Source organism: Salvia hispanica, chromosome 2 (assembly GCF_023119035.1).
Source record: "Salvia hispanica cultivar TCC Black 2014 chromosome 2, UniMelb_Shisp_WGS_1.0, whole genome shotgun sequence".
NCBI classification, from domain to species: domain Eukaryota; kingdom Viridiplantae; phylum Streptophyta; class Magnoliopsida; order Lamiales; family Lamiaceae; genus Salvia; species Salvia hispanica.
The window spans coordinates 5,114,681-5,258,859 of NC_062966.1; the positions used below are offsets into that span (position 1 = coordinate 5,114,681).

At 38.6% G+C, this 144,179-nt stretch overlaps 8 protein-coding genes, 4 long non-coding RNA genes and 2 pseudogenes across 24 annotated transcripts; 10 read left to right on the forward strand and 4 right to left on the reverse strand.

Moving 5' to 3' along the window:
- Positions 1 to 254: 254 nt before the first annotated feature.
- Positions 255 to 2,647, forward strand: LOC125204630 (glycerol-3-phosphate 2-O-acyltransferase 6-like). The gene is made up of 2 exons (XM_048103337.1): positions 255 to 956; positions 1,618 to 2,647. The coding sequence occupies exons 1-2, from the start codon at positions 339 to 341 to the stop codon at positions 2,479 to 2,481; spliced, it is 1,482 nt and encodes a 493-aa protein (XP_047959294.1). The 5' UTR covers positions 255 to 338; the 3' UTR covers positions 2,482 to 2,647.
- Positions 2,648 to 17,015: 14,368 nt separating this feature from the next.
- LOC125205697 lies at positions 17,016 to 21,091 on the reverse strand. Of its 8 annotated transcripts, none has more exons than XR_007173818.1 (7): positions 20,214 to 21,091; positions 19,628 to 19,704; positions 19,454 to 19,538; positions 18,995 to 19,098; positions 18,716 to 18,912; positions 18,211 to 18,276; positions 17,016 to 17,471 (listed from the first exon to the last, which is right to left on the reverse strand). It is a non-coding gene; the product is annotated as an uncharacterized LOC125205697 (long non-coding RNA). The 8 variants fall into 8 exon arrangements; XR_007173816.1 differs by having other exon boundaries at positions 18,149 to 18,276; XR_007173820.1 differs by lacking the exon at positions 17,016 to 17,471 and having other exon boundaries at positions 17,664 to 18,276; positions 20,214 to 20,448; positions 20,740 to 21,091.
- A 1,011-nt stretch (positions 21,092 to 22,102) lies between these two features.
- Positions 22,103 to 25,682, reverse strand: LOC125205699. Of its 2 annotated transcripts, XR_007173824.1 has the most exons (4): positions 25,554 to 25,655; positions 24,310 to 24,429; positions 22,996 to 23,059; positions 22,103 to 22,315 (listed from the first exon to the last, which is right to left on the reverse strand). It is a non-coding gene; the product is annotated as an uncharacterized LOC125205699 (long non-coding RNA). The 2 variants fall into 2 exon arrangements; XR_007173823.1 differs by lacking the exon at positions 24,310 to 24,429 and having other exon boundaries at positions 25,554 to 25,682.
- A 274-nt stretch (positions 25,683 to 25,956) lies between these two features.
- Positions 25,957 to 26,556, forward strand: LOC125205696. Its single transcript, XR_007173814.1, has 2 exons — positions 25,957 to 26,095; positions 26,347 to 26,556. It is a non-coding gene; the product is annotated as an uncharacterized LOC125205696 (long non-coding RNA).
- Positions 26,557 to 27,287: 731 nt separating this feature from the next.
- LOC125206165 lies at positions 27,288 to 30,323 on the forward strand. The gene is made up of 6 exons (XM_048105453.1): positions 27,288 to 27,346; positions 27,588 to 27,714; positions 28,456 to 28,491; positions 29,414 to 29,495; positions 29,569 to 29,637; positions 29,729 to 30,323. The coding sequence occupies exons 1-6, from the start codon at positions 27,288 to 27,290 to the stop codon at positions 30,229 to 30,231; spliced, it is 876 nt and encodes a 291-aa protein (XP_047961410.1). The 3' UTR covers positions 30,232 to 30,323.
- A 5,365-nt stretch (positions 30,324 to 35,688) lies between these two features.
- On the forward strand, positions 35,689 to 37,329 carry LOC125206088 (protein ENDOPLASMIC RETICULUM-ARRESTED PEN3). Its single transcript, XM_048105388.1, has one exon. It carries the CDS (start codon positions 35,788 to 35,790, stop codon positions 37,171 to 37,173), a length of 1,386 nt encoding a protein of 461 aa, XP_047961345.1. The 5' UTR covers positions 35,689 to 35,787; the 3' UTR covers positions 37,174 to 37,329.
- A 235-nt stretch (positions 37,330 to 37,564) lies between these two features.
- LOC125206087 (protein NRT1/ PTR FAMILY 5.5-like) lies at positions 37,565 to 41,713 on the forward strand. Of its 2 annotated transcripts, none has more exons than XM_048105386.1 (4): positions 37,565 to 37,601; positions 39,709 to 39,923; positions 40,019 to 40,578; positions 40,734 to 41,713. In XM_048105386.1, exons 1-4 carry the CDS (start codon positions 37,568 to 37,570, stop codon positions 41,629 to 41,631), a joined length of 1,707 nt encoding a protein of 568 aa, XP_047961343.1. In that variant the 5' UTR covers positions 37,565 to 37,567; the 3' UTR covers positions 41,632 to 41,713. The 2 variants fall into 2 exon arrangements, with proteins under 2 accessions (XP_047961343.1, XP_047961344.1); XM_048105387.1 differs by lacking the exon at positions 37,565 to 37,601 and adding an exon at positions 39,391 to 39,510.
- Positions 41,714 to 42,960: 1,247 nt separating this feature from the next.
- On the forward strand, positions 42,961 to 43,692 carry LOC125206166. Its single transcript, XM_048105454.1, has one exon. The coding sequence runs from the start codon at positions 42,961 to 42,963 to the stop codon at positions 43,690 to 43,692; it is 732 nt and encodes a 243-aa protein (XP_047961411.1).
- Positions 43,693 to 48,435: 4,743 nt separating this feature from the next.
- On the forward strand, positions 48,436 to 51,662 carry LOC125208157 (annotated as a pseudogene).
- Positions 51,663 to 67,890: 16,228 nt separating this feature from the next.
- LOC125206076 (protein NRT1/ PTR FAMILY 5.5-like) lies at positions 67,891 to 70,287 on the forward strand. 2 transcript variants are annotated; one of them, XM_048105371.1, is made up of 5 exons: positions 67,891 to 68,021; positions 68,101 to 68,144; positions 68,248 to 68,462; positions 68,610 to 69,163; positions 69,239 to 70,287. In XM_048105371.1, exons 2-5 carry the CDS (start codon positions 68,120 to 68,122, stop codon positions 70,125 to 70,127), a joined length of 1,683 nt encoding a protein of 560 aa, XP_047961328.1. In that variant the 5' UTR covers positions 67,891 to 68,021; positions 68,101 to 68,119; the 3' UTR covers positions 70,128 to 70,287. The 2 variants fall into 2 exon arrangements, with proteins under 2 accessions (XP_047961328.1, XP_047961327.1); XM_048105370.1 differs by having other exon boundaries at positions 67,892 to 68,021; positions 68,098 to 68,144.
- LOC125206077 (aspartic proteinase 36-like) lies at positions 70,229 to 73,684 on the reverse strand. Of its 2 annotated transcripts, XM_048105372.1 has the most exons (10): positions 73,126 to 73,684; positions 72,644 to 72,773; positions 72,237 to 72,484; positions 71,901 to 72,125; positions 71,617 to 71,779; positions 71,450 to 71,523; positions 71,279 to 71,369; positions 71,130 to 71,205; positions 70,969 to 71,040; positions 70,229 to 70,665 (listed from the first exon to the last, which is right to left on the reverse strand). In XM_048105372.1, the coding sequence occupies exons 1-10, from the start codon at positions 73,398 to 73,400 to the stop codon at positions 70,517 to 70,519; spliced, it is 1,503 nt and encodes a 500-aa protein (XP_047961329.1). In that variant the 5' UTR covers positions 73,401 to 73,684; the 3' UTR covers positions 70,229 to 70,516. The 2 variants fall into 2 exon arrangements, with proteins under 2 accessions (XP_047961329.1, XP_047961330.1); XM_048105373.1 differs by lacking the exon at positions 70,969 to 71,040.
- A 20,422-nt stretch (positions 73,685 to 94,106) lies between these two features.
- Positions 94,107 to 111,350, forward strand: LOC125206167 (annotated as a pseudogene).
- A 10,575-nt stretch (positions 111,351 to 121,925) lies between these two features.
- LOC125203446 (laccase-4-like) lies at positions 121,926 to 124,632 on the reverse strand. Its single transcript, XM_048101789.1, has 6 exons — positions 124,472 to 124,632; positions 123,773 to 123,924; positions 123,455 to 123,699; positions 123,258 to 123,386; positions 122,259 to 123,188; positions 121,926 to 122,191 (listed from the first exon to the last, which is right to left on the reverse strand). Exons 1-6 carry the CDS (start codon positions 124,556 to 124,558, stop codon positions 122,061 to 122,063), a joined length of 1,674 nt encoding a protein of 557 aa, XP_047957746.1. The 5' UTR covers positions 124,559 to 124,632; the 3' UTR covers positions 121,926 to 122,060.
- Positions 124,633 to 133,738: 9,106 nt separating this feature from the next.
- Positions 133,739 to 138,527, forward strand: LOC125203549. Of its 2 annotated transcripts, none has more exons than XR_007173392.1 (3): positions 133,739 to 133,870; positions 133,949 to 134,022; positions 138,428 to 138,527. It is a non-coding gene; the product is annotated as an uncharacterized LOC125203549 (long non-coding RNA). The 2 variants fall into 2 exon arrangements; XR_007173393.1 differs by lacking the exon at positions 138,428 to 138,527 and adding an exon at positions 135,663 to 135,901.
- Positions 138,528 to 144,179: the final 5,652 nt, after the last annotated feature.

The window sequence follows — 144,179 nt, forward strand, 5'->3', positions numbered from 1 at the left end:
TATATTATTTCGTATTAATTAAATATCAGTACTCCATATTCTACACATACACAATTGAGTAAGCCCATATACAATGATTCATAATAATGACTCCGGTAGAGCGGCACAAAAGAACTAAAAAGTAGGCTAATTGAATGTTAACATATGCATTCAACTACTTGGTCACTCTCGTCACAACTGCCACCGATTTAAGTTTCAAATCAGCCAATCATCTTTTAAGAATAACATATTGCCAAAAACCAGCACCAACCTATTTTCCGGCCTCACTTCTTTTTAAACCCATCCCTCGCCTCCAATGCTCACACAAACAAATACAACTTATATCTCTCTAAATAAAAATGGTCGCCAATAGGCGGTTCGAGCCGATCACACGATGCAGCACCCAAGGCCGGTCGAACCAAACTGTTGCGGCTGACTTGGACGGCACTCTTCTCCGGTCGAGCAGCGCATTTCCCTACTTCATGCTCGTCGCATTGGAAGCCGGTAGTTTAATTCGGGCTCTAATTCTTCTCGCATCGGTCCCTTTGGTTTATTTCGTGTATGTGTTCATGTCGGAGTCCGTGGCGATTGAGATGCTTGTGTTCATCTCTTTCGCTGGGCTTAAGGTCCGTGACATCGAGCTTGTAGCCCGCTCCGTCCTTCCAAAGTTCTATGCCGAGGACGTCCGGCCCGACGCCTGGGACGTGTTCAATTCCTTCGGAAAGAGATATATCGTCACGGCGAATCCGAGGCTTATGGTCGAGCATTTCGTGAAGAATTATCTTGGCGCGGATAAGGTGCTCGGCACGGAATTGGAGGTCACGAAATCCGGCCGGGCTACCGGATTCGTGAGGAGGCCCGGCGTGCTTGTTAGTGGTCATAAAAGGGCCGCGGTCGTGAAAGAGTTTGCCAATGATGTGCCGGATTTGGGCCTCGGTGATAGGGAAACTGATCATGACTTCATGTCCGTTTGCAAGGTCAGAATTTTTATATACTTAATAATTTTACATGACAAAAATTGAATAAGAGGTGAGATTGTTGTGATTGGTGTTGGTGGAGTTGAATAGCATTGATTTTGACTAGAATGGTTTCGTAATATAACAAAATGAAAATGAATTATGTAAGTTGGTTGAGAGGTTCAACAATATAATTTTGTCATACACCTTGCGAGGGTAATCGAACCTTGTTATCTTATGATCCCATGCATAATTCATTCTTACGACTTATGCTTTTTCATGGTCGTCGTTTTCACTTCTCATACCACAATTGTGGTGTAAAATTAACATCATCTATTACATGTATTATCATGCGTCAATATTCTTGAAATTAATTTGAAGAAATGAATTAAGAGAGTCTAATTGGTTAAAATCATCACGTTTTCATTAAATAGCAAAATAGTATTTCATTTATCCCATTAAAAATGAAATGTTTCTTTTTTAGGTTGTCCTATTAAAAATGACATGTTTCCTAAAATAGAAATAACAGCATCTCTATTTTTTTTTTGTCTTTTACTTTACTCTCGTTTCATTAACTCACAAAACAATTCTACGTAAAATCGCGTGCCAAAAAGTATTTAATGGGACGGAAGGATTAAGACATTGTGAAATGTCGTTTAACACAATCTTGATCCGGTTACAGGAGGGATACATGGTACCAAGAACGAAAACCGAAGCATTGGCTAGAAACAAGCTACTGGCCCCAATCATATTCCATGAGGGGCGTTTGGTACAGCGCCCGACGCCCCTCGTGGCACTCGTCACGTTCCTATGGATGCCAATCGGCATCATTTTAGGTCTCGTCAGAGTGTACCTCAACATCCCCCTCCCCGAGAGGATCGTCCGCTACACCTACATGATGCTCGGCATCAAGCTCATTGTCAAAGGAGCCCCTCCCCCGCCGCCCCGTCCCGGCCACGGCGGCGTCCTCTTTGTGTGCAACCACCGCACCATCCTCGATCCCGTCGTCACCGCGGTGGCGCTCGGGCGCAAGATCAGCTGCGTCACCTACAGCATCAGCAAATTCTCGGAGCTGATATCCCCGATCAAGGCGGTGGCGCTGTCGCGGGAGCGCGACCGCGACGCCGCCAACATCAAGCGGCTATTGGAGGAGGGCGATTTGGTAATTTGCCCCGAGGGGACCACGTGCAGGGAGCCGTTCCTGCTGCGGTTCAGCGCGCTGTTCGCCGAGCTCAGCGACCGGATCGTGCCTGTGGCGATTAACACGAAGCAGAGCGTTTTCTATGGCACGACGGCGCGTGGGTACAAGGTGCTGGACCCGTATTTTGTGTTCATGAACCCGAGGCCGACGTACGAGATCACTTTCCTGAACGAGCTCCCGCCCGAGCTGACGGTGAGAGGCGGGAAAACTGCGATCGAGGTGGCGAATTATATACAGAGGGCGGTAGGGGGAACGCTAGGGTTTGAATGCACGAATTTGACGAGGAAGGATAAGTATGTGATGATGGCGGGAACGGATGGGCGCGTGCAGTCTAAGAAGAAGTGATGGGATTATGTTTTCCTTAATTTAATTGGATTATGTTTTCTATTCTCCTCTTTCAATTTTTTTTTATTTTTTTTATTTGATGTTGTTTGGTTTTTCAAAGGTAGGGAGCAATGCATGGCTGAAAATAACAATCATCTTCAATATGTATATTGTTCTTCGTTTCTAATTGGTTCATTAATACTCTACTATATTAATTAGTTGGCTTGTGAAAATTGAAATGATATATTGAGCATCGCTTGATCGTTCAACTCCATCTATAACTCGTTGAGTGGATTTGAACTTTCAAATTCAAGTTCCACATAAATATTTTTTTTTTGTTTTCGGTCACTTTCGCACATATAAAGAAAAGGTGCTATTCCGAATCAAATGTATTCTTGTTAATTTTACGGAATTATGGATAACAATAAATGCATCAAGATATAAGGGAACATAAATCATTCTTTTAAAAACTAGAATGGTAAATAAATCGGTCATGCTACTAGTTCACGATTCAACTGGTCGGACTCATTGAACTAAGGCTGAGAAAACAGTTACTGATTATGATGATCAAACCAATTAAGGTTGATTATCGATTAACCAATAACTGAATTGTCGATTTTGGTATAACTCATAATCCATCTATAACCGAAGTACTAGATTAAAATTATATTTACAATTAAATTCCAGACACTTCTATTCTAATAGAGATAAAAAAGAATAAATAGATTCTCATTTTGCATATAGAACAAAATCAAGTTAGAAAAAGTAAATAGGAGTAATATATCTCCATAAAGATAAAAAAATCCATGTTCTTATGTTTGATAAGTTAGTAATATCAAGATAGAAAATTATATATGGACATTTCTAATTGTTTGATATCATAGTTAAGCTTAACTCAAAGCTCAATATAAGACCAGGGCCCTATCTAATCTTACTAAAATTGTAACATTAACCTTGTTTATGTATCTCACCAATTTGTCAAGTTAAGCCATGTTATTTAATATACAATACAAATTTAGATAATTTCTTTTCTATCAAACAACAATAGAAAAAAATCATATCTTTGCATATCTTGACATAAAGCCCGTATTTCTTATCTTGTTTTACATATCTTCTCATATCTAATTTTTTTATCAAACGATTAAAGCTAACTATATTTAATAAGATTGAGGTCATTAAATGCTAAGCCTATCTTAACTGTAGCTTTGATTTCAAAGTAAAAAATGTGATTTGGCAATAATGAATTAACTATTCAGCTTCTATTGCTAGGCAAGGTCTGGACGAATCATAGCCTTTGTTTAATTTCCTAAAACGGGACTAGAACAGTTGTTTTAGTTGCGTATTAATTTATATCCTGTAAATGAGATGTACAAAAAAATAAATAAATGTGGTGACCAATTAAATATAGATGTGAATAGGCGAGGAAAAATAAGTTGTAAGCTACATGTTAGGGCCTATTCCATAACCATTGGACCATCTTTTTTTATGAGTGGTTGGAATTAAATTGGAATCTACGGATGACGAGTCGTGTTAAACACTAATGATGCTAATTAATATTGCGCTACCTCGCGATTTTATATTAATATTCATTTCAACAAGCACGACTCTTATACTAAAAGAGGCTGACAAAGCATGTTGTCCAAAATAAAGATATAAGTTTAACCATAGTTATAAACAGAATCAAATTATTCGAGAATTATTGGTTGTGTGCCGAAAAAATGAGTTTTAATTAGAGTTTCTTTTTAGCAATATATTGAAGCCAAAAATCACCCATATAAACATAAATTATGGAGTGAATCAAGTGATCAAATAATTTATAAAGCTCTGGTGTTGTAAAGCACTTGACAAAGAAAAAGTATTCTTTATGCTATATGTTGAAATATATAATTTTTGTGAGTTTTCTAACTAAATTATAGTAATAACTAATATCAATTTAGTAGGTTAAAAATATCAACACAAAGACATAAATTTATCAATCTTATTGTGTTGATAAACTTATTTCTTTGTGTTGATATTTAAATTTACATGTTGTATTGATATATTTATGTCTTTGTGTTTATAATTTTAACACAGAATTGAAAGTTATTAGTTATTACTATAAATTAGTTAGCACACTAACGCAACCCTAATATTGTATATATGTTCATTTGATCATACGCCACTTTAACTCACCAATATGTAAGCATTTTTCGCAACTCAAAGCATGATATCTTGGATGGTAGTAATTGAATGACTAGAATACATCAAAAATATTTCTCCCTCCATCCTTTATTATGTGGATGACCCCAGAAAGGAGGAAATTACATATAAACTCCTAAGAAAGGAGGAAATTACAACTTGTCACATTTTATTTATACCACTTTTTCTTAGTGGATGACCCCACATTCCACTAACTTATTTTCACTCACATTTTATTAGAATAAAGCTAACATATAAAAGTAGAATTCACATTCCACTAACTTTTTCATCCCACTTTCTATCACATTTTTAAAGCGTGCGTGATTAAAGTGGGACACGTATTGTGGGACGGAGTGAGTATTACACTAATTCGCGTGCCAAGGGTAGTATGATTTTATCCCCAAGAGGCGTATGGAAAAATGATTTTATTATTCTAGTAAAACTATCCAGTTGGAATTTATTACATGAATAATAAATAAAGGTCAAACTAGAAAACTCTTAGTAAAAAAATATTAATTTTAATTCATAGTCACATAGTAGATAAAAGAGATCTTAAAACACTGGAAATATTATAAATTAAAAATGAAACCCAAATTACTCGTAATTATGGGATTTGACACAAGTTCAATATTATATTCTATAGTGACACAAAATAATATTCAATTAGATAGAGGTTTGTTATATTGCTCACTCACTCTTAAATTGCTAACTACATTATGATTAGATCTTCAAATCAAGGGTCAAGATCATTCAATTCTGAGTATAAATACAATGTAAAGAAATATTAATTAAGTCTCAATTAACAACAAGTTAGTTATAATTGACTTTTAAAAATATCTCAAAACTTTAAATACATATAACTATCTCGTTTTATATTATTTTTCGCACAATATATATCAAATTAAAGATAATTGTTTAAGGATTCCAACGATATCCTACATGTATATGTTTTGATGTCAAAATTTGATAAAATTTTCGTATATGATCATATATTTCATAAAACAGTTTTATGTCAATACAACTTACATAATATGTTTAACATAATGCTTGTACAATGCGAATATGAAATTGTGTTGACATTGTTATGCGAATATGAAATTGTGTTAAAATTGTGTTGACATTGTTATGTATTCTTGTTGAACATATGCCCTGTTTTACGATTTTGGTGATATACTTTATCTTTTGAATTTTTGCATTTTGAACATTTCAACTCAGACCACAATTGGTCATACACTAACAATTCCGTCAATTTTTAAATGGTTTTAACCCGATTTTGATGGTTTTACCAGTCCCATTCGGGTTAAAACCGTTTAAAAATTGACGGAATTGTTAGTATAGGGCCAATTGTGATCCGAGTTGAAATCTTCAGGATGCAAAAATTTAAAAGATAAAGTATAGGACCAAAATCATAAAACGGGCATATGTTCAGGACCAGCTTTGGCATTTACTCTTAATACACTATATTAACATTTAGTTCCTAAACCCTAAATTTGATAACTGCTACTATTATCTTTTTAATATTAAAAAATAAAAAATAAAATAGTAGATGGCAATTTATAGATCATTAGATCTCCACAATCCTATGATCTTAAATTAGTTGTAGTTAGCAATTAAGAGATAAGTTAGTAATTGATCACACCTCCTATTGGATATTCTTCCTTTGTCCCACATTCGGAGTCACTTTGACTTTTCTGCACTCGTTTTATAAAAATGATAATAAATAGTTAAAGTGGATAAATAGTAAAGTATGAGAGAGAATAATATAGAGAAGAAGAGTCAAACTGACATTCGGAGTCTTCTCTACATTATTCTCTCTCTTGCTTTACCATTTCTCCACCACTTAACTATTTATTACTCCATCCGTCTCTCAATAATTGTAACTCTTTTCTATTTCGGTATGTCCCACAATAATTGTCACACTTCATTTTTATCATAAATGGTAAGTAGGTCACACATTCCACTAACTCACTTCACTCACATTTTATTATAAAACCAATATAAAAAAGTGGGTCTCATATTTCACAAATTTTTTCAACCAACTTTTCTTTACATTTCTTAAAACCCGTGCACACAGTAACAACGACAATTATTGTATGGGGGGAGTATCATTTTTATGAGTATATAAAATTATACTTTAATTAATTTAAGTAAGACATAGCCTAAGTTCAATCTCTATGGATCTCAAACCTAGCACACTAAACAACTCACTAATCACTACATAAGATGATAGGATGAGACAAGAAAACCTAATCTTCATTCCTAACTCTAGTCACCATATTTTTTTTGCCCACATAGTGGGAAAAGAAAAGGAGAATTTTTTTTAGATATCTCCTAATTTATGGAAATGGATCTAGATCTAATTCTTAAGTTCTTAATGGTATAGGTTATTAGTCTCTAGATCTATTAACCCTTACTCCCTCCATCCACGAAAAATAGACCATATTTGCCATATTTGGTTGTACACAAAAAATAGACCAAGTTTGAAAAAGATCCCCACATTTGATACCCAACACAATTAAACACTACTAATAATATGGATCCCATATTCCACTAACACCCCTTCTCTCTTACTTTTTTCCCTTATCTATAACTTTACCAATTCCACATTAAAACTCGTGTCATTCACAATGTGGTATATGTTTTGTGGACGGAGGGAGTATTATTTCTCAAGAAATTCGCCCACATGAATTGAGAAATTGGAGTTTGGGAAATTGGTTAGAAGATTCATGAATTTAATCACATTTAAAAAAAATAATTTGTGTGAATTTTGAATTTATATGGGGAAATCAGCCATGCGTACGCGGATGATATCCTCATCTTCACACAAGCTAACCTTAACTCACTTCTCTTTCTCAAGGAACGCCTAGCCGAGTATGAAGCTGTCTCGGGGCAGCAGATTAGCCACTCTAAAAGCACGTTTTATATTGATGATGCCAACGAAAACTGGGCTCCCGATATCCAAGCAGAGGGAGGGTTCCCGAGAGGATCATTCCACTTCCTCTACCTGGGCGTCCCCATCTACCGAGGCGCAAAGAAAACAGACATGTTCCTCTTTATTCGGGAGAAGATTGCAAGAAGGATCAGCGGATGGGCACACAGACACCTTTCTTTTGGAGGAAGGCTTACCCTCATCAAAAGTACCCTTGAGGCTATTCCTCTACATATTTTCCAAGCTATTGAACCTACTAGTGGGGCCCTCAAGATGCTGGAACAACAGCTTGCGAGATGCTTTTGGGGGTCGACAAGCGAGCGCTGAGGGACACACTGGATCGGCTGGGAGCAGGTGTGCCTCCCCCTACGGAGGGAGGCCTTGGAATGGGAAGGTTTGCGGAGGTCCTTAGAGCTTTTAACATTAAGTTATGGTGGAGGTTTAGGGAGCAAAACTCCCTTTGGGCAACACACATGTACAATAAATACTGTAGGAGCATATCGCCCATAACCTCCTCGGTATCGGGGAGAAGCAGCCCCACCTGGAAGCGCCTCTCAAAAGCATGGGGTCAGGCTCATCCATAAATCCGGTGGATGATTGGAAAAGGTGATATTCTATTCTGGGATGATATATGGCTCAAGGATGTCCCCTTGAGAGATCTCTGCTTGGATGAGAGGATGAAAGCAACAACTCGGGTTGCGGAATTCTGGCAAGATGGCCATTGGAGCCCGGCTAAACTTCAACTCCTACACACGCAAGCCAGTCTTCCGCAGCAGATCATTGACGAAATCACCTAGGTGCCGATCCTCGACGACGGAAAGGACACTTCGAGATGGACCCTTTCCAGTCGAGGAACCTTCTCCCTCGCCTCGGCTTGGGAAACCATGCGGTCTCAAAGGCCAATCATTCCAACTCTAGGAGACATATGGAACGAGGGACTCACTCTCTCGATGTCCATCTTTGTATGGAGACTCCTCTCAAACCGCATCCCGGTGGATACAAAGCTCCAATGGAGGAAAATTGACTTGGCTTCGAAATGCTATTGCTGCCCTCTTCAGCCTAGTATTGAATCCCTTTAACACCTTTTTGTCCAAGGCCAAGGTGCAGTGAAAGTGTGGAGTGAATTTGATGGGTGGTTTACTGGTGCAACCGACCTCCTGTGGATTGGAGATACAATCCCAGATCGTCTTGAGAAATGGGCTAATAGAACACACCATAGAAAGAAGAACCACCTAAGCCGAGTCATACCTTGTCTCATCTTGTAGTTCCTGTGGGCTGAGCATAACAAGAGTCGGCACAATGAGACCCGGTTCAAAGAACAGAATGTTATTTGGCAAAACCAAATGCACATTTACAATCTCATTAGCTCTGGACGCATTCGTCCCAAGCAATGGGAGGGAGTAAACCTGCCTTGGCCGGCCCCGGTGCGGAGTAGTGGAAGACGAGCAGGGCCTTTTGCCAAGCAAATTAAGTGGATCCCTCCTGATCCCCCTTGGATTAAGCTTAACATTAAAGGTCTCTTTAAGGCAGCCCCGGGCTGGGCAAGTGGGGGCGGAATTGTGCGAGGACGTCAAGGGGAGTTCTTAACGGCCTTCACCACCCCCCTCTCTGCCAACTCCCCTAGGGAAGCTGAACTAATTACCTTCCTCCGAGGCCTTGAACTTGCGCGCGAGTTCGGATGTCACATATGGATTGAATCAGATGCTTCACAAGTAACGGCCCTCCTCAACTCAACCGAAATGGGTCCGGCCCAGAGTAGACACACCATGGCCCGAATCATTCTCCTTCGCAAAGACTGCACGTTGAAAATCACACTAGTCCCCAAAGAAGGCAATAAAGTAGCAGCTCACCTTGCAGCAATGAGCTCACCTCACGACCCTTTTCACAGATTAAATGTCCGGACAATACCGAGGGATCTTCGGGCTCTCATCAAACTGGAACAGCAAGGGGTACCTTATATCCGAGTAGATGATGAGGAGCTATGAGAGCTTCCCCAAACAAGTAATCGAACTTCTTACCCAAGAGTACATGGGTGTCGAACCTATTGTGGAGGATTGTCCCCTATCTACTCTTTTGTGTAATTGTTTGATTGTTGTTCCTTGCCACTTTTGGGCAAAGTTGTAACCGTTTTTTTTTTTTGTGGATATGTACAGGTTGAGGGTCCGCCTAACCCTCCGCCTTGAAGGCGTTTTCCCAAAAAAAAATAAAAAATAAAAATAAAAATAAAAATAAAATAAATTTATCCAAAACTTGTACAAATCTATATTTATTACACGAAAATGAATTTAATCACATAATCACCTAAATAAATCCTTAAGTATTCGTTTGTTTCCGCAATCTTCCGCGGAAAGGTATACTATGGGCGATGATGAAAATTTATGAGCCTGAACCTGCTCGTGATCGTGATACCATATTGAAAGTAGAAGTATGAGACATATGGCCGATATACGATTTTGGTCCAGAACATTCACTTTTCGAAATTCAAGTCCAAAACATACGAAAATGTTATCTTTTACATCCTTTTTTGATGGAACCGTCAATTAGCAAAAATTTGACCCGATTAGCTGAATTTAATTACTGTAGCTAATTCAATTTTTTTTTTGTTTTTGTTTTTTTGGATTTTACAATTTAAAATCCTAAATGAAAATAGTGAAAATGGGTAAATATTATACACAAATTCCAACAGTTATTATTTCATTCAAATTTCTCCCCCCCCCCTCCCCTTTCTCCCGCTCCTCCATCTTCTTCTTCCTCCCCAAGAACCCTAATTTTTTTTCTCCACCTCTGCAACAACCAAACACCTTCGAGCCAAATCGTGATGCCGAAGCTCGACCGCGACCTGTTCTTCGTCTTCTTCATCTTCTTCTTCGTCAACCGCGACCTGTTCTTTGTCTACCACATTCGGTGGTGTAGATTTAAAGGATTTGGCATTGACTTTAACCGACATTAAGGATAAAATTCAGAAATTAGTGAATGTTTAGCGATTTGGTGCTTGTTTTGTTGTTGTTGTTGTAGCACTTATTTGTATGTTCAAGTAATTTGATGGTTTGATGGATGGAGTGTTTCCTATTTGAATTTTGAAGTGAATCCTTCTTATTCTTCTCATAAAAATAGGCAGAAATCGAACTTATTCAATACATGGACAATCCTAAAATTCAAGACAAAGTAGTCCTTCATATAAATTATTTACTTCCATTTGGTCCTGAACATTTAAGCACACCTATTGCAGACTTACAAGCTAACAAATTTGTAGTTGATGTTTGTTTCATACATTATGTGATTGCTTCTTCGTATGTGATTGTTACTTCGTCGACTATGTGAATAAACTGACATCAAATTGAACCATTAAATGGACAACAAAATAAAATATAAATTGGTCCTTCATATTCATTTTCTACTTCGAATTGGTCCTCAACATTTAGATTATCAAAAAAACATTGTTATAAGGTACTGCATCCTAACATCAATCCTAACACCAACAAAATTCAAAAACCACCACAGTTAGTGTCGAATTACATCCCAAAAAAAAATATTGCCATAAGGCACTGCACTGCCTTAACACCAACAACACCCAAAAACCATCAAACCACAAAAATAAGCAAGTATTCATTGTATTTGTTACACAACATCACAAATGATTTTTAAAGCAACATGACAACATCAAACACCCTTCCATCAAGGTGTTTACTTCTTCGGAGGGACAGAGGAGGAGGAGGCAGCAACAGAGGAGGCAACATCATTTGAGGAGCCGGGTTCTGCAAACATATGCACAACCAAACTTGAACAAGTTGCCCTATTGTGGCCGGGTTGGTAGCACAACGTACAAGTCGGTTGTTCTTCACCATGATTACGTTTCTTCCTAACCGTTGGCTCTACAAATAGTTTCGAAAAGAAGTGTTAATTTTTATGGTTTACAATTGAATGAAAATAGTTCAAAAAAGAAGTTATACCTTTCAGCTTTTCCAATTGAATGCCTTGGGGACATCTCCTTTTGTTGTGTCCTTTTTTACCACAAAACCGACACTTGTACTCCCGCATCAGTCCCTTCCTCGACATTCTCTGTCCACCATCCTCCTTATCCCGGGCTGTGACAAGTTGATGGGCTATCTTTGCTGCCTTTGCTTTGGCTTTGCTTCTTTCAGATATTTCTTCAGCCATTTTTTGCCTTGCTCCCTTCGGGCGTCCGGGCAATCGCGTCAAGTCTGGTGGAATAATATCAGGATGGGGGGTCCTCGGCACATATCTGGTCCATGTACCTGGTAGATGATAGGCGCATACACCAATTGCAAAGTCTCCGTTGAGTAGCATTTAGCTACAAAGGAGTTCACATCCTCGGCCGTCATCTCAATAGCAGCAATTCCGTGTTCACACGGTAACCCGGTCGACATCCAACGCCTACAGCTGCAACTCCGATCCCGTATATCAACCACGAACTGCTCATTGAATTTGGTGTTCACCTGATACACCCATTCACCGGCCTCTCTTACCATACAATCTCCAATCTTTTCCTTTATTTTCTCAATCTTCTTCCATATCTTGGGCCCGACACAATCCTCCAACTTTGTAGCCATCTTCCACCGGGAGGTGAACCTGTCCATCAAATACATGCGAATACATTCCAGCATGCCATACAAAGGCTTCTCCCGTGCAAACAAGAGGACTCTGTTGTAACATTCTGAAATGTTGTTGACTAGAATGTCACACTTGGCCACAAATCCGAAGAAAGCTCGGCTCCAACTCTCCTTCGAAGTGTGCGCGAACAGCCACGTGTGTGCAGCCGTGTTTAGCTCTTTCACCTCATCCATGACCTTGTCAAAGGCGTACACGTTTGTTGCATGGGCTGCTTCCCAAGTTTTGTCTTTAAACTTTGGGGACGGGATAACCTTCTTGAAGTTGTTGTGCATATTCCATACACAGAAGCGGTGTTCGGCATTATGGCAGCAGCTTCGGACAGCATTGATCAGGCCCTGCCCATGACGAAGAAAAAACATTAGCTAATATAGTTAACTGACTAGAATTTACAATTTAAATTTGTACCTTCTGTTTGTCAGAAGATGAATGTCCACTTGATTGAATACTTGATTTCCGAATCCTTTACCAACAAATTCAAAAATCAACTCCAAGTATCAGTGTTCTCAATGGCTACAACACCATATGCGACGGGAAAGATCTGATCGTTCGGGTCTAATCCAATGGCTGTGAGCAGTATGCCCTTCCCTTGTCCTTTGAGGTGGCAACCATCCAATCCTATGATGCGCCTGCAGTGCTGTTTGAAGGAAATTTTACAAGCTCCATAAGCTATGTAGATTCCATTGAACTTGTCGTTTCCATCCGACATGCGCCTAGTTGCTAGGACAACAGTGCTCCCTGGATTAGTCCTCAAAATCTCTGCCCTATAATCATGCAGTCTCTTGTACTGCTTGATTGTATCACCCTCGATCAGTCTCCTCGCACGTGCCATTGCACACTTTTCCTTTCACAGAGAAATTGTTATCTTTAACTCTCAATGCACCTTCTCCACAAATTGAGCAATCGTCATCCCCATGAATACCCTCATATCATCCTTGAAAAGTTTCGACAAGTACTGGCATTAGCACAACCATGGTTGTAAGAAGCACCCCCACACTTGTGTGTACCATGCAGAGCTGAAATCAGCCAACAGCCAAGCTCACTCCTATAGGATAAGGTAACCGTCCAAGGACATTCTACTTTAATTTTCTTACTTCGCAACAACCCTCTGCAGTGAGCAACACAACGGATTTTGTCATTCTTCTTCAGCCTCAACTTCTTACCCAACTTGACACCTTGATGACGAATAAGTTCTGTAAAATCTTCCTTCGTATTGAACCGCAGCCCTACTTCCAACCTTGGATCATTTAGATCTGTTGCAGGCTTGTAGCTTTGGCTTACAATTCTGACGACATCACATTACCTTCACCCCGCCAAGTCATCCTCACACGCACCCGAGCTATACGAATCACTGTGAAGATCATCACTCTCTCAACCATCATCTCAATCACCGAGAAGTCTCATGGAATTCACCACGTTCTTTCATCCCTCAACTTGAGCTGTCATGATGTTGTCCTCTTCCTTATCACTTAGATCATAGTCACTGTCTACAAATGTAGGCTGCCCCGCGTTGTTGTCATCGGAATCAGCGTTCCTTTTTTCCTTTCCCTTCTCCTTGCAGTTCCCCTTACTCTTTCTTTTTCCCTTCACAACAGCCCTTCCCTCAACATTAGCTTTCCCTTTTTCCCTTTCCAACTCCCTCAGCCTTTCCCTTCCCCTTGCTCTTCCCCTTTCGAGATCCTTTCCCCTTGCCCTTCACAACCACAAGCCTCTTTGTCAGATTCTTCCTCACACTCCACCTCGTAATCAGTGTTGAACTCTGTACTAACCAATCATCTCCACCAATTCCCTCACCCTCACCCTTACCAGCTCCCTCGTCCTCACCATCGTCAGTTCCCTCATCATCACCATCACCAGACCCCCCATCATCACCATTACCATACCCCTTCCTCTTCGCTCTCATCGTCTTCACTTGCGGTTAAACTATCTATAAGCTCTCTAAGTGGACTTTTAATTTTCTCAGGAGCCTGTTAACACCTCACCAACACCCCCGGGGTGAATTACATATACATCTATCACCCCAGCACTAACCCCTAACTCTGCCATTTCGATTGCAAACTTGTTGTAAAAATGCCACACCATTCCATCCTCGAAGTTCATCCTAGGAATCCGATAGTAGTACTCTAACCCAGTCACATCGATCCCCAGCTTCTCCAACACATCATCAACTCAAGCTTCGACACACACACATTATAAACAAAATACACATTTAGAAGATACATACTTAAACACACACGAATATTATACAGCACACACACAATGCACACACACAATACATAAGTATATATGCATAAAACAAATAGATAAATACACGATACACAAAATAAACAGACTACACACACTATAACCACACTTTACTATACATGCACAACACACACTATACACACTATAAACAAAATACATGCACTTCAAACACAATTACACACACTATACACATTACAAAACACAAACATTGTGCTACACACACACTATAAATATAATAAAATAGATGCACCTTCAGAAAATACATACACACACACAAAATACTATACAAAATACACACAATACACACACACTACGTTTACATAAAACAAACTGATAAATACATAAAACAACAAACTATACACACTATTCCCATAATTTACACAGTATATACAAATTAACCACTTTGCACACTTCACAAAATGCACGCACTTTAAACACACTATACACAAAATCATTTACACTACACAAACTACACACACTTAACACACTTAACACACTATATCCAAAATACACAAGTACAGAAAATATACACACTATGAACACATTAGACACACTAAGAACAAAATACACGCTATGCACCTTCACTAAATGCACACACTTTAAACACACTATACACAAAATTATTACACTACACAAACTACACGTACTTAACACACTATACCCAAAAATACACAACTATAAACACATTAGACAGACTAAGCACAAAATACACGCTATGCACTAATAAATACACGATATACCAAATACATGCATTGTACGCACACACATTACATAAATAGCACGTAATACACACACTACACAACATATAAACACACACTATATACAAAATACGATATACACACAAAATATACATATTACACACTATAAAAAAAACCACACAATAGATGAAATACACACTACAAATTAAACACACTTGCACTATGCATGCATAACACTCACTACACACTCTATACACAAGTATAAACGCATTATACACACACTACATACACAAAGTTCACACAGTATACATGCACATCAAACACACTTACACAATACACAAAATACATTGCATGAAATACACAAAATATACTTAACACAAACACAACGCTACACACACATATACACACAATACCCACACTTCATACACTAAACAAAACATAATCTACACAAAATACACGCATTGCAAACACACAAACAAAAAATACACACGCAAACAAAAAACACACATAGCACACACATGCATACACAAAATAAATATATTGCAAACGGATACACACACTTTACACGCTTCACACTGCATAAAAACACACATTGCACATGATACCCACTACACACTATACACAAAATACACGCACAACCACTATACACAATATACACGCACAACCACTATACACAATATACACACATGCACGCACGCGCACGCACACAAATAAACACTACTATACAAACTACACCATATGCACCCACACTACACACTACATAAAATGCAAATAATACACCACGCTGCACACAATACACACTACACACTAAACATAAAATGCACATAATACATACGCATTGCACAAAATACAAAATACACACGTACACTACACATAAAACAAACATGGGTACAGAAAATAAACTCACTTTACACACACACTACATACGAAATACACACATTGCACACTATACATAAAATATACACATTTTATACACACTGCTGAAGTCACTGGTAGCTAGACTGTGTGCACAGTAAGGAATATCAAACTTCCTGAGTCCAGCGAATCCACTAGATCATAGGGTCTAGGAACTCACGGATCGTTGGAAGATCTCGGTCGTCGGACACACAGAATACTTCTTCAAAACCCTCAACCACGTATACTAAAATTAGCACAGGAAAGTAGGGATCGATCCCACAGAGATGAATGCGCAAATAAACATGTTCAAAGATTCGGGAACTATTTTTGTTGGCTGCTGCCACGCATTTTTAGGGTTGAGCTTTACTTCCTAGACATGGTAATAGAAATATGTTACCCTAACAGCTAGCTCTAGGCAGAAACAGGAAACATGCATATAAACCTGAACAAGCGAGACAATTACTAGATCTAAGAAAACTATTCCCTAAATTACCCAGACCTAAGAAAACAACTGAATGTGGGGACCATTTTCTGAAAAGGTAGAGTACGATTGAAAAGCTGCAAAATAACTAACTAAAGGACATACTAACGGCGACATCAACTTCTTCAACATTTACCAGGAAATAACCAGTTAAGAAACAGAGCAAAAACGTAAATCGACACTAAGCAGACGGAATTAAAAGCAGTAAAAATGAAGAACAGTTAAAACTAAGGCAGATCTACGGCTACTAGACGAGGTAAAACGAGAATGCAGAATTTAAACAACTAAATGAGACTTCAAACAAACAGATCCAGTCACAGGACGGTTAATCCACTCCGGATCCAAGCCATCCACAACCACCAAACATCATTCCCACCTCAGATTTTCACTGATCTACGTAGATTTCTCCGATCAACAACAGATTTCTCACAAACCAGCTTCAAACTCAGATCAACCAACAAAGATCAGCAAATCGATCCTAAAACAATACAACAAGATAAACGAAACATAAACAGAAATATCCATTGCAAAATACGAAATATCCAATGATAGAAACAACACAAAAGCCGAGCCTCGAACAACGAGGACTCGGTGAGTACCAAAAGTAGACAGAAAATAAAGGATAACTGTTTCTTCGCCTCCGTAGAGACGGTGTTGCACCCACACTTCCTATGAAACGAGAACCCCCCAGAAAATTTCCCCCAAATGAGTGTGTAGAAAAATAGAAACCTAAGCTAGGAGCTGGAAAAGGTGACGATCGTATCTCTCATGTTGTTTGCGTGCTCCTTTTTATAGTGGATAAAGCTTCTAGACTGTTCTTTGTGATTCCTATTTTGCCCTTCAAACGATGCTCTTCAGTCTAGTTGCTTTTCATCCTTCTGCTTAATTTTCCTTGCCATTTTCCTTCACCAGGTGATCTCTATCTTCTTCCTGGGGCTGGCATTTTCTCTACACACTTGGCTCAAAAAGGTTTGTTAGACCCAGGAAATCACAGAATTTATCCTTATAACCGATGCATGAAATTAGTCTTATCAACTGCACACACTATACACAAAGTATACACACAAAATACACATAATAAACAAAATATACGCACTTCAAAAATGTGCTACACACACTATAAACATAATAAAACAGACACACTACACACAAAATACACATACAACAAATACATCATTCACACCTTATAAACACACACACAAAACATATATTCGACGCCTTATAAACATGCACACTACACACAGTGACAGATCTAACGTGCAAGGAGGAGGGGCAAATGCCCTCCCTCAAAATTTCATATCTATGTATAAATTCTATTGTAGAAAAAAATTAATATTAGTTTCTTCTTTAAATGCCCCTCCTCAAACACTTCAAATATCTCCACATGTATTTTTGCCCCTTCTATGATCATTTTCTAGATCCGTCCCTGACTACACACATATACAAAATACATACACTACACTCACATATACACAAAATACAAACACCGCTAGCCACACTATACGAAAAATACATACATTGCAGTCATTGTACACATAACAAACAAATTTCACACACTATACACAAAATGCACACATTATACACAATATACATACATTATATGCACAAAATATACACTGCGCACACACATACATAAAATTAAGAGCCTGTTCAAGTAAGGGAGATTTGGTGACTTCATCACTGCCCACTCGCACCTTCTCGCACCTTCTAGTTTCACATTGTAAGCATCCGGTCTTTCTCACTACAACCCGTCAAGCAAGCTGCATTTGTAAACATAGGGAAATTGATTTAGATTGTTAAATAAAAAAGGTAAGCATAAACATAATCTTGATGTATCTAGGTAATCATAATGTATCTAGGTGTTGCCCTAGCTTTCTGCTCCCTACATAAATCAATCTTCTAGGATTTGCAATTTATTCGCTTCTCCTGTATGTCTCTATACATTAATGGATATCTGACCTAATTTGAATTTGCTATGTCGCCGTCGCACCACCACATCCCTAATATGCTATCTGACGTAAAGAAAAATTTGTCATGCAAGCAAATCCTCTAGTACAATTATGATTTCCCATAGTAGATCCCCAATGAGAATTTCCCTTCAATATAACTAATTATTTCCCGAATAATATACAACAAAAACTAAAGCTTTGGAAAGATGAGGACTAATTAAAGAGGATTGGGAAAAAGAACTACAGTTACCTTCATCACGAAAAACCTCGATGTTCTTTTGATTCTCAATTACAAGAAATGATGTTTCCCAGCCACAAAACTGCAGCAAGCATTTTGATGCGTTTCTAGTCATCGTTATAGAATCCAAGGCTACTCAAGGGGTGAAAACATATGCCAGAATTAATTTTTCCCACCAGTACATCAGTTTCTTTACTAAAGATTCAAACCTAAGACACAAAAGTGGTTGGTTGGTTGACTAATGAGTGAGTACGAGAAAAACAAATGGGTGTTTCAAGATCTATCATTTACCATAAGATTATGAAACTTTTGTTCATTATCAATGTTTGGGATCTGCAAACATTCACTCGGATTGAGATAGTTGTGTTCAGAAGCACTTCATAACCTCACCCTACCTGAAAAAATAACCATGGTTCCACAAAAGCTATAAATGTGTTTTTGACAATAAATGATTGTTTTATTAAGAGAAAAGTGCAATGACTTGTGCATCATCAATAATATACGTGTGCTTTGGTATGTTTTAAAGAAAATAGGTTCTTAACTATGAAACACCAACTATTAAGTAAAAATGATACAAACTGGTAACAAAGATTTTTTGTATGCCATAGATATAATAATGGAAAAAAGTATATCAGCGTAATCACCACATCCAAAAATATTTGAACCATTCCCATAATCTTCATTTATGTAAGAGAAAAAGGTTCAGATATAGGTCGAAAACTAAATAATGGGGAAAAGCTTAGTACAAACCTTGGAGACCAGAACGGACACCAGAGCAGAGCTTATAGAAAATGTGATAGGACCACTCTCCTTGGAACAACTGAACAATTCTTTACTGGTCAAATATGGAATAATGTCAATTCCAGTCAATCATAAATATGCAGACTAGGGAACAAACTCATTGATTTTGATATACATACTGACCTTTTCAAGGACTGCTCATAATTGAAGAGTTTGACATTGGATGTGCGCAAATAGCAGATCCATGTAAAAAAATATGACTAAGAACAGACAAAAATAATATCTTTACAAGGTTCAACTTGACCATTAAAAGAATGGATACAGGTCTAGCACCACACAAACTTAATATAAGAGCATACAAACTTTTTAAGAACTTGCTAAAGAACTCATGTAATAAACATAATATAAAGGGGTAAGTTTCATGCACAAGAAACTCAGCAAAATTCTAAACTAATGTGGTTAAAACAGAGAGCAATGCAAGTAGATCATATGTATGCTGAAAAAATATACAGAAACATGGAAATTCAATAGAGCTTCTCAAAAAAAACTTACAGAAATTCTAAACTAACAAATTGTTGCAATCATAACAGAATCTTAGCAACAAGCAACAACAGAATTCAACCAATCTTTGGGAGAGAAAAGAAATGGTAAACATTGACAAAGTTTTATTTTGCCTACTAGCAAGCATTCGAAAGTGGAAATGAATTCAATATAAATAATTATGATTGTCACATATTGAAAGGAAAAGGAGGAATTTTGTTTTCCTTACCGGCTGCTCGTCCCCTTCAATTAGGGCAGAGGATTACTTTTATACATGGGAATTGAAAACTTCCTCTTGAAAGAATTGAGGTAGGGCTGATTCTGTAGATGGTCCCCTCCTCTATAGATGTGGGCCAAATTGGGGAAAGAATTGTTGGGAATGGTGTGAATGGGCAGTGGTGTAGGAGTAGTGGCCGACTGCTAAAGGAGGAACCATCTTCTTCCCTCTTCTCTCTCTCGTACAACTGGAACAGTGGATGCACAGAAAGGAGAGAGCAGTGAAAAGGGTGGAGCTGAATAAGTGGTGGTTCCCTCTATGACTATTACATATCCAAACTCAAACTCAATATTCCATTGTTCTTAAATCACTTAACTGGAATCACGTAGTTAAAAACCGAACTTATCAGACAATAGCAAGTATCTTGGAATGTAGGGAATTAGGAAGGTACAAAGCATACTAAGGCATGCTCAATTTGCTACTATAACAAACACATAAAAAACACAAACAAAAGCAAGATACATGAGCAACCTCTTACCACACAAGGCCGTACATCCAAGTTGTGGATTAGTGTGGAAGACAACTCAAAACAAAAACCGACCAACAGATAAAAAGAAGAATACGTGAAAAGGAAGGGGGTCACCAGGTGTGCTGGGCAACTTTTGCACGTCACAGGATCTCTGGCATATCCTGGATCGAGCAGATATCTCTTCTTCCCTTAAATCTTCAGAACTGTGTCAGCCTCATTCCACTCCTATTTCAACTCCTTTTCTCCCTTGTCTCGGTTCTTGACTCTTTATCTTCTTTGTTTTCTTGCATCTCTTTCTTTCTTATCAGCCAACTTCCTCAGACCATTCCCTTCATCCACTCTCTTTTCCTTTTCACATTTAACTTAAACCAAGCACCAAACCAAAAAGTGGCAAATTAAGTTATTCACACAATTGAGAGAGATAGTTTACTGATGTATTTGAATTTTGAGAGAGATAGTTGGGAGACGCTGATGTATTTGAATTTTAAATTTAGACCGTTGCAATATTTTTTGGTTGCGTCATGGACTTGAGAGGAGGAGTTCTCATGTATAAGAAGAGAGAGAGATTTGGGAGATACTTAAATTTATTTTTTTAATTTTTATAACACTGAAAACAAAAGTTAGTTTAATAATATCTGCACATTTTTATTCCATTTCTTAAAAATATACCAAAAAACTAATATAAATAAAAAAATTGAAATTAAAGAAATTATACATTAAATGTACCAGATTGCCATTCAACTTCTTCTCCTTTGTCACTCCATTGATAAATTCTACATTTACCTGTAATCTTAATTATTGATTTCTCCCAAAATTTATTAATGTTTTTCCAGATTTATTTCTTTCGAGACCTTCTTAAATGGAAAGTGTATATAATACGATTCTTCATTTGATGAAAGTGTAGATACTACGATTTATGGAGGTCAATTTTATTGCATGGTTTTCATTTAAATGTTATAAATTAGTTATTCCATAAATATTTTATTTTATGTTACTTTTATGACTAAATCATGTTGTTGTTATGCTTTTCGTTATGTGCCATCCATCATCATTGTTTAAATTTTCAACTATGTTTTTTGCATATATTTGTAGCATATTTTGAAATAGGAAATATGATCTGATGATAACATTATTATGTTCTGATAGCATATTTACTCGTATGTACCTTTTTTATGTTCTATTATGACCTATTCCTAAGCAAATATTTGTCCAATCAATTACACATCTTCCTCTAATAGCATCATCTCTGTTACGACCGCATTTTGCTAAGGATAGCAGCGAAAGCGGGTAAACCGCGACTAATGAGAGGGATTAAAGAAGCGGGGAAAAGGGCTAGAACTTGAGAATTTGTACAAAGGCCAATGTCGATTGATATCATAGAAGCCAAGTATTTCATTACATGGTCTTGAAAAATAGAATAAACATCACCTCAAACAAATCAGAGTTGATGGTGAGGTTCTACAATTCTAAAAGCACAGCGGAATAAGTCCTTACAAAACGACTTCGTGTATGAAGACACGAATCGTTGGAAGATCAACTTGATAACATCGACTCCGATCATCACTCCATCCTCTTGACATTCAACCTGCATATTTATAAATACATGTAGGGCTGAGTACAAGAGTACTTAGTGGACACATGCCGAAAATCAAAACATACCATATATAGTTGTCAAGCCATCACAGTAGCACACGGGGGTTTTTCTTAAAAGGCCCGAGCTTACTAAGTTCTTTTGGGAGCTAAAAGTTCGACTGCAGACTAGGTTCTTTCATCATTCATAATTCATCATTCATCATTCATAATTCATCATTCATCATTCCATTCATTCATAAATCCATTCCATGCAATCATCAATCCATTCCATTCATTCATAAATCCTTTCCATTCATAAATCCATTCCATTCATAAATCCATTCCATTCGTGAATCCATTTCCATTCGTGAATCCATTCCATTCATAAATCCATTCCATTCGTGAATCCATTCGATTCGTGAATCCATTCCATGAAATTCAATTCCATGACATTCAATTTCATTTCACGACATTCAATTCCATGACATTCAATCCCATTTCATTCCATGATATTCAATCACATTCCATTCCATGACATTCAATTCAATTCCAGTCATCAAAACAAAATATTTATGGCATGACAACAATTTGAAAAGAATCATAGCTCCATTTTGAGAAAAGATGATTTTTCATAATTTTGCAAGTATTTGATTTATACCCAAACTAATGTGTTGGATATTAAAGAAAGCTCACCTGGTATGCTTATTCTTCAATTCAATTATTCGTTTTGACCTCACTTGCCCTTGAGCGATTTATCCTTTGAAAATACATAGCGATAATTAGTACTTGAACTATTTCGCCTTAGAAGAATGCATGCATCCTACTATTGGGTACCACTATATCTCAGTCTCGGCTTATAGGATTATCTAAATCCCACCTCGGCTTCATTACTTTGTAGAATTTATTTATTCATTTTACTAAATTCGGAGAAATTCCATAATCTTTAAAACAAATATACTTGAGCATTTAATAAAATATGGATTCTTGGAAAATCCCTTCTTAAATCTTTTCTTTGAATTTTTCTTAAGGCCGCCCATGACGTCGCGGGGCGACGCCGGTCTGCTTTCGGGTCTTCCACTTCATCACTTTCCATCTTTGGAAATTTACTAAATTATTTAGGAATTAATTAATTGAGCTCCAACTCAATCTTAAATTTATTCCAATCCATCATAAATAATCCTCGGCGCCATATTATTAAAATCTCAACTTATTTCTGTATTCATCAGCATGCATCGATCCACTATCCATTTATTCAGTCTAGCCCAAAACTTAAGCAACAATGGGGTAGCCAACACTTATATTCTAGCCCAAATAAATGGCCCTATTATTCACTAAAATAAAATGAGGCATCCCCAACTACATTCCTTTATCAACAAGAACCGGCCCACTTTCATAAATTAAAATCAACTTGGCCCAAGACTAAATAATTAAGTCCACTAAGAACTCAATAATACACTCCTCTTCTCCACCGAGAACTCCCTTTCTCTCAATCCCATTTCTTTGGGGTTTCTAAATTTCTTAATGGCGAATACTCAAGAAATAATTCAATATGACATGTAGAATTTGGAGCTTCAATGAACATAAACACCACACTTTTATCATTGTCAACCCCAGTACATATGTAACTCATACTGGTACCAAAGAGACAATGCCTCCATGATATTTCAATGGAATGTTGATTCATATCTACTCTTATCTTAGCACATATCATTGCAACTAATTCAGAGAATGAAACACATGAATTCAATACGATGGAGCCTCTCGTACGAGGTGGATCATAACCAATACCCACTTGAGGAAGTTGAACTATTCTACCACCCCAATATAAACTCACAAATACTGGCATCATTTCTGCATAAAAAAATATACAACATAATAACAATTAGGGACAATTTTTTTCTATAAACCCTAATTTAGTAAATTTGACAAGTTTGGCATTAGAAACCCTAATGTTATGCAATAAATGACGAATAAGTGAGAAATGTTGAAAGATTGAACAAAACTTACCGAAAAATAAGAGGAAATGGCCGGAAATCGGCGAGAATCGCCGAAAATCGCCCAACAAATCGCCTGCCCCTTTTCTTTCTTTCTCTCAAGCAGAATGAAGCTACTGCCTCTGCCTCGCGTCTGTTTTAAGTTCGAAGAAGAGACGCATGACGTTTATGCGTCTTACTATAAGACGCATGAGGTCTATGCGTCTTTTAATAAAATAAAATAAAAAACTCAAAGACGCATGAGATCTATACGTCTTATCCTAAAACGTGTGACGCTCGTGCGTTTTATTAAAAGGAGACGCATGACCTTAATACATCTCTCCAAAGTCGAATTTTAAAAATGTCCAGTACAAATATGAAACCTAACTTTTACTCTAGAAGAAAAAAAGAAATGCCCCCATTTCTTTAAACCTCCAATTGAATCAGGGGCGGCGCCTGGCGCCTCCCAATCCTCATCGGCGGAATCGCCGTTCCAATCTGTCGTCGGAGCTCCGCCGGCGCCAGCCGTCCCCCGGCCCTCTTCTCTATTTCTCTCTCAACTCTATTCACATCACATTTTCCCCAAATTAGAAACCCTTAATTTGAGGAGGAGCAGCGCCTCTCCTCCTTTCCGGCGAAATCGCACCTACCTCGATGAATTTCGGAGTTCCGCCGGCGTGCTGGCTCTCGCCAAAGGCCGGAGCTTTTCCGTCACTCGCCACCGAGCTCACCGCCGGTCCTCTCGTTTCCCGGTGAAGTCACCGACAGGGGAAAGGCGTCGCCTTTCGCCCTCCGCCTCTTCCTCCGTCGTGCGTGGAACTTAGGGTCGTCATCGCGCCTACGCCGTCAGCCTCGGCGAATGAAGCCGCTGACCGCCCCGCCTCTGCTGCGTCGGCACTCGCTTCGTCGCCGGACAGCCTCTGTCCTTAAGCCAAGTCCCTTTCCCCCTAGCCCCTTTACTTACTCCGTTAGTTCCGAGTTTGCGATTGACGATTCAGTTGGAAACTTGTGTGTTGCTGGAACAAGCTTGTTATTATCCTGCTATGCTAAGTGTTGCTTCTATGATTCTAAGAGTTTGGGCTTCACTAATATGAAATTATTCAATGTTTGCCAAGTGTTGGTGTTATCTATTGAAGCTTGCTACTGTTATGATTCTGGATTTAAGCATTTAGCCTGCTACTGATCTTGTAGTCAACACTTGTGTTACTAAGTTCTTGAACTATGTTGTGGCTGTTCTAATCATGATTCAAAGAGTAATGGGGTGTTGAGGGGGATTACCTTACTTGGTGAATCCTTAGTTTCTTGGCTGCCACTCCTTGCTCTTGCCACTGCTCCTCCTTGCTGAAATTCTTATGTTTGTGAAATTTTGGGTTGTCAAAATGGTGGAGGAAAAAGGGGGTGGGGAGGCAGTTTATATAGGCCTTTTGTGTTGGAAACTTGGGGGCAAAGCCTCCTATTTTTGGGGCTGCCAGCTTACTCTCTATTAAGTGCTAATCCAAATGCTGTTTCTAATTTGGTGAAATCTGGGGCTGCATCCTTGCTGTTTCATCAGCTTCGGTTTTGCGGAGGATCTACTTTGCTATTTTTGAGCCTAGGCGATGACCTCACTTTAGTAATCTCATTGTCTCTATTCTAAGATGGGGAGGTTTGAGAATGCTTGCTTCCTGCCCAAGCCTTGAACCTTGACAGCTTGTGTGATGATAAGGATTCTACAAATCCTAGCATTTTACTTCCTCCGTCCTGGCTAAGATGACAAATTGCTTAGCAAGCACGGGGTTTTAGGAGTTATTGGTTAAAGTGTTTAATTGGAGAGAGAGAAGGTGAGTGTAAGTATTAAAGTAGAGAGATAAAGAAAGATGGATATTTTAATAGGAGTGAAAAAAAGTGGTTGAGTGTATTAATTGGAGAGAGAAAGTTACCAAAAAAGGAAATGTGTCATCTTAGTTGGGACAAACTAAAAAGGAAAACGTGTCATCTTAAGCGGGACGGAGGGAATACTATTTTAGTGAAACTCCAACTCTAGTGCTTTGTGTGATCCATTTCTAATATCCTTCTTTGTGTTACTTTGCAGGGATCATGGCTGTCAAACTTGGAGCTTTGTGGGGGAGGAATCGAGGCGAAGAGAGGAAAAGAAGGATGTAATCTTTTGTATAGCTAGGAAGGGTAGAGTAGCTTGGGATGTGTTGTCCCTTCCATTTACATATTACAACTTGTATAGCATGTACCATTTGTATCTCCATCATTCTTGAAATAACACTCCTTGATTCCTATTTTCTCCAAACAAGCTATTCTCTGATATTTTTCTTTTGCATCCAATTTTCTTAATCTTCACAAATACTCCCTCCGTCCCACAAAGATAGTCCCACTTTGACCCGGCACGAGTTTTAAAAAATGTAATGAAAAGTGAGTTGAAAAAATTGGTGGGATGTGGGTCCTACTTTTAAAGTATTAGTTTTAAAATAAAATGTGAGTAGGAATGAGTTAGTGGAATACGGGGTCCACTATCAAAAATGGTAAGAGTGAAATGGGACGGACAAACTCTATGGAACGGACGGAAATGGAAAAATGGGACAATCTTTGTGGGACGGATGGAGTACTTTAATGTTTCCTTAATAAGAGCACCACATGTAATTCATTCTTGCACTTCGTTCCCAAAATAAAATACTTAGTATTCAAAGGTCGAGATCACACGATAGTCTAAAAATTACAAATTCACGCAGCTTCTAAAAGAAATTAATTATGCTACTAAGTCTGATTTATCTCAATAAAATTCAGGGTGTCACAATCTCCTTATTTGGTATGTTGTGGGTATGGTACGTTTGACACTTGACAGTTCCATCTTGGAATCCTCTTCAATTTTGACAATAAATTCAGGGGAAGGGAAGTAGGATCCATTCTTGAAAAAGAAGTAGTAAATTATGGAATCTGCGTTCAGTTCTTGAGAGAGAGAGAGGCTGCCTGATTTTGGGGGTTTCAATTGTGAAGAAGGGAGCGGCCTAACTGAGAGAAGATATGTGGGCCTTGTTTTTTGTTTCAAAATTGGGTAAGAAGTTTAATGTGAGTGATGGCGAGTACACTAAGGCTGTGTTTGGTATCCGGAATTCAACTCATGGAATTGGAATTGGAAGCTTCAATTCCAAATTTATTGTTTGGTATCCAAAATATATACAGATTTGGAATTGAATTGTAATTCCAAATTTTTGAATTCCTTGATTTCAATTCCAAATTTAAAATAAAGAATTTCAAACCCAACATCTCAATTCCACGGGTCACAAATTGAAAACACGCGGATCCTACCGGGTCAAACAAAAGAAACGGGTCACAAATCACTGTGCTTTGTTCTCGCCCTCTCTCTCTCTCTCTCTCTCTCTGCGACAGGCGGAACCCTAGTCTCCTCTTCATTGGAGAGCTTCCTCATCTCTTAACAATCGATCTTCAGGTATTATTTATTGCAGAAAATTCGAATTTCTTACCCCTTCATGTCCGTGCTTGATTTGTTTCAGTTTTGCTAGTATTTTATAGTTAAATCTCCATTTTTCTTCCAGATCCGTCGAACTTTTTGTTCAAATCGATTGTAGTTGTTGGTAATTGGTCTTTTTGGGTTTGGGGGTTTGTGTATTTTCGTATATATATAAATAAAAATGTGGATTGTTTTAGTTGGTCTTTGTGGATTGAGGTATTGTAGTTAAAGGATACCGTTTGCTTGGATGATTCAGTAGCAAAAGTCCTACAAATATTGCTTTCAAACATAAGTTCAGGTGCAATATTACCTACTTCAGAAAGGAACCATTTTTATGAGCTCCACACAACATTCACATGCACAGTTTTCCTTCAATATCTGTTATCTCATAATATCACCCTTTATGTACAAACTAACTACTACAAATTTAAGGATCTGTATACATAGAACTTATGTAAACATATATTCACTAAAAAGGCTATCAACTGGAATAATATATTTTCGAATCCATGATGAGTTGTCATTTGTCCATCTCTTATTGCTGGTTGCATGAGACTGGCCGGTGGGTTGTCTAAATGCTATGTATGTTCCACTTATAATTCCATTTTGATTAGGAATATAGCTTGCAAATGAAAATGACCTCTTTATGTATTGGTCCTATGATCATTTAGTTGTCAGTGTCACCCCAGTTTGCTAAAACTTTCTTTTGGTTTTATATAGGTGAGAGCCGCATATACCAGCAAAGCTAATAATAAGGTATGGTTGTTCATTATTCAAGTATTGTTTTCATTACTTTGTTATCCCTTGTCTAGAGGATTTTTTACAGCACTCTGCCAAACTTTAATTCGAAATGGATAAACTTTAATTGGTGCTTTTTTTTTTCTTTGCTTCATTTAATTGCAATGATTGATGATGCTTGTTGAGCACAAAAGTAGAGGGATATAGGAAAAGTTATCTATAAAAATTATCCTGCTAGTGATACATCTCAACATGTTTCATTTTCCATTGATAGCAAAGCCTTGTTCACTTCCATGTTCAATTTGATATAATGTTTTCCTTATAACTTTTTATTACCTTTTAACTTTAGTTTATGGATATCAACACATCTGGTTCGGGTGAAGAAAGTGACGATGAGAATTATTCTAGTAAGATATTCATTACTCATCAAGTTATGAATTTTGCTGCCTTAGTCGGTCAATGGCATGAATAACACATGGTGAAAGAACCAAGTTCCGACTTTGGCTTAGCACGAGAATTATATATAAGAAGACTTTATTATGGAAGTGACCGGGCTTGTAAGGATCAACTCAGACTGACTAGGCATTGCTTTACTGTATTATGTTCCAAGTTAAAAGAGTTGGGATTGAAAAAATCAAAAAATATCACAGTTGAAGAAGTAGTTGCCATGTTTTTGTATGTCCTCTCTTTTAATTTAACAAACCGTAAAGTTGGGTTTGATTTCGCAAGATCCGGAGAGACTGTTAGTCGATACTTCCATATAGTATTAAATGCTATATTAAAATTAGGAAGGCAATATATTGTCCAACGAGAAACAGTAATGGAAAGCTTCGAGGATGAAAAATGGGATTGGTTTGAAGTAAGTATTATTTCTAATTGTTTATTTTTTTTAAAATCAATTTAATAGTTATATTAATTAAATAGTACGTTCATGATGTAGAATTGTCTCGGAGCACTTGATGGAACACATGTTGAAGTAAGTGTTCCATTGAAAGATCAAGGAAGATATAGAAATAGAAAGGGTAGGTTGACAACCAATGTTTTGGCTGTGTGTTCTCGTGACTTGAAGTTTACTTATTTTACCGGGATGGGAAGGATCTGCAGCAGATAGCCCAGTATTACGAGATGCGCTTGTTAGAAAAGATCCATTCATAGTTCCCAAAGGTATGTTGTGATTAGAAAATTTTATTTTTTTCAATTTATTATACTCTTTAAGCCCTAAAAGAATAATCAAATTTCATTTTTTATCTCGTAGATGCGGGATATACGAATGGACCAAGCTTTCTAGCTCCTTATAGAGGTATCCGGTACCATCTCAATGAGTGGTACACTAGAGGCAATAATCCACAAAATCCTAAGGAGTTATACAACCTCAGGCATGCAACTGCTAGGAATGTGATTGAAAGAGCTTTTGGACTATTTAAAAAGCGATGGAAAATTCTTAGAGAAGTGTCTTTTTATGATGTCAAAACGCATGTGAAGATCATCAATGCTTGTGCTATTCTTCACAATCTTATTCGAGTAGAAGAGCCTAATGATCCATTATTGGCCGAGGTTGATGCTGAGATTCAAACAAGAGTTACTCATCAAGGTGATGATCATGATGAAGAGGAAGAGAGTCGTGATTATCATAATGAGATGGAAGAGACTCAACACTCAGATCGGATTACTACTATTCAAGTTACAAATGAGTGGACTAGGTTTAGGGATAGTCTAGCCGAAGCTATGTTTCTCCATTATCAAAATAGGCGAAACTAACTTTTAGGATGTTCTTATGAAACTATTGTAATCACTTGTTACGTATGGTTTACTTCTTGTTTGTTCCTAATTATTATCGACATTCATATCTATGTACTGGCATTCATATCTATGTACTGTTTTCATTGTTTTATGCAAGTTTGTTTTATATTGTGATTATATTTGTAGGTGTGAAGATTCTTGTAGTTTTTTTGTGTTACGATTATTGTTGTTTGTCACAAGGCACAGCCTTTCTCAGTCTCATATTACATTGATTTTTAGATGTCATATTACAACATTAGTATACTAGTACTTCTTTACTTATATTCTTTTACCACTTGAGTAGGATGAAGGAATAGTATTTTACAGAATGCAAATTGTTAATATCTATTTGAATAATATATGCATATGTATTGATATGATGAGAACTTTTAGATAATTATACTCCTATATAAGTATTACTCATCGTTATCTTTTTTATTATTATTGTTATTATATTAAGAATTATATATCATAGTCAATGGAAAATATTTTTGATCATTGGAATATAATAATTTTTTGTATCTGTTTATTCAACTTACATGAAGAATATAATATACATCGAGTGAGTGTGATTATTCTCAAAGATAGTTATTTTAAATAATAACTTGAGATACCAAACAAAACAAAGTATTTGAAATTATTTTAAGTATATCAAACAAAGAATTTGGAATTGAATTACAATTCTATATCAATTCTTTAAGTATACCAAACAAAGGATTTGGAATTGAATTGTAATTCAATTCCATTCAATTCAATTCCATAGAATTCCAATTCCAATTCAATTCCAATTCCGTGTACCAAACGGAGCCTAATTGTTTTGGGCAGAAAGGTCTATGAGTTAATTTAGGGTTGTAATAATTTATTTATTTTGGAACCAAGTCAAATACGGAGTAAGAGTTTAGACTGTTCTATTAAAAATGCCTTGGGCCCATTTATTTTTTATTGTTGGGCTGATTTTATTCTATCGTTAGACAGGGGATTAAACACGAAAAATAACGGTATTAATTAGTACGGCCTCCGCCGTACACAAAAAAATAGATATAGTGGTGCGTAACACCAATGGTGGATTCAAGAATTGATAATCGTAGGGTCAAATTAAAACATACTCCCTCCATCCCGCTTTAGCAGTCCCATTGACTTTTCTGCACTCATTTTGTAAAAATGATAATAAATAGTTAAAGTGGAGAAATAATAAAGTAAAAAAGAGAATAATATAGATAAGCATATAGATAAGCTCTTATCTATATTATTCTCTTTTTTACTTTATTATTTCTCCACTTTAACTATTTATTACTCCCTCCGTCCGCCATTAGGAGTCCCGGTCAATTTTACGCACTCCTTTTGTAAAAATGATAATAAATAGTTAAAGTGGAGAAATGGTTAAGTAAGAGAGAGAATAATGTTGACAAGAGTCTTCTTATCATTATTTTCTCTCCCACTTTACCATTTCTCCACTTTAACTATTTATTATCATTTTTACAAAATGAGTGCGCAAAAGTGACCGGGACTCCTAATGGCGGACGGAGGGAGTATCATTTTTGCAAAACGAGTGCAGAAAAGTCAATGAGACTGCTAAAGCGGGACGGAGGGAGTAATAAATAGTATAATAGTAAATATATTTCTGCAAAAATACATAACATATAAAATTACAATCTTATGTTATGCGGTATAGTTTACTTTTACGAATATCAATATTCTGAAAACGATTCAAAAATTTTTCATTGAAAATATTTGCAAACATGGTCTCCTTCTCATTGTATATCATCAAAATGTCATTCAACTAGTCATCTTTCAACTTATTTCGCAGCTTTGACTTCACAAATTTTATTATCGAAAATACTCTTTCAACAGATATTGTGTTGTTTTATCGCGATACTGATATAAAGTAAGACCAATTTAATCAATCGACAAACTAATGAGAAATAATATTCCCTTGAACAGAAGTAAGATACACGATCAATCCTCTATAAAATTTGTGATTTAGTTTCAATCTTTAATCTCTAATAATTTATCACAAGCTATAACATTCTGAAGTTAGTCTCATTAAGGATAAGGCAAACAAAACAATTAAATCTATAATAAAAAACTGAATGTTTAATGAATTCTTAATAGGCGTTAAACAAAGTCATTATGCTACAGAAGTAGTTTGTATTCTCGTGTATTAGTAGCGGCGTTAAACAAAGTCATTATGCTACAGAAGTAGTTTGTATTCTCGTGTATTAGTAGCGACTAGTATTAACCCTCGCGCTATGCGCGACTTAAATATTTTGGTTTTATTATTTTGATATTGTAAATAAACTAAATGAAATAATAAATAATATCATTATATAAGATTAAAAATTAAAATGTATTGTATATATATCTCAGTTTTATGACCGATGTAGTATTGCTATGTTGTAGATCATATAAGGAATGTGAATTCCATAATGGAAAAAAAAAAAAAAATTATGGAAGAAAATCCAGTAATGGAAAAAGATAGTCAATGAAAAAGTGGATAAGAAGCTACCAAATGAGAGCTCGTTGTTGATATCAACATCTTTTTTTTAGTCCCACTCACTCATTATTTACATCTCCTTATCATCTGTCTCTCCAAGGATCGCGCCCTAGCTGCCAATGATCCGACTTGTTAAAATTGCAGCGCAAGTCTTTGCTTAAAATCTATATTCTCAACTCTTACATAGATCCGATGAGTTAAGGTAGGCGTACAACTCTACAAATATGATAGCATGTCCCCCGTCCATGAGGTCTATACATCAACTTAAAAGAGAAGTACCTCTCTTTCCTATTGCTTTCTTTTTTTGCAAATAAATTCCAATTCTGGAGACTGCATTCTCACGGTTGTGAATGTTCGGTATTTATATACCAAAATTTATGTATTTTAACTGAAACTTTTTATATAAAATTTGAATTAAACTAATGCACTTTTAAAGCTCTTTGAATAATATAAGAAAGCATCGATATTAAAACTTGATTTCATTTCAAATTCTAACTTCAAACATCAATAGAAAAAAAAAGCATAACTACAGTTACAAACCACATTTATAATCCAACAAATTTATGTTTTATGAATATAATTGACAATCAATTTAATAAACCGTTATAATCATATTTACGACACAACGAACCTTCTTCTCATGAAAATACCAATCAATTTATATATTACTAATGATTAATAATCATGATAAATGACCCGTTACAAATCATATTTATTATGAATTCAGTTTTTTATAAGAATACAAATTTAAAATGTACCCATGATTCATAAATATTTACATTTTGCTCTCAAAACTCGGGTTTTGTATATGTATAGATAGATATGTGGTAGGGTGAAATTTGTTGGAACTTGTGCCAACCTAATTAGTAGGTGAGGCAGGCCCATTTTGTGAAGCCCAATTCCTAGATAAGAATTCAATTAGTTCTATCGTCTTCTCCACAGCAGATTTAGCGCACATCAGTTAGCCAGTGACTGGAGACAGGAGACTTGGCACTGTGGGGTCGGTACTCGGTAGTTGAAGGAGGGTGATATCCGGTGATTCTCCGGTGATGATGGTGGGGTCAGCCGACCCCATCCGACCCCACCTGGATCCGCCACTGCGTAACACGAGTTTTAATGTATAATTAGTTAAGTAAGAGAGATGAGAAATAAGTAAGGGAGAAGTAGTATTAGTGGATTGTGTATCCACATTATTAGTAGTATTTTAATGCTTAAAACTTTATATATATATAAATTGGTCTAATTCTGGTGGACGACCCGTAATGGTAAAACTAGTAGGAGTATATTTTTTGTGAAGGGGGTGTATTTTACCTTCTGAATAAATTTTATTTAATTAATTATTTCTATAGAGATTTTGATTTAGACACACCTATTTAACTTTTAATTAGTAAAATAGAGCCTTAATATAACAAGTCTTCTGCTGTAAATCCCTACATTGTAATCATGATTTAGTACTTTTCAAAAATGGAAGGGTGACGTTTTTATAGAACAAACTAAATAAAATTAGATATCTTTTACGAGATTCGCAATATGAAGGGTAGATGATATTGTAAGTTTTTTATGTTTTAGTGATTAAGGTTTTTATGTAGTATACGAAAGAATTTTAGTTATATTGCGCTCAATTTGTAGTAGTACTAAATGATTGTCAATATTCTAAATCTCTGTTCTAAGTATGAATCACAATTTAATTTAACTGTTTCTACTCATTTTATTTTTATAAAAATAAGAATTATATTTTACTTATTTTTTCATCTATTTTTAACATTATTTTGTGAAATTCCCATTCACATTTACAGTAATATATTTCCTTTTTCTGAATATTCATTCTAATTGGTAGTACTTTCTAGTTTATATAAAAAAAATATAATTAATTTTACTTTATTCTCTTCATTTTAAATGTACAATATTAGTCTCTTCATTTTGAATGTATAATATTATTATACTTTTCTATTTTATAAAAATAAAACTGTTAAATGAGATAAATTTTAATACAAATTTAATAAAATAAAAGAATATTAAAATAATAGATAAAGTTAGAGAGAAAAAATAAATTCCTTTTGTTTCATCGAAGATATTCATGTTTCTTTTTTAAGTTTGTCTCACTCAAGATATCCATCTACTTATTTTATCTAACAATTCCTCCAAAAATCCTACGCTACTCAAATATGTAGATATTTTGAGTAGGACAAAGGAAGTACACAAAAAATAAACAAAGTTATAAACGGCACAAATTTTAATGCACAATTGGTAAAGTAAGAGAGTAGGAGAAAAAGTGGTGAAAGTAATGTTAGTGGATTATGGAATCTATATTTAGAATGATGTGTAGTGGTTAATATTTATCTAAAACTTTTTATTTTTAGAGTTAGATATATTTTGGTGAATATCCAAAAATAGAAAATTTAGCTTTTTTTTTTTTTTTTTTTTTTATACGAGGGAGTATCAGGTACCCCCTACAACTGGCATTAAATGTCACATATTCCATCAAATTTATAAGTCATTTTACTTTATAAAATCAAATAATTTCTTAAAATTTATGTCATCAAATATGTGATACTCCCCCGTCTTAGTTTTATAGTCACATTTTGTCATAAAAGTCCGTCTCACATTTATAGTCACATTTAGAATTTTCCATATTTGGACATAAAGTTTTACCCTATTATTCACTAAAATTACACCCAAAAAATGTCATTATCAACACAAAAATAAACCGAAATAAAAATAAAAAACCAAAAAGTCAAAAAGGGACGCACCTTCAACCAACTCACTTCATTTATTACACACTCCACCATCTCACTTTATTTATTACACACTCCATTATTTCAATTCATTAATTACACACTCTACCAATTTATTAAAATCCGTGTCATAACTAAACGTGACTATAAATCTGAGACGGAATGAGTATTTAATAGCGGACTGAGAGAATAGTAAAATAGATGGTCTTGTTTTACTCGACTGATGTTTCAAGATAACCGTATTTACCGAGACAAAATGTTTTCAATTCAATCCTAATTAGGAATTCCCCTGAAACACCGAAGTAGATGAACGGCCTAAATCCTGCCGCCGTTTCCGGCGATCGTATCAAGCTCAACGTTGGAGGCAAGCTATTCGAAACCACCGTCTCCACTCTCCGCTCCGGCGGACCGGATTCTCTTCTATACGCGCTCTCAAACCGGTCTGCTCACGATCCGGTTTTCATTGACCGTGACCCGGAGATCTTCTCCGTCCTCCTCTCTCTCCTCCGCTCGAATCGACTCCCCTCCACCGCCAAGCGCTTCTCCAACCAAGAGCTCATCGACGAGGCACTCTACTTCGGCATTGAGTCGCATCTCAGATCCGCCCTAGCTCCCACCCGACTAAACGGAATTGACGCCTCCTTACTAACCACTCTCAAACCCTCCTCCGACGGCGTCGTTTCGGATTTCAACGCGGTTGAATCGGACGGATCGCTTTGGGCGGCCCACGGCGGCCAGATCACGGTCTACGATTGGAATCTCAGCCACACGGCGACGGCGCGGACGCATTTCGATTCCATTAATTCAGTGAAGAGGATCCAATCTGATATCGCCGCAATCGGATCTCTCCACGGACCCGGATTGCATTTCTACAATATGGCAAATGGGCGCCGAGTCCACTCAATCGACTGGGTCGACCCGTCCGATGTGAGGGTTTATAAAGCCCGAGTCCACGCGATTACCGACTCGGTCGACTCGGTGTTCGCTTCCTACGATTGCCACCACGGAGAGAATTGCGTGCTGATGATTGATAAATCGACGATGGAGATATCGTCGGAAATCGGGAGGATGCCGGGAAATTCCGCCAAATATATGGTTCCGACGAAGCTAACGTATGTTTCCGATTTAGGTGTTTTGGTGGGAAGCTCCATTGCATCAGGGGCATTTGGGTATGCGGGTTATATCCGGCTGTGGGACCCGAGAACCCGGGATGTTGTCTGGGAGACCTTTGAGCCTGGGTCGGGTCGGAGCAGCCGGTTTGGGGATTCTTTGGCGGATGTGGATGTTGATTTGGATGAGTTGGCATTGTTCAAAATTTGCTCGAAATCGGGAGATTTAGCCATGGCCGATTTGCGGAAGTTGACGGACGATCCGTGGCTGTATCTGAAAGAGAAGAATTCGAGCTTGAGGGATGTGGGGAGGAGCGGTGGTGGAAGTTTTGCAATACATTGTTACCGGAAGCAAGCGTTTGTGGGGAGAGACGGGGAGTTGGAGGTGTGGTCGAGAGTAGAGGAGACTGTGGACGAAGAGATGTATAGGAGGAATTACATTGATAAAGTCGAGGATTCGGAGCGAGGGGTGATCAAGAAAATCGAGGGTGGTGGGGATAGGCTTTTTGTGACTAGAGAAGATGTTGAAGGGATTGAGGTTTGGCAAAGTTGTTACAACTCAGGTGTCGCCTCAGCTTCGTGAAGAGGATGTTTTGCTTGGAGGTATTATGTACTCGTTTAAACTAATATTTGCAATTGTATTATAATGAAACATATCTAGTTTTGTTGAAAAATGTGATGGAAGTTTTGATATTTTTGGACCTTTTTTAATAGCAAACTGATTAGTTGCATTGTGATACATTGCATTAGATTCACCATTTATACATAGGAGTAGTAGTAAGGAGCAAGCATAGGATGACTGATATGAACTAGAGAAACAGCAGCCAACAATCTCAAATAAATTTATACATTCATAATGATATTTGGGGGTGTTAATTAGAGTGTAGCTTCATCCTGCCTGCTTTTTTGGAGCTAATCACGTCAGTGGCGATGGGCATCTTGAGAGAGACATCCTTGGTGTTCTTCTAATTCTAAAGATGAATTATCCCAAGATTAAAGGGTCATTAATCAGTGAGTTTCCTCTCGTTCTACATGCCATTTTGTGAAATTAAAATCCATTTTTTCCAACCTTTTCCGATGGTTTGCCTAAATTCGTAAGAGGTTAACGACAAATTTGGTCTCTGGTGAATGCATCTTTGGGTTGGTTTTAATTCAATTGATGTACTACTTTTTTTCTCCTTTTCACTTTAAGGGAAAAATTGATTATTAGTATTTACTCGTATTATTTAATCTCATTTCTTTCTCTTGTCTTATTGCTATATTATTATCCTCCTATTTCTCTATTTTAGCATCTGCTTTAAAATAAAAATAATATTAAATCTCCTTCAAGGAATAACTTTTTTATAGTTTGAAACTTGTATACTTTTATGTAGTTTAAATTTTATACATAGATGATTTCATGGTGAGGGACAAAATTATATACTTTACTAATTTTCTTTATAACCCATGCCGTCCACCGATGGACTATTTTTGGTGGACCAAAGGAGTAAGAAAAATCATCCTACTACTACCCATGCCGTAAACAACCATTTTATTGTCTAATTAAATACATTCTCTTGTTATTAATTACTAAAATATGTGTTTGAGTTTATTATGTCAAAGGCATGTGTGAAGCGAAGATCAATGAGATGAGTGGCTAAACACCTTTCACAGTCATAGAAGACTGCTACTCTTGCTTTTGATGATTTCCCACTTCTCTCTTTTTTAACTTGAGCATCATAATTGAATGGTCTTTGAAGCTGTGCCTTGATTAATATATGTAGCTAAGAGCATCGATAAAGTGGACTTTTGGGAGGCACTTCACCACTCGGAGGGGTGCGGTGCACCTCCCATTGCAGGCTGGTGCCTGGTGGGGTTTCGAGGGAGGGGGAATAGGTACCCTTTGTGGATGCAATTCTGCACCATACGATTAAAAAAAAAAAGTCGAATGCATATTGGAAATATTAATAATTATCTTTATAATATAAATATTTACTTTTTTGGTGTATAATTAATCTAATTTTTAGGAAATTTAATTTTTAATATATATAATTTTCAAACTTTATAAATGCCAACACATTTCACTGTATAATTTTAATCATTATTAATTGAATAATTTTGTTATTTATAATGTTATTTAATTTTATAAAGTGGATGGTAATTTAAAAAATGAAAATTTCAAATTTAATATTAATATTATTTGAATAGAGGTATGACTTGTAGGAGTTGTGGTCGATCTAAAATTTGAGGGAGGTATAGGGAGAGGTATCTGCTATGAATGATGACCTAAGATGCATTGCGATTGAAATATTGAATCAGTTTACTTTTTCGAATTATCATAAATGGTTGTGTCCATTTTTGCATAAATTTAACACGTAAAATTCCCAAAATCAGAAAGTTGCATGATGTCGGCCTGTGTTATAATCTGTTAAAAGTGTATTAATAAATCAGATTAGAATTCCTTTCGAAACTTCCTAGTTACTAATCACAATTCACAAGCAGCACGGTTGCGGCGCACAGTGTTGACGCGGGATGAAGAAAGCATCTACTTCAAAAATTAAATATTGATTAAACTATTGTTGTATATAGATCTTCAAAATATTTCCTAGAATTTTCCCTCGACAACTTGTAGATTTTCAGGAATCTCAATCAAGCTCTTTAGCAATCATTAAATTACTATTGAGTGTGAGATTTTAGTGCATCGAAATTTTCTTTCTTTCACGTCTGGTTGGAACTAAACTTGCAATTTCCGCGTTAGGTGGCGTCTACTTTTTTATTAGCTATAGTTGACTTTGACCAGAGTAATTTATAAAAGTCAACTCTTTGCCTCTTGATATATGTTTTCTTCAACTTAATGTATACTACTACTATATATGTGTTCGTCTCTATTGAAAAAGTGAGAAGAAACTCAAACCAATGGCAACAGTTGCAAGAGTAATAGGTGAGAATTGATTTGTAATGATCATAATGTGAGTAGATACCTTTTGTGTGAAATCAGAAATGAGAATATATGAACAAATTCATGAAATCCATCTAACTGAGATGGACAAATCAGTAGTTGGAGGCTGGTTGTTCATATGTAATATCAACATGTTCAATAATCCCATATTTACTTTTTTCTTATGTACAACTCTTGCAGTTCTGCTATGGGTAGACATATTGGCCATGTACGCCATGTACATGATGATGGCATACTTAACCAACGTATGGAAGCTCGGTTTCACACGCGCCGCCGCAATTGTGAACGTCTTTTGGGGTGTGACGACAATATTACCGTTACCCCTAGCATTCCTAGTTGAAACCATAACAGGAAATTACTGGATGCTCCTCCTCTCCAGCTTCTCTTACAGCGCTGTAAAACAAATCCTTTAATAGTACTATCTAATTCTGGTAATTTTTTCATTGGCAACCTAAAATGAATACTCCATATTCCTTGTGACCACTTACAGGGATTAGGGTTCTTGGCAATGTCGACTCCTCCGGTGCTGGGGCGTACAATGGGAAGATGCAGAGAGTACAACCAGGAATGCATAGGGCAGGGCCAGAGAATCCTCTTCTACACCGCGCTGCCTTTGATAGCATTTGGCATGTCGGGCCACATGACCTGTTGGAACTCGTTCATGGCAGAGCAATTTATTCGAGTAGAAGGCGAAGTTGAGGACGAGGACGAGTTCGACAACGCTGAGAGAACCTTCTGGAAGTTCTTTTACAGCGTTTTGGCCACCATCGTCCTCACCTTTGTCGCAGTTTTAGGCCTTCCCTATATAAAGCCGTGGTCCATTAGGTTTGGGATTCCGGCCATATGCACTCTCGTCGCAACTCTCCTCTTCTTTAGCGGATCCTGTTCCTACAAGTATTTCTCACCGCTGGGATGCCCTTTAACGGTGTTCTTTCGAGTTTTCGTTGCTGCTGTTTCCAAGCTGTTTTATCGAATCCCGAGAGATCCTAAGGAGTTGTTCGAGGTTAATCATCCTCAACTCTACGTCATTCCGCACACAAAGAGCCTCAGGTATGCCTTTCTTCTCAGATTTAGTCTGTTCAAAAGACTAGCATGTTAGGAGAAGAGAGAGTCTAGTTAGCCTATATACCCCACAACCGATGTGGGACATTGAGTCTGTAATACTTGATCATCAATTTTAATTTGACAGTAAGGTTGATGTTTAGGTGTTTGGACAAGGCTGCAGTTGTGATACCTACAAAGCCTCTAGAGGAGCAAGCCGAGAATCCATGGCGACTCTGCACAGTGACCGAAGTGGAGGAGACAAAAACGATCATACGCATGATTCCTGTGTGGATGACATTCATTTTGTGTGGCGTCGTCAACGCCATAGGCTTCACCTACTTCGTCGAGCAACTGGACCATCTGGACCACAAAGTCGGCCGCCTCAAGCTCCCGTCGGTAGCCCTCCTCTGGTTCTTCGACCAAACTCAGAACCAGATTGCGAAGCTATACGTTATGCTAGCAAATCGCTTAGCCCAATCAGGGTCCATAAAGTTCGCTCCTCCACTAGGGATCGCAGTATCAATGATACTGGCGATCCTGTGCTGCATCACCGCAGCCAAAGTGGAGGACCGGAGGCTCGGGGTGGTGCAAAGGCATGGACTAGTGGAAAAGCCGGACGAGACAGTGCCGATGACCATGTTTTGGTTGCTTCCGCAGTTTGTTCTGCTCGGGGCTTCGACTGGAATATTTAACTATAGCGCGCTTTGCTTCTTTGTGGATCAATCCCCTGTTTCGACACGGAGGTACTTGCCGTTTATGATAAGCGCTGTGTTTGGTGTTGGGATTCTGGGGAGTGTGGTGTCGGTTTTTGTTGCGGGGAAAGTGAGTGAAAGAGGGGGGAAAAGGAATTGGTTTCAGCATGATTTGAATGGGAGTAGGCTGGATAAGTACTATTGGAGTTTGGCTTGGTTGATGGCCGTCAATCTTGTGGTTTTTGTGGTCGTCGCTATATTTTATCGATATAAGGAATCGGAACTGCAAGATTTGGGAGGTGGTGATTTTGGTGGGATTGATGAAGGGTATGATGAAAACTCTAAATGTTGCTGTTGTTTGTGTTAGAAACTTGTTAATGCTGATGCTTACACATTTATCACTGATACGATTAAACAAAAAACACTTGTCAGTGTTTTTATTTTTCTTACGTTCTTTCTCAGACTTGTGCAGAGTAAGTGAATTGATACATTTCAAATTTTGTAGGTGAAAATTTTCCAGAACGTTGGGCATATTTATGTGCAAAATATTGCAGTTTTTTATTGTCGAACAAATTCGGCAATGAAATATGGTTATATGGACAGTACTAGTAAATACTCATAAATCCTCTAGAGTTGGCATGAGTAGAGCCGTAGAGGTTAACACGGATCTTAATACGTAATTGGTGAAATAAAAGAAAAAAAGTAGTTTGAAATTGTGCAGTGGATAGTGATCAAATAATTGATAAAATAAAAGAGAAGAAGAAAAAGATTGACATAAGAGCATCCCCGGCGATGCTCTTCCGCAAGAGTAGCTGCCGTGCTCGCCGCTGCGCTCTTGCCATCGGCACGGACGTAGTCAGGCGCAATGTCATTGGCCAACGACTATGTCGTTGGAAATTTCTATTTTTCTAAATCGAAAATAATCAAAAAAAAAAAACAAATTTGGATTCCAAAAATATAGTTGTTTTTATCAAAAAAATTTTTTAAAATTTTTTTATCCTAAAATCATCTATAAATACACACATTCATCATCCATTTTTTAAATCAAATTATCTCCCACTCATACTTCTCTCATATTTTTCATACTACTCACCTACATCTTCCTCTCTCACTCAAACACTCTCCAAATTCAAAAATAGATCCGAACGAGATCATTGCGAAAGCGGAGCGCGAATAACAAGAATACTATCAACAATACTGTGTCGCCTATGAAGCCTATGTCACCGCTGCCCCTGCCCCTCCTCCTCGACGAACAAGATCAAATCGCCGCTACATCCCTCATGACCGGGAGAGAGCCCACGAAAGGCTCGTGAGCGACTATTTTTCTGACGAGCCACGGTTCTCGACAGATTACTTCCGGCGCTGTTTCTGCATGTAAAAACGCTTGTTTTTGCCTATTGTCAACACATTATTCGCCCGTGATGAATATTTCCAATCACGTAAAGATGCAACCGGTCAGCAAAGTCTCTCCTCGTTGCAGAAGTGTACTTGTGCCATCCGACAACTTGCTACCGGGCAATCGGATGACATATTCGACGAGTATTTGCATGTGGGGGAGTCAACTAGAATCCTATGCCTCAAAAATTTTTGCGCCGGCGTTGGTTCTACTTTCGGTGAGGAATTCCTTCTGGCACCCACCGCCGAAGATTGTCAACGGTTGCTTCATCGTCACAAAGCAGTTCACGGATTTCTCGGTATGCTTGACAACATCGACTGCTTGCATTGGAAGTGGAAGAATTGCCCGAATGCTTGGAGGGGGCAACACTTAAGCGGCGACAAAGGCGACGGTCCAACGCTCATCCTCGAAGCGGTCGCTGACTACCGCCTAGGGATTTGGCATGCATATTTTGGTGCGGCCGGATCCAACAACGACTTGAACGTGCTCTACTCTTCCCCCCACTTCAAAGATCTTTTAGATGGTGTAGCACTGATCGACTTCACTATCAACGACCATCCATACCACATGGGGTACTATCTCGCCGATGGTATCTACTCAAGGTGGCCGACTTTCGTGAAGACGTTCAACACGCTGCAAGACCCGAAACGGATTCTTTATACGCAGCGTCAAGAGGCTGATCAGAAAGACGTTGAAAGAGCTTTTGTGGTCCTTCAAGCCCGATTCAACATTGTGAAGACATCGTCTCGGATGTGGTACGCAAACAATATTGCTGACATCATGTACACGTGTATTATCTTGTACAACATGATTATAGACGACGAAGGACCGAGGGAGGCTAACTTTTTCGACGAGGATGAAGCCGGATGCTCAACCGCAAGGTCTCCCACACGCCGAGGTGTGCATACTACGGTGCGTGAGAGGAGCGAAAGAAGATTGACAATACGCGACACCAAAGCCCACATCGAACTACAAGAAGACCTAATTAACCACATTTGGGAGAAATTCGGCCACGAGTTGTGTTTTTTTTAATGAATTTAATTATGTAATTTTTAATTTTTAGGATTTTAACTATGTAATTTTTAATTTTTTAGTAATTTGTAATAGTATTTCAGGTATTTTTAATGTATTTTAATATTGTGGAAATGTTTTCAGTAATTGAAGTATTTAAATTGAATAATAGAATGATGGGACCTTTGAATAGTGTAAGAGCATGCTCTTGCGGAAGAGCATGAATGTGGGTGTTGTGCTCTTGTGGAAGAGTAGGGAATTACAAATGAATAAATGTGGGTCCCGGCCTACATCCATGCTCTTTGGCAAGAGCATACATGGGGATGCTCTAAATTGATATGAATTATTTTTATGAGTGAAGAGTCGTGGAAATCCTCTCGTGTGTGTATGTGATAATAAATCAGACTTCTCAGATCCAGAGAATCCGCTAGATCACGGGGTCTAGGAACTCAGAGAACCCTTGAAACCATCGGTCGTTGGGCACACAATCGGTTCCTGCTTTTCAAAACCCTCAACCCATAGTACTAAAACTAGTATAAGGAAGTAGGGATCGAATCCCACAGAGATGGAAGCGTAAGTAAACATGCAAGAGATTTTGGACACTGGTTTTGGCTGCTGCCACGCATTTTTGTGGGGTTGAGACTTAACTGCTAGACTCGGGAAACGTAAATAATCTAACAGCTAGGCCTATGCAAACATAACTGAAACATGCATGAAGAAAAATAAGATGTAAACAAGATAACACTCCAGCGATAACATATTACCAGACCTAATGAACAACTTTTCCTAAAAATGCCTAGACAGAGGAAAGACAGATCGTGGGGACCATTTCCCAAATTAGCAAGGTACGAATGAAAAGCTGCAAAATAACTAACTAAATGTTCAACTAGCAACTAACTTCATCTTCTCTAACGATCCTTGATCACAAAATGCAGAGAAAAATAGAGTAAACTATTAAACTAAACAGAGCAAGCTGAATTAAACCATTTAACTACGATTAACTACTAAAATTAAGCAGATCTACTATCGCTCGATGAGGTAAATGAGAGAACAGAAACTAAACATCAAAACCATGCAAAAATGAACAGATCCAAACACTGGACGCTTCATCCGCTCCGGATCTAAGCCATCAACGACAAACCACAACAATTCCCATCTCCGATCACACAGATTCAACCAGATTCAACCGATCAACTACGATCTCCACACAATTCAACTCAACAACTCAGATCAATCGCTAAAAGCATCCAAAGAAAACAGAAAAGTAGTAATAACTTGAAACGAAACCATAGCAAGAACTTCCATAGCTAAACAAGTGCAGATTCAACAGTATTTAGAAAAATAAGGCCGAGCTTCGAACAACGAAGTCTCGGAAAATTCAGAAACGGAAACTTAAAACAGAAACTGCAAATTGTATCTTCGCCTCGCGTAGAGACGGTGTTGCACAAACTGACTCTCAAACTATGAACCGCAAAACCCCCAAATTGATCCCCAAATGTGTGTAGAGTGTGAGAAGTGAGCTAAGAGCTAAAAATGGATGATGATGATATCATGTATGCCGCGTGCTCTTATTTATAAGGAGTTGAGCTTCTAGATTCTTCCTTGTATTCCACATTCTACCCTTTGTCTAGGATGCTCCTCCGTCTTGTAAATTTTCTTCTTTCTGCTCACTTTCTTTGTTAGACTCCTTTCTCCAGGCATTCTGCTCCTTCTTTCCTGGATCTGGCTTTTTTCTCTATACACCTGGCTTACAAAACCTTGTTAGACCCAAGAAATTACAAAATTTACCCTATAACCAATGCATGAAATTAGCCTTATCAATGAGACAGACAAAAAAAAGAAATATAGCTTATTTTTATGGAGCGAAGGTAGGGGATATGTTATATTGCTAACTCACCGTTATATTGTTAACTATAACTAAATGATAGGCATTGGATCATTAAATGACGGCACAAGATCATTCAGCCGCGAATATCAATACAATGTACAAAAATGTCAATTAATAAAAAATTTAGAACTAACTTTTAAAAAATATCTCAAACTTTAAATGAATATAATTATCTCAATTTAAATTATTTTTTACGCAACATATATCAAATTAAAGATAATTTTATAAGAATTTTAACGAGATCTCACTTGCATATATTCCAATGTCAAATTTTGAACACAATTCTAGAATTTTCGTATTTTTCAAGAATTAGTTTAAATTCAACACAACAACTATCATAATACATCAATAGGGATGCATTCATATTCATATAGTAAATATTGTTCAAAAACAAAACACTTGCAGTTCATTGGATCTTGTGACCTAACGGTTAGATTAATGCCACGATCATCTAATAATGTAGATTATTAGCCTAATAATGTAACTTAGCTAATAATGGAGTACTATTTTAGTGAAATAATGTACACCCTCCGTCCCTTTGTAGTAGAGGCGTTTCTTTTCGGCACGTGATTTAAGAAATAGTGTTATAAGTGAGTTAAGTGAAGGAAGAATAATGTAGGAAAGGAAAAAGGTAGAGAGATGAAGTTAGAAAAAAAGTAAGAGAGAGTAAAGTAGGAGAGAAGAAAAGTTGGTGTTTTTTCCATAATAGGAAATGACCCAGCTATAGTGGGACAATAAAAAAAGGAATACGACTCAGCTATAGAGGGACGGAGGGAGTAGCATTTTAGTCTAATTAGTATTAACACCCGTGCTATGCACGGGACATAAGAGTTTCAAATAATGAATAGTACAAAATATAATAAACATATAGTAGAAAATAAGAATTCAAAGCAATGTAAAGATTTAAGGCTAATTAAGTGTTTGTTTGGCCGACCATGTTGTCGTCGGATGGCTCTTGCAGTGCCTGCACCGCCGCTGCTGCCTCGGTTTTATGCCAGCCGCCTCTGCTGCATCCATATCTTCCGTCGCCGCTGCCTCGATTCTCTTCCAACCATTGTTGTTGCCTACGTCCCTTCCGCCGCCGCCGCCGCTGCCTTTACTTTCCGTCCGTGCATCTCCAGCGCCGGCCTTATCCCCGATAAAGTATCTTTTTCATGTTTCATTTCATTTCATGTTTCAAAATATAGAATTTAAAACTAATATTTAGTTATTCAAAGTATCATAAATATGTAAATCAAAAGATTCTATGTAGATTTTTTCTAAGTTGATATGTTTGTCCCTTCACCGGAGCCATCGTCGGATTCCAAGCACAACCACTCCTTATGCTGCAATCAGAAAATTAGAAAATTAGTCCACAGTATATAAATGCAGATTCAATTAATGGTAGTGCACTATTTAAAAGTATTTCAAAACTTCTTTAAGAAGCTAACAATTTATTGGACCATTTTTTGTCCAAATTGTGTTTGCCTTAAAAAATTAATTAATTATTTATTTTTATGTCTGAAAATATTTTGGAAGACTCAAATAAAAGTAAATAATAAAAGATACTCCATCTTTCCATTTTCCCTCCAAAAAGGGCATCAATGTCTTTTCACCCAACTGACACTTTAGATTAGTAAAGATAATGTAGTTTGGCTAATAATGTAGCATCTTAATATAATAATGTAGTTTATCACAACCATCAAATCCAATGATCCAAGAGCTGTGATTTGTGTTGACATAATACATATACAAGTCAATGCTAAATTGTGTTGACATATTCAATGAATTGTATTGATATGTTTAATATACTATATTGATATTTTGATCCAAAACTCTAATTTCGATATTTTTCTTATCTTATTAAATTTAAACAATTATAAATGAAATTACACATGACAATTTGTAGACTACTAGATTTCTATAAATTTTATAGTTTTAAATTGATTATAGTTAGCAATTAGATACTCCCTCCGTCCCAGAGTATTAGACCAACTTTTCTTTTTGGGATGTCCCAACATATTAGACTCATTTCCTTTTTTAGCAAAAAACATCTATCTTATTTTATTCTCTACCTACTTTTTTCTCTCTTCTCTCCCCTACTTTTTCCCTCTCTCATACTTTACTCTCTCCACTTTAACTATTTAAATATCACCTCCTAAAATCCTGTGCCCAAAAGAAGCGAGTCTAATACTCTGGGACGGAGGGAGTATAAGTTAATAATTAATCACATCCACGGAGAGAGTATAGTAATTACCAAATTCCTTCTTGGGTACAATAATTTCAAAACCAATCCACCTCATTTTCTTAATTCTAAATTTGAAATACGGGGAAAATTTCAGCACCTCATAATTCTACGCAAACACATTCATGAAGCTGCAAGAGTGGACAAAATTAATTTTATTCTTATAACCCAATATCAGTATGATATATAGTCAACCTTTTCCAATATACATTTTCATAATTCTGCAGTCGGATTTCACATAATCCCTCCGTTCTATAGCAGTGAACACATTTACTTTTGACACGAAGATAAAAAAATATGTGTAATGTATTAAATAAAAAGATAATATGTAGAAGGGAAGAAAATGTAAAAGAAATAAAGTAAGAGTGAGAAATGTGTTACTTTTACTAAAAATGAAATGACTCTACTACTATAGAATGCTCGAAATGAAAAAATGATTCAACTATTAGGAAATGGAGTGAGTATATAATAAAGATTAAAGTTCAAAATTGGTCATTTCCCATGTCTAACAAAATGTTTTACTCTTGCACATTAAGTAGAGTACGAAATATAATCTTTTGGTCATAAACAATATGTTTTGGTCCATATTAAGTATTTTGTAAATTTTTAACGGTCAATAACATTTTGACCTAGTCCCAGCCTACTTCTCTCTCCAAACTACATCAAGAGGGAGAGAGTGAAGGACGTGACCGTTAATATGGCGACGCCGGAAGTTCCTCTCCGTTACGTCGGAGTCGATCGGAGCTCTGCCGCCTTCCGCCTCATGAAGCAAATGGGATGGGAAGAAGGTGAAGGGCTTGGAAAGGAAAAACAAGGCATCAAAGGATATGTAAGGGTGAAGAACAAGCAGGATACCTTAGGTATTGGAACAGAGATACCAAATGCATGGGCTTTTGATACCACTCAGTTTGACAGTATCCTCAAGAAACTGAAAGTGCAAGCAGCTGTAAAAACCAAGGATGAAGATGATGAGACAGATGCTGAACAACCCAGCCCTTCTAAGGACAAAAAAGAGGCAGTTGCCAAGGCTACTCGACCCCAAGGAAGGTATAAAAAAAGAGAGAAGGGAAAGACTGTACGTGCATATTCTTCTCAGGATCTTGAAGGGATTCTTGTGAATAAGACTAAGGCTTCAGAGAACTGCAACGCTCCAAAAGTATCCGAGGATGAGAAGCCAATTGAAACCAGTGTTCCAGATGAAGAAGGAAGAAACCAGGATGTTCCGTCAGATTGGTGGGGCTACAAACTTGGGTTTGTTGTTGGAGGTAGGGCTGGCAAATCATGCGGATTGGGTCGTTATCGGGTCAACCCGATAACGACCCAACCCAATAAGGCCAAACCCGAACCCAACCTGTTAAGGAAACCCCAAACCCGAACACGAACCCAACCCGCCACCTTCAAACCCGGACACGACCCGAACACGATAATGACCCGACACGATAAGAACACGATATCGACCTGGACACGATAAGAACACGATATCGACCTGAACACGATACCGACACGAACCACTTCGGGTTGACCCGACACGATAACAACACGACAACAACCTAAGCACGATAACAACACGATTACATATTGTTCCATTTTAAAAAGCCATATAGCATGAAGATGTTCCATTTTAAACAACAAAACTCCAACAAAATCCAAAAAAACCCAACAAAATACATAACTTTTGTTCCAAATACATAACTTTTGTTCCAAAACCCAACAAAAAAATTTGAAACAAGATAAAAGAACTAAAGAAATAAAAAGAACAAAAAAAAAAGAGTGAAAATACTAATAATTAAATTAAATTTATTAAATCAAAATAAAAAGAATATAATAGTAATAAATTATATTATATAATTATTTGTTGATTAGTTTTGCTAGTACATAATATCTGAATTAACGTTTTGTATCTATAAGTATAAACTTACTTTTCATAAATTTATTCAAATTATCCTTTTATTCTAAACACTAATTGATTTAGTTTTATTTTTCACTTGGATCTCTCACGTACATTGTATTATTTCATTTCTTTCGACTACTTTAATTTTTGTAATTTGAAATATAATTTGAAGCTTGTAATTTCAAATATTTTCTATATATTATAACATGAAGGAATATGCAAAGTAGGGTCATTACATGGTCATTTAATATTATTATCCAAAATTACATGAATGAAGACATAATTATATATTTTGAATATATTAACTAATATACTTGAAGTGTCACACGCCTAGACGTTGATAGCAACAACCTTCTATCGTCGAACTAGCTCTTATGTATCATTTGATGCACTATAATATATAACAGATTATTAATCATAAATTAATTTTATAATATGGGTCTAAAATTTGTTGTGGTTTATCATAATATTTAAATATATCAATTTATATAGTAGTCATATAATTAAAGAATATGTTACAACTTACATGTTGGGTTTCACATGTTATCATCATACCATCTCTATTATGATATTATTACGCACTATGAAAATAATTATAAAAGTAATATTAAAATAATACAGTAAATGAAATATTGAAAATATTGTGATTTATAATATAGTAATACTAATAATTTTTCATGATCTTATCAATTTATGGAGCAAGTGCTAAACATTTGAATGTTGTATTACTATTATATGTGTCGAGTCCAACAATGTTTCATCATTGAATGACCCATATTGTAATGTTAATAATTTTAGATAGAATAATCAACCAATATGTATAATATTATTTTCAAAATTAAAAGTTAGAAATTAATGATAAAATATCAATGGTTTCAAAAATAATATGAGAGAATTTCCTAACAAAAGAGTGTTTTCCTAATTTATACTTTGTAAAAAAAAAAGCAATTTATTTATCTTTATATCATTGTGATAGTTTAAATAAAATGAATAAAAAATTATTTCATTATTATTCCATTAAAATACTATGGATGATTATTCTCTCTAAAATTTTATCTTTTAATAAGGGTCTTGGTACATATTGTACAACAATACAAATGAAAAATGAAAAATGAAAAATTATAAATAAGGTCAAATTAGTCACAAAAATATGTAATTAATGATGCTATCTAATCAAAATAAATTAATATTATCCTTTTTAAAATTTGAAGAGCATTTTGTGTATACAATTTTTGCAAATTTATCTTTACTCAAAATAAAAATAATAATATTAATTTTTAACGGGTTACCCGACCCGACCCGCATCCAACCCGCATCCGACCCGATTTTTTCGTGTTCTTAGTGGGTCGACCCAATAATGACCCGCATCCAATAAGACTTGATCCAAACCCAATAATTTCGTGCGGATTCGTGTCGGATTATCGTGTCGTGTCAAAAATTGCCAGCCCTAGTTGGAGGTATGCTTGGTGCTGAATCTCGCAGAAAGAAGTCCGTCGAGAGGACCATGTTCAATGAGGACGATCAAGAAAATCTTTACAACTTAGCTCAGGGCTCAAAGACCTCTGGAAAACAAGGGCTTGGTATCAAGGATCGTAAAAAGAAAATCGCAGGCTGCTACTTTGAAGGTAAAAAGACTACTTTCGGTGATAGCGATGGGGAGGGTTCCACTGATTCACATAGTGGAGTGAAAAGGAAACACGAAAATTTGGAGGTGGACTCAGGTCCTGCACCAAGGTCAAAACTCAAGAAGCTGTGTAGGCAGCTTCTCGAACAGACACCTGGCGAATCAATGAAGCTGAAGCAGCTCAAAGTACTTGTTGATGAACATTCACCTTCTACATTTCCAACTTATCAAAACAAGAGGCTCTTGCCTTTTTATTGCAGAAGCTTGAAAACAGTGATAGGTTTTTGGTGAAGAGGAACAAAGTCTTGCTCGTGAAAATAACTTGATAGCAGCATTTATCGTTGAAGGTCAGGGGACGCATATAATCTCGCAGGTTTAATTAACCGTGCGGCCATGAGTCCAGAGTTAATAGAATAAGATAGGCATCGTGCAAAGAAGGTTTTGAGAGTTATTTATTTGAACAGTGAGCTTACATGACTGATGACTTATCTACTGTTATAATTTTGTAAAACAATTTTTTGTGGGAGGAATGCTCAATTTATATTCAATAGAATGACGTTTATATTTTAAAATAAATAAATAAAAAAAATAACATTTTGACCTAATAATGACTTAAATATAAATAAAAATAATAACGTGTGTGGGATTAGATGTTTTATTTTTAGCCAAAAATAGTAATGTCTCAAGTAACTTGGGACATTCTAAAATAGAATACGACTCAAGTACCTTGGGACGGAGGGAGTTTAAAACTAATATGTAAATGTGGAGCCTTGATAAGGCCACTTTCATGCATCGGTTATGAGGGTAAATTCAACGATTTCCTAGATCTAACACATGTTTAAGTCTGGTTGTGTAAAGAAAATCGCCAGGCCGAGGAGATAAGAGAGGAAATTTTCCGGGCGAAGGAAAGAAGCGAAAAAGGAGCAAAAGAGCAACAATTCACAAGACGGAGGGAGCTTCGAAGATAAAGGACAAAATGGAGAATAAAAGGGAAGATCTAGAAGCCGTCTGTCTATAAATACTGGAAGCGCATACAAAATTATTATCACTCTTTTCACGCTCCAGTTCACAGTTCCCAGGTCTTTTCAAATTTCTCTACACACATTGCACCATGGGTTAATTTATGAGGGGTTCGCATCTTGATAGCTAGTTTCAGTTGTATACCACTGTCCTCACGTAGGGCGAAGAAACAATTACTTTTAATTTCTGTTTTTGCTGCTTTTTGAGCCGGGTCTTTGATGTTCGAAGCTCGGCGATCGTTTCATCGTTGTGAAATTCTGGATAATTCAGCTATGGATGTTTATTTTCTATTTTCGTTCTCGATTCATGTTGATTTATGTTCTTTGTTTACTTTGGATGCTTTTCGCACTTGATCTGTTGGGTTGAAGTTAAATTGTTGTTGGATCATTGTGAATTGTCTAGATCGTAGTGATCGGAGATGGAATTTGCTGTTGATTGTTGGAGATTGCTTGGATCTGGAGCGGATCAAGCATCCGATGTTTAGATCTGTTGAAATTTTGCAAGGGTATTGAAGTATAGCTACTGTTTTTTTATTTTCCTCATCTAGTGATAGTAGATTAGGGTTTAGTTAATTTTTCTTTTAATCATAATTATATCATTTGATTCAACATGCTCTGTTTCGATTTGATGTATTACTCTGTTTTCTGCATATGTGATCATGGATCGTTGGAAGGGATGATGTTAGCTGTTAGTTAGAACCAGATTTGCATTGTCGCAGCTTTATTTCCGTACTATTTCTGTTTTAGAAAAATGGTCCCCACTGCATGTGTTCCCCTGTTTAGTTGTTTTTAGGAAATCGTTTCACTAGGTCTAGTAAAATTTGGTTGTTCAATTTTGTTCTCTGTCCGATCTTCGTTCCATCGTGAATGATTGCATCATGTTTTCTATTTCCTAGGTCTAGCTGTTAGATTAGTTCGTTTGTATTTCCAGAGTCTAGTAGTTAAAAGTCTCAACCCAAATTTGCGGCAGCAGCCAACTCTTTCCCAAGTCCTCTTAACTCTTACTCGCGTCCTATTCCTCTTTGTGGGATCGACCCTTTACTTCTCTATACTAATTGCTAGTGTAGTGGGTTGAGGTATTTTTATTGACAGTAGGCTGAAGGTGAGTCCGACGACAGTAGTCAACTCGGTTATTGAGTTCCTAGACCTCGTAATCTAGTGAATTCCCTTGACCTGAGGATTATGAATTAATTGAAATGTATGTGCTCTCAGCCTGACCATCAAATGATGCCGTTGCCGGGGAGGAATGGCATATTTTTCATTCGAGTTTAGAGTGATTTGGCGTATATAATTTTTGATTTGTTGTTTTTCTCATTTCTTTTCAGTTTATGAGCAGAGGCTTCAGATTTAGCAGCTGGAATCAAGAGCCCGAGTGGAAGGAATCAAAACTCATCTGGCAGCCAAAGGAAACTCTCGCCCCTGTAACCACCAGATCAGGACTAACAACAGGAAGCCCATCTCATTTGAATTTAGACAGTGACGAGGACTCAACCTCGACAGACAAGAAAGAACCCCGAGCAGACCGCAGAAACAGAGGAATGAACTGTTGAAGAGACCGAATGAGGCGACTGAGGAGGACTACCGTCTATGTGGAATCCCATTTGCGTTGAAAGGAGAGGCGAACACTTGGCTACTAAGATTACCACCGAACTCCATCCGCATTTAGGGAGATTTCAAGTTGATCTTCCTCGACTACTTCTTTCCTTCAAACAAATCCAATGCCTTCAAGAAGGAAATTCTGGAATGTAAACAAGATTACGATGAGCCATGAGTCAATATTGGGCGCGTTTCAAAGGGTTGCTCGACATCTTCCCCAACCATTGGATGATAGAAGCTGAGATTTATTACCTATTCTATGAAGGGCGAATCCTGATTGTAAGGATTTGATGAATACCTCAAGTGGGGGAAATTTTACCATGAAGAAGGTTAGTGAAGCTAGAGAGATCCTAGGGAGGTTGATTGACGCAAAGAAGACGTACGATCAACCGCGCTCCATTCTCAGACGAGGGTTAGCAAATGCAGTAAAAGAGCAGGAAGGAGAAGGAGTGGGTGACAGAATAGATCGATTGGAAAGGGCACTTCTAAGCGCGATCGAGAAGAAAAAGAAGGAGAAGTTGCTAGGTCAAGAAGAGAACTAACTCCAATTTTATTATGGTCCCTCAGGGAATGGAGAATAGCAAGGCCAGGTGAATGCTATGGGAAAATGGAGTCAAAATAATCAGAACCCGAGTTGGAACCAATGGAAGAACAAGGATGCTCCGTGGAGGGATATCCCCTGTTTCAGGTGGTCTGACGGAAACCAACCACCTCCACCTCAAAATCCTAACCCAGACATGAACCAACAAAATTGGCCCAACCAGAATCAAGAAGGACATAATAGTCATGCCAACTGGTCAGGGAGGAATCAAGAAGGACCAAACAACCAGCAGAACTGGCCCAACAGTAATCAGGAAGGGCAGAACAATTGGGGAAATAGAAACCAGAGCAACTGGGTCAACCGGAACTAGAATCAACCACCGAAAACTACGTTCCACCCCATCAGAGAACGTTCAGGGGAGTCAAGGTCTGCATCCAAACCAAGGAAACTTTAACTCGGGCCAGGGATCCCAATCCGGTCAACCTTACTCAAGGAACCCAGACTGACGATATGATATGAGACTTACTGACATCGCATCAGCATTTTCAAAATAACATTCAAGCCAATAATGATCTGGTCCATAAGTTGCAGGATACACTGTGCGAGCAGAAAGTTGCGATGGATATGCTAGCCAAGCAGATGTCCCAGATTTCTACTTCTCTGATTGAGATACGTGGGAATAAAGGAAAAATTCCTGCCTAAGTCAGACCACCTGACCGTGCAAATATCAGTCAAATTACCTTGAGGTCAGGAAGAGAATATCAAGGTCTAGCTATGAAGACTGGTGGAGGAGTACCAGTAGATAACTTGACTCAGCAAAAGAAAGGTGTCGAAACAGAGGAAGCACAAGAAAGAGAGGATGATCTCCAAGAGGGAGATTTGGGGAAACCTTTATCTCGAGACCCTGACCCATTCTTCCTTGACCCAGGAACTGAAGAGAGTAATGAAGGGGCCAGCAAGGAGACTGGTGACAAATCTCTAGGAGAACCCAGTAAAGCTGTGAAGCCATTCCCACATCGGGGGAGAAGAAAAAAAGAAGAAGGATGATCCCGTGGATTTCATGGATATTTTCGGAAGGCTGGAGATAAATTTGTCTTTTCTACAGGCATTGAAGCTGCCCACCTTCAGCAAGTTTATCAAGGAGTTTATAGCAGGGAAGACCAAGCCAGAAGGAAAAATTGTGATCAGCGAAAATGTTTCAGCAGTGATCCAAAAGAGGAGGCTACCGTCGAAGAAGACTGATCCAGGTATGTTCACACTGCCTGTTGAGATAGGTAATTTGAAGGTGGAATTGCTATGTGTGACCTTGGTGCCTCAATAAATGTTTTACCTCTTTCGCTCTATAAAAAGTTTATGGGGGTGAAATTAGCTGAGACAAAAGTAGTGATCCAACTTGCTGATAGGTCTTGCATTCATCCATAGGGCGTGTTAGAAAATGTGATAGTCAAAGTGCATGATTTTCTTTATCCAGTCGATTTCTATGTGATCAAGATGAATGAGTATGAGTCTACTGGGTCTAGTGGGGTGCTTTTTGAAAGGCCATTCCTTCGCACCGCTAAAACAATAATTGATGTGTTTGATGGAACCATATGTCTGGAATATCATGGGGAAACATACACATTCAATATTGATGATGCTACGAAACAACCATTGGATATGGAAAATTTGCATGCTATGGATGTTATTAACCCCCTGGTCCAAGAATATCTTGAGACTGAATTAATGCAGGAGAAGATCGAGAATTCAAAGATGAGTCAAGCTATGGAAAGAGAAGTTGAAGGCTGGTGTGAGACTCTACTAACTCGAGACATGACGGATGAGCAGATAAATGAAGCGATCATGGCATTATGCCATAAACCCGTATCAACCGCATCAACATTCTCTACTCAAGCAAAAGGATTGGAGGAGGCAACTGACTTCGGGGAAATGGCAACCAAAATCATGGAGAAAAATCCCCTGCCCCAGGAAGCCATCACACCCTAGAAGGAATTGAAGAAATTACCCGAGAGTCTGAAGTACGCTTATCTTGGGGAAGATGAAACATTTCCGATTATAATCAACAGTCAGCTGACAGAACAACAGGAGAAGGAGTTATTGGAGGTGCTGAGGAAGAACAAAAAAGCTATCGGATGGATCTTATCCGATCTAGTGGGAATCAGCCCGGATCTGTGCATGCATCACATCCGGTTGGAGGAAGGTGCATAGGCTCATCAAGACCCACAAAGGAAGCTGAACCCATATTTTTGAAGGAAGTGTTAAAGTTGGTGGCCCTAGGAATCATATATTCGGACCGAGACAACGAATGGGTTAGTCTAGTGCATATGGTGCCAAAGAAGTCAGGGATACAAGTGGTGGAAAATGAGAAGAATGAGTTGGTGCCCACAAGACTCGTCACAGGATGACGTATGTGCATTGACTATAGGAAATTAAATGCAGCCACGAGAAAAGATCACTTCTCCTTACTTTTCATTGACCAGATACTGGAGAGACTAGCTAGGAAGCAATACTTTTGTTTCCTTGACGGGTATAGTGGCTACTTTCAGATATATGTCAACCCATAGGACCAAGATAAAACCACTTTTATGTGCCCCTCCAGTACATATGCCTATCGGAGAATGCCCTTTCGGCTCTGCAATGCCCCGGGGACGTTTCAGCGATGCATGATGACTATTTTCTCAGACCTATTGGAAGAGTGCATCGAGATATTCATGGATGAATTCACCGTGTATGGGGACTCGTTTGAATCATGCTTAAGGCACTTAGATGTCGTATTGAGAAGATGTGAAGAAAAAAATCGCGTCCTTAATTTCGAAAAATGCCACTTCATGGTACGTGAAGGGATTGTCCTGGGTCATGTGGTATCTGATAGAGGAATTCAGGTGGACAAAGCAAAGGTGGAGGTTATCTCTAAGATGCCGCACCCAACTAATCAAAAGGAAGTAAGAGGATTCCTGGGTCATGCAGGTTTCTATAGGAGGTTCATTAAAGATTTTGCAAGAATTGCACAACCCCTCACCCGTCTACTGCAAAATGATGTCGAGTTCGTCTTTGACGATGCATGTCAAGAGGCTTTCCAGCTACTGAAGGACAAACTCATATCAACACCAATCATTCGTGCACCAGATTGGAATTATCCATTTGAAATGATGTGCGACACAAGTGACTTCGCGGTGGGAACTGTTTTGGGCCAGAAAATTGAAGGGAAGAGCTACGTAATTTTCTACGCATCCAAGACCTTGAACCAGGCCTAGAGGAACTACAACACCACAATGAACTCATTTGAAAAATTTCGGCCATATTTGTTGGGGTCGAGGGCCATAGTGTACACAGATCACGCGGCCATCAAATACCTGTTGGCAAGAAAGAGTTCAAACCAAGGCTTATCCGCTGGGTCTTGCTTCTTCAAGAGTTTGATTGGGAGGCCAGGGACAAGAAAGGAACTGAGAATAGAGTGGCAGATCACCTTAGTAGAATTCACCAAGAGGGAAATGATGAGGAAGCACCGGATGAATTTTCAGAAGAGCACTTGTACCTTGTGTTAAAACATGCTAGACCAATCAACTGGGCAGCAGTGTTAGCGCTAACCGGCCCCGGGGAATTAGATAAGGGAAAGTGCAAGATAAATGAAGAACCATGGTTCGCAGACTTGGCAAACTCTCTGGTCACAAGAGAATTATCAACTGCATCCGAAGTCACCCGATCCCAGAGAATGAAGATTAAAAGCAAAGCCAAATACTACTTTTGGGACGATCCCTACCTCTGGAGGATGGACTCAGATCAGGTGATAAGAAGATGTATTCTTGAATGGGAATAGAGAGACGTACTGACCCATTGCCACTCTTTGGCATGTGGAGGTCATTTTGGGGCTAGAAAGACAACAATGAAAGTTTTAGATAGCGGGTTTTACTGGCCCACGCTGAACAAAGATGCATACGAATTCTGCCAGAATTGCGCCAGATGCCAACAGACCGAGGGAATATCTGCGAGGGATGAAATGCCACAGGTACCCATTATTGTGTGTGAAATTTTTGATGTGTGGGGGATGGACTTCATGGGTCCATTTCCGTCTTCTCATGGGAACACGTATATACTGGTTGTCATCGACTATGTTTCAAAGTGGTATTGAGGCCAAGGCTACTAGCACCTGTGAATCAAAGGAGGTAGCAAAATTTCTGAAGGCCAACATATTTAACCGGTATGGAGTTCCCAGAGCCGTTATCTCAGATCAAGGAACACATTTCTGTAACAGTAGATAGAAGCCTTGATGAGAAAGTACGGGGTACACCATCGAATTTCTACTCCTTACCAACCCCAGGCAAATGGACAGGCAGAAATTTCAAACAGAGAAATTAAAGCTATCTTAGAAAAGACCGTCAACCCATCGAGAAAAGACTGGAGTAAGAGGCTTGATGACGCCTTATGGGCTTATAGAACCGCATTCAAGACTCCTATTGGGATGTCGCCTTATAGACTTGTATTTGGAAAAATGTGCCATCTCCCGGTCGAGGTGGAACACAAAGCATATTGGGAAATTAAGGAAATGAATGCGAAGCCCCAGGCCTATGAAGAAGAGAGGAAGCTGCAACTTCAAGAGCTGGAAGAGCTACGACTGGAGTCATACGATGCCGCAATGTGGTACAAGGAAAGGACAAAACTATGGCATGATCGGAACCTCGGGGTCAAGGGATTGAAAGTTAGGCAGAAAGTACTCCTTTTTCAATCACGCCTCAAGCTGATGCCAGGGAAGCTCAAATCTAAGTGGATCAGACCATACACGATCGTGGTGTTTGTGAGCCAACGGTGCAGTAAAAATTCAGGGAGAAAGTTCTAACTCAATCCCTTTTCTCGTAAATGGGCATAGGTTAAAATTTTTTAGGGATAACTCCGAGATGTGCGTAGTGGAAGAAATTCCATTACGCTCATTTTTCTCTACTACTTAATTAGTCAAGTGCGGGTAATCTTCGGGATTTTAGCCTGGTCAGGTAGATAGTTGAAAATTTTTTCTAATTAAAACACTGACCAACTAAATCCCAAGATCACCTATGCACTGTTGTTAATATTTAGTTGTCTCATAGTGTCATGCCCGCATTTTCTAATAATAGAAAACATATGCAGGGCTGAGTACTTGGTGTACTCAGTGAACATGTGCCAAAATAATTTTCTAAAATATTGTGTCAGCATTTAAAAGTGAACTCGGGGTTTTATAAAAGACCAAGTCACCAAAACATTTTCTCAAAAGTATGGCCGCGCAGCCCATTTTTCTCTCTTCTCATACCATATCTGAAACTCATATGTGAAACGAGAACGTGGCCACATTCTCGATCACCAGACCGGCCAACTCGAAAGCTAGCGCACGATCCCCTCAAAACCCTAGTTCTGAGGGTAAGGAAGATGGTGAGGGGGAAACCCCTGTTATAGATGACGTTGTGGAGGGGGAAACCCCTATTGTGGACAGTATTGTTGAGGGGGAAACCCCTGTTGTGGAAGAGGTAACTGAGGGGGAAACCCCTATGGAAACTGGGGATGAGACCCGAACGATTTCAGGGGTGCGACCCCTGTGCACCCATGGAAGAGGGGGCAACCCCAAGTGATGTCAGGGGGGAGAACCCCATTTATATTGAGGGGGCAACCCCGATGGTGGATAATGAGGGGGAAACCCCGGAAAAATTGATGGAAGAAACAGATCTACATGTGATCGGAGTACCGGAGCCCGCCGAGGGAGGGCTGAACTTGATTGTGGACCTGGTGGATGACCAGGAGGAAGACGAACCCCGAGATAGACAAGAGGGCGAGAGAGGAGACGAACCAGGAGGAGTCTGCTCGACGAAGTTGATGACTTAGTTCCGGATGCTGCGGAAGCAGAGGAACGTCGCCTGGCCAAGGAGAGGGCGAGAAAAGGAAAGGCAGCGGCGACCTCACCTACTTGGTCAAGCAAAGCTCCCTCCGTCAAGGAGGTTGAGGAGACCCTTTCCCCAGTGACCGAAGATCCCTCTGCCGAGGAACAAGACGAGCCTACCCATGAACCCGACTATGAATCTGAAAAAGCTGAAGAAGAGTTTATTCCAGGACGCCCGAAAGTTTGGCTGACTAAAGAGCTGCTAGAGGCGATGAGGCAGTTCGACGATCAGAAAAGGACCACGGTGTACAAGGAAAGATGTAGCGCCGGGAAGATGGCTAAGTCTGGGAAGCAGTACAGCCCCAAAGAGCTTAAAATGATTGCATGTGACGAGGACTTCCGCGCTTGTATCTATTCGATCGGATTTGAGTGGTTACTGAAGCACAACCAGGAGAGGGTGCCGATGGACCTAGCAAGGGAGTTTTTCTCCACCTTTCGATTGAAAAACACCACTGATCTTGACGCAGACTCCATAACTTTCAGGATTTTCAATGAAGAACATGAGATGAGCATCCGGGAGTGGTGTTTGAAAATGGGGTTGTTCACCCAAGCCGAGGATGATGAGGGGATATGGAATGATAGGATGATCGGTGTGCCGAAGAATACGCCGGGTTTCAAAGTGCAAACAGCATGGGAACTGATCACCCACTCCAAGGCGGGAACGTTTAAGTCCAGCTACTCCAAAGCCTCTCACATCGAAGACCGAATCCTCCGCTTTGCTTAGACATTTATCAGCTACAACTTGATGGGAACCGCTAATTCAGCTCTTACAACTACCGACCTTTACTTCACTTGGTGCATGGCGAAGGGCGTGAAGGTGCACCTAGGTTAATGGCTGGCTCAGGCATGCCACCAAATGGCGAGCAACCCTGCTCGTCATATGTATACCTGCCACCTCCTCGGCGCCTACCTCCAGCGGAACATCGAAATGAAGATTGCCAAAACCGCTCCTTTGGTAGTCATGTGCTAACCCCCGGAGATTTTCATCGTTGATTATTTTTTCAACAAGGGGTTACTCCAAGCTCATGGCGCCAAGACCTTCTTCTACTCGATAGGAGACAAGGTAAAGGCGGAGACTGGAGAAGCTGAGGAGGCCATGCCAAGTGAAGATGTTGAAGAGCTGCGTAAGGATGTCCAGGATATGAGAAAGGAGATGCAATTGATGAGGAAAGAAATGGTGAATGAACTTTGGGGGATTAGGAAGGAATTGAACGGAAGCCGGGAGGAAGTGAACCCTGAGGGGCAATATTGCAGATTTGGCAGTGAAGTTTGCTAAACAAAATGAGCGAATGACGGAGGCGGTGGAGCTTTCAATGAAGATGTTGAAGTGGTTGCAGCAGACACTCCCCTTGACCCAGTCGAAGGTAACTCCTGGGTCCAGCAGCGCGGTCAAGCAGCCAGTCCAGAGCAGTCCCTCCGTCAAGCGACCACAACAAATGCTCAAGCAGATGATCTCCCCACCCGTTCCCAAGTAAGTGTCAGTCCCAACAAAATCAAAGTCTCTGATGAAGAAGCCAGTAGCCAGTACCCGACCAGCCAGAACAGGAAGAAGAAGAGCCGGAGCAGCCGGCGAAGAAGAAGGTGAAAATGACCCGACCCGGAATCCCACCCCAGTCTGGCTCTCGAGGGAGCCAGCCCCAGAAGTGAATCACCCCCATGACCAAGTAACTTTTATTTATTTTTTCTTCTTTTAAAACTTTCAGTTCTCTGTTTTTGTTTTTGTTGCCTATTTGTGTTATGTATTTGTCTGTGTTTTCTCCCACTTAGCCCACTGCTTGGTCTAAGTGTGAGAAGTTTGTATTTTCTTTTTTTGTTGTGTTTTCTCCCACTTAGCCCAATGCTTGGTCTAAGTGTGAGAAGTTTTTTATATATATAAAGCTGTTGTTGTTGTTGCATTGATCTCTCTGTTTCCCCCCTTCACGACGATGGCTTGGGGACAAGCTTGAGTGAAGTGGGAGGGGGAGAGGAGTCGATGCATGTATTTGTCCGCATAATAAGAGTCTTTAGGTCTAGTTTTGTTGTGTCGCATGAGCCAGTGAATATAATACGGCATGATCCCCTTAGTGAAAGTAATTGAAAATAGGAGGTATTTCAACTTAGAAGCCTTTAACTTTAATAAGCCAAGACAATCTGAGTGAAGCGAGAACGATAGAGGATGCCTTTACTTACTTAGTTGTGAAGCCCTACTATAATAGCGGTTTATAAGCCTTAATTAACTTCGAGCTAACACATGTTAAAGGGCCGCCACTGAATGCTTAGGGAGAAGAGTTGTGAAGGAGAAAAATAGGGGGATTGGGTTATGAAGGTATAAGCTGGACGAAGTCCAGGGTAAGGTGTTATAAGGCTGGACGAAGTCCAGAAGAGAGAAGAGGAAAATGAAGCTGGACGGAGTCCAGAGAGGAAAAAAAAAGGAAAGCAAAAAAAAGAGAAAATAAAAAAAAAGATATAAAAAGAAGGAGGTATAAGCTGGACGAAGTCCAGGGGGAAGTTTTTTAAAGGGCAGGAACAATAATAACCGGATCCAGGAAAAAAGGAGGAACTCTCATAACCCGACGCTTCGGTGGTGTGGCAATAACTTAAGAGAGAATCGATCCTAACATCCCTGATGAGGAATGAGTGATTGAGTGAATCCAATAATTGGGTAAGTAAAAGGCTATCTTGACGAACTGACAGATTGGCTAGGTAGAGGAAGGGAAAGGGCCTATTTGGAGGAGTGCAACCTGTTGGATTGACCTTAATCTTGTGGGGACGGTTGCCTAAAGGTTGAAGCTAGCTCATGCATATGTGTATATGTGTATATGTGTTTATGTGTTTATGTGTTTGTATGTTTTTCTTTAAGTGTTTTAGTTTCAAATTGTGTCTAGATCTAGGAGTCTGTCTAGAGTCTAAAGAGTCGGTCAGGGATAACCTTGCTTGAAATTCACTTTATTCTTTTGCTGTGAGCAGTTTGATAAGACTAATTTCATGCATCGGTTATATAGTGAAAAGCATTACATTTTGTTGGGTCTAACACGGTTTCTAAGCCAGGTGTGTGACAGAATCGCTAGATCCAGGAGATGCTTGGAGGAAACAGTCTAGCGAAGAAATGAAGTAGAAGTGAGCAGAACCTAAGGAAAAGAAGGCTAGAAGAAGGGAGTCAATAGCTGAGGGCAATAAAGTCTATCTATACCTCGCTGGGCACCACCTCAACGCCTATAAATAGAGGAGCATGCAACACATAAGATCACTTCTTTCGTTCACTCTTAGCTCACACACAACACACACTTGGGGAAATGGGAGTTTTGGGGTAGTTTTAGGTTTCAAGGGGTCAATTCTTCAGAGAAATTCTGTCGTAACACCGTCCGCGTGAGGGCGAAGATACAATCTACTTACTTTCAGTTCTTTTGCATTCTATTTCGTTCGAACTTCACTTTTGGAAGTCGATTTGGCTGTTGATGTTATTGATTATCTATGCATTTCTTAGTTTTCGTTATATTTATGTTATTTCGTGTTGATCTACGTTGATCCTGCTGTTAAGAGTTTTTATTTCGGCGAGTTGCATGTTGATCTCTGTTTCTGTCATATTGGTGCTCGATCTGGGAATTTGGCTGTAGATCTGCGGTGTTGTTGTTGATCGGAGGTTGTTGGTTGAATCTGAAGTTATGAAATGTTTCTTTTGGCCGGAGTTTGTGTCGGATGCTTGGATCCGGAGTGGATTTAGCGTCCGAGGTTGGATCTGAACAGGGGAAGTCGAGTTATGCATGGATTTTGAGTTTTCTGTTTGCTTTCTGTTTTGCTTCGTCTAGCATCCGTAGATCTGTTTAGTTCTTGATTGTTCTTCATTAAATCGCTAAAATCAGTCTGCTCTGTTCCGATTTCGCTCATGTTGTTTCTTCTGAGTTTTTTTATGCAAATTGGTTGGAGAAGATGATGTCGCTGTTAGTTAGTACCTTAGTTAGTTGTTTTTCCAGCTTTTCGTCCGTACTCTGCTTTTTTTTCAGTTATGGTCCCCACCATCAGTTTATTTCCCAGATCTAGGTAATTAGAATAGTTTCTCAGATCTAGTGATTGTTCGGTTCTAGTTTACGTGCATACTTTTGTTGTTTTGCCTAGATCTAGCTGTTAGCGTAGCAGTTTAAAATCCCAAGTTTAAGTTTAATTTCCTCAACCCAAAAAAAATGTGTGGCAGCAGCCAACCCAAAAACAATTTCCAAATCCTTGAGCATGATTATTACGCATCCATCTCTGTGGGATCGATCCCTACTTCCCTGTGCTAGGTTTTAGTTAAGTGGTTGAGGGTTTTTGAAGAAGTGCTCTGTGTGTCCGACGACCAGGATTTTTCGACGACCAGTGAGTTCCTAGACCGTGTGATCTAGCAGATTTGCTGGACCTAGGAAACCTGTTATTTCTTTCTGTGCACACGGTGACTACCCACACACTAGTTGTGTCCTCTTCAGTTATGGAGGTAAATTCAACTATTTCCTGGATCTAACACATATCTTAAGTCAGGTTGTGTAGAGAAAATCGCCAGGCCGAGGAGATAAGAGAGGAAATTTGTCGGGCGAAGGAAAGAAGCGAAAAATGAGCAAAAGAGCAACAATTCACAAGACGGAGGGAGCTTCGAAGATAAAGGGCAAAATGGAGAATACAAGGAAGGATCTAGAAGCCGTCTGTCTATAAATACTGGAAGCGCATAAAATTTTTTTATCACTCTTTTCACGCTCCAGTTCATAGTTCCTAGCTCACTTCTTCAAATTTCTCTACACACACTGCACCATGGGGTAATTTCTGAGGGGGTTCGCGTATTGATAGCTAGTTTCAGTTGTGTACAACCGTCCTCACGTAGGGCGAAGAAACAATTACTTTTAAAATATGTTTTTCGCTGCTTTTTGAGCCGAGTCTACGTTGTTCGAAGCTCGGCGATCGTTTCATCGTTGTGAAATTCTGGATAATTCAGCTATGGATGTTTATTTTCTGTTTTCGTTCTTGATTCAAGTTGATTTCTGTTCTTTGTTTACTTTGGATGCTTTACGCACTTGATCTGTTAGGTTGAAGTTAAATTGTTGTTGGATCGTGGTGAATTGTCTGGATTGGAGTGATCGGAGATGGAATTTGCTGTTGATTGTTGGGGATTGCTTGGATCCGGAGCGGATGAAGCATCCGATGTTTAGATCTGTTGAAATTCTGCATGGGTATTGAAGTATAGCTACTGTTTTTTTATTTACCTCGTCTAGTGATAGTAGATCTGCTTTAATTTTTCGTTTAATCGTAATTTGATCGTTTGATTCAACATGCTCAGTTCCGATTTGATGTATTTCTCTGTTTTCTGCATATGCGATCATGGATCGTTGGAAGGGATGAAGTTAGTTGTTAGTTAGAACCAGATTTGCATTGTCGCAGCTTTATTTCCGTACTATTTCTGTTTCAGGAAAATGGTCCCACTACATGCGTTCCCTTGTTTAGTTGTTTTTAGGAAATCGTTTCACTAGGTCTAGTAAAATTTAGTTGTTCAATTTCGTTTTCTGTCCGATCTTCGTTCCATCGTGAATGTTTGCATCATGTTTTCTGTTTCCTAGGTCTAGCTGTTAGATTAGTTCGTTTGTATTTCCAAAGTCTAATAGTTAAAAGTCTCAACCCAAATTTATGTGGCAACAACCAACTCTTTCCCAAGTCTTCTTAACTCTTACTCGCGTCCTATTCCTCTCTGTGGGATCGCCCTTTACTTCTCTATACTAATTGCTAGTGTAGTGGGTTGAGGTATTTTTATTGACAGCAGGCTGAAGGTGAGTCTGACGACCGTAGTCAACTCGGTTATTGAGTTCCTAGACCTCGTAATCTAGTGAATTCCCTTGACCTGAGGATTATGAATTAATTGAAATGTACTATGCTCTCATCCTGACCATCAAACCTACATGACTAACTTTTCTTCACATTTCTTAAAATCTGTGCCGAGTCAAACATGGATACCATTTTGCGGACGGATAGAGTACTTTTTTTACAAAAATACAAAACATCTAATCACTCTTACTTTATTTCATCACATATCTTACTCTTTTCTTATCTCTCCTACTTTATTTTTCTCTCCTATTTTTTTCTATACGGATACAATTTTTTTAAATCCAATGTCCAAATATTTTAATTCAACTTAATTGGGACCAGGTACTAAATAAAAATTTAAAAATAATAATATTGCGTCATATCCGCTGTTGCAATAAAAGTGATAACCGGTTTCTACGTTGTATTAGATTTGACTAGACATAGATTTTACTCGTAATCATTTTTACTTTTTTTGGTCTTCATATTCACACGAGTATGAAATTCATTTTTAAAATATATCCATAATATATGTCACACTTTCTTTTTTAGTTTGTCACAAAAGATGTCACATTTTTTTAAGTGAAAGTTCTCTATCATATTAATAGAAATATACTATTTTCTCTCTCCATTTAACACACAAAACAATATCTCCTAAATCCTGTGGCATTTTCTAACTATGATATCTATTATGAGACAGAGGGAGTACTAATAAAGCATATTAGTGAATGCTTATTACTAAAGCAAGCTATATTCTTTTACAATTAGCAAGAGAAAAATATGCATCACTTAGATGAGTATGGGCAAGAAAAAGAGAGTGTAATAATTTATACTTTTTCTCACTCTTACTTTACTTTTCACTCTCTCCGTACTATAAAAATATGGACAATGAGTATGACACGAGAATTAAGATAAAATTGGCAAAATAAGAGAAATGATGAGAATGATAATTAAAGTAGTGTTAGTGGATAGTAGGACCTACATTAATTAATTGATATAACTTTCTAAAAATGAAATATACATATTTTTGGGGACGGACGAAAATGAAAAATGCACATATTTTTATAGGATGAAGGGAATATTACTTTATTCTCTATACTTTATTCACGTTATACTCTCTTCTCTCTATTTTTTTCTCTTTATTACTTTTTTATCTATTTATCTAACTAATACACTAAACATCAATTTCTTAAACTTCGTGACGAAAAATTTCACCTTAACTATGTAGAATGGAGGGAGTACTTTTTAATTTTTAAGGACAGTAGGAGTACAAAACTAACATTTAAATTTTTGTGTCATGATCTTGAGATGGAGGGAATACTTCCTCCGTTCCAACTAAGTTGAGTTGTAGTATTTTTTTTTGGAATGTCTTAACTAAGTTGAGTCATTTACTTTTTTAATAAAAATATAAAATATTTAATCACTCATTTATTTCATCACCAGCTTTCCCATTTTATTTTTCTAGCTTATTTTTTTATACATTTTATTAATCTCCGTGACCAAAAGTTTTGGTTCCAATATTACATCATATCCGCTGTTGCAACAAACGGTATCCGCTGTTGCAACAAACGGTTTCTAGATGCATTGGATTTGACTGGACATAGATACTCCATATTCACACGAGTATGAAATTCATTTTTAAAATATAATAAAGCAAATTAGTGAATGCTCATCTCTAAAGCAAGCTATATTCTTTTAGATAAACAAAATGTAAAATACCGGTTTAATCATTTCGTATCATTTTCCTTCTGTTTATCTGTACACTCGTTTACTACTCGTCTTTGCGAAGTCTTGGTCAACTCAGCTGCTCCATCAATGCCTCCTGTTTAGTGTTCTCAACAACGCCAAGAACATAACTTCTCAGGCATTCTCCCTCAGGTATATTTGCCTCAAACTTAAAAAGGGTTACTTCTTTTTACTGTTAACTACACTAATTTTGTTTTTCCTATTGCAGCAGTCACTGGTGCTTCGGAATAATGGGAAGCTATGTCAGAATTTCTGGTAAAAGAATTGGGTTTTATTTATGATTATGTTTTGTCTCATTTTGGAGATGGAAGTGTTTTTTTGTTGATTTTGCCTAAAGTGTTCTTCATGTTATTTCCAGCTCTGCTGTGGGCTGACATATTGGTCTCATATGCACTCTTCGTCATGCAAAACTATTTAACCAAAGTTTGGAATATAAGCTTTGTAAATGCTGCTGGAATTTTGAACATATGGGGTGGAATTTCAATGATATTACCCGTTTTCTTTCTTTTCCTCGTCGACACTCTTATCGGAAATCGAAAGATGCTCCTGATTTCTAGCATTTCCTATAGTTTGGTGAGTTTTGAATCCAAGAATCACAGAAATTTCATGTCGGTATATGTATGCTTTTGTAATGTTACTAACTTCAGATATGCTTTTTATGGTGATTTAGATCAATGTTGATATTAGTGTAGCTATAAAACACTTTTCTTTATGTCACAGGGAATTGGATTAGTCAGTATGTCTACGCCTCCGGTTCTTGCTGATGCTACTGGTACGTGCAAAGACTACAGCCCAAAATGTATTCATCGCCTGCAAAAGGTTCTGTTCTACATTGGAATGTCTCTCATAGCTGTTGGAGTAGCTGGCAATTCCGTATCTGTCAAACCCTTTCTTGATGAGCAACAAGTGAATAATGAGCATGACAGTAACGAAGGCGCAAGAGAATTCTTCAGACTACCGTTTTTCATAGTTGTGGTCCTTGTACCTATTGTTGGAGCAGTTGCACTTCCATTCGTCAAACCATGGTCCCTCCGCTTTGGTATTCCAGCAATCTTCACTGCTGCTGCAACCCTTCTGTTTCTGAGTGGCGTTTTCTTGAGAGGTTCGTGGGCATATAGAGAGGTTACACCACAAGGGAGTCCGATAACTAGTGTGTGCAGAGTGTTTTTCGCTGCTGCTTGCAAGATATCTCAGCCTTTCCCAGTTGATAAACAATATCTTTATAGAGAAAATGGCCAGGAAAATGATGGCTTCCGCAAAACTCGAATCCTCAGGTGTTTTATTTGTCTATCTTCATGTAAGTTAATTGGTTACAATGCACTAATTTTGTTATAGCTTCTCATTTTTAGGTGTTTGGAGAAGGCTGCCATCATACTGCCAAATGAAAATCCAGAAACTGCAAACAAGGGATGGAGACTCTGCTCCATATCAGAAGTTGAAGATGCCAAAATTGTTGTGCGTATGTTCCCAATGTGGACCACCTTCATCGTCTGTGGAATTGTGTCCTCGTTTGGAAACACTTATTTCATAGAACAAGCAAATCGCATGAACAGAAGAATAGGAAACTGGAAGGTTCCTCTTCAGATACTTCTACTACTATCACAGTGGGCAAAGAAATTTCTTTTCACCTCATGGGCTAGAGACCTTTTAAAGAAAAAACACGGACCTCCCATGGGAATTGCAGTCGCGATGATATTCTCCATTCTGTGTTGCATAACCGCGGCCAAAATGGAGCTACGTAGGCTTAAAGTGATTGAGAAACATGGCTTGCTAGAGTTTCCAGATAAAAACGTTCCCATGACTGTGTTTTGGCTGCTTTTCCAGTTCATTCTTCTTGCAGGCCTTGACACATTCTTTGAAATGAGTGTCACTGAATTCTACAAAGATCAGTCTCCTGAATGCATGAGCAAGTACCTCAGTTGTTTTGCACGGGGAGTTTCTGGTCTCGGATTCATGAGCAGCGTGCTTTCAGTTTATGTCTTGGGAAAATTAAGTGAGGCCGGGGGGAACAAAAGCTGGTTTCAGCACACATTGAACAAGAGCCGTTTGGACCGGTATTACTGGGTGCTGGCCGGTTTGAGTACTGTGAACTTAGTCGTGTTTATGTTGGTAGCGTGCTGTTATAGGTACAAGACACCGAAAGGGCCGGAGAGGAATGTGGAGAGCCCGCCAAGAGGAGTGACTGCTATACCACCAGATGAGAATGGTAGCAACCAGTTCTTCAATTTGTTTGGTTAGGAGTTGGTAAGATAGATTCATGCTGATTCAATAATTGATTATTTATTTCAGCTTCTTGTTCAAGATTCATTTTTCTCCATTCTGTAGTAAATAAAGGTGAATGATGGAAACACTTCTTTTCTAAAGAATAAAGAAATGAAAGCCTGTTATTCTTGTTTCACTTTACAATGTTCATGTAATTTCTATACCATAAAATTTAAAGAAAATATACATAAGATTGAAACAAATATACAAGGAGCAGCAATCTCTAAGGTGAAGCAGACTAGGGTGTTGAAAATCTCCAATTTTTCACCTTGACAATTGGATATCCAGTGCAAAGCTTCTTGCCTGCTCATGACACGATACGACAACCAGCAGTATTTCTTGTTGCTGCCTCCTTTCGTAGGAGCTCATACAAACATACTGAGAACAGCGGCTACAAACATAAGAACCGATATAACATTAGCCTTCAACGGGCAGGGATCCAAAGATATGTCATGGGCAACAACATCATACGCATTGTCACTCCCTTCGTCCTTCACTTTGATGCTCGATGAACCTAAGATTGGAGACAAAGGGTTAGTCTTGTACTGATAAACAAGTCGAGCTTGACTTAGGATCTTTTAAGGGTATGATACACGAGCTGAAAGATTTTTTTAGTAGATTGCATTATCCTAAATCAGGGGGAAACGACAAGCTTACAACAACGTTTGTATCTTATCTAGCAGGGCAAGTTCGAATTTCCAAGCAATCGTTCGTTTCCATAATTTGCTCACCATATTCATTTCAGCTTTTTACTAACTTCATAACTTAAAATAATGATGCACACAGGGAACAAAAGCAAAAGTGATGTTTTACTCACAGTTATATTGTGCCCATCCAATCGTCTGATTATCAAGATCGTACACAACAAGCTTGTCGGATAAGGCAATATCTGCATAGGTTCGATTCAGTTCCTAAATTCTACTGTTTACTTGTTAGATTTTACAAAATGTCTACTAGCAAAGTGAACTGCATATATACCTCCTAACAGAGTCAATTCTTGCCCATCCTTTGACTGCATTCCACTCACCTGCCAACCGATGCAATATTCTGTATCCTGCGATTTGAAGTTATGTTGCATGAGTATAACGCACTAATTAACACTGAATCATATGGCACAGTTTACTTACACGAACTTCAAACAGATAATTGTGAGGATAAACTTGCAATGAAAGTGAGTTCTCAAATTGAAATGTTACAACTGGGAATGCGGCATCAATGCTGCAGACATTACGTGTGAGAGAAACAATTAATTTGATCTCACATAAAGTATTAGTTACACATATTTGTTGTATGCTTACTTGGCAGTATACCAAAAGCATTTGAACTCATCCTCAACCATATGCATTTGCATCTTTGGTTGCAACTCCATTATCTACAGATCGAAAGATATTTAGGCATGCGTGGTTAAGAAAGAGCTTTGATAGACGATAAAAAAAAGTAAACGAACAAAGAATGTACTGTGCACCTTACTCATAACCTTCTCATACATGTCTGCTGGAAGATAGGCAAGGGTCGTACCACTGTCGATTATGGCCCTCCGAGGCGGGCCTATGCCGAATACACCCGTTGGAAGGTCTATGTTTTTATCACTCACCTGAACTCCCTTCAGAATAAGATTATAATGAGCCCTAAGATAAGATTAGAAATTGAATTAGATGACGTCCAGCAAATTCAAGAATAATGGAGTACATATAAAAATACCACTACAATGAAGTAGTACATATAATAATAAGTAACAGAGCCACTTACTGATTTGGAACGATTGGCGCTGTGACTACTTTTGGCTGCACAACCTCTCCCAGGGCAAATATGCCGCCTCCCTTCTTACTGTCCAAGCAATGTGAAAAGATCTTCTTCACCTTTCCGGCCAAAGAAAGCTGTGAAAGAATGGATGTGTTTGCTTGTCCGAAACCGACAATCCCATCAACAGCCTGTGAAAATGAACCTAATTCCCCAGATTGTTTAGCTGAACACCTATTTTAGATTTTAAAAAAAAGCACAGTAGGTACAGGAAAGACACAGAATCATATTATAGTTGGAAGTTGGAACTAAGCAAACGGAAAGACGGTTTCCAGTTATATTCACCCAAATGCTACAGATCCATCCATTGGTGAGGTCTGACGGTTTCCAGTTACTCGGTCAAATCTGAAGGTATCTCTCACAAAGTAACCCTCAGTCTTGCTGCCATCTCCATAAGTAACAGCGTATTCGCAGTTCATTCCAACCTTGCAATTTGGATTCGGAGTACTGAATACTGTACCACAGAACTCTTGATCACAAGTGACAACTTGTCCAGTGGAGGAGGCCTTCAGGTTATATTGCACCAATGATATCTGGTTAATTAAAAGTAGTTAAGTCTCAGTAGCACTCATTTTAGACTCAATGTGCTCGATTATGAGAGTATATCAACGATCATAAATATGCAAATTACCCTGTTGTGTACTGAAAACCTAAAAATTAAAGAAGAAGAGAAATGGAAGGAAGAAACATACTCCAAGATCACTTTTTGTGGGACACTTATCACACTTATGGCAATTCACCCACAGAATATCACTTCCTGTATCAACCTGGACATGATAGTCAACTGGAGGAGTACCTATTGTAATTTTGGTGTAGTAGAGCCTGCATCAACCATATATTCATTAACCAATTATATTCATATATCAAACACACAAGCTGCCTCTCTCTCCATGTGTAGGCTAGCCAGTTAAAACTAGATATATTCAACGGGATGTATTGATATGACAACCCCTCTTAAATGAAAAAGTACCACCAACATATCATGCAAAACACTACAATGCAATATTATAAACGCTATAACGCACCCTATTTTCCACCTTCCTATGTTTCTAAATATCAATTTTTGTTTGCATATAACAAACCGAATGCACAATAAAGCAATCAACAAATGCAAGACAAGAAGCAACATAGAAATGCATAGATAGATGAAAAACACCGTTTGCATCAAACGTACGCCGTGTTTGTGGGAGATCCATCACCACCCAATTGGAAATCTACACCTGCAAGAACTCTGCCATGGCGCTTCGAATCATGAGCCTTGAGCACTCCAATTGGTGCTTTACCCTTTGCGGCCCCACCATACTTGTGGTGGACTTGAAACACCACATTATTCCCCTTCACACACACAACCTCAATTAGCAGCAGCAAAATCAAAGAGACCCCAAAACATCGCCTCCCACCAGAATCATCCATCGAAGTGCTGATCAAAAGCCAAAGAAAACCCAACATATGCGATCAAGAAAGGATTTTGGAAAGGGGGGAATTTCTTCGGAAGAATGCCATTAAATTTTGCTGGCTGCAAAAAATGTGAATTTTTGTAATGAGGGGTCGTGACGTGAGTCACAAACAGAGATTAATCAAGGGATGAAAAGGGTTTGATCTAAATTTAGAAACTTTCTAGGAAATGTGGTGTTGGAATTATTTGGGATTCTAACTTAATCTCAAATAAGATCTTATGCACCATGGACGTGCGTACCTCTGTCTATCCTCTCCTCTCTCTGTACTCGGACAGAATTAACTACTACTAACATTCTTCTCTTGTAACTATAAAATAAGAGTTTATAAAAGAAAGGTCAAAATTGGTCTGAAGTCATTTTACGTTTTTTATTTTTAACATTATTTTTTGGATTTTGTGGTCTTGAACATATGGAAATTTGATTATTTTGGTACTCAGTTAACATTTTCGTTAAAAACTAACGGTCAACAGATTTAAATCCGATTTTGACCAAATTTAAGTTTTAATTCTGTTTTTTTATTCCTTAATTAAAAACCCTAACTATTATTAAAAATATTCTTTTGAATATAATTAGAAATTATGACAAAATTGCTCAAAGTAAAACACCACGATTTTTCTTGGTCCATGGTGGAGCTCGAATCCCCCTCCGACGACGACTTCCTCTGCCAAAACGACGCCGTCAAGGGAGGCCGCAACCGCAACGCCAAGCAGCTCACTTGGGTCCTCCTCCTCAGGGCCCACCGCGCCGCCGACTGCCTCGCCTCCCTCGCTGCTGCATTCCTCTCCCTCAGCTCCGGCGTCCGCCGCCGCGTCGCCTCTGGCCGCACCGACACCCCCGGGAAGTCGAGATTCTTCGCCTGCATCAAGAGGTTCCTGTTTCTGTCGCTCCTCCTTTGAAGTACTCCTCAGTTTTGAGATGACGGCCTACTTCAAAGGCTGGCATTTCCGGCAACCGGATCTCCACCTCTACGACGTTAGGAGCGCCTTTGATTGGCTCTACTCCACTTGGGTTTTGATCAGGGTGGAGTATCTTGCTCCGCCGCTGCAGCTTTTGACCACTGTTTGCATAGTCTTCTTCCTTATCCAGAGCTTGGATAGGCTGATTCTCTGCTTGGGTTGCCTCTGTATCAAGCTGAGAAACATTAAACCTCTTGCCAAACATGGCATTGTGGATCTTGAGTCTGGTGATGCTGATGGCTATTTTCCAATGGTGCTAGTTCAGATCCCTATGTGCAATGAGAAAGAGGTATTTCTTTCTTGAATTCTTGAATTTTCGGGGTTGTTTTATTGAGTTTGGGGGGTTTTGGATTGTGATAGGTTTATCAGCAATCTATTGCTGCTGTGTGCAATTTTCCAAGTGCTGAGAAGGAAAAATCGTGTTTTACTTTAAGCAATTTTGTCATAATTTCTAATTATATTTAAAAGAATATTTTTTAATAATAGTTAGAGTTTTTAATTAAGGAATATAAAAACAGAATTAAAACTTAAATTTGGTCAAAATCGGATTTAAATCCGTTGACCGTTAGTTTTTAACGGAAATGTGATAAGGCTAATTTCATGCATTGGTTATAAGGATAAATTCTGTGATTTTCTGGGTCTAAGAAACCTTTTTGAGCCAGGTGTTTAGAGAAAATGCCAGCCCCAGGAAAAAAAAAGAGATCACCTGATGAAGGAAGCTGGCAAGGAAATTAAGTAGAAGGATGAAAAGCCACTAGACTGAGGAGCATCGATTGGAGGCAAAATAGGAATCACAAGAACAGTCTAAAAGCTTTATCCACTATAAAAAGGAGCACGCAAACAACATGAGACGATCATCACCTTTTCCAGCTCCTAGCTTAGTTTTCTACTTTTCTACACACTCATTTGGGGAAATTTTCTGGGGGTTCCCATTTCATAGGAAGTTTGGGTGCAACACCGTCTCTACGGAGGCGAAGAAACAATCTTTTATTTTCTGTCTACTTTTGGTACTCACCGAGTCTTCGCTGTTCGAGGCTCGGTTTTTGTGTTGTTTCTATCGTTGGATATTTCGTATTTTGCAATGGATATTTCTGTTTATGTTTCGTCTATCTTGTTGTGTTGTTTTGGGATCGATTGCTGATCTTTGTTGGTTGATCTGAGTTCGAAGCTGGTTTGTGAGAAATCTGTTGTTGATCGGTGAAAATCTACGTAGATCAGTGAGAATCTGAGGTGGAAATGATGTTTGGTGGTTGTGGATGGCTTGGATCCGGAGTGGATTAAGCGTTCCGTGACTGGATCTGTTTGTTTGAAGTTTCATTTAGTTGTTTAAATTCTGCATTCTTGTTTTACCCCGTCTAGTAGCCGTAGATCTGCCTTAGTTTTAACTGTTCTTCGTTTTTACTGCTTTTAATTCCGTCTGCTTCGTGTCGATTTACGTTTTTGCTCTGTTTCTTAACTGGTTATTTCCTGGTAAATGTTGAAGAAGATGATGTCGCTGTTAGTTGGTCCTTTAGTTAGTTATTTTGCAGCTTTTCAATCGTACTCTACCTTTTCAGAAAATGGTCCCCACATTCAGTTGTTTTCTTAGGTCTGGGTAATTTAGGGAATAATTTTCTTAGATCTAGTAATTTCCTCGCTTGTTCCAGTTTATATGCATGTTTCCTGTTTCTGCCTAGATCTAGTTGTTAGGGTAACATATTTCTATTACCAAGTCTAGGAAGTAAAGCTCAACCCTAAAAATGCGTGGCAGCAGCCAACAAAAAATAGTTCCCGAGTCTTTGAACATGTTTATTTGCGCATTCATCTCTATGGGATCGATCCCTACTTCCCTGTGCTAATTTTAGTATACGTGGTTGAGGGTTTTGAAAAGGTATTCTGTGTGTCCGATGACCGAGATCTTTCAACGATCCATGAGTTCCTAGACCCTGTGATCTAGTGGATTCGCTGGACTCAGGAAGTTTGATATTCCTTACTGTGCACACAGTCTAGCTGCAGTCACTTCAAATGGCGCCGTTTCCGGGGATGGATGGCGTAATTGTTTACGTGTTTGAGGATTTGGTGTATATAGTTTAATTTCAGTCATTTGTTTTTCTTTGACAGTTTATGAGCAAGGGCTCACGATTTGGGAATTGGAGCAACCCGTCTGGATCAAAGGACACTCAGCTCAGGTGGCAGGTTAAGGAATCGGCATCCACCATCACCACCAGATCAGGGTTTACGATAGTAGATCCATTCCCATTCGAATCAGAAAGTGAGAAGGAGTGGTACTCGTCAGGAGGAGAGGACCCGAAGTCGTCTACAGAAACAGAGCACTCCGAAACAGAGGAAGACGTACATATGACACACTTGGAGGATCCCGATCCGGAGATAGGTTCACTCACCGCGCATCTGGATGGTGAGCCCGCCCATGCCATAGTTTCGAACCAGCGCCAGAGGTCTATTGATATCAAGACAAATGTGCTAGGTGTTTTACCTACATTCTCTGGACGAAGGAATGAATGTCCCTACGAATTCCTAAACGAGTTTAGTAAGTTGTGCAGTATCCAAAAGCGACCCAACGAGGCTACTGAGGAGGACTACCGTTTGCGTGCAGTCCCGTTTGCCCTAAAGGGGGAGGCTAACACTTGGCTGCTGAGGCTCCCACCAGACTCGATCAACACATGGAAGGATTTCAAGCTGGAATTCCTGGATTATTTTTTCCCGTCCAACAAAACAAATACCCTGAAGAAGGAGATTCAGGAATGCAAACAGGATTACGATGAGTCCTTGAGTCAATACTAGTCTCGATTTAAGGGGCTACTCGATGCCTGTCCCAACCATAGGATGATGGAGGCTGAGACTTTTTACTTGTTCTATGAAGGAGCTAATCCTGAGTCAAAGGACCTAATGAATTCCTCGAGCGGGGGGAATTTCACAAAGAACAAGGCAAGTGAAGCACGAGAAATTTTGGGAAGGTTGATCGACGCAAAGAAGGCCTATGATCACCCGCGTGTCATGAGGAGAGGTTCAGCAAACGCGATCAAGGAACAAGAAGGAGAAGGAGTTGGAGACAGGATAGATCGGTTGGAGAAGGCACTTCTTTGTGCGATTGAGAAAAAGAGTTCCCTGACATCGCAGGAGAAAGAGAAACCGCCAGGCCCAGAGGAAAATCAACTCCAGCTCTATTACGGTCCACCACCCGATGGAGAGTTCCAAGCCCAGGCAAATGCAGTAGGGAATTGGAATCAAGGCAATCAGAATACAAATTGGAATCAGTGGAAGATCAAGGAGGCACCATGGAGAGACAACCCTTGTTTTAGATGGGCAGACGGAAACCAACAGCTCCAGCTACAGTACCCAGGTCCAGCAGAGACCCCGCAGAACTGGCCTAGCCGTGGTCAGGAGGGACCCCAGCATAATTCGAACTGGTCGGGGAAATATCAGGAAGGACCAAACAACTGGAGTTATCACAACCAAGGGGACCAGTCCAACTGGAACAACAGGAACCAGAGTAATTAAGGGAACTCTTATGTGCCACCGCATCAGAGGAAAGCCACCGGAAACAATCAGAATTTCCAGCATGCAAGCCAAGGGAATCAAGGGTCAGGGAACCAGTTCAACAATAGTCAAGGAGGTCAGGGTAATTATCGCTCAAACCAGGGGAGCGGACCGAACCACAACCAGGGGACAAGTTCAAACCAATCGAACTACAAACCGCCGAGGAACCTGGATGAGATGGTACATGACCTAGTCATCTCACAACAACACATGCAGAACAATATGCAGGCAAACAACGATGTGGTACACAAAATCCAAGATGCTCAACAGGAGCATAAGTCTGCCATGGATATGTTAGCCAAGCAAATGTCACAATTGGCCACTTCACTAAATGAAATGAGGGGACACGAAGGAAGGATACCAACTTCAGTTAAACCACCCGACCGGGCAAATATTAGTCAGATAACTTTGAGGTCAGGACGGGGCTATGAGGGTCCGGAGATGAGAAAGGATGAAAATACACCTCCATCAATGGGCAAGGAAGGCAAGACCCTCGATCTAGAGGGGCCTGAGGTGAGCAATGTCAGGATGGAGGACGGTCTTCAAAGAGGGGATCTGGAGAAACCACTACCTCGAATGGCCGATCCATTTTTCTTAGACCCGGAGCCTGAAGTGGAGATTGAGGAAGGAAGGAAAGAAGTCGGTGAGTCATCCGTCTCAGGTCTGGCAGGGACGTTGAAGCGTACGAAGCCATTCCCTCATCGAGGGAAAGCCAAAAAGAAGAAGGACGACACCGAAGACTTCATGGAGATTTTCGGCAAGCTGGAGATCAACCTGCCCTTCCTACAAGCTTTGAAGCTGCCTACATTCAGTAAATTCATCAAGGAGTTCATAGCAGGAAAAACCAAACCCGACGGGAAGATAGTAATTGGAGAAAATGTGTCAGCGGTGATACAGAAAAGGAGGATGCCATCAAAGTGCACAGACCCAGGTATGTTCACTTTGCCTATTTCTCTGGGTGACATAAAAATTGAGCATCCCATGTGTGATCTAGGGGCTTCGATAAATGTGTTTCCACTTTCGATTTATAAGAAGTTGATAGGAGTAAGTCTGGTGGATACTAAAGTGGTAATTCAGTTAGCCGATAGAACATGCATTTCACCCGAAGGTGTGTTGGAGAACGTGATAGTGAAAGTGCATGATTTCCTGTACCCACTGATTTTCATGTAATAAAAGTGAGTGATAATGAGTCTGCTGAGTCTAGCGGAGTGCTATTAGGGAGACCATTCTTACGCACCGCTAAGACTATAATAGATGTGTTTGATGGAACAATATGTCTGGATTATCATGGGGAAAAATATACATTCAACATCGATGAAGCCATGAAGAAACCTTTGGATGTTGAGAACTTGCATTCTGTTGATGTTATTAACCCCCTGGTCCAGGAATATCTTGAGACTGAATTAATGCAGGAACAGTTTGATAATTCGGAGCTGAGCCAGTCTGTTGATAAGGAGGTGGCAGGATGGTGTGAAACCCTTTTGACTCGGAACCTGACAAATGAGCAGATCAATGAAGCGATCATGGCATTCTGCCACCAACCACTGTCATTCGAGTCTACGGGGTCTGTTCAGATGAGGGGTCCAGACGAAGGAACCAATTTGGATGAGATAGCAACAAAGAGTCTGGAGAAAAACCCCCTTCCCCAGGAAGCCATCACACCAAAGAAGGAGTTGAAGAAACTACCCGAGACACTGAAGTATGCCTACCTTGGAGAAGATGAAACATTCCCAGTAATAATCAACAGCCACTTGACAGCGGAACAGGAGAATGATTTGTTGGAAGTAATCCGGAGGAACAAGAAAGCCATAGGATGGACGCTCTCCGACCTGGTGGGAATCAGCCCTGATCTCTGCATGCACCACATCCAACTGGAAGAAGGTGCGAAGGCGCGTAGAGACCCACAACGCAAGCTGAACCCAAACATGAGGGAAGAGGTTCTGAAGGAAGTATTGAAGTTGCTATCCTTAGGGATCATTTACTCCATTCCAGACAGCGAATGGGTTAGCCCAGTTCATATGGTACCAAAGAAATCAGGAATACAAGTTGTGGAGAATGATAAGAATGAATTGGTGCCTACTAGATTGGTAACTGGATGGAGGATGTGCATTGATTACAGAAAACTTAATGAAGCCACTAAGAATGATAATTTTCCCTTGCCATTCATTGATCAGGTGTTGGAGAGGTTGGCTGTAAAGCAATATTTTTGCTTCCTAGATGGATACAGTGGGTACTTCCAAATATATGTGGATCTGGAAGATCAGGAGAAGACAACTTTTACCTGCCCGGTTGGTACTTATGCCTATAGAAGAATGCCGTTTGGACTATGCAATGCACCAGGAACGTTCCAGCGCTGTATGATGAGCATTTTCTCAGACTTGTTGGAGGTATGCATTGAAATTTTTATGGATGATTTCACGGTGTATGGAAATTCCTTCGATGCATGCTTGGCAAATTTGGATCTGGTATTGAGAAGGTGTCAAGAGAAGAATTTAGTCCTGAACTTTGAAAAATGTCATTTCGTTGGACACACAGAATATCGCTTCAAAACCCTCAACCACGTATACTAAAATTAGCACAGGGAAGTAGGGATCGATCCCACAGAGATGAATGCGCAATTAAACATGCTCAAGAATTCAGGACTATTTTTGGGTTGGTTGCTAAACTTGGAGTTGAAATCTGCATTACGCTAATAGCTAGATCTAGGCAGAACAAAATCATGCATGTAAACTGGAAAACGAGACAATCACTAGATCTAAGAAACTATTTTCTAAATTACCTAGACCTGGGAAATGAACTGATGGTGGGGACCATTTGCTGAAAAGGTAAAGTACGAATGAAAAGCTGAAAAACAACTAACTAAAGTACCAACTAACAGCGACATCATCTTCTCCAATCAATTTGCATAAAAATTTCAGTAGAAACAGAGATGGAACGTGAATCGGAAACGAAGCAGACTGAATTTAAAGCAATTAAACGAAGAACAATTTAAAACTAAGCAGATCTGCGACTACTAGACGAAGTAAAATGAAAAGAGAGCAAAAAAGTTTGAAATCCATGCACAACTTGATTCCCCTGTTCAGATCCAACCTCGGATGCTAAATCCACTCCGGATCCAAGCATCCGAAACAAACTCCGACCAAAAGTATATCCATAGCTACAGATTCACCAAACAACCACCGATGAACAACAACAACACAGATCCACAACCTCTTTCCCAGATCAAGCACAGAATTATCCAAAACAGAGAATAACATTCAACTTCCGAAATTAAATCTCAAAAACAAAGAATCAACGTAAATCAACACAAGATAAACACCAACATGATATAAACCAAATGCATAGATAACGGTAATAGCAAATAACCAAATCGACTTCCAAAACGATGAAGTTCGACGGAATAAAAGTGCGAAAAGCTGAATGTAAATAGATTGTTTCTTCGCCCTCCGTGAGGACGGTGTTACCACTGACTTTCGCCGAAGATGAAACCCTAGAAACCCTTAACTACCCCAGAATTCCCATTTTTCCCAAGTGTGTGTGTGAGTGTGTGAGCTGAGAGCAAAAACATGTATATGGCGTGTGCTGCATGCTCCTTTATTTATAGGTGTTGAAGTGGGTCCAGAGAGGTATGAATAGTCTTTGTTGCCCTCACCTATTGACTTCCTTCGTCTAGCCATTTTTTTCTCTTCAACTCTGCTCACTTTCCTTCGTTTTCCTTCACTAGTCCATTGCCTCCAGCTCTTCCTGGATCTAGCGTTTCCTTCACACACCTAGCTTAAAAACTGCGTTAGACCCAGTAAAATAAAGAGTTTTTTCACCACATAACCGATGCATGAAATTAGCCTTATCAAACTGCTCACACTTAAACCATACTTGTCCTCAAGTATAAAGACAAGAAAAAGAATAAGGCGAATTTCAAAGCATGGTTATCCCCTGACCGACTCTTTAGACTCTAAACAGACTCCTAGACCTAGACACAACTAATGCACAGATAACAAACACTTAAAATAAAAACACATAGACACATATGCATGAACTAGCTTCAACTTTAGGCAACCGTCCCCACAAGATCAAGGTCAATCCAACAGGCTGCACTTCTCCAAATTGGCCAACTTCAGTTCGTCAAGATAGCCCTTTACTTTCCCAATTGTTGGATTCACTCGATCACTCATTCCTCACCAGGGATGTTAGGACCGATTCTCTGATAAGATTTTGTTATACCACTGAAGCGTCGGGTTATGAGAGTTTTCTCTTTTTTATACTTCGTTCTCCCCTTTTTTACTGGGTCAGGTTACTATTGTTTCCTGCCCTTAGACATATTCCCTCTGGACTTCGTCCAGCTTATTCCTCCATTTCCCTCTTCTCTCCTCTGGACTTCGTCCAACTTATAACTCCTTACCTGGACTTCGTCCAGCTTATACCTTCATAACCCAATTCCCCTATTTTTCTTCGTCATGACTCTTCTCCCTAAGCATTCAGTGGCGGCCCCTTTACATGTGTTAGCTCAACGTTATTTAAGGCTTATAACTCACTCTTATAGTGGGGCTTCACAACTAAGTAAGCTAAGGCATCCTCTATTGTTCTTACTTCGTACAGATTGACTTGGCTTATTAAAGGAAAAGGGTTCTAAGTTGAAATACATCCTATCTTCAATTACTTTCACTAAGGAGATCATGACGTATTATATTCACCAGCTCATGCGACGCAAACAAAACCTAGACTTAACGACTCATAACATGCTGACAACTACACGCATTGACTCCCCTCCCCCTCCCACTTCATTCAAGCTTGTCCCCAAGCCATCGTCGTGAAGGGGGGAAACAAGGTAGTCAATTCAACACACAATAAACAAATTATAATCCTATAAAACTTCTCACACTTAGACCGAGCATCGGGCTAAGTGGGAGAAGACACAATAAACAGAGAACATAAACTTCTCACACATAGACCAAGCATTGGGCTAAGTGTGCTTGGTCTATGTGTGAGAAGGTAAACACATATAGCAAATATTCACAGAGACACAAATAATAACAACAAACATAAAAAAAACAGATATAACGGAAAGCAGAAAATAAAAGTTACTTGGTCATGGGGGTGATTCACTTCTGGGTCTGGCTCCCTCGAGAGCCAGATTGGGGTGGGATCCCGGGTCGGGTCATCTTCACTTTCTTTTTCGCCGGCATCTTCGGCTCCTCTTCTTCCTTCTCTTGCTCTGGTTGATCAGACTCTGGTTTCTTTAACATCATGGACTTTGATCTGGATGGGATTAACACTGGCTTGGACGCGGATGGGGTGACCATTTGCTTGAGCGGGTGCGGTGGTCAGCTGGACGGATGGACTGCTCTGGCCTGGTTGCTTGACCTCGCTGCTGGACCCAGGAGTTACCTTCGACTGGGTCAAGGGGAGTGTCTTCTCCAACCATTTCAACATCTTCATTACAAGCTCCACAGCCTCCGTCATCCGCTCGTTCTGTTTGGCGGACTTCACCGCCAGGTCCGCAATGTTTCCCCGCAGGTTCTTCACCTCTTCACGGCTCCCGCTCAGCTCTTTCCTTATCCCTCCGAGCTCTCTCACTCGGCATAGCCTCCGCAGTCTCCTCAGCCTCCGCTTTCACCTTGTCTCCTACCGTGTAGAAGAAAGTTTGTTTGCCGTGAGCTTGGAGTAACCCCTTGTTGAAAAAGTACTCAACACTAAAAGTCTCTGGGGGTTCGCACATCACGACCAAGGGAGCAGTTTTGGCTATCTTCATTTCAATATACCGCTGGAGGTAGGTGCCTAGGAGATGGCAGGCATACATATGTCGAGCAGGGTTGCTTGTCATCTGATGACATGCTTGAGCCAGCCAGTAACCCAGATGCACCTTAATGCCTTTTGCCATGCACCAAGTGAAATAAAGGTCGGTTGTTGTTAGAGCTGAATTTGCAGTTCCCATTAGGTTGTAGCTTGAATCCTGGCGTGTTCTTCAGTACGCCAACCATCCTCTCATTATATATGCCTTCATCGTCCTCAGCCTTGTTAATCAACCCCATTCTCAAGGACCACTCTCGGATGCTCATTTCATGTTCTTCGTTAAAAAGCCTGAATGTGATGGAGTCCGCGTCGAGGTCAGAAGTATTCTTTAATCGGAATGTTGAGAAAAACTCTCGTGCTAAGTCCACCGGCACCTTCTCCTGGTTGTGCCTCAATAACCACTCAAAACCGATTGAATAGATACATGCGCGGAAATCTTCATCACATGCAATCGTCATGAGTTCCTCGGAGCTGTACTGCTTGCCAGACTTAGCCATCTTCCCAGCACTGCATCTCTCTTTGTACAATGTGGCCCGTTTCTGATCGTCGAAATGCCTCATCGACTCCAGCAGTTCCTTAGTCAGCCACACCTCCGGACGTCCTTGAACAAACTCCTCTTCAGATTCTCCAAGTTCAGAATTGGACCCAGGAGTAGGCTTGTCTTGTTCATCGGTCGAGGGAACTTCGGTCATTGGGGAAAGGGTCTCCTCAACCTCCTCGACGGAGGGAGCTTTCCTTGACCGTTTTGGATGGGTCGCAGCTGCCTTCCCTTTCCTTGCCCTTTCCTTGACCAGGCGACGATCCTCTGCCACTCCAGCTTCTGTCCCTCGGGCAGGGAACTCCTCCTTCTCGGAATAGAACAAGTCATCTACTTCGTTAAACAGACTCCTCTTGGCCCTTCTCCTCTCTGCTCTCTTGTCCACCCGGGGTTCGTCTTCTTCCTGGTCGTCCACCAGGTCCACAATCAGATCTAGCCCTTCCTCAACGGGCTCCGGCACTCCAGTAGTATCTAGGTTTGTTTCTTCCACAAGCTTCTCCGGGGTTTCCCCCACATCATCCACCATCGGGGTCGCCCCCTCAATATAAACAGGGGTTTCCCCCCTGACATCACTTGGGGTCGCCCCCTTCTCCATTGGTTCAGGGGTCGCAACTCTAAAATCCTTTGGGGTTTCATCCCCAGTCTCCATAGGGGTTTCCCCCTCAGCCATCAACTTAAAAACAGGGGTTTCCCCCTCAACAAACTCTACCAAAACAGGGGTTTCCCTCTCAGCAACTTCTTCGTGAACAGGGGTTTCCCCCTCAGTAACCTCCTCTCGAACAGGGGTTTCCCCCTTTTTCTTACCCTCAGAGTTAGGGTTTCCATTACCTTGTCGTTCGGCCTCCACCTCTGTTTCACCGTCGTTCCGCCCACCGTCACCGGCAGTTCATTCGTCGCCTCTTCTTTGTCCGCCTCCAGTGAAGCGGTTTCTGCTTGTTGAGAACCAGAGTCCGGTACCCTGGTTGAATCTTGAGGCCATTCTTCTTGGGGAACTGCGGGTTGTGCCGCCGAATCTACTGGGATCGTCGGTGATGGTACGGCCGCCGCGGATGCCATCAGACTGGCGGAGAACAGAGCGTAAACTTCTTTCGCCTTCTCGACGCTTCCTAATTTTTGCGTCAATTCTGCCAACAGAACCGCGTCGTACACCGCCGACTGCGAACTTCTGGTGGCATGAGTTGGATCCATTGCTGTAAATCTGAAATCAAAAAGAAAACTCGGTCGAAATTGGTTAGGGTTTGTGTTTCTTGAAAGAGAACGAAGTAGAGAGAAGGAAGAGAAAATGCAGTTTCGTCGATTTTGATTATTGGAGAGAGAAATGTCGGTTAGCCTTTTCTGGTGAAAAGATGGTGCTGTTGTAGGCGTGATGTAACCAGCCGTACACCTCCCATAAATATCGGCCAAATTGAAATTCAAATTATCTCCATCCCTCCTTGACTTCCTTCTCTTGGCTCTCCTTCCCTAGCTGATTTCCTTGACCATGACCCTATACTTAAAAAAAATGAAGACGCCAGACTCATAGGTCAAGGTTAAAATATAAGACATCGGTTTTCCTACGGAGTCTGGTGCTCCGAAAATATTTTTGGAAGATTTAAATTTTATATACATTTTTTTGGTTTTTCCTATGTTTAAAACGTAATTAAACTATTTACACACTCCGTTCGAGTATTCCCGAGATCCCCTGGTTCAGTGTATATATTTAAAATGTCACCCAATTTACCTGACCCAGGAATTCATCGAGAATATCTCCTTGTCTGACTAGGTGATAATAGGGAGTGCGCGTAGTGACTTGGAAAAGGAGCACCTTCTGTCCCACATGGAGTTCCTTGACCCGGAGATTCTTGTCATGCCATAATTTTGTCCTTTCCTTATACCACATGGCAGACTCATAAGACTCCAGCCTCAGTTCCTCCAGTTCTTGTAACTGTAACTTTCTTTCTTCCTCACAAGTCGAAGGCTTCATACTCATCTCCTTGACTGCCCAATACGCCTTGTGCTCGATACCCACGGGCAAGTGGCACATTTTGCCAAACACCGGCCTATAAGGCGACATTCCGATAGGAGTCTTGAAAGCAGTTCTGTAGGCCCATAATGCATTGCCAAGCCTCTTACTCCAGTCTTTCCTTGACGGATTGACTGTTTTCTCCAATATTGCCTTGATCTCGCGATTAGAAATTTCTGCTTGGCCATTAGACTGAGGGTGGTACGGGGTAGATACCCTATGGTGAACAACATATTTCTTCATCAGAGCCTCGATGGTGCAATTACAGAAATGTGTTCCTTGATCTGAGACAATGGCTCGAGGAACTCCGTATCTGTTGAAGATATTGGCCTTCAGAAATTTTGCCACCTCTTTCGATTCACATGTTGTGGGGCCTTAACTTCTATCCATTTAGACACATAGTCCACTGCAACCAGTATATATGTGTTCTCACAGGATGATGGAAATGGTGCCATGAAGTCCATCCCCCATACGTCGAAGATTTCACAAACAAGCACCGGGACCTGGGGCATCTCGTCTCTCCTTGAAATTCCCCCTGTCTGTTGGCATCTCTCACAACACTGACAAAACTCAAAGGCATCTTTATTAAGTGTCGGCCAGTAGAACCCGCTGTCCAATACCTTCCTTGCTGTCTTCCTGGGTCCAAAATGTCCTCCACATGCCAAAGTATGGCAATGATTCAGCATATCTCTTTGTTCCCATTCGGGAATGCAGCGTCTAATCACTTGATCCGAACACATCTTCCATAAGTAAGGATTGTCCCAAAAGTAATATTTGGCTTCGCTTTTAATTTTCATCTTCTGGGCCCGGGAAACTTCTTCTGAACTTGGCACCTCTCCCGTGACCAAGTAGTTTGCTAAGTCAGCAAACCATGGTTCTGCGTTAAGTGTTCGCTTCCCCTTGTCGGAATCTCCTAGACCGGTTAATGCCAAAACTGCATCCCAACTGATCTGTCTAGGAAAATCCCTAGATAATACAAATGCTCTTCAGGAAAAGCATCGGGTATGGCCTCTTCTATTTCCCCTTGGTGAATTCTGCTCAAGTGATCGGCTACTCTATTCTCCATTCCTCTTTTGTCTCTCACTTCCCAATCAAACTCCTGCAAAAGCAACACCCAACGGATTAACCTCGGCTTAGACTCTTTCTTAGCCAGTAAGTACTTTATTGCTGCGTGATCTATGAAGACTATAACCCTCGACCCAAGAAGATAAGGTCGAAATTTTTCGAATGAGTAAACGACAGCCAACATTTCCTTCTCCGTAGTATCATAGTTCTTCTGAGCTTGATTTAGAGTCTTGGATGCATAGAAGATCACATAACTTTTTCAGTCTATCTTCTGCCCTAAGACAGCTCCCACAGCGAAATCACTCGCGTCGCACATTATCTCAAAAGGATGATTCCAATCTGGCGCCCTGATTATTGGTGCGGACACGAGTCTATCATTAAGCAACTGAAATGCCTTCTTGCATCCTTCGTCAAAGACGAATTCTACATCGTTGTGCAACAAATGAGTGAGCGGTTGCGCGATTTTTGCGAAATCCTTGATAAACCTCCTATAAAATCCCGCGTGACCCAGGAATCCTCAAACTTCCTTTTGGTTCGTGGGGTAAGGTAACTTTGATATCACATCTACCTTTACCTTTTCCACCTGTATTCCTCTTTCAGAAACCACATGACCCAGGACAATACCTTCAGTCACCATGAAGTGGCATTTTTCGAAATTCAAAACTAGGTGCTTCTCCTGGCATCTTTTCAATACTAGGTATCGAATGAATCCCCGTATACGGTAAAATCATCCATGAATATCTCAATGCATACTTCAAGCAAATCCGAAAAAATACTCATCATACACCGCTGGAACGTTCCTAGTGCGTTACACAATCCAAACAGCATTCTTCGGTATGCATAGGTACCAAAAGGGCACATGAACGTGGTTTTCCCTTGGTCCTCTGGGTTAACGTAGATATGGAAATAGCCAGTGTATCCATCAAGGAAGCAAAAACACTGTTTGCCAGCCAATCTTTCTAACATCTGATCAATGAAGGGTAGGGGGAAGTGATCCTTCTTTGTGGCCTCATTCAGCTTCCTGTAGTCGATGCACATCCTCCACCCCGTCACTAGCCTAGTGGGCACCAACTCGTTCTTGTCATTCTTGACAACCTGTATTCCAGACTTTTTGGGCACCATATGGACAGGACTGACCCACTCACTGTCCGGAATGGAGAAGGTGATCCCTAGAGAGAGCAATTTCAACACCTCCTTCAGAACTTCCTCTCGCATATTCGGATTCAGTTTCCGTTGTGCGTCTCGGTGAGCCTTCACGCCTTCTTCTAAACGGATGTGGTGCATGCAGAGATCGGGACTGATTCCTACTAAATCAAAGAGGGTCCACCCTATTGCTTTCTTGTTCCGCATGATCACTTCCAACAGTTCCTTCTCCTGCTCCTCAGTCAAGTTACTGTTGACTATTACTGGGAATGCCTCATCCTCCTCCAAGTAAGCATACTTGAGGCCTGGTGGGAGTGTCTTCAGTTCCTTCCTTGTGTTATTCGTTTCCTGGGGCAAGGGATTTTTTTCTGCAATATCGTGGTAATGTTTCCTTCCCAGACTCAAGAGAGTTCTCCAGACTAACCACATGGGCTGATCCCCTTGATCTAGCTGACTCGGGATTTCTGCAAAACTCCATGATGGCCTCTGTTAGTTCCTCATCTGTCAATTCTTGTTGTGTTCATTGCTGCACACCACCCTACAACTTCTCGATCGATTAAAAGGCTCAACTCCGAGTTGTCAATTTGTTCCTGTATCAATTCTGTCTCAAGATATTCTTGGACCAAGGGGTTAATAACATCTATAGCATACAAATTCTCAACATCCAATGGCCTTTTCATTCCCTCATCTATGCTAAATGTATATTTTTCCCCATTATAATCCAAGCAAATTGTTCCACCGAAGACATCGATAATGGTCTTAGCAGTGCGCAAGAATGGTCTCCCTAAAAGCACGCCACTAGACTCAGCAGACTCATTATCATTCATTTTGATAACATAGAAATCAGCAGGATATAGAAAATCACGCACCTTGACTATGACATTTTCTAACACACCTTCAGGACAAATGCAAGTTCTATCTGCTAACTGGATTACCACCTTGGTGGCGACCATCCTAACCCCTGTCAGTTTCTTGTAGATTGAAAGCGGTAAAACATTTATAGATGCCCCTAGATCACACATAGCATGCTCGATTCTGATATCTCCGAGAGAAATGGGTAATGTGAACATACCTGGGTTTGTGCATTTCGAAGGCATCCTTCTCTTTTGTATCACAGCAGACACGTTCTCCCCGATCACAATCTTCCCGTCCGGCTTGGTCTTCCCAGCTATGAATTCCTTGATGAACTTGCTAAAAGCAGGCATCTTCAAGGCTTGCAAGAAGGGCAGGTTGATTTCCAGCTTGATAAAAATCTCCATGAGGTCCTCTGTATCATCCTTCTTTTTCTTTGCTTCCCCTCGGTATGGAAACGGCTTTGTCCGCTTTACCGCATTTGTGCAACTCCCAGCTGGGGGTTCGCCAGCTTCCCTACTTCCTTTCTTACTTACTAACTCAGGCTCTGGATCTAGGAAAAATGGATCAGCTGATCGAGGTAGAGATCCCCCTAAATTTTCCTTCTGGAGGTCATCCTGAACAGGAACTTCTCTGGGTCTAGGGCTATCTCCCTGACTCTCCTTCCCCTTACTTACCTGTGTGGGTGCTTCTTCGTCGATCTCCAATGTCGGTCCTTCATAGCCCCTCCCGGATCTCAAGGTAATATGACTAATGTTTGCTCGGTCGGGGGCTTTGACCGTGGCAGGAAGTTTTCCCTCATTTCCCCGCATCTCATTCAAGGAAACCGCGATCTGGGACAGCTGTTTTGCCATCATGTCCATGGCTGCTTTGTGTTCCGACTGAGCGTCTTGCAATTTGTGCACCACGTCGTTGTTGGAATGCAAGTTATTCTGCATGAACTGCTGTGAATTCACTAGGTCGTGGACCATATCATCCAAACTCCTTTGTGGCCTGGAGTTGAATTGATTATAATTTGATCCTTGACCTTGGTTTTGTCCTTGGGTTTGTCGATAGTTCCCTTGATTTCCTTGGTGGTTATTGTACTGGTTGCTAGACCCATGATTCCCTTGGTGATTTGGTTGGGAATTCTGATAGTTCCCTTGGATATTCCTGGATTGTTCTGATTCCTGTTTCCCCAATTAGTATGGTCCTGATTCTTGTACCCCAGTTGCAATTGCCCCTCTTGATTTCTCCCTGACCAGTTGGACTGCCTCTCTGGAGGGTGTGCATAATTTGTGAGCTGCAGTGGGGGCGGCTGACTTTGATCATTGTCAGTCCATCTAAAATTGGGGTGAGTCCTCCATAGGGCCTCCTTTTGTCTCCCTTGGTTCCAACTTCCATCCGGATTCCAGCTTTCCATTGAATTTGCCTGGGCTTGGCATTCCCCTTCACAAGGTTGACCATGATAAGGCTGAAGTTGTCTTTCCTCTGGACCAGGGGGTTTCTCATTTTCCGATGGAGCATGAGGGTTGTACTTCTCAATTGCATTCAGCAATGCTTTCTCCAATTTATCTATCATGTCTTCCACCTTCTTGTCATCTTCATCTGTTACTGCATTGGCTGATCCCCTTCTCAAAATGCTCCGCGGGTTATCATAGGCCTTCTTCGCCTCGATCAATCTTCCCAAAGTTTCTCTGGCTTCACTTGCTTTATTCTTGGTAAAATTTCCCCCGCTCGAGGAATTCATCAAGTCCTTTGACTCAGGGTTTGCACCTTCGTAAAACAGATAGTAAGTCTCTGCCTCGATCATCCTGTGGTTCGGACAAGCATCCAACAGTCCCTTGAACCGGGACCAATAAGAGCTCAGAGACTCATCATATTCTTGCTTGCACTCCTGGATCTCCTTCTTCAAGGTGTTTGTCTTGTTGGACGGGAAAAAATAGTCCAAGAACTCCAGCTTGAAGTCCTTCCATGTGTTGATCGAGTCTGGTGGGAGCCTCAACAGCCAAGTATTAGCCTCCCCCTTGAGGGCAAACGGGACTGCACGCAAACGGTAGTTCTCCTCAGTCGCCTCGTTGGGCCTCTTTTGAATGCTGCACAGCTTACTAAACTCGTTTAGGAATTCGTAAGAACATTCGTTCCTTCGTCCAGAGAATGTGGGCAAAACCCCCAGCACATTTGTCTTGATATCGATAGACCTCCGGCGCGGGTTTGAGACTATGGCATGGGCGGGCTCACCGTCTAGATGCGCGGTGAGTGAACCTATCTCCGGATCGGGATCCACTAAATGTGCCATATTCGGGTCTTCCTCTTCCTCAGTCTCGGAATGCTCTGTTTCTGTGGACGACTTCGGGTCCTCTTTTCCTGACGAGTTCCACTCCTTCTCACTTTCTGATTCGAACGGAAACGGGTCTACTGTCCTTAAACCTGATCTGGTAGTGACGGTGGACGTAAACTCCTTGACTTGCCACTTGTATCGGGCGTTTCCTGACCTAGATGAACTAGCCCAACTTCCAGAATGGAAGCCCGTGTTCATAAACTGTCAAGAAAAACAAATTAACAAAAATTAAACTATTTACACCAAATCCTCAAACGCATAAACAATTAACGCCATCCATCCCCGGCAATGGCGCCATTTGAAGCTTGGGAATTTTCTTCTTGTTTAGAGACTGCATGCACAGAAAGGAATAACAAGTTTCCTAGGTCCAGCGAATCCACTAGATCATAGGGTCTAGGAACTCATAGAACGTTGGAAGATCTCGGTCGTTGGACACACAGAATTTCGCTTCAAAACCCTCAACCACGTATACTAAAATTAGCACAGGGAAGTAGGGATCGATCCCACAGAGATGAATGCGCAATTAAACATGCTCAAGGATTCGGGACTATTTTTGGGTTGGCTGCTGCCACGCATTTTTTGGGTTGAGGAGATTAAACTAAACTTGGAGTTGAAATCTGCTACGCTAACAACTAGATCTAGGCAGAACAGTAAATCATGCATGTAAACTGGAAAACCCTCCGTGAGGACGGTGTTACCACTGACTTTCGCCGAAGATGAACCCCTAGAAACCCTTAACTACCCCAGAATTCCTATTTTTCCCAAGTGTGTGTGTGAGTGTGTGAGCTGAGAGCAAAATCATGTATATGGCGTGTGCTGCATGCTCCTTTATTTATAGGCGTTGAAGTGGGTCTAGCGAGGTATGAATAGTCTTTGTTGCCCTCAGCTATTGACTTCCTTCGTCTAGCCATTTTTTTTCTCTTCAACTCTGCTCACTTTCCTTCGTTTTCCTTCGCTAGTCCATTGCCTCCAGCTCTTCCTGGATCTAGCGTCTCCTTCACACACCTGGCTTAAAAACTGCGTTAGACCCAGTAAAATAAAGTGTTTTTTCACCACATAACCGATGCATGAAATTAGCCTTATCAATGATCAAGCAGAGATTTCGAACAGAGAAATCAAAAACATCTTGGAAAAGACGGTGAACACCACAAGGAAAGATTGGAGTAAGCACCTCGACGATGCTCTCTGGGCATATAGGACTGCTTACAAAACGCCAATCGGGATGTCACCATACAGATTGGTGTTCGGGAAAATGTGCCATTTGCCAGTGGAAGTGGAGCATAGGGCATACTGGGCCGTGAAAGAGATGAATATGAAGGCCCAGGATTGTGAAGAGGAATGGAAACTGCAACTACAAGAATTAGAGGAACTAAGACTGGAGGCATTCGACTCGGCCATGTGGTATAAAGAAAGAACAAAGGTCTGGCATGATAAGAATCTCCGAGTCAAGGAACTTCGCGTAGGGCAGAAATTACTCCTTTTCCAATCCCGGCTGAAGTTAATGCCTGGTAAGTTGAAATCCAAGTGGATAGGGCCATACACAGTCATTGGCCTTCGAGCAAATGGAGCTATAAAGATTCAAGGAAGCGCCCCAAACTCAGTTCCCTTCCTGGTAAACGGGAACAGAGTGAAGGTATACAAAGGTGATACTGATGTGCATGTGGTGGAAAAGACGCCACTACATGCATCTGTTATTATTTCTTAAGATGCCAGGCAAGTGAACATCCTTAACGAACTCCTAGGTCAAGTAAAGTGGGAAACAAAATTTATTTTTGCACTGACCTAGGGGATCTTGAGGATATTCATTCGCTATGTAAATAGTTCAGTAGCTTTCTAAAAACAAGAAAATCCAAATAAATTAAAAATTCAATCTTCCAAAAATATTTTCGAAGCACCAAAATCCTTGGGGAAATTGTTTTGTCAATCATAATCTTCGACCCAGGAATTTGGTGTTTCATTTCTTTTGTTCTAAACTGCTAGGGGGAGGAAGAGCTTTGCAGATAAGAGAGAAAGCGGTAGCCTTTTGAAATTCGAATTCCGCTTTTCGAGGAACATACGGTTGCTTGCATCATATGGCAACCGTTCGCCTTCCACTCTGAAAAAGGCTGGAGATATTTGATTCTCAATCAGAATCAATCACCCATTCTCTCTCTACTCTCATAACTCTCACTCTCTAAATAATTTTCCCCAAAATCGTTTCAAACCCTAACCAAACCTACCCCAGAAATTTTGCAGTTACAGGTAACTATGAAGAAAGTACAAAGAACCACCGTGATGAAGGGAGACCCAGCCGCCAGACCTCCGTCAGCGAGTCGTCCGGACAGCCGCCGTTCCAACCGACTCTTTCAGCGCTCGATATCCGTTCAGAATGGAACCCGACTTCTGTGCAAGGTTCCTCTACCGTCAAGAGTCCCGATGAGGAGGCATTTTTGAAGGAACTAGAAGACAAGTTCTGAAGCAAGGAAGAGGCCGAGAAACTATTCTCCCGTTTCTCGATGTTTCGTCAGCAACCGCCGCCAGTTCCTGAGGAATCAAAGGCGCAACAACCGAGTTCAAGCCCAGGGGTTTCCAAAACCTTAGATCAGACGCATACAATTGAGCCAAACTCAAACAGCAAACTCGAGGAGGAAGGCGTCAGCGGATTTGCAGACGAAATTGACAGAATGGCGGTAGATCACTCGGTAGATGTACTCGCAAGGGAAGGTAATGTTTCTGCCATATAATTAGTGGAGGGGGAAACCCCGGTGGTTGAATTTGTGTGGGAAAAAACTCCAGTTTCTGAGAATATGGAGGGGGAAACCCCGAATGTGTATGTGGAGGGGGGAACCCCGTTTAATCTTGAGGGGGTGACCCCAAATTTGCTTGTTGAGGGGGAAACCCCAGTTGTGTCTGAGGGAGAAATCCCTAAAAATTCTGAGGAGGAGATTCCTTAAATCTACGAGGGAAACCCCAGTTACGTGTGCTGGGGGAGAAATCCCTACATATTCTGGAGGGGATGAGATCCCCGTTGATGTTGAAGGACAGAGGCCCAAAGAGGACGGGCCGTTAGAGGTAGTGGATCTGGAGAAGGAACCAGAGGAATCACCCGCTGATCTGCGGGCGTCAAGGAGAATGGTCCGGCGAAGTCTGCTGGACGAAGTCGATGAGGATGACCAGACGAAGGGATCAGGATTCCTGGCCCCAGGGGCGACGAGCACGCAGGAGGGAGAGACTCCTGCTTCTGAAGATGAGGTAGACGCTGAGGAAGAGCGTCGGGTGGCCAAGGAGCGAAAAAGGAAGGGAAAGACAACTGTCGTCCCTCGGCCCAGAAAATCTCAGAGACTCATTTCAGTCAGAAAAGCTCCCCGCCCGCTCCCCAAGGCCTCTGGACCTGGTGATGAAGGTAGCGAGACCGAGGAAGAAATCGGGGAAGAAGAGGAGGTCCCCAACTTCGATAACGAAGAAGCTCTTAGGAGCTATGTCTAAGTTCAATGACGCAAAGAGGGCACAGACGTACAAGGAGCGAAGCGCAGTTGGGAAATTGGCCAAGTCAGGGAAAAGGTACGATGAGGCCGAGTTGAAGGAGATAGAGTCTGACGAAGAATTCCTCGGCCACATTAAGGGAATAGGCTTTGAATGGCTCCTTAACCACAGTGAACAGGAGGTGCCAGTTGAAGCGGCCCGTGAATTTTTCTCTACCTTCAGGTTCAAGGCTACTACCGATCCAGATCCGAACTCCATCTCTTTCCGCCTCTTCACCATCGAGCATACCATGAGTGTGAGGGAGTGGTCTTTGAGGATGGGGTTGTTTAGCAACGCCGAGGATGATGAGGGCATTTGGGACGACAGAGTATACGGCCCACCGAAGGATACACCCGGATTCTCACCACAGACTGCTTGGGAGTACTTGACACATGCCAGGAGCGGAAATTTTAAGACTAGCATATCAAAAGGGATCCACCTCACCGACCATCTTCTCCATTTCGCCCAGGAATTCATCGGGTACAATTTGATGGGCACGGCCAGCTCCAGCATCACCACCACCGAGCTATACTTCACTTGGTGCATGGCTAAACGCATCAAGGTTCACCTTGGATATTGGTTGGCCCAGGCTTGCCATCAAATGACTGCAAACCCTTCTCACCACATGTACACCTGCCACCTTCTAGGCGCCTACATCGAGTGCAACTTCGTCATGAAGATTGGGAAGGCAGAGCCGAGTGTCACAATGTGTTCGGTCTAAGTGTGAGAGGTTTTGTATATACACAACATGTTTGTTTTCTGTTTTATGTCTTTGTCTTTTCTCTCCCACTTAGCCCGTTGTTCGGTCTAAGTGTGAGAAGTTTTATGTGTTTTATTATGATTGTGTGCACCAACTCCCTCATTTCCCCCCTTCACTAGGATAGCTTGGGAACAAGCTGGAGTGAAGTGGGAGGGGGTGGGAGAGTTAGTGCAGTATGTGCTCAGCATGTGATAGAGTTCTTAGGTCTAGGAGTCTCTAGTTTTCTTTTTAGGTTATGTGTTTAAAGCATGAATTAACAAAGATAATAAGGCAAGATTCCCTTAGGGAGAGTAATTGAAGATAGGATGCACTACAACTTTGAGGCCTCTTTCCTTAATAAGCTAAAATCGGTTTGGAGGAAGCAAGAACGATAGAAGGTGCCTTAGCCGACCTAATTGTGAAGCCCCACTATTTATGTGAGTTATAAGCGTTAAACATTGAGTGTTGACATAATAAAAGGGCCTGCTACCTGATGCTTAGGGAGAAGAATTTAGAAAGGAGGTATTTAGGAAGAAAAAAAAAATTCAAACCCGGAGGTATAAGCTGGACAAAGTCTAGAAGAGGAGAATTAAAATAAAAAAGAAGAAGAAAAAAAAATGATATATTTGGAGGAATAAGCTGGACGAAGTCCAGAAAAGAGGAGGTATAAGCTGGACGAAGTCCAGGAAAAAGGGGGTATAAGCTGGACGAAGTCCAGGCAAAATCATTAGGAAGGAGGATAGAAGGAGAAATTCTCATAACCCGAAGCATCAGTAGCAGGAACTAACTATGAGCGATAGATCCTAACATCCCTGGTGAGGAATGAGTGATCGAGCGAATCCAACAATTAGCAAGCTAATGGCTATCTGGACGAGCTGACAAACCGACTAGGTGGAAGAAGAGAAGAGGAGGATTTGGAGAGCGTAGACTATTGGATTGACCTTAAACTTGTGGGGACAACTGCCCCAAAAATCTGAACTAATTCATGCCTATGTGTTTTATTTGTTATTGTCTTTGTTTCTTTTTCTTTCATATTAGTGTCTAGGTCTAGGAGTTTACTTGGGTCAGGGGATAACCATGCATCGAAATTAGCCTTATTTCTCTTTTTCTTGTCTTTATACTTGAGGACAAGTATGGTTTAAGTGTGAGCAGTTTGATAAGGCTAATTTCATGCATTGGTTATAAGGATAAATTCTGTGATTTCCTGGGTCTAAGAAACCTTTTTGAGCCAGGTGTGTCGAGAAAATGCCAGCCCCAGGAAGAAGATAGAGACCACCTGGTGAAGGAAGCTGGCAAGGGAAATTAAGCAGAAGGATGAAAAGCCACTAGACTGAGGAGCATCGATTGGAGAGCAAAATAGGAATCACAAGAACAGTCTAGAAGCTTTATCCACTATAAAAAGGAGCACGCAAACAACATGAGACGATCATCACCTTTTCCAGCTCCTAGCTTAGTTTTCTACTTTTCTACACACTCATTTGGGGGAAATTTTTTGGGGATTCTCATTTCATAGGAAGTTTGGGTGCAACACCGTCTCTACGGAGGCGAAGAAACAATTATCTTTTATTTTCAGTCTACTTTTCGTACTCACCGAGTCTTCGTTGTTCGAGGCTCGGCTTTTGAGTTGTTTCTATCGTTGGATATTTCGTATTTTGCAATGGATATTTCTGTTTATGTTTCGTCTATCTTGTTGTGTTGTTTTGGGATCGATTGCTGATCTTTGTTGGTTGATCTGAGTTCGAAGCTGGTTTGTGAGAAATCTGTTGTTGATCGGTGAAATTCTACGTAGATCAATGAGAATCTGAGGTGGAAATGATGTTTGGTGGTTGTGGATGGCTTGGATCCGGAGTGGATTAAGCGTTCCGTGACCGGATCAGTTTGTTTGAAGTTTCATTTAGTTGTTTAAATTTTGCATTCTTGTTTTACCCCGTCTAGTAGCCGTAGATCTGCCTTAGTTTTAACTGTTCTTCGTTTTTACTGCTTTTAATTCTGTCTGCTTCGTGTCGATTTACGTTTTTGCTCTGTTTCTTAACTGGTTATTTCCTGGTAAAATGTTGAAGAAGATGATGTCGCTGTTAGTTGGTCCTTTAGTTAGTTATTTTGCAGCTTTTCAATCGTACTCTACCTTTTCAGAAAATGGACCCCGCATTCAGTTGTTTTCATAGGTCTGGGTAATTTAGGGAATAGTTTTCTTAGATCTAGTAATTTCCTCGCTTGTTCAGTTTATATGCTTGTTTCCTGTTTCTGCCTAGATTTAGCTGTTAGGGTAACATATTTCTATCACCAAGTCTAGGAAGTAAAGCTCAACCCTAAAAATGCGTGGCAGCAGCCAACAAAAAATAGTTCCCGAGTCTTTGAACATGTTTATTTGTGCATTCATCTCTGTGGGATCGATCCCTACTTCCCTGTGCTAATTTTAGTATACGTGGTTGAGGGTTTTGAAGAGGTATTCTGTGTGTCTGACGACCGAGATCTTTCAACGATCCGTGAGTTCCTAGACCCAGTGATCTAGTGGATTCGCTGGACTCAGGAAGCTTGATATTACTTACTGTGCACATAGTGTAGCTGCAGTCACTTCAAAATGTTAACAAAGGACCAAAATGCTCAAATTTACATATGTTCAGTGTTAGAGTTTGTATACTAGAAATCACGTTTCGAGTGATTGAATACTGTAAAAATCTTATTTTATATTCCAAGGAATAAAACAAATTATTTTTATCATAATGTTGTTATATTTTACATTTAGTGGATGTTAATTGCATGTTTAAATGTATAAGAAAACTTAACAATGTCTAAGTCTTTGTTTTAGTAGACTGATTGTGGGTGTCGTCCACTTTAAGGTAACACGGTCAGTCCTAAATAAAGAAAAAGAAGAGTTTCACGACCTAGATGGAATTAGACTTTCCATCGTGAAAGGTAGCAATGTCAGTCTGCATATTTCTAAGCTTTACTGAAATAAGATGACATTGGTGTGTGGTAAAGCACTGAACGGATCTAACAGCAAGACGAGTCTTTATGCTATCTAGGGATGTCAATTGGGCTAACCCGCTCGCGTTCGGGCCAGTCCACTCGGGTTGTCGGGCTATTTGGGTTCGGGTTATTCGCGCTATGAATTTTTCGGATCATAAATTTTCGGCTCTAACCCTAATTCTTCGGATTTCGAGCTAACCCACGGGCTATTCGGGTTAATAGTAATCTTATATGTTACTTTATATCCAATCCAATATTCTAAATTATTAAAAAATAGATTGTTGCAAATAGTAAAGTATTATCAAAGTGAACAAGAGAAAGAAAATAATAATATAATTTAAAATTGAAACAAAATAGATAAACATATCGTTTAATTAATTGAATCTGACTATAATTTAATGGAAATCATGCACTTCATATTGTTGTGGAGAAGTATGAGAAAGAGCGGATTGGATTTTATACTTGAAGCAATCAACCATCCTACATATTTAGAAGATCTAACCGGACTAACTAAACTGATGAAATCAGCTGGCAAATTCGAAGTGGATTGGGCTGATGAAACTGGCCATGAAGATGATGAATTTTCTCATTTGAGTTTTAATTAACGTTGGCAATAGAGAGGTTTATTATTATTAATTTTAAAATAAACTGAAAAATGATTGATTTAGCTGAATGCATGTTAATTGCCTTATTCTAAAGGCTAAAACAAAATTCGAGAGAAGACATAATTACCATATATTCTTCATATCAATGTTATATTTAATAATTTGATATTACCAAACAGGGGAGTGTTATATTGCTACCTCAACACTTAATTGCTAACTACAACTAAATAATAGTCATTAGATATTCAAATTAAGGGCCTAGATCATCAACCCCGATATATCAATACGATCAACAAAAAACGTCAATAAGGCCATAGGATTAATTCCAAAAAATATCAATAGGGGTATTAATGTCAATTAACTACAAAATTAGTTATAACTAACTTTTAAAAGAAATCCCATAACTTTAAATTCATATAGCATATATCAATTAAAGATAATTTCATAAGGATTCCAACGATATCATACATGCATATGTTCCGACGTCAAATTTTGAAAAAAATTTCAAAAATTTTTAAATTTTTCGTATAGCAAAAAATGTCAACATACTATATAAAATATGTCAATATAATACGTGTAGAATGTCAATATAAGCCATGAGTTAACATTCTTAAAGCATTCTGTTGACATTCTCAAAGCATTGTGTTGATATTTTCGAAACACTATATTGACATTTTCATCCAAAACCCTAATTTGGAGTTTTTTTTAATCTTTTTCGATTTAATAACTAACAACAAAAATTACATGTGGAAAATTGTAGACCACACTTTTTCTAAAATCCTAAGGCCTTAAATTAGTTGTAGTTATTAATTAAATGATGAGTTAGCAATTAATCAATCCCCTTATCAAATATACTCCCTTCGTTCCATAGTAATAGATGCATTTCATTTTGCGCACTCATTTTGAAAAAATAATTATAAATACTGAAAGTAGAGAAAATGTAAAGTAAGAGAGAGAATATTGTAGATAAGACTCTTCTCTACATTATTTTTCTCTTATTTTATTCTCTCTCCACTTTAACTATCTATTATCATTTTTTCAAATAGAGTGCAGAAAATGAAATGCCTCTATTACTGTGGAACGGAGAGAGTACTTCATATAAGTATATAATCCAAAATTTTAATTATATTTTTGTTTTAAATGCTCAACTCGTGGGCTAACCCCTAACTTACCCGGGCCAGTCCGCATAACCTGCCGACCCGAACGGGTTAGCCCGTGTAGCCTGCTTCTGAATATGTGTTGTAATTTTTCGGCCCTAACCCTATGACTTTACCGGTTAATTCGGGTCGACCCGTGGGTTTCGGGCTAGATTGACATCCCTAATGCTATCTACTGAAAGACGAGGTCTTGATAAATATTTGTTTCTTAATCAATGTAAGTTAGTATTGAGAATACGATATTGATTATTGATAAGGCTCGTTTCATGCATTGGTTTTGGGTTAAAATTCTGTGCATTTGGGTGCTAATCTGTGTTTCTGAGTTCAGGTGCGTAGTAAATCTGCCGGATCCAGGAGTTATTGTTACCTGACCTGGCAGATGCAAAAGAGAGGAGATTGAGGTGAAATTCAGATGTCGTCGTCCGGACCTGGGAGAATTAGAAGTTGGCGACAGGAGCAGAAAAAGGCAGAGAGCAGATATTTTAGAGCATCTTATTCAAGGGCACAAGCGTCAAATCACCAAAAAGGATGCCCTAGGGATCAGAGCCTCTCCTATATAAAGAGATCAACCTTAAGGAAGAAGGCACGACTGGATATATCAATTCTCGATCAGCTTCAACACAGTATACTTAGCTCCCTGTTTTTCACACTTAAAACTCGTTTCACTTGCTGCGCACTAGGAGATGGGGTGATTTCTGGCCGCCGTCTTGGTTCTCGTCGTTTTACTGCTGTGTAACACCGCCTTGTAAAGACGAAGAAACAATATTTATCTTGCTTTGTTTAGTTTGTTTTCGTTTAAGCACTCGTTGGTTTTTAGTTTCGTACTCTAGTTTCTGACTTTGATCTGCTGTATTCGACCCTATTTCTCGTTATTATGGAAGTTTATGTTGGTTTTTGTTGGATCTCGCTGAGTTAATGCTTATTTCTTGCTTTTCGCTTTCGTTGTTGTTGATTGTTGGATGTTTGGAGTTGAGATCTGTTGGTTTGTTGTTGGAGGTTGTGGATTTACGTATGGAGATGTGTGGATTTGTTGAATTGTGGTGGATTTGAGTTGGAATTTCGTAGATCTGGTGTTTGCTGTTTACGTTTTGCATGATTATGACTATTTACTTTCTGTTTCTGCATCCTCTAGGTCCAGTAGCGTAGATCTATTAGTTTAGGCTTTAATTTCTCGTTTTAAGCTTAGATCTGAAGTTTGCTCTGTTTTCATGGTGTTTATTGCTATGTTTTACCTGCTATTCTCGTTTGATTCAAGAAGAAGATGAAGTTTGTTGGTAGTTAGAACCAGATCTTCTTTTGTCAGTACTTTCTGCATGTACCTTGCTTTTCTGCATGTTCTCCAGACCCTGTCAGTACTTTCTGCATTTCTTTTTACTTTTCTGCATGCTTTTCTAGAACCTGGTAGTTTAAGGAAATTTGTCCCCACTGTTTGCTTTGTCTTTTTTTGTCCAAATTAGGAAATTCCATCTAGTTAAGTTAGCTCTAGTTGTCTTAGAACTTTAAAACATTTCGTTTCTCAAAGTCATGCATGTTCCGTATGTTCTCATTTCTTAGACCCAGTAGGTAGAGTAAAGTAGTTTAAGTCTCTCATACCCAGTGGTTTTAGTACTCGAACCACAAATTGCGTGCCAGCAGCCAACCCCCTTTCCCAAAACATCCTCAAATGCAGTTTCGTAACACCTTCGTCCTCGTGGGATCAATCCTTTACTACCATGTGCTAGTTGTAGTATAGTGGGTTGAGGTTTTGAAGAAATAGAGTGCACCCAACGACCCTTGTCTGATAGTTTCATGATCTTCTAGCCTCTGAAATCTAGTCGAATCCTCTAGACCTGTTAGATCGAGAGATATCACACACTGCACGTCTACTCTAGTCTCTTTAAATGACTTACTGTTCATAAACTGAAAAAAGAAACAAAAGAAAACATAATAAGTAAACTATTTACAGCAAAACATTCGCAAACACACAAATAACACCATCCATCTCCGGCAACGGCGCCATTTGAAGAGAGGGTTTTTAAACGTGTGTCGTGTGCACGTGTCCCTCCTTTCAACAAGATTTATAATTTTCCCACTAATGCAACGAATATTACTAAGTATAAGCGGTAAGAGCGGGGTCGAACCACATGGACTATGGACCTACTCGAGATCGTTTCTACGACACAAGCGGAAAAGGCTGCTGCCACGCATTCATTGAGTGGGTTAAAACTCTAATCTACTTGACCTGGCGGAATTAAACTGGACTATATTTACCTAACCTATGGGATGAGAAAAGTACGGATACTTGCAACTTGTAAACTAGAGTTAAACTGACTTGAACACCTGTAACTAAAGGAACATGCTGAAACTTTCCCAAAATAAGCAGACAAAGATGCAAAAGCAAGTGGGGACCACTTTTCTCAAACTAGCTGGGCTGACAGAATAGCTGGAAAAGCAAAAAGCAAAAGCAAAAAGCAGATCTGATTCTCTAACTAACTCCCACTTCATCTTCTTCAAACAACCAAGTAAAAACAGACCATAGAACAGAGCTTCAACACCATTGACGAAATAAAACAGAGCATGTTTCAAAAGGAGACGTAAACACGAAATTCAAGCTAAAACTACCAGATCTACGCTATTGGGTCAAGCAGAAAACGTAATAAACACAGATTACCTTGCATGCATCACTATAACTATCGGATCTCAGAAATCGAGCACGTGAACAACTAGATCTCAACCTCTAAACTACTGGAAATCATGTAAACAGCATGGATCTAAACATCTAAGCTACCAATTGCGAAAAGCATCCAAGAAACATAAATAAATAGCATCATCAACATGAAAATAAACACCGAAGCTTTATAAAAATGAAAATAAGTTGAGATCCAAATGTGAAGTCGTCAATTCCTCCGATGAAACTACATATTTAAGCCAAGAAAGCAACAAACTATAAACTAAGAGAGCGGTGGCGTTAAGCGCCTACGAGAGCTTCTTACCTAAACTACGATAGCGTTAAGCGCCTACGAGAGCTTCATTGTGGAAAGCTTCTATTTATAGAGTGGCTTAAACTTCAACCCTAAGGCAACTTTTTGTCGGTATTTGACCATTTTACCCTTGCAGTAATTGAGGATCTTCATGCCAGCACGTCATTCTGTCTCCTTACCAGGTAGGCGACGTTTTCTGCACTTTTGCTCTATTCCGTCATTCTGTCTCCTTAACCAGGTAGGTGACTCTTTCTGCACTTTTGCTCCATTCCGTCATTCTGTCTCCTTGACCAGGTAGATGATTTTTTTTGCACTTTTGCTCCATTCCACCATTCTATCTCCTTGACCACGCAGATGACTTTTTCTGCGCTTCAGCTCCATTCCGCCATTCTGTCTCCTTGACCAGGTAGATGACTTTTTCTGCGCTTTTGCATTATTTATACTCTTGTCGTCAACTTCCTGATTCTCCTAGGTCCGAGCGACGACTTCTGGTATTTTACTTCAAAATCAGCTATTTTGCATCTTCCAGGTCAATTAGCACAAACTCCTGGATCGAGCACATTTCTGCACACTTAAGCTCAAAATTTGTGCATTATCTCCCCCAAAAGCATATAATATCACCAAAAACCAATGCATAAAACGAGCCTTATCAATTATGCACTACTTTGACTTATCAAAAGGTGCGGGTTTTGCGCAACCCAATAATCCTGATATATTGGGTAGTGGTGCTTAATATCTAGTGGGGCTAGGATTGCTATTATGTTGAATCGTGCATGAGGTGAGTCTCGTTTGATAATGCCCTCAAGAGGAGCGCGAAACAAGGTTTTATTATTCGAAATCTAGCTAGTTGGAGTTTGATTACTCTAAGAATAATAAATAAGTGTTTCATGCTAAGTCCACTCTTAGAATTAATAAGATGTTAATTAATTAAGTACATAGCAGACATTAATTAATTAATGGACATTTTTATCTTAAGTGCGGGAAATAAAAGTTAAAACGGAAACCCGGATTACTTAAATTTCGGATTTGAATAGGGAGAGTTCAATATTACTTCTGTAGTGCCTGCTCGTAATATTCCAATTAAAGCTTGTATTAAATTGTGGGTTCAATTTGATTAGTAAAAAGTGAATTGGGTGAGCCCATATCCAAAACCTTCCATAGCTCCCTGTCTGGCTCAAAAGGAACTTAATATAAATAGGAGAATAAATGAGACATAAAATACACATTATTTATTTTTCAAAATTTTCGACCACTCCTTCATAGAGAGGGACGAAATTTTCTTCCAACCCCTCCTCCGTGGATTCAAATTTCTGTCTCTTTTATTTAAGTCCTAGTATTCTGGTGAGATCAGCCCACACTGATATTGGAGTACAGTTCGGGAACCAGAGAGAAGATTTGTGGTCTAGTATTCAAAGCGTCGCGTGGAGAAGCCGCTAGCCATCGTCGATTCTTTGGAGAATCAACAAGGTATTATTTCTGCTCCGTATAAAAGCATGTTTTAGGTTTCAATTATACTTAAAGTATAATTAATTCAAGTTATAAGCATGATACATGTGATAATTACGCGAATAGAATTTGTCTAAATAATCTGCTAAATAGATCTGATTATTATGTGATTTATTTATTTGAATTTATCGAACGCTTCCGCTGCCAGTTCCTTCATTTAGGACCACAAAATCCAAAAGATAATGTTTAGGACCAAAAACATAAAATGACCATATGTTCTGGACCAATTTTGACTTTTACTCATAAAATAATTCTATATTTATATTATACTCCCTCCGTCCCGACTAAGATGACATATTTCTTGACCGGCACGAGATTTTATAAGTTATTGATTAAACTGTGTAATTGGAGAGAGAAAAGATGTGTATAAGTATTAAAATAGAAAGAGAAAGAAAAATAATATTTTAATAAGCGTGGGAAAAAAAGGTTGGATGTATTAATTGGTGACAAAAAGTTACCAGAAAAAAAAAAAAAATGTGTCATCTTAATTGGTACAAACTAAAAAGAAAAACGTATCAACTTAAGCGGAATGAAAAGAGTACTACTAATAATTTTACAAGGCCCCTTCTAGTTTGCTTGATGGAAATTTTGGTATGAATTCTTAGAATTAAGTACCTTCGCAGCAGTGTAAAAATATAATGAGCAAGACATTTACTGATATTATAGATAAGTAATTATGAGTACATGATAGTGACTTTCATGGCCAACTAGATTTAGATTGCATATTAATCGGGTGTGAGTTAATTATATTAATCGGGTGTGAGTTAATTGGGATGTACTCCCTGGTTTCTTAAATTTTATTCCTTCCATTTCATATAAATAGGCCATTTAGAATTGACATAAGTTTTAATGTATAACTGGTAAAGTAAGGAGAAAGTGAAAATATAGTTGAAATTGTGTAATAGATGATGAGACTCATAAATGATAAAATAAAAGAGAATGAGAAAAAAGATTGTCATAAATGGATATAGACTACTTCTATAGGACGGACGAAAAGGAAATATGACATATTTCTATGGAATAGAGGGAGCATCATATTTTGACTAAGCACAAGTTTAAGAAATTAAACGGAAAGTGTGTCGAAAAAATTAGTAGAATGCGGGTCCTACTTTTAAAATTACTTTTATTAATATGTGGGGTCCACTGCCAAAAATGTTGAGATGGTGAAATATGACAAATTTTGTCAGACGGACGAAAATAAAAATATGTCGCAAATGTTTAGGGATGGGGAGAGTATTTTTTATTGGGTAATAAATATTCAATCTTAAACTAAAAGGTTCAGATTTGAATTAGTCCATCAGGCTAATAAAGCTGATATCTATGAAATTAACACGTGATCTACTCCATAATACTCCCTCCGTCTCACAAGAATATGCACCATTTTCTTTTTAGTCCGTCCCACAAGAAATGCACTTTCTAAATTTGGAAACTCTTTTATCTCTAATGAAGTGAGACCCATTCCCCATTAACTACTTTAATTACATTTCTTTCTACTTTTCTCTTACTTTATCAATTAATTATGCATTAAATTATGTGTCCATTTAAAAGTGCATATTCTTATGAGAAGGGAGTATTATTTTCTAGATTTAGATGCAAACTTCATTTTCCCAAGATAAAATTTAAAGTGTGCCTAATCCCCCCTCCCACTATGGACACGTTTTTAATATAAAAAAAAAAAGATAAAATTTAAATTGCACTCTTTAAAATTTTTTGCATTACTTTAGATTTTATTTTTTCATATAACTCATAAATTTGACTGGGAACATGATAGTCATATAATGGAGATGAAAAAATATCATCTATCTCAACTGATGAAAAGGTTACTAAATTATTTTACAGGAAATGAAAGAAGAAGAAAAAAGTTTTACTTGCAAATGAGGGAATTGTGATATTTGATATCTCTGTTATAAATAGGAATCTAATATCTACGAAAAGAAAAAAAAAATCTAATGTCTACGGAAGAAAATAATCTTTAATAAACTTTAATGGAGAAGTGGGAGAATGGGATATCTAAGAGAAAAAAATATGAAGAAGAAAAAATTGTTATATTTAAATTCAGTTTTTGGCTGTTCCTGATAAAGTGGATAAAATAACTCATTTCATAGCCAAATTACAAAGGTAACAAACTCATTCCTAGGGTCCGGCTGGGAGCTCACAGCGTTGGAGGTGGGGTGGGCGTGGTCTGGGCCACGAGAGGGGCTTGGACCGCGTCTAGATGCAGTTCATCTTGGTGCGGGCAAGCGAGGCCTGGCCATAACTCTTTTTCATTTTTTTTTCTTTAACTCTATAAGTATCAAACCAAATCTTGTTCGTTTCACCACAATTTTATACTCCCTCCGTTCCATAGTAATAGGGGCGTTTTTCCATTTCCGTCCGTTCCATAGTAATAGAGTCATTTCCCTTTTTAGTAAAAGTCAACACATTTTTCCACACCTACTTTACTCTCTCTTACATTTTTCTCTCTTCATCTTTCTACCTTTTTCATTTTCCACTTTATTCTCTCTTTACTTAACTCACCTAACACAATTTTTCTTGGAGGTGGGGTGGGCGTGGTCTGGGCCACGAGAGGGGCTTGGACCGCGTCTAGAAGCAGTTCATCTTGGTGCGGGCAAGCGAGGCCTGGCCATAACTCTTTTTCATTTTTTTTTCTTTAACTCTATAAGTATCAAACCAAATCTTGTTCGTTTCACCACAATTTTATACTCCCTCCGTTCCATAGTAATAGGGGCGTTTTTCCATTTCCGTCCGTTCCATAGTAATAGAGTCATTTCCCTTTTTAGTAAAATTCAACACATTTTTCCACACCTACTTTACTCTCTCTTACTTTTTTCTCTCTTCATCTCTCTACCTTTTTCATTTTCCACTTTATTCTCTCTTTACTTAACTCACCTAACACAATTTTTCTTAATCTCCGTGCCGAAAAGTTTTGCCTCCATTACTATGGAACGGAGGGAGTAGTATTCTACAACATTTTCATTTCAACTACACCCCTCAAATATTAGGAAAACAAGTAGTTTTGTTTTTGTTTTTTTTTCCATTTTTAGGAATTGTATTTTTTGAATTTTTAGGACTTGTACTATTTACTTTTAATTTTCCGAATGAAAATGAATTTTTCGTGTTATAATAGTTTAACTTCTCAATTTTAAGATTAAAATAGTTAATAGTTGTGAATAGTGTAATTTAATGTTTTTGGCTTGGAGGGGCCTAATCTGAGAACGCGGGGGGTTGTAAGAGTTGTGGTATGGCGAAAAAAAATGGAGAGAATGATGAGGTGAAAGGAAATTGGAGTGTGTATTTATGTTTGGGGTGTATATACCTATAATAAATGGTGTACATTTATATTTGGAGTGTTATAGAAATATAAATTGTGATAAAATTTAAGCGACAAATGTAGTATTTTTAAATTCACGTCGGACCAAAGTTTGACAAGGTGAGAATATGACTCAAACTTCGTAGGACCTTTATACAAATGGATATGGAATCGAGAAAATGAATGGATCAATTATATCATCGAAAATGAAAAGGTAAAGAATTAAAGAATAATAGCTGGATACTTGTTCTCTTCAATCATTGTTTTCTTCCTCTCCTCTCCTTTCCGAACAAAGTCATGGACAGCTGGGCATACAATTTGCTGGTACCTTAGAGTATTAAGTATTACTGTATTTATATATTGAATTATATGGTCTGGACTCTGAAGTGTGAAAAATGAGATGAATCTGGGAAGCTAGGAATCGAAGCTCTATTGCTATACTTATTTTCAAGTCAACAACGTGTTGATTGCAGTAGTCATTATAATCTCACTGTTTGTTGTTGATTGAGCTCGTCCCAAAAATGCAAAGCTTTGTTAGAATTTCAGGTCAAATGTTAGTTGCAAATTTTGGATTTTGATCTTACAACTGACACACTGAAATATACTCCCTCCGTCCACGAATAGGAGTCCCATTTCTATCCGGCACGGGTTTTAAGAAATGTGAAGAAAAGTGAGTGGAAGAAAGTTAGTGGAATAGGGTCTCACTTGTATATAATAGTTTTAAATGATATGTGAGTGGAATGAGTTGGTGGAATGTGGGGTCTTTTTACTATTTAAGGTAATTATGAACCGGGACTCCTATTTATGGACGGACCAAAATGGAAAAACGGGACTCCTATTCGTGGACGGAGGGAGTATATCTCATCTCAGCGCTGCTATGGGCTGACATATTAGTGGCCTACGCCTTCTTTGAGATGCAAGATTATTTGACTACTGTTTGGAAACTAAGCTACACTCACGCTGCTGCTATTTTGAACATCTGGAATGGAATCTCCATGATCCTCCCCGTTTTTTTCCTTTTCATCGTCGACACTCTCCTCGGAAACTTCAAGATGCTCTTAATTTCCAGCATCGCCTACAGCGTGGTCAGTAGTTGCTAACTTTGTTATCGTCTCATCGATTCCTTGTTATGTATGTTCTCCTTCCATGTAACAGGGAATCGGGCTCGTTACAATGTCAACACCACCAGTGCTCGCCAAGACATGCCAACGCTATGTCCCAGAATGCATCGGCCACACCCAGAAAGTCCTCTTCTACATGGGCATGTCGTTGATAGCAGTTGGCATAGCCGGTAACCTCGTCTCTGTGAAAACATATGTTGCAGACCAGAAGGCCAAGAAACCTGATGACAATGAAGACGAAGGTGATGGAAATATACCAAGATGCACTCAGCTTGATCCATTACGTTTCTTCTGTCAAATACCGGGTATAGTTATGGTGGTGATTGTGCCTATAGTTGGAGCGATTGCACTTCCGTATATAAAACCATGGAAGCTCCGGTTTGGCATTCCGGCTATCTGTACAGTTTTTGCGACATTGATTTTTCCGACTGGTTGGCCTTGCTACAGGAAGGTCAGGCCAAAGGGGAGCCCAGTGACTAATGTGTGCAGAGTGTTTGTGGCTGCTGCCTTGAAGCTATTCCAACCCCCATTGAGTGATGAGCAATATTACAAGAAAGATGGGGAACAAGTAGCCGATTTTTCGCCTACTTGTTTGCTTAGGTATGTGCTTCTCTAATTTGACATCAAATCGCGTGACACTTCATTAGGCACTTGAGGGTGTTTGTTCGTCATCAAAATCCATATTAGTTCCTCATAGAAAATCTTTGTATGGGAACAAAAGAAAAAGAGGGGTATTGTATATAGATACTGACTTGCAATCTTGGAATTCAGGTGGCTGCATAAGGCTGCCATCATATTGCCTGGTGATTTGAGTGAAGACAAGCAAGTGACGAACAAATGGAGACTCTGCTGAGTAGCACAAGTCGAAGACGCCAAAATTGCTGTTCGGATGGTCCCTATGTGGATGACCTTCGTTGTATGTGGGATGGTGTCCTCGACTGGAAACACATATTTCGTGGAGCAAGCAAAAAACATGAACCGGAAATTAGGGACATTAAAGTTACCTCCTCAGATACTCCTACTGGCACAGAGGTCAGCCAACAAGGTGTTTGGCTGGTGTGCTGAAGCCCTTCTAGCAGGGCGATGGGAAGGTACACCAGCTGTGGGAATTGGAGTGGCCATGATCTCCTCAATTATGTGTTGCATAGTTGCAGCTGTCGTAGAGACAAAGAGACTCAAAGTTATCAGAAAACACGGTTTACTCGATAAGCCAGATGAGAACGTCCCAATGAACATATTGTGGCTGATTTTCCAGTTCATCCTGCTTGCAGGCCTTGATTCGTTCTTGGAAAATAGTGTTGCTGCATTCTACAACGACCAATCTCCTCGATCTATGAAAGATGACTCCACAAGAAGATATATCAAACAGTTCATAAATGGTGTATCTGGCCTGGGATTCATGTGTAGTGTGCTTTCAGTGTATGCTGTGGGTAAAGTAAGTGAGAGAGGAGGCAAAACTACTAGCTGGTTTCAGTACACACTAAACAAGAGCCATCTGGACCGGTATTTTTGGGAGCCGGCAGTTTTAAGCTCTCTCAACCTGGCTGTGTTTGTGCTTGTGGCTTTACATTACAAATACCAGAAGCGGGATGAGCAAGAACAAGGCGAGGCAGCTGCTGATAGTTGAACTCAGGTAGACACTTTCAGAGCAACTTGGATTCCAAACCTCAATCTGTAATTCTGTGATGCCTTTACATTGTTTCAACTGATTTCTTCAAATTTGTCCATGCTTTTGGCTAGGTAGTAGTAGTGGATTGTCAATATAGCCTATGGCTTCATTTCTATCAATAATGATGTATTCTAGCATCTAAGGTAGCTATCTAAATGAATAAAAAAACTTATGTTTTTAGGTGCTACCAAATTGTACATCAGAGCATAACAGTTGAAGAAATTCCACACTGATTGGATAAAATAAGAATAAACACAGCAAATCAACAGTAAGCTGTTGGAAGGAAATCTGGAATATCCTACAAATCAAGGGAGATTGCACAATATGATATTAGGAGATTTGATTGAGATAATTACCGGCATTATGTCTTGCCTTGTATAGATTTCTTCTAGTCTATATAAGATGTACAAAATAGTCAATTACCGATTTCTACATAAGCAACGCATATAAAACTCGAATTCCGAATCAAAAGACAGCAGAAAGAAAATAAGAACACATAATTCTATCTCAAAAATGCCAAAGGTTCAATTTTTATTGAGACCCATCTACCCAAAATAAGATTTCACGGTTTTCACCTTATCTTATATTGCTGTAACAGTGACTGCACAAGGCTTTTTCTTCTCCAGTAGAACCACCTACATTGCGCGCCATTGATCGAATTCGAAGCAAATATTTTTAAAAATGAACTGGGCTCGGCTAATTTTGATGTCTTGACAACTGAGTCGGAAATCCTAGAGACAGAGAGTGAGGCAATTGACAAGGCCTCCACGTCAGAATCCAATTCTCATGTTATTTTTTCCTTTTCTCTTTTGTTTCAGGTCCGAACGATATGTAACAAAAATTCATGGAACAGATGGTGGATTAAAAAAATATTAATGCCAATCATATTATTAGAGCATCTCTAATAGCAATAGCCTAGCCAAAGAACTCCTACCATATCATCTAGTATTAGAAACTGTCTGCCACATCATCAGGACAAGAAACTGGACAAGCAATAGCCTAACCATAGACCAGCAAAATTATAAAAAATTGTAAGAATGAATGCACATTTAGATCCTAGTTCTAGATGGTTTAAAAGAGAAGAAGGACTCAGAGATCAGAGAACTAGCCGTTCGAGAGTTAATTATTCTGTTAGGAAAGAGTAGTTATTAGCTCAAGTTCTTGTTTCTTGATTCTTTTTTCTGTTGGTAGCAGTTGCCAGATTGTTAGAGCTTATATAGCTCGGTCTCTCTCGTATCTTAGAGTAGTGATAGCAGTTAGAAATCAATCAATAAAGAGAATACCTTTTCTCCAAGAAATCCTCTCTACTTTTCATCAAGAATTAGTGTGTGTATTGTGTGTGTGCGCGCGCGATTGTTCATGCTGTGAGTGTGTGAGATAAACAAAAGAGTGTTAGTCTAGCTGAGTTAACAAGTGGCGCCGTCCGGTGGGAAATCTTGAAGCTGAGTTTCAGACGATTTTCAAGATGGCAGCAAGACTAGATGCAGAGAAGTTCACAGGCAAAAATAATTATGGCCTGTGGAAGATGAAAATGAAGGCTGTTCTTATCCAACAAGGGCTGGCTGCGGTTCTGGCTCCTGGAGATAAGGGGAAGGCTCCAGCTCTTGATGAGAAATCTCAGGCCAAGATGGATGAGATGCAACTCAAGGCCCATAGTGCAGTTATCCTGTGCTTGGGTGGCAAAGTCTTGAGAGATGTTCAAGAATCCAAGACAGCTATGGATATTTTGGAGAAATTGGATGAAGTCTATTTGGCTAAGTCTTTAGCAAATAGATTTTACTTGAAGAAAAGGCTCTACTCCTACAGTTTTGCTTCGGATAGGTCCATCACAGAGCAGCTGGAGGAGTTTAACAAGATTATTGATGATCTTGGCTCTGTGGAAGTCAAGATTTCTGATGAAGACAAGGCCATCCTGACACTCAATGCCCTGCCTAGCTCTTATGATCAACTCAGTGATGCCACCATTTGTGGCAGAGATAAGCCAATCGCCTATACAGAGGTGTATTCAGCCCTCATGGCCAAGGAGCTCCAGAAAAGTACCAGCAAGGGTACTGATGTGCAAGCAGCAGAGGCATTGAATGTCAAGAAGTTCAAAAGGCAAAAGTTCAAGAAGAAATATGATGATCCAAAAGCCTCTAGCTCTGATACCTCAAAGGAAACCAGATCATGCCACTAGTGCAAGAAGCCTGGGTATCTAAAGAAAGATTGTTTTGCTTGGAAGAAGAAGCAAACATCTGAGGGCAAGGGGCAGAACACCTCTGATTGTGTAGAGGGTGTAGATCCACCAGCCCAGCTTCTAAATGTTTTAGATAATGGGGTAAGTCAGAAATGGATCATGGATTCTGGGTGCAGTTTTCACATGTGCCCCAATAGGAGCTGGTTTCATGGTCTCAAGGAGGCAGATGGAACAGTTCTACTTGGAAATAACCACATCTGTAAGATCAGAGGAGTTGGGAAGGTGAAGCTGAGGCTTTAAGATGGCTCTATCAAGATCTTGACAGAAGTGAGGTTCATTCCTAATTATTTAATTATTTATCTAGTCTATCTAGGATTTATTTACATAGAATTAAATCTATATAAATCCATAAGACAGAATAAAATAAAATTAATTATTATTATCCTAATTTATCTAGGATTTATCTAGATATAATTAAATATATCTAAATCCACAAAATAAAGATAAATTTTAACTAATCCATATATTCAAATCTTATTTCAAATTATATCTTGAAATTAATTCTAAAATTAGTTCCAAGAGTTAGCAAACCCTAACTAATTTAAAAATTTCCTCCAAATTAGTTTCTAGGATTAGGGAAACCCTAACTAATTTAGAAAATTCAACGCAGCCACGCGAGCTGGGAACCGCCATCGGGCTCCCACTCAGAACACCGCTGTCTATGAGCCGCTGATCGGACCGCCCGGGCAGTCTATTGGGCTGCTCTCGGCTGAAATAAAATTGTCCAGCCTGAACCCAAACAGCCCTAGTCCGGAGCTGCTGCTGTGTTCTTCGTCCAACTGCATCAGATGCGAGATGATCACCGCAACCTGCCGTTGCTCGGAGATGTCGCTGCATGTGGTGCTGAACGTCACAGCTTGACCAGTCTGGCCGCGCTGATCGCCCTTCACCCGCTGTCGTGATCCTCCAACTCACGTACAGATTTCGATAATTGTTAATCAAAATTTTGAGTGTCCGTTAGTTATGACTACCAACAAAAATAATTTCTTAATCAATACCCTATGTTCACGCAATTCAACCAATTGAATTGAGTCAAACAAAAAGAAATCTTACGGGTATCTCCGCAATTCACGAACACGTCACAGAAAAATGTAATCATTCAAACTAATGATCACATGTAATCATAATGAGAAACAATTACCACCAGAAGAGTCCACGCAATTATTATATAAAAATCGCACAACAGAATCTCCTTTGTCTTCTTCGTATTCACAAAAACAATAGCACAAACCAAACGAAGAAATTAATGTATTTAAGCAATTCATATAACATGAAATCAGAGTAAAAAATTGGCTCTGATATCAATTGATGGGGATTGGTGCCCCTTGCACAACGAAAGACATGCATAAACAAATAAATTAGATCTACAGATCTATTTGACCGATTATGAGATTAATTATCTACATGTTAAACAATCAAATTGCATTCAAGAACACATATAATTCACAAACAAGGAATAAGAATCCTAATTCAAGAATTCCTACGGTTTAGAGTTACCGAACAGATTCTCCGAAGAATCGATGATTGCTTGCGCCTTCTCCAGATGAAGATCTTCGTACTCAACCAGAAATCTTCTAATCTGTATTCCAAACTCAGAATCTGACCTTTGGGTGGGCAAAGCTTGTCAGAATCGAAAAGGGCTTGACTAAACAGAAGACAGAATTCCCAACTGAAGGGAAAGGAAAATTACGTCTGCTCTAGAGAGAGGGAGCACGAAATTAATGATGAAAATTCATTAAATTAGTCTTCTATTTAGTCTCCTTTATATAGAGTTATGATGGGTCAGATTAGGGATCCATGGAGGTTGGATTTGGGCCAAACCCGTTGGACTTTTACTAATTAAATTGAGTCCCAATTTAATACAAGTCTAAACAGAATATTATTATCATCCACTATAATATAATAATATTGACTGCCCATCCAATCCCAAATTACGAGTAATCCGAGCTTTGCCTCTTTAATTTATTATTTCCCGTGTTTAAGATATAAATATCCATTAATTAATTTAAGTCTGCTATTTGACTTTAATTAATTAATATTTTTTTCCAAGAGTTGTCTAGTTCAAAATCATTATTTATTATTCTAGAATAAATTCCAACCGGCCGAGTTTCTGAATAATAAAACCTTTTTCGAACACCTCTTGAGGATATTATCAAACTGGACTCACCCAGCACACAATTCATTGCAATAACAATACTAGCACCTCTAGATATTGATCACCACTACCCAAGATATCGGGATTCTTGGATTGCGAAAAATCTGCACCATTTGATAAATCAAAGTAGTGCATAATCAATATCGTATGCTCAATGTTATATCAACAATGATTAAGAAATAACAATCACCAAGACCTCGTCTTTCAGTAAATAGCAAGAAAGACTTATCCCAACTGTTAGATCCTTCAGTGCTATACCACACCAGTGTCATTTATTTTCTAAGGTAAGGAAACATGCGGACTGACACTGCAACCTTTCACGATAGGTCGCCAAAGCCTATCTAGGTTGTGAAATTCTATTTCTCTTCTACAAAGAGCCGACTGCGTCACCTTCTGTGAACATCGCTCACGACCAGTCTACTATGCAGAAGAATCAGACTTATTTGCTTCTTATACAATTAAATGTTTGAGAAACATCTTATAAATGTATAAGCAAACACCAATGTGATAAAATTACTTCTTCTCGCCTTGGGTTAAAAGTGGATTGTAGAATATATTGAATACAAGCAATTCTATCCGTGCAACATGCTCGAATTATGCTTTTCAGTATACCAATCCTAACATTGACCGGGCTGCCTGGCCGCATTACCGGGTCCAGGAGGCAACCTCTGTTGGGTCTGGGAGAAATTCCCCTCAAGCCATTCCGCCATTCTCTTCATTAGCCTGACCGCATCAGACATCCTTTCATTCTGGGCTGATGATCTCTCGGCCAGGACATCAATACTTCCCTTGATGGCCTGCAACTCCAGTCTGGCCCCGCCTAGCTCCTTTCGCATCATGTCCATCTCCTTCCTCAGCTCCTCAACGAAGGAAGATTTTAAGAAGTGGAGGATAGCGAAGACGAAATGAAGTTTCAAAAACGAAAGAGGGTGCAAGACAAGAAGGGATGATGCTGAGTGCACAGTTTAAATTAATATAGTCTAATCTTGCATAATTTCCTAAAAGTGGCAACACGATGGAGACGACCTTTATAGCAGGCAAAGAAGCACGCGGATGACTGCGATGTTTAACAAGAATGATGTTGGTGATGTGATAAGAATACGATCATGATACTACTTTCAACTGTAGTTATTCATTTTACCGATACGAGGAAGCATGCTTGGAAATCGGAAGGTAAGAAGATGGAGAAATATCATATTCGAAGGATGTAAGCAAATTTTGGGACATTTTTTGTTAAGATGGGTAGATTGTAACACCCCGACTTTTTCTACTTTTTTTATTTGTTCTTGAAGGGACGTCGTTTGTGTAGCCAAAAAACTTGTCTTAAATTCTTTTCGATGTTGATGGAATAGGCTATAGTTTTTATTATTGATTTTGGGCTAGGACCTTTTTCTTTATTTGTATCAAGCCCAATCCTTCGTAACCAACTTTTGGAAGTCCTTTTCAACATCATTTGGGCACAGAACAATTATTCTCTTCAGCCCAATTTGAAATTCAATTGCTATGAGCCCAAATGATTTATTAAATTTTCACCCCACTTTGAATATGCAAGAATTAAACGTGAGATTACTCTCACCCAATTTCTGTTCTACAAAATCCGGCATTAACAAGTGAAAGAAGAGAACAAATCGGTTCCTACTCTCATGAAATCAGTTATCTACATATACATATCTCCACATACATATCTTCCCATAATTCCACATTTTTATTCAATTCAACCGTTCCGACAAAATCGAGAGTTAGAAATTAGAGAAAGAGATATTAGGCCCTACTTGGTATGGTGGAATGAAATGGGGGAATGGAATGACATTCCTACCTTTGTTTGGTAAATTTTTTCCTTAGGAATCACCATTCCATTAGGAAATGGCCATTTCATTCCACATGGGAATACCCATTCCATCCATTTAGCTAATGAATGGTCATTCCATTCCATTTCATTTTCCTTTCTTCTTATTTTAAAATTTAACAAAATTATATAAATATTATTTAATATTATATTTAAATTTAATATCATCTCAATTTAAGTATAAATTAAAATTTTAAAATTTTTAATAATTGAAAAAAACACACAGACACACACACAAAAACACACAGCAACTCACACAAAAACACACACACACACACACACACAAAACACATAGCAACACACTCACACACACAGCAACACACAAAAACACACACATAGCCAAACACACACATACACACATCAATACATACCTATGGCAACACATGCACGTATATGTACACACACACACAAGCACGTATGCACATATATATATATATATACACACATCAACAATACATACACCACATATGCACACACTCATTTACGTGTATAGTTCAAATTAATATGATCCAAAATATTTGACAAAAATATTTTTAAATAAATATATTTTTTTTATAGAATCAACATATTAATTATTCATATTTCATTTCATTCCATTCTTATATTATTCGTAGTTACCAAGCTTAGGAATGAAATCAATCAAGGAATAATAATTTCATTCCATTTGTAAACCTTACATTCACCAAGCACAAGAATTCATTCCATTCCCACCTTCAGCCCATTCCCATCTCCATTCCATTCCCTCCTCATTCCATTCCACCATACCAAGTAGGGCCTTAGAGTTTAGCAAAGTCAGAATTTTCTTTCAATACCAAAAGGACCGAGAGAGGGAGAAGATGGGTGGCGATGTTTAGAGTTTTAAACGGAGGGGAAAGGTGTTGAGTGAGGCGTTACCGGCCCCACAACGATGGCCAGCGACTTAGCGGCTTTATGATTAGAAATTGGAAACGGCAGGTAACTTTAACGGCGGCTGCTCGGCTGTATCCGAGATCCGAAACACCACTGCGCCAACAGCGTTGGCTGATCAACAGCGATGATGGAGAGCCGCGGCTGCGGCGAATCGCAGCGGCGATGAGAGAAGAAGATAGGCGGAGAGTTGAGCCTTCGAGCTCGCCGACGGTGACGATGGAGTACAGATCAGAGGGCAGAGAGAGCGAGATTGGGAACAGGGGCAGTAGCTGCGCGAAGGACAGCAGCCATGCAGTGGTTCAGCGACGGCGGCGTCGGATTTGGTGGGCGAGCAGCAGCAGCAAACCGCAGCGGCGACTTTGCACTAGTCGTCGCGAATTTGGCGGCAGCTCTGTGTTGCCGAGAAAAGAGAAGGGGAGACAGAGGAGGCCGGAGGCTTCAACGGAATCGTGACTGCAGCAGCTCCTGCTGCGTCGCGACATTGGCGGCGGTGCTGCTGTGTTTTGCTGGCGACAGTCAGCGAAGGAGAAGAGAGATGGGATGTCAGCCGTGAATTCGTCGGAGACGACATGACATCGTTCTGGAAGAGGAGAAAGAGAGAAGGAGCACTACGTGAAGGCGTGATGGGAGATGTGATACTATGTTGAGTTCTGATTTTGGGAGCTTCAAATCTTGGAATTTCACGTATGGTGAGGAAAAGAAGAAGTTAGGCCTTGTTTTATTTAATATATATTGGGCCTAATGAATTAATTTAAATATTTGGGCTTTCTGTTTTAATTAAGGATATGGATTGGAATTTATTTGGTTTGGGCCAAATTAATAAAATGTAAGATTGGCCCGGAGTAGATTAAATCAATGGGGGACTCGCACATGCTTTCCGAGAACGGAATGGAACACAAGTTAAGGCTTTAAACGAATGAGGTGGACTTTCTAACTAAAGTTTTACCGTGGGCTTTCGAACTAAAGTATTTTCAATAGCTTTCGTTTTAATATATTGATTCGAGCATCATTTTTATGTGACGAAATTTCCTCTTAAGTGCGATTGAGATTATTGTATTTATTTCAATGATGAGGTGAGATATGTGATTAATGTTTATGTGATACTATGTGTTGATTTATTGAGTGATATTATAAATTGCTCGACTTTGTGGATATAATATGAATTGATGCTCGACCTTGACTGAACAATGATTTATGTTTCAAATATGTCTTATGAGAAAAATGGAGTTTGCAAAGGGTATGTCATGCCATGTTTTTTTTTTTTTTAGAAATGTCTATCTGTTCATTTAGCAAGGGAGTTGTCCCTACTAGACCTATTGAAATCGAATTCGGGTCTGACTAGGGAGTGAATCCCTACTAAGGCTAATGTACACCATTGAGGATCGTGAGCCATCTTTTGGGTCGGCCGGTTTAGTGAATGAGTTTGTGGCCATACTCTCGTTTCACATGCTGTTGAGGTTGTTGATATTGAGGTTGTTGATGTTGAGGTTGTTGATATTGAGGTTGTTGATGTTGAGGTTGTTGAGATTGATGAGTTCGATGAGTTGATGATTGCTTAGTGGTGAGTGAGTCCCTACTATGAGTTTAATCAAATTCGGGTCCTAGAAAGGGTGCGTCCCTACTCGGACAAGTGTACACGATGAGGACTGTGAGTCATCGAATGGGTTGGTCAGTATCCGTGCTCGTGGAATGTGGCCACCTTACACGGCACTCTAAAGAATAGATATGACAGTTTCTTAAATAACTCAAGGAGAAATGGTTGTGTTTTTGAAATAATGAGGAAAAGGATTTGAGGATGAGTTGAAAGTTTGTGCTTGTAAAATATTTTTAGTGTCTCGTGCCTTTTCAAATTAAAACCCCGAGGGCACTCAATGGCGGCATGACATAACAGTTTTATAAAATTGTTTTGGCATATGTTCACTGAGTACATCAAGTACTCAGCCCTGCATTTGTTTCCCTATGTGCAGGTTGAGCTGTGAAGAGTGCGGTGGATGTTGAGCATAAAAGTGAAGAATGTCTATCAATTGTTCAGAATATGTTGCGTTTTCATACATAGCATTATTCTACTCTTGAAATGCTTCCGCTAAACGTTGTTTCATTTATCTTTTGATATCGTTGAATATTATTTCTTTCAATTGTTGAACTATTGAGATTGAACACTCTGATTTACAAGGTTGATTCATTTTTCGAGCCATTGATTGTTTCTCCTATTTCTTTCTCACTTCTTTAATCCTCCCCTAGTCGCGATTCAACTGTTTTTTCTATCCTTAGAAAATGTTGGCGTGACAACCACTTTACTTAAAATGCTTTAAAACTCGTGCCGCCAAGAAATGGGATATCGAATGACAAACGGAAGGAGTATATTTTTATTAAGGTCTTACTAAACGAACAGTTACTTGCACAGGTAGGGGAGTGATCAATTGCTAACTCATCATTTAATTTTTAACTATAACTAATTTAAGACCATAGGATTTTAGAAATCTTATGGTATACAATTTGCCATGTGTTATTTGTTTTTTATTTTTTAATATTAAAAAGATAATAGTAACTATCAAATTTAGGGTTTAGAAACATAATGTCAATACAGTATATGAAATACAACACAAAGACATGACAATGTGAATACAATTTCATATTGACATTGTACAAGCATTGTATTGACATATTATGTGTTGTGTATTGATATAAAGCTATTAACAAAATTTATGAAATTTTTTGAATTTTTGTTCAAATTTTGACATCGGAACATATGCAAGTGAGATCTCGTTAGAATTCTTATGAAATTATCTTTAATTTGATATACGTTGTGCGAAAAAATAATTCAAATCGAGAAAGTTATATGCGTTTTAAAGTTATGGGATATATTTCAAAAGTTAGTTACAACAAATTTGTTGTAAATTGATCCTAATACTCTCATTGACTTTTTTTTTATCGTATTGACATTACAGGGCTGATGATCTAGACCCTTTAGTTGAATATCTAATGACTACTCCCTCCGTCCCGCTTTAGGAGTCTCGGTTAATCAATTTTGGGCGTCCCGCTTTAGGAGTCCCGGTTGAGATAAATTAATAAAAAATGCCTACAAAGTGTTAAAAGTGGGTTCCAACATCCGCTACAACTAATAAAAAAATGTTAAAAGTGGGTCCCAACATCCACTATAACATTTATTTATTGGACACTCAATTAAAAATAGGTCCCAACATCCACTACAATATTTATTTATTACACACTCAAACACTTTTTTTTTAAAACATGTGTCCGACTCAACCGGGACTCCTAAAGCGGGACGGAGGGAGTATTATTTAATTATAGTTAGTAATATAATACTCCGAAAGGAGTAAATAGGTCTATGATATACTACAAACTTGACATGTGTTACGGTAACATCATTTTCCGATTTGATATGGCTTCAATTATTCCCTTGGCCCGCTAATTATTAACCATAAACATATATATTTTAGTAAATTGTGGTGTAGTGGATATATCAAGTTATGGCTAAAAACCTCGGGATATTATTATCGCTAAGAATGAACAAAGATTAAGAACTCTAATTTAAAATTTTCTAGTTTTGAGATTCAAAATACAGATTTGACATTAAACATTTCGTAAGTTGGTTACAGAAAATATAGATAATGACAACCACTATTCTTATTAATTTCAACTTGAGCAAAAGAAATTGACTCAAGTAACAAATAGACGAGCTTGACTCTCAATAACACACTCTGTTACTATATTAATCACTCAGTCCTCGAGCTTTAATAGTATTTAACATTTGGGCAAATCTTTAGGTGGCGGCAAAATGGAGTGATTTGGAGTCTTTCCATTGTCCACTAAAAATGCCATTTTTAGGCCCCATGTGGTGTGCACCTCCAAATGGCAATGCATAAACCATACCCCTGCAAATATATAAATATTTAAATTAGTGCTTTGATTCTTGCTAATCAAATATTTGCAATGACTTACCGGGATTATCTGCTCGAAATCTAATAGCTACCCATCCACCAGATGGAACTCCAATTGTGTTCCTCTCCACAGGATCAACCAGATTGAATTTCTGCGGATCTGTTTTGGCATTGAAATTGCCCAATCCCTTCCCTACCACGAAGAAATTGAATCCGTGCAGATGAATGGGGTGGTTTTCAGGGGCAATGATGCCCGTGTCCTGCAAAACAACTTCAACGGTGGAGTTGTACGCGAGCCGATACACCTTTGTGCCACTGGTTGTGGCCATATTCGCCGGCGGAGCGCCAGTGTAGTTGTAAGGTGTTGGCGGGTTTCCCGGGAAGTCGGCGGTGAAGACACCCTTGATGTTGAAGACATGCGCCTGCAGCAGAGCGGTCGTGGGCATCACGAACGTGACATTGTTCACGCTCGCCACTACTCTGCTGCCGTTCCCTGCTTTGCAGGTCGGGCACGGGTTGAGCCCGAGCCCCACTGCGAAGAGCAGGGAGTGGTCCACCTTTTGTGGAACATTGGCTGGGAATTGCTTTGAGTTCAGGCTCCGGAGGGAGTTGGAGAAGCTGTTGGCAACAGGGGTGGCGTTCCGTGCTGGCAGGGTGGTGAAGGTGGTGGGGGAAGAGGCTAGGGTGCCGGAGTAGTGGAGCGTGGCGGTGGCCGTCATGTTGTCCACTGCCACGATGAGGGTGTCCATGAAGGGGGACGCCGCTACCAGGTACTTTCCGGCCCCTTGATCAGCTGAGACGATCACGTTGGTTGTCTGCCCGGGGGCGATAAGGACAGTCTCTGTTTTGAAGGGTTTTACGTAGGTGGCGTCCACTTCGACCACCGTTAGTTTGTGGCCGGCGATTTTGAAGAAGAGCTCTTCGTTGAGTGCAGCGTTGATTAGGCGAAGCATGTAGGTTTTTCCGGGTGATACATTTAGTGAGAAACCACCTACAATTAGTTTTAAAATTAATTAAAGCGTTAGGTAATTGTTAATATTATTAATTAAAGTAATATAACCTGTTGCAGGGCAGTTTGAGACCGGGCCAGGATGGCCGTTGATAGTGTGAGCATCCGAGACATTAGGGGCCAGGCCTGATTTTATGGCCTCGTTGATGACGGCTTCAGTGTCGGATTTCCACCATTCCGCTGAAAAACCCGTCATCTTAGTTAGTTATGAAGTAATTACAAAAAAGGCTTGTGTGTAATTATATTACCCAAGACGACGACATGTTCGTGGTCGGGCTTAGGGAATGGGTAAGGGACCCCTCGTTTAGGCAAGATGACGATGGCGCCATGAACGGTGGACCTCAACCATAGAATGTGGGCGTGCCACAAAAGTGTGCCTCGCTGCCCAGTCACAGTGAAGTTGTACACATAGCTGTGACCGGGCTGGATCGGGCATTGTGTGATGTACGCGGGCCCATCAGCCCAGCCCGTTCGGAGTTGCCTAATTCCGTGCCTGCAACGCAGCCACCAATTAGTTTTCATTTCTCGCCAAAAAAACAAAATGTTGTTGAATAGGTGTTTTGTACCAATGGATGGAAACGTTGTACTGGACTCGGTTAATGACTCGGACGAGCACGGTGTCGTCTTCCCTAGCGTAGAGTGTCGGGCCGGGAAATTTTCCATTAACAGTGACGATGGATTTGGAAGAACATAGGCGAGATGTGTTCTTCATCATCACCTGCAGAATATAAATTTTGCAAATTGTGGGAGTTAGTTGTTTGCTTCTCAAGCGCTGTGTTGGAAATGTTGTCCCACCATCCATATTGGTTGGTATTGTAGGAGTACTTCTTAATTAGTACTCCCTCCGTCCCAGATAATTCGTCTCGGTTTTTTATTTCGGTCCGTCCCACATAATTTGTCCAATTTCACTTTTACCATTTTTGGTAGTGGACCCCATATTCCATTAACTCATTCCTACTCACATTTTATTATAAAACTAATATATAAAGGTAGGACCCACATTCCACTAACTTTTTCAACCCACTTTTCATTACAAATCTTAAAATTCATGCCCGGTCAAAGTGATCCGAATTATCCGGGACGGAGGGAGTAGTAAGGATAAAAAAGTAATGGGATTGAATAAAGATCTTAAGTAATGCATGGAAATTATTACCTAACATGAGAATATCTATTAGATGAAACGAAAGTAAGTAAGACAATTCAGATTCAGATTTTTTAAAAAAAGAAAGACATTAATCATGATGTAAGAAAACATGAAAACTCACATTGAACTGGTAGCGGCGAACAGCGCCTTCAACCATAAAAGGATACATGCATGCTACCACGATCAAAACACGAACCCAGAGATCCATCTTTTCTTTTTAGTTGATAAGAGAGAGAGATATTAGAATGTAAGAGAAGAATGATGTTTTGCTATGCAGTTGATATGTCTGTTGCATTCAGAGATGACTTCCCAACGCAACATTTTATAGCTGATTAGTGCCAAAGCTGCTTGCTGCCCTAACGTCGTTGTTCAAACGTTAGGTGAAACAATTAATTCTTCAAACATAAGCCTTCTTAGCCTAATCTGAGCTTTTTTAATTGTTACATAAAGTGCACAAGTCTTATTTTTATTGCTTTTTGCATCTAGTTTGTCGCGTAGTTTATTTATTAATCTCTACTTTTTGGTACTATATTCTTATGATATGGATTAATTAAGAGTGTTCCAACATTCATTATATCACTTTTTATATGCCAATTTGGGCACTGAGATCATTTCAGTTGCTTATTTGACGCAAATAAGAGAAAGGAATGGCTGCTTTGTGTTTAGTTTTGTTGGAAAAGAATGTTAAATACTAAAGAGAGGCAATTAATTAAAATAATTATTGTTAAACCATATTAATGTAAATCATAAAGGATTAGTTAAGTATCGTGTCTATGTAGAGATTGAGTTGGTCAATTTTTGTGATGATTATTAATCTTTAACAACCAATTGGTAGTGGAAATATTAATTTTATCAAACAAATATTAGGTGTATCTAAAACAAGTTAAAAATTATTAGCCAACTTATAGACGAAATGAAATGAATTAGGGAACATTGGTGGATCGACAGGTAAAAGTTGTGTTTGAATGGATGAAATTAATTACCCATAGTTATTGTTGGAGTACTAATCCAGGAATCATGACTGATTTGAGTAATTTGCCTGTTAAATTTTGGATTTTCAAAATATGACCAAATTATCAACATAATCGAGTAAAGGTATATGAGATCTGAAATTATTTTGACATATATATCCAATAGTATATGAATATGGTTATCTTTTTTCATTCCAGTTTTCGGTGAAAAAGACAAGCTTAACATGAGGCCATGAACTAAATAAGTTGAAGTACAATAAATTACACTCCTCAGAAAGCAACGGTCATTTTTCAACATGTATACGTAATAATTCATGGTTTTCCATTGTCCGCTCCATCCCATATAAATAGGTTAATTAGAGATGATACGAGTTTTAATGCATAATTGGTAGTCAATGAGAATGAGAAAAAAATACTCTATCCATCCCATAAACTTTGTCACACTTTGACCGAACACTGGTTTTAAGAAATGTAATGAAAAGTGAATTGAAAAATTGGTGGAATGTGGATCCTACTTTTATATACCAATTTTATACTCCCTCTGTCCCATAGTAAATGTCACACTTGGGAGATGGCATAAGATTAGATGTTATTTTGTGTGTTAAGTGGTGAGAGAAAATATAATTTTATAATTGATGTGAGAAGGAACCTTTTCTAAAAGAGGAAACGTGACATCTTTTGTGGGACAAACTAAAAAAGAAAGTGTAGCATCTACTATTGGACGGAGGGAGTAATAAAATATGAGTGGAGAAGAGTTAGTGGAATATGGGGTCTACTACCAAAGATGATAAAAAGTGAAATGTGACAAAGTTTGTAGGACGTACGGAACGGAAAAATGTGACAAACTTTCAGGAATAGACGAAGTAGTTAAAATAATGTAGTGGATGGTGAAACCCATAAAAACAAAATCAAAATAAAAGATAAAAAAATATTATAAATGGATATGGATTATTTGTACGGGGTCAAAAAAAAATGGATATTCGGCATATTCTATTTGATGGAAGGCGTATAATATTTCACAATTCACATATCTCATCATTAATTTCATCATCGTGTTTTACGAGCAACATTACAATTATATACTATTAGTTTTGTATATTTTCTCTATTTGTTTGTCTTTTAGATTTTGATTTCCTACCTTCTTAGCAACAATCCAATTTGAACTCTTCTTAGTCTTTTGATAATTTGGTGTTTCTATTAGAAGACCTCAATGCATCTCTTTCTATTAACAACACGTGTTCCTTTAAACTAAAATGACATATACGATCTGTTTTATTTTTATTTTTATTTTTATGGGGAGGAGGGGGTATATAAAAACATGATCCACATTTTGTTAATTTTTTAATTCATTTTTCATTAGATTTGTTAAAATTCGGATTGAGTCAAACAAACTCAATTAATCATGGACAGAGGGAGTATTGGGCATGATAATACACTCAATTACCACAGAACGGAGGGAGTACTCCCTCCAAAGAATATATATTTTTGGGTTTAGCACGAGTTTTAATGTAAAATTAGTAAAATAATTAAAGTATTGTTAGTGGAGAATGAGTTTCACCTCATTAAAAAAGGACTTTTTAAAATTAGAAAGTGTATATGTTTATGGGACTGAGTAAAAAAGGAAAGAGTACATATTTTTATAGGACGAAATGAGTAATAAAATAAAATAAAAGACAAAAGTTTTAATATCTTAATAATCTCCTCATACACCAATATATTGTTGGCATGTAATTATTCTTTAAAAATTTGAAAATAAAAGAGTAAAACATAAAGCCATTCAGTGTATTAAATTCCCAATTCCCAATTCCCATTCAAAACGTGAAGAATTTCACGCCTGAACCCTAATTCTCCAAGTACAACCAAAAAGGATCTCCAAGTTTAAACTTTTCCAATTCCCACATTCATTATTCTCGAACGTCTTTTGTCTGGATAAGTTTAGCTCCAGTGAATTTATGTTCACTATTTATATGGAATATTTATATTTGATTTGCCGGCTCATTTAAAAGTCATTTAAAACCTATTGTTATAAGAGTAGTGATTTAGAGACATAATGTCTCCAAGCCATAATAACATTGTGACTAATTTACCCTAACATTAAAGTATTAAATAGATATAATTAAGGAAAATTTAACCAAATTAATTATTCTTATCTAAATGCATATATGTTAATTGGAGATAAACTTAATCATGCAACTAGAGTAATGAATTTAAAATTTTTTCAATCAAAACCATTCTTGTCGTGTAAATTTTTAAAACAAATAATTAAAAAATCAATAATTTAGATTACCAGTATTAATTAACACACTACATAACTAAATTATTATATTTAATTGTAAAATAATTTGATTACTTAAATAGCATTATATGCTTTTTCAAATAGATTTTACGTTGTGCTATTCTTTCATAACTTATTTTTTTCCTTAAATTTTCTGAAACATTTTGTCAATTTAGTAACAATGAAATCATTTATTTAATAGTATATGAAAAAATATGTAAAAATTAAACATTTATCTTATTCAGATTGGTTTATATAATAAAATAATATAATATTTTTTTCATTATCTTTTCAATTTTTTTGTTATTTTTCTTTGCTTTTAACTAAATTTAATATTTTTTATTTAATTAAGCTAGGGCGTCTAATATTTTAATATAACTATATAGTTTTAAAATATTAAATAGATGAGTTAAGAAAATACAATTAATTTTTGTTCAGATTCAAATCTATCATTTTAAATGTTAAAAATCAAAGAAATTATTAATTTAATACAAAAATAATTGGATGAATCTACTTTTCTCATTTTAGATTATTTTAATATACCACATGTCAACTACTACTAATTGATTAATAATTAAAAGTAATAAGAATCATAAACTCTGCTAATATTATAAGATAGTGCGGAGTATTATTTGTTTAGAGTTAGGAATTCTAATATTTGCATAAAAAAGAGAGAGGGAATATTAAATATGTAGCTTTAAAATGTTAAATATATAAGTTAAGAACATGTGTTTATATTTTTAATCGAATTGTAATATTTTTTTAAAATAATAAAATTTTGGAATGTAAAAAATTAATACTATCAAACTTATGAAAATTTTAAAATCAAAACCACATACTCAATTAGTATTAACACGTTATAGATGAAATTTTACTTTGTTTCATGATATAGTGAATTTAGTTAAAAACTTTAATATTTTATTAAAAAAAAAGAGAAAATATGAACTATAACATTAAAATATTAAAGAATTGTGCAACGAGCTATAAAAAAGAAAATATTATTTATATATATTTAAATATTAAATATAGTTGAGTTAAGAACATACATATAATTTTTTTAATTGAGATTATGCGTACGTTCCAAAAATTAAGAATTAAGAAACTGAAATTTTGGATAAAAAATTAAAATTAAAATTATGAATTTCTTAAAATCAGAACTGTAAACTTAATGAATACTATATCCTATATTAAATTTTAATTTATAGCATGCTACAGTTATTTGAGCTAAGATAATGGTTCATACAGACATATTTTAAATATTAATTACATATTTTAAAAATATTAATTAGATGAGCTATGACTTATTAGTATGAGATTATTTATTGATCACTGTTAAACATAATCTTTCAAAAATTATAAATTAAAGAAATTATAATTTTGTAAAATAAAGAATTAAACTTAAAATCATAAACACTAGACTCAATTAGCATTCGTACACCATGTATCAAATTTAATTTATTGCATGTTATAGTTAAATATTTTAATATATTTAAAATATAAAATAAATGATATAAGAACATATGATTTTATCGAGGTTCAACTGTAATGGTCCAAGATTTAAGAATTTAAAAAAATCAAAATAAAAAAATAAAAAATTAGAACTAGAGAATTCTTAAAATCAAAACCATATACTCACTTAATTAGTAGTATTAATATATAATATAGTATTATCAAATTTTAATGTGTTGGGTGTTATATTAAAGTGAGCTAAAAACTTTATTATTTTTTAAAGATTATTGTGAATAAAAAGTGATTAAAAAAATAAGTTTATCAATATTGAAGATTATAGTATTATAATTACAAAGTAATTATTTTTTGTCACATGTTATAGTAACTCTAAGTATTTACAGTTCAAAAATATTAGATAACTAATTATTTATATTTTATAGCGCTAATTATTTGTTCAAAATTATTTAAATTCACATTTATAAAGACTAATTCATTAAGAAGTCTGAAATTATTTGTTTGCTGATAAATCTTATTTTATTTGTAGACAAAATGTATACTAAATATATAAAGCTAATAAAATTAATATTTAAAATTTTAAAGAAATATCATTAAGTAAATGCATTAAAATGGGCATATATAAAAAAAGTTATCCAATCATGTTTTAAAAGATTAGATGATTGCAGCATGTTATTAAATGCATGCATCATCTATGCATAATCAAAATTTATATCCTTAAATAGGTGTATTTAGTAAACAAATTAATGTAGGGGTAATAAAGTACATATATAAAATATAAATTTAATTAAAAATATAATATAATATATACTTACCATTTTAAGCATTATGGCTTGGAGACATTATGTCTCCAAAACATTTTCCTTGTTATAATAGGGGTGGATGGATACAATATATATTTTACCGAAATAACCATACCGTATTCCTTACCGTAAATTCGGTATGCGAAAAAATCATATCTTTACCTTATAAAAATTTTCAGTATACCTTATTTTTGGTATGACGAATTTCCATACTGATACTGTACCTCATTTTCAGTATACTGTACTTTTCCGGTATACCTGATTTTCAACATCAATGAAAATAAAATATTTGGATTTATAGAATATTATTTACTCCCTCCGTCCCAAGATATTAGACCTCTTTCTTTTGGGCACAGTAATTTATGAAATAGTTGTTTAGTGGTGTAAGTGGAGTTGGTAGTATAGTAAATTTTTACTATAAATAGAAATGGTTCAAGTGTATTGGGACACCCCAAAGTGGAATAGGAGTCTAGTTGGGACGGAGGGAGTATATTTTGTAATTTAAAATTTATACTCCCTTCGTCCACAAAAAATAAGGCAACTGGTGTATGACACGAGTTTTAATGTAGAATTGGTAAACTAAGAGAGAAGGTAAAAAAGTAAGAGAGAAGGAGAAAAAATAGTAAGAGATAAGTAGTGTTAGTGTAACAGATAAATTTTAATTCTAATGGCATAAGTGGTAAATAAAATGATGTGTAGGGTTATTATTTTGTTGAAAACTTTCCATAAATGAATGTGCTCTATATTTTGTGGACGGCCAAAAATGGTAAATGTGTCCTATTTTTTATGGACGGAGGGAGTGTTAATATTATTATTCATAATTAAATTTATATTTCACAGTAGATTTTATAATTTAAAAATATATCTGTCCCACAATAACAGTAAAACTTTGTCATTTGGTCTGTCCCACAATAAGAGTCACATTTCATTACAATAAATGATATGTAGGCTTCACATTCCACTAACTCATTCACTCACATTTTATTATAAAATCTATATAAAAAAGTGAGTCTCATATTCCACTAACTTTTCCAACCTACTACACTATTCTTTACATTTCTTAAAACTTGTGTCCACAATAAGAGTGCCTCCTATTATGAGACGGAGGGAGTAAATTTATGTGTAATTATATTAATATTTTATAGTATATATCTTAATTCATGTTATATATCGAATTTCAATATGTCGCGGTATACATACCGTTACCTTACCGAAATCTTTCACTAAGGTATCATACCGTACCGAAAATCACGGCATACCAAAAAATTAAAATTTTTGGTATTTTTTTGATACGATAAGACCAATATTTTGGTAATTTTTCCCCTGTATGGAGTATTTTTTCTTCCTTCTATTTTCTAAGTTGAATGCATATAAAGAAAAGAATATATTAATGGATCGAAATATATGTAATAATATTAGTTCGCTGCTGTTCGAGAAGAAACAGAGGAAGTTCGAGGAACAGAGCATAAAATCGGTGAAAAATGCAAAATGAAGTGAAATCGATCAAAACCGTGAAATCAATCAAAATGGAGCAGAACTAAATTGTATACCTATCTGCGTGGGTAAATTGAATGGCAAGGGAGAAATGCTGAAAGCTCAATTATATCTATGCGTTGGCAATTGAACTTTAAACTTTTTTAAGATTGAATAAATAGTTGTACCTGCCATGGTTGAAAGAAATATCTAAATTCCATATGCTGTATTAAGCGTCCCACTCTGATGCACCTATTTATCTAGTGCTTATTTTTTTTTATTTAATAAAGAGGAAATATATTTTTTGGTCCACGAACTTGGTCAAACTCTCATTTTAAGTTCGTGAATTTTGAAAATATCATTTGAGATCCATCAACTATGAGTTAATATCAATTGAAGTACTTTATTACTATTTCCAAGTTTTCCTGACGAAAATACCTTCAATAACTTGAAGGATATATATTTTTAGAGTAAAGGACAAAATTGGTCCTGAACATATGATCATTTTACGTTTTCGGTCTTAAACATTATATTTTGGATTTTTTGGTCCTGGACATAGGGAAATTTGATCATTTTGGTCCTCCGTCAATATTTCCGTTAAAAACTAACGGTCAACGGGTTTAATCCAGATTTTGACCAAATTAGACTTTTAATTCTGAATTATTACTCCCTAATTAATTCCTTAATTATTTTAATAAATATTTATTTAAAATCAGAAATAAATAATATTAAAAAAAATAGAATTGCTCTTTCTTCTCCGTCCACTGCGACTCCTCCTTCTCCCCCCAAAACCCTTCCTCACCCTCGACACCTTACAAATCGGAGAGGAACTGCTACAACCCCTCCGGACCTCAGGCACACGCCTGTCTCCGCCGGTCCCCGTCTTCTCACCGCGTGAGCCACCATCCGCGGTTGTAGGGAGCTCGACAGACAATACCGCTGCTATCGCCTTTGACAGCAGTCTCTGCCGCTGCCACTGCTGTCTCCATTACGAACAGCGGTTGCTGTCTCCACCGCGAGCAGCCGCTGGTGCTGCTTTCCGGTCCAGTTCGGGCAGCCGCTGCCCGATGCTCGGCAGTCTCATTTTCGTTTCCCCCATTCCCCGAAGTTATTTCTTTTAAAACCTTGTCCCATTTAGTTCTATTTTTCCAATTGGATTATTCAACTATTGGCGGCAACTCTGTTCTTGAGATGGATTGTGGAGTCGGAGATGAGAGAGGTTTGTAAGGTGTCGAGGGTGAGGAAGGGTTTTGGGATAGAAGGAGGGGTCGCATAACTCTGTTCTTGAGATGGATTGTGGACGGAGAAGAAGAGCAATTCCATTTCTTTTTATTTTTTCATATTTTCTGAAATTTAAATGAATATTTATTAAAATACAGTAATTAGGTTTAAATAAATATTTATTAAAATAATTAGAGATTTAATTAAGGATAAAAAATCAGAATTAAAAGTCTAATTTGATCAAAATTGGGATTACACCCGTTGACCGTTAGTTTTTAACGGAAAAGTTAGTCCAGGACCAAAATCGTAAAATATCTATATGTTCAGGACCAAAAAATCCAAAAGATAAAGTTTAGGACCAAAATCGTAAAATGGTCATATGTTCAGGACCAATTTTGGCCTTTACTCATATTTTTAATATGGTCATATTTTTTTATAAATATTTTTACTATATATTTTTGATAAATTTTTTAAACCTAATTTGACCTTCAATATTCTCACTTAATTTTGTGACACGTAAGAAAAGTTTATTTTCAACCTTTTATAGTTAAAGAATTTTAAAATATTTTTAAGATATATATACTCGTAAAAATGAATGTCATAGTCAATAGATGATACTTGAATATTGATATTATTTAATTTAATATACCGGTATTCAAGTATCATCAAATTATAAATAGAAATTAGGAAAAATATATAGTAAAGATATTTATTGTAACACCCGCTTTTAATATTACCTTTTTACGTTAAGATTTTTGTTTTGAGAAGTGCGAGTGATAGACCTTGAGTAACTACCGTCTTTGTTTTGATTGGTTGCGATTGGAAATAGTGAGTGATTAAATGGTTGTTGGTTAATCGTGTGGCGAAAGTAGTCGACGAGAATGACGTGTGATTCATCGATGGAAAATTTGGGCGATCGTTTTCAAGTACTTGGAATAACGCCAAAGTACTAAAATAAAACACCACAATTTAATCAATGTTCTAAAATTAAATATTTGGGCCTATCACTTTTATCTATCTTGTCCTAGCCCATATATCTTATTTCAATTTCAATTGGGCTACTTTCATTTAATTCCAATCCATATTTAAAAATCTGTAGTTAAATCCTTAGTCTAACATAAATTCTTCCTTTTCCTAAACCCCTACTACACGTTACTTCACCAATATTACACTCCCTAAAATCTCTCCAACAACCAAATAAATCAATATCTATCAGTTTTTGGTGTATAAATATTCCACATTCACGATTCTTTCACATCCAAGTAAAATCTGTGAGAAACCTACTGCAGTTCTTCTTCTCCATTCCAATAAAGGTATAATTTTTACCTTCAATTCAATGTATACAAATTCTGTAGATATTAAATCCATAGCACCATATTTTCTTGTCACAGTGGAGAGGATTAATCGATTAACCTGTGAATCCAAATTTTCTCAGCAAATCCAATTTGGTCTCTTCATTCCAAAGGTATACTCCCTAATTTTAGAAATCCCCTGCTATCTAACATTCAAACATTCACATTAGAACACGGGTCGAAGCTGGAGTATATTGTTTGAATGTTTCTGCAACTTGTTGAAAGACACTCTGCGCCCAAAGTTTCGATCTTTTACGCGTTTGAAACTGTCTTTGCTTGTCTTCAATTCAATTCCTGGAAATATTTCTGCCTGACCACTAATAAGTGAAATCAAACAAATAGAATTCTTTAACAAAAGATTAAGAATGAAATAAAAGGGAGAGAGAAGTTACTGTTGGGACTAGCAGCGCTAGCGACGGTCGCTGGCAATGGGGAAGAAGAAGAGATGGGAGTTGGGATTTGTTTCTGGTTTGTATTTTGTAGAAGAATGGAACAGAGTGGGAGAGCTGCTGTGTTGAGAAAGAGAAAGAGATGTTAAAGTAGAGTTGAGACTTCATAGAGAGACGTGTAACTTGGGAGTATTTATGTTGAATTATTTTAATTAGTGACTTTATTCATTTAGTGTTGGGAAGGGAGTATTTACGTGTTGATGGATGGGAGTATACTATTTAAATAATTCTCATTTCCTTTTTAAGTATAGACTGTGATGTGAGAGTATATTAGTATATATGTTGCTGATTCCTTTTCCTTATTTTAGTTTTAATGGCTTTTGCACTACTAATTACTGAATATTATTTGAGGGGAGGCCTAATTAGATTAGTGTGTAGTAGTTTTAAGAGGGGTATATACACGGAGGTGATTGGGAGTATTTATGTTCTTTTCGTTTAATTGTTTTGCAATGTATTGGATATGGAGTATATATGTGTAGTGTTGAGGGAGTAATTTATTAGTATTGCTTTGATGTGTTGAAAAATTAAATAATAAAAAAAAGAGCGAGACAAATGCGTTGGTGACGAGTGGGAGTATAGTTTTTGTTGATACTGTTTTGTTTAGTTGATGGGTCTGAGTCTTTATATTTTGAGTTTATTTTAGAACGAGTTTGAGATATGTGGTTTTTCTAAGAAAAGATAAAAGGATAATTTGAGCACACGCATAGGATGAATGCATTTAAATCCGCTTTCAATTATGCAAAGTCTATTTTTTTTGCATATTATGTTATTTCGAAAAAGGGTGAACTTGTGCACGATGTTAGCGGTTAGAGAAGAAAGTTGATTGAGGAGTTAAGCATTTGAGGTGGGCTTTCATTTTAAATAAGGACTATGTCCCAAATATTTTTACTATGTGAAAGGAGGTGAAAAATGTTTGTCTTGCCATGTTTTGTATTTGAATGAACCTATCTGAAGTGGCTATGCCATATATTGTTAACGAATTCGGGTCCCAGTAGGGCCGCAAACCCTGCTCGGACTGGTGTAGACCCAGTAGATCGTGCGCTATCTAATTGGAGTTGGCCGGTCTAGTGACTTGGTTCATGGCCACGTTCCTTGTCATGTAGTTCAAATATGGTGATGGTGGATGTGGATGGAAAATGGTTGCGCATCCGATCTTTGCGGAAAATATGTTTTTAGTGTACTTGGGTTCTTTTAATTAAAACCCCCAAGATCACTCGTTTATGGCTTGACAAACTGTATTTTGGCATGTGTCCACTGAGTGCATCAAGTACTCAGCCCTGCATATTGTTTTTCTTAATGTGCAGATTGAGCGGCGATGGATGTGGAGGATGTTGAGCAGAGTTGTTGGAAAATTATATCTTGTTTGGTTGTTGGATTTGTCGGGTCTTCATACTTGGCATTTTTCCATGTCTTGACGCTTCCGTTAAAATCCTAAATTTCCTTGGGAATGTTTTATCATTGGGTCTTATTATTCGAAGTTAGTTTTGTGGAGTCAGTATTCGAGTTTGTTTTAAGTTTCTCAGTTAATCTTTTGTTTTGGTCGTGTATATTTCGTTGTTCCCTTTTTCTTGCCCGCTTCTTTAACCCTCCCCTAGTCGCGATCAACCGTGTTTTCTATCCTTAGAAAATGCGGGCGTGACAAAGTGGTATCAGAGCAACGTTCTTTCCGCTCTGGACCCAAGAGTCTTCTTTCTGTCGTGATCTAGATTCGTTTCCCTTGATCAAAATAAATAAATAAATAAATTTTAGAGGGTCAATGGCTCAACATCCGACCGTCGCGCTCAACCTGAAAAGAGGTAACGAAATTTTTGTAAGGGAAAGTTGAAAATGTTGGTATAGAAAAGGAAGAATTATTTTATTGTGTGGAGAAAAGAACGAGTTATGAGTTTTGAAAGAGTTGCATGGTATTTGATACTTGTTAAAAAGAATGGAAAGGATTTTGAGGTGAATGTTTTGCAATGGTAATGACTAGTTGTTCATGGTGGAACTTGATTGGCGGAAATATTTATGATATGGGAAATTGTTGAAAATTTCAGAAAAATCTTTGAACTTTAAATGAAAGTATGATAGTTCTTTTCTTTCGGGAAAATTGAGATCTTGAAGTGAATGAGAAATATGACGTGGTTATGATTAGTGATATACGTTTATGCATGTTTAATTATTTGGTATGTGAATGATGATTTAAGTGATGGTTTATGGACGTTGAAGTGTGAGGTATTTTGTATTTTATGAAAGTGATGATAGAAGAAAGTATGATGCTATGAACTTTGTATGCAAACGTAGAATGCCCTAAATGTCTGTTAGATCGAACGATATCGAACTTAGTTGTAACAACTGCAATATCACTTTTCCGAGTGATAAGACAAATGGAAATATGTGGTGCTTACTCGAACTTCAGTGGATAATTACAAATTTACTATTGTCTTTCCTGAACGATAAGAATTAGGAGAATGCGAAGAGACATTATGTACGATAATGAGTTCAAGAAGGAAAAAAAAATGAGCAACTTGAAGAGAAGTTTCGAACGAGAAAATATTCGAGACAAGAGGAGATGTTAAATGATGTAATCTTACAACGGGGAGAGATCATACATGCTATCTAACAAGTTAAACCCAATCTTTTGTCAAAAGTGGCGATGCGACGAAAACGACTGTTATAGCATGTTGAGAGCGCAAGTATAATCCACAATTTCTTAGAACAATGTTACCATGTTTCGGCTCGCGAAAGATGAATGAGGGGATGCGACCTTAGTAGTTAGAACGAACTATTTTAATCAACAGTACTTACTTGGATTCTAAGAAGTTCTTTTTCGGGACCTTTCGAATAACCGTGAACCCTTGTCTATTTAACACTTTGTTTGACTCGTAATTGCAAGTAATGCACATTATTTCTTTTCCTCCATTGAGTCATAACTCACTTTCAGTTCTTGGAAATTGGCATTTGGCTTTATAACTTTGGACACCTGGATTGATTGTAGTCTTCTTTGACTCATCATTCATAAGGACAATAGTTTGACTTTGTGAGCCTCCGCCATTGAACTCTATTCCTAAAGTGCTTATAATTATGTCCTTCATTATGGCCACGTCTCCCATACATGTTTTCTATAGGATATTATTCTTCGAACTTTTATTCAGCTTTTCATTTCGTAACCATGTATGTGGCAAGTTCTTTCTGCAAAACGAAGTTACGGCCTACATTTTGTACTTTCCCTTAACAGATTTAACCACTTGATTTTTTTTCAAAAGTCCTCTTGACTATGGCTGCCTTTCACAAACTTATGAACCCATTGGTGTGATATCATTATTCCATATTATGAATTTCATTGAGCCACGATTAGTGTTGCTTCGTGGCAACTGCCTACGTTTGTAAACCCTCATGCAACTGATTGTTTTTAGCCATGACATGTTGGGATCATTATCCATTGATGTATAGACCTTTCAAATTTGGTCGGACAGCTGAATTATCTTGTTAAGTAGCCTATTTTAGGAATTGAGATTTATTTCAATTCCATACTATTTTCATGACCTATCTTATGATCTTTCAAGCTCCGTTGGGATGACTCGAACCAATTGTTGCAAGTTAGTGCTGAGATTCAAAACAAAAGTCGAGCTGAAATTGTAATTCTTGTTTCCTTGAGTGATTTTGGAACTCTTCCAATCTAAAGACATTTTTAGCAGTGTTGTTATAATTTGAAATCGGTTCATATCCAAGTTAAGACTGTTTGATTAAATTTTGAGTTCTTGATACATATTCTTAGTTCTTGATGCAACACTATGAGGAAAGACAAAAGCTTGATTTTTTTTAAGATACACGTAGGAAATAAGTTTTACAGACACACACGCACTGAAATGATACATCAACCAGAAGTGTAGACATGACCAATATAACGAGACAAGGAATATTTCACGTTTACAAACCGCTTGTAACGAGCTGCTAAAAAATTGAATGTAGTGTTATGTACATAGATAATGAGATTTGATAAAAAGATATTGATAAGGCTAATTTCATGCATCGGTTATAGGGTGAAAAACGTTATAATTTGCTGGGTCTAACACGTTTCCTAAGCCAGGTGTGTGAAGAAAAATCGCTAGATCGAGGAAATGCTGAAGGAGATGGTCTAGCTAAGGAAAGGAATGAAGTGAGCAGGATTTAAAAGAAAAGAAGGCGTGACAGAGGAAGTCAATAGCTGAGGGAAACAAAGTCTTATCTATACCTCGCTGGGCCCCACTCCAACGCCTATATATAGAAGAGCATGCAACGCACATAAAAACACTTTTTTTCACTCTCTTCTTAGCTCACACACATTGCACACACTTGGGAATGGGAGATCTGGGGTAGTCGGGTACGAAGGGTTACTTTTCTTTAGAAGTTTCGCAGTTGCAACACCGTCCGAGTGTGGACGAAGATACAACCTCTCTTAATTTCAGTTGTTTTACTTTTTTTTGTGGTCGAACTTCACTTTTGGGAGTCGACTTGGCTGTTGATGATACTTGTTATCTTTTCGCTTTGGTTGATTTGCGTTTAGTTGTTAAATTTCAAGTTGATTTACGTAAATCTCGCTGCTGGAAGTTTATTTTTACAAGTATTATGTCGATCTCTGTTTTATTTTGATATTGTGGTGTTTGATATGGGAATTTGGTGATAGATCTGTGGTTTATTGACTGTTTGGAGGTTGTTGTTCGAATCTGAAGTGATGAAGTGTTTCTGTTGGTTGGAGTTCGTGTTGGACGCTTGGATCCGGAGTGGATTTAGCGTCTGAGGTTGGATCCGAAGTGAGAAAAGGAAGTTGTTAGATGGATTTGAGTTTTCTTCTTGTTTTCTGTTTTGCTTCGTCTAGCGTCTGCAGATCTGCTCAGTTCTTCGTTGATTATGCATAAATTTGACTTAGATTTAGTTTGCTCTGTTTTGATTTCGTTCATGTTAATTTCCTTATGAGTTTTTACGCAATTTGGTTGTAGAAGATGATGTCGCTGTTAGTTAGTAGGAGAGTTAGTTATTCTGCCAGCTTTTCGTCCGTACTCTGCTTTTTCAGTCATGGTCCCCACAGTTAGTTTATTTCCTAGGTCTAGGTAAGTAGAGTAGTTCTCTTAGATCTAGTGATCGAGTAGTTAATTTTCTCACAACGTTTTCTTATTATTTCGCCTAGGTCTAGCTATTAGCTTAGGAGTTTTAAGATTCCCAAGTCAAGTTTAATTTGTTTTTCCTCAACCCAAAAAAATGCGTGGCAGCAGCCAACACCAAAAACACATCTAAATCCTTGAACATTAGTATTACGCATCCTTCTCTGTGGGATCGATCCCTACTTCCCTATACTAGGTTTAGTAAAGTGGTTGATGGTTTTTTTTGAAAGAAGTGCTCTGTGTGTCCGACGACCGGGATTTCCTGCGACCAACGAGTTCCTAGACCGCGTGATCTAGTGGATTTGCTTGACCTAGGAAACCTGTTATTTCCTTCTGAACACACTACGAACATAAACCGTAACCTTTCAAATGGCGCCGTTGCCGGGGAGGGATGGCGGTTGTTGTTATTTCGTTTAAGGATTTGGAGTAAATATTTTAATTTCTGTTATTTTTCTTTCTCCTTGACAGTGTATGAAAGCAGGCTTCCAATCTAGAAGTTGGGCAAGCTCATCTGGATCAGGGAGTGGCCAATACAAGTGGCGAGTCAAGGAATCCACATCTACCATCACCACCAGATCAGGATTGAGGACGGATGATCCATTTCCGTTCGAGTCAGAAAGTGAAAAGGAGTGGAACTCGTCGACAAAGGAGAACCCAGGGTCGTCAACAGAACCAGAGCATTCCGAGACCGAGGAGGAGGAGGACCCAAATATGGCTCATCTACTAGATCCCGATCCGGAAATAGGGTCGCTCACCGCACATCTTGACGGTGAACCCGCTCATGCTATAGTCTCAAACCCACGACGGAGGTCGATCGATATCAAGACGAATGTACTTGGAGTTCTACCTACTTTCTCTGGGCGTAGGAACGAATGCCTCTATGAATTTTTGAACGAGTTCAGTAAACTATGCAGCATTCAAAAGCGACCCAACGAGGCAACAGAGGAGGACTACCGTCTTCGAGCAATTCCGTTTGCTCTCAAAGGGGAGGCGAACACTTGGCTGCTAAGGCTTCCACCGGACTCGATCAACACGTGGAAGGATTTTAAACTAGAATTTTTGGATTACTTTTTTCCATCCAACAAGACGAATGCCTTGAAGAAGGAGATTCAGGAGTGAAAACAAGAATACGATGAGTCTCTGAGTTCTTATTGGTCCCGTTTCAAGGGGCTGTTGGATGCTTGTCCGAACCACAGGATGATAGAAGCGGAGACTTACTATCTGTTCTACGAAGGTGCAAACCCTGAAAATTGCAATTGAGAAGTACAATCCGCATGCTCCAGTGGAAATTGAGAAACCCCCTGGTCAGGAGGAAAGGCAACTTCAACCGTACTACAGTCAGCCCTGCGAAGGGGAGTGTCAAGCTCAGGCAAATTCGATGGGAAGTTGGAATCCCGATGGGAGTTGGAATCAAGGAAGACAGAGGGACGCTCCATGGAGGACTCACCTAAACTTCAGATGGACTGACCATGATCAAGGCCAGCCACCTCCACTTCAGCTCACGAACTATGCACACCCTCCGGAGAGGCAGTCCAGCTGGCCAGGGAAAGGTCAAGAAGGGCAATTGTAGCTGGGGTACAGGAATCAGGACCAGACTAATTGGGGAAATAGGAATCAGTTTAGGTCGGTTAGGGGAGGTAACCAGGCTTGCGAACTCAACTCATTATTTTTATTTGGCTTGTTTCTTCATACTTGAGGACAAGTATGTGTTAAGTGTGAGCAGTTTGATGAGTCTCGTTCTAAGCCTTGGTTACTGGTCAGTATAACGTGCTTTATTGGATAATATCTGCAAAATAGTTGCTAAAGTGTGCAGGTTGAGGTACTAAATCAGGAGGAAAGGATCAGAAGAATTGGCGTGAAAAAGTAGTAAAAGAGTGTGCAACTGGTCAGTATGAGCAGAAAAGGTGCAAACTGGCCAGGATGGATGCTACGGAACTGGACACGAGAAGGAAGGACTTGCTTGGAACAATCACCTACTAAAGAGGGGCAAAATTGTCATTTCGCATGAAGAGGCAGCCCTAGAAATTAGGGCAAGCCACCCTATAAATAGGAGCTGAACATAAGGAGACTAAAAACTTTATCATCACTTTTATCATCACTTTGAAATCACTTTTGAGAGAATAGCTCCATTAGCTCTAAGTTCCACTCTCTAAATCCAGCAGCCTGCCATGAAGATTCCGGCCACCAGCCGGCGGGGAGTCATCATGCCTGAATCATTCCAGCCGCCGTAGTCCAGTTCCAGTTTCAGAAGAAGCCATCAACCATTTACATGCTTTCTTTTAATGCTTTCTTAGTTTAAGAACTTGTTTTGCTTGCATTAAACTTGGATTCTAGTAGTTACTTTGGTTGGAACATCTTTTGGATGATAATCTTGAATGCAATGAAGTTTATTGTAGTTTTATTTTGTGTTTCAGCTTGCTTACGATTTCATTCTGCCTAGTTAGCTTGATCTGGTAGTTTTATGTTGATTTCTGTTGCTTAAGTGCTTGAATCTGCCTACCTTAGTTAGATCTAATCTTTCCTTAATGTGTTTACAAGTTTTAATCGGTTTAAGTTTCTAAAAAATGCATGGAATTCGTTTCTGTTTGTTTCTGTCACTCTGTCCTATTGACCAGTATGCGTAAATCTCAGTTTTTCTTGCTTTCGTTCTTGATTTCAAGTTAAGTATTGCATTTACGAATTTTTGAGCTTGAGCATTCATCAATGGAGTTTGTTAGATCTGGTTAGTTTAGCTTGGTGAAGAAGAAAATGTCACAATCAAAGATATGTTACTTTTGTTACTTTTTGCTTTTGTACTTGCACTTTTTCAGCTTTTCTGCAACCCAGCAGCCAGTCTGCCAGCATGTCCTTTGATTCCCTTTACCTTTTGTCTAGCCATTTTTAGTAAGTTTTATCTAGTAGCTTCTCATATGCACAACTAGGTGTCCAGCTTTCACAATCACGTACACATCCAGTAGCATTAAGCATTTAGTTACCTACTGGTCAGTATAGGTAGAGTCTCATTTTAATTTTACGCCTAGGTAGAACTCAACCCCAAAAGCGTGGTAGCTAACCAACCCTTCCAAAATGTCTTTGCAATTGCACTTCGCCTACATCCATCTCTGTGGGATCGACCCTTACTCCACTATACTAGCCAGTAGAAGTGGGTTGAGGTATTTTTGTTGACAAGAGGTTTTAGGCACAGACCCAACGACACAGCTAGGTCTAGGCACTCTCCTGGCCAGTTGACGCACACACAAGAGTCGCCGCCCCTAATATAAAACCTCTTCCTCGTCAACACTTAAAAATGTGATTATACCTGTACATAGATCTCTATGATGATATTTATTTTAACTCAGGTACATGCGGCGTTCTAAATGTTATACGTAGATCCTTAATTTGTAGATTACTATTAATGGTAATAAGTCATTATTTTATGGACGAAAAGAGCACATTGTACTAGGGTTTTGATCTATGAAGACCAGATTTAAATACAGAAACGCAGAACACGGTCATACGTAAGGCATTTTTAGGTCATAGTTAGTTTATTTTTAGGTCATGCTAACAAAGCATAACCTAAAATGATCTTAACATGACATAAACCCAAATATTATAATATGACCTAAAACTACTTAATTATGACCTTCCGTGTTTTGGGTTAATTATTGACCATTAGATCATCTAATCCTAGGGCCAAGATTTGGGCTGCATTTCTGGATTTAAATGCATTTTTATTTTGATCATCTCCCCATTGTACTATATTTATATAACAATATCTATCTTTTATTAATGCTAAGAGAAATACTATTTTCTCATTAAAATTAAAGACGTGCTACTCATAATTAGTAGTACTCCCTCCGTTCCACAGTAACAGAAGCATTTCATTTTGCACATTCATTTTGAAAAAATAATTATAAATATAGTTAAAGTGAAGAAAAGGTAAAGTAAAAGAAAGAATATTGTAGATAAGACTATTCTCTACATTATTCTCTCTTACTTTACTCTCTCTCCATTTTAACTATTTAATATCATTTTTTCAAAATGAGTGCAGAAAATGAAATGTCTCTTTTACTGTGGAGCGGAGGGAATAGGAAATAGTGAAATTGATTCTTAATTACCTTTAAAACCTTGTGCAATAGCAATGGCTCTTTGTACATATTCGTCCCTATGAAATTTAAAAGATTGCGGTTGCTCGCCAAATACCTTCTTCGCATCCAAAGTCACTTTAATTTCAAGTTTCTACATTAAAAAATGAAGAGAGGGAGATTAGTTAATGTTAATCCCTAGAAGAAAAATAACACAAAAAAAATCGACAATTTTTTTGAGTAGATTATGTACGTTACCTGTGTCATTGTAGTTTTTAGGTAGAGCAAATATATTTGCAAATTATGCTCTTTATATAGTTTTCCTAGAACACTTGCGTGTATTTTTTTATTTTAATTATTTTATATTGACTCTAAATGTACTAATTTCATTTTATAAATTATGTTGCAGTAACAGTAAATCTAAGATAAATTAAAGTTATTATACACTATAATTATTGTAATTTGAATTATATTGAGTCATTATATATTTTGATTATCATATACTATTTGAGTTATACTCCATATAACAAAAATTAACACCTTAATTTATGGTATTCACCATTCTAGTTTACTTTTAATTATAGCTATCTTATTTATTTTTTCTCTTTTACCTGTTTATTTTATTTATTACACATTT

Coding starts and splice junctions, on each gene's coding strand:
- LOC125204630 (XM_048103337.1), top strand. CDS start 339: ATGGTCGCCAATAGGCGGTTCGAGCCGATCACACGATGCAGCACCCAA. Junction 957..1,617: donor ACTTCATGTCCGTTTGCAAG/GTCAGAATTTTT, acceptor ATCCGGTTACAG/GAGGGATACATGGTACCAAG.
- LOC125206165 (XM_048105453.1), top strand. CDS start 27,288: ATGTGGGCCTTGTTTTTTGTTTCAAAATTGGGTAAGAAGTTTAATGTG. Junction 27,347..27,587: donor TTTAATGTGAGTGATGGCGA/GTACACTAAGGC, acceptor GTCAAACAAAAG/AAACGGGTCACAAATCACTG. Junction 29,496..29,568: donor AAGATATAGAAATAGAAAGG/GTAGGTTGACAA, acceptor CGGGATGGGAAG/GATCTGCAGCAGATAGCCCA.
- LOC125206088 (XM_048105388.1), top strand. CDS start 35,788: ATGAACGGCCTAAATCCTGCCGCCGTTTCCGGCGATCGTATCAAGCTC.
- LOC125206087 (XM_048105386.1), top strand. CDS start 37,568: ATGAATTATCCCAAGATTAAAGGGTCATTAATCA. Junction 37,602..39,708: donor GATTAAAGGGTCATTAATCA/GTGAGTTTCCTC, acceptor CAACTCTTGCAG/TTCTGCTATGGGTAGACATA. Junction 39,924..40,018: donor CCAGCTTCTCTTACAGCGCT/GTAAAACAAATC, acceptor GACCACTTACAG/GGATTAGGGTTCTTGGCAAT.
- LOC125206166 (XM_048105454.1), top strand. CDS start 42,961: ATGCTTGACAACATCGACTGCTTGCATTGGAAGTGGAAGAATTGCCCG.
- LOC125206076 (XM_048105371.1), top strand. CDS start 68,120: ATGGGAAGCTATGTCAGAATTTCTG. Junction 68,145..68,247: donor AAGCTATGTCAGAATTTCTG/GTAAAAGAATTG, acceptor TGTTATTTCCAG/CTCTGCTGTGGGCTGACATA. Junction 68,463..68,609: donor CTAGCATTTCCTATAGTTTG/GTGAGTTTTGAA, acceptor TTTATGTCACAG/GGAATTGGATTAGTCAGTAT.
- LOC125206077 (XM_048105372.1), bottom strand. CDS start 73,400: ATGTTGGGTTTTCTTTGGCTTTTGATCAGCACTTCGATGGATGATTCT. Junction 72,774..73,125: donor GGATCTCCCACAAACACGGC/GTACGTTTGATG, acceptor TGGTTGATGCAG/GCTCTACTACACCAAAATTA. Junction 71,206..71,278: donor ATTATCTGTTTGAAGTTCGT/GTAAGTAAACTG, acceptor TTCAAATCGCAG/GATACAGAATATTGCATCGG.
- LOC125203446 (XM_048101789.1), bottom strand. CDS start 124,558: ATGGATCTCTGGGTTCGTGTTTTGATCGTGGTAGCATGCATGTATCCT. Junction 123,925..124,471: donor TTCGCCGCTACCAGTTCAAT/GTGAGTTTTCAT, acceptor TATATTCTGCAG/GTGATGATGAAGAACACATC. Junction 122,192..122,258: donor ATTTCGAGCAGATAATCCCG/GTAAGTCATTGC, acceptor ATATATTTGCAG/GGGTATGGTTTATGCATTGC.